At 45.5% G+C, this 144179-nt stretch overlaps 1 protein-coding gene across 1 annotated transcript; it reads right to left on the bottom strand.

The window, feature by feature from the left end:
• Positions 1-34944: 34944 nt before the first annotated feature.
• On the bottom strand, positions 34945-105821 carry LOC146201780 (neuroguidin). Its single transcript, XM_084587735.1, has 13 exons — positions 105684-105821; positions 105374-105514; positions 99673-99810; positions 96201-96285; positions 91972-92024; positions 89860-89962; positions 86071-86195; positions 78705-78760; positions 74119-74167; positions 61918-62007; positions 40314-40346; positions 37213-37240; positions 34945-35099 (listed from the first exon to the last, which is right to left on the bottom strand). Exons 1-13 carry the CDS (start codon positions 105690-105692, stop codon positions 35077-35079), a joined length of 933 nt encoding a protein of 310 aa, XP_084443861.1. The 5' UTR covers positions 105693-105821; the 3' UTR covers positions 34945-35076.
• Between the last annotated feature and the right edge of the window lie 38358 nt (positions 105822-144179).

Below are 144179 nucleotides of genomic sequence, written 5' to 3'. Positions count from 1 at the left end.
TAACATTTTACTCTGAGCTTCCCGTACTTCGAAAGATGCCCAGCCCATATCTCCCTGTACCGCCTCATTTGTAGTTTTGCCGTGGGCACCTAGTGCTAATCGTCCAACGGATCTCTGATTTGTTTCTAATGTCGGCTGTACCTCTGATTTTAGGCACAAAACCGCATTTCCGAAAGTAAGTCCGGGCACCATAATTCCTTTCCAAATACCCCTCAAAACCTCATACCTATTGTATCCCCACAATGCCTTATGCTTCATTATCCCGGCATTCCTTCGCCCTTTGGCCTTAAGTGATTGCTCATGCTTTCCAATGTATGCCAATCCTTCGTTTACCCATACCCCCAGATATTTATATTCTGCTACCCTAGGTATTTCAAGGCCTTGAATTTTAAGACCCTGATCAGTTGAGCCGTTGAAAATCATCAGACCCGACTTAACTGCGCTGAAACTGAAGCCTAGAGCGTCCCCTTCGTCTCCGCAATACTTAACTAGAGTTTGCAATTCTTCCAGACTGCAGAAATGAAGGGAAGTTGTGGCGCCACCTGGCGTGGCGCGCCGTCCCTACTGAGGAATCACGTGGTATTTTCGCGGACACGCGCAGTCGTAGGAGGCGGCGGGATGAACAGGTCGCCAAGTAATAAAGCCGGTCGTGGCTCAGCCCAACTACCCCAGCCCACTGTTAAGACAAAGAAGAAGGGTTAGGAGCATTGAGACTGTCAAAATGGATGGCAAGAGCAGCGCGTCTCAGGTCCACTGCTGTGAGAACGCGATCATAAATATTTTTTTATAAAAGAATCTTTACACCTCTCAACAAAACCTACAAAATAAAACATTTTCAAAGTCCATCACTCTTATTGTAGAATTTTTATGGAAATGAACATTTTATATTTTTATTTGTGTTTGCCTTTTTTTATTGGTTCTCAGGAAAGGAAAGGCGCAGTATCCATCACACTTGTTCTGTGGACACCTGAACCGCGCCTTAAGGCGGGGGTCCCACGGTGGCCATCTTGGAATTAGTTCAAATTCTGCCACCAGGCTACGCCACTGATTCAGGACTGAGAAAGTGCCTATCCACCTTGCCCCCAGTTGGCCGAGGGACCCAACCATTGCTTTATAGAGAAGCTTTCTTTTGTTGGAGGGTGGGTTTTCAAAGCCCCATTCTTCTCCCCGCCGTGCGCAGGGGGAAGCGTTCACCTGTTCTTAGCTTGACTACTGCGGATAGCAGGACTGCGGGGTGCTAGCTTGCCTTACCACAGCTGAACTTCAGCGGCGACGCGGACCGCCGCCGCTCGATTCGGCTATGACCGAATGTGCGTAACGTAAATGAAAAGTACCACCTCGTTTTGTTGTTCACTGTTCTGGATAGAGTGGAAGCTCGAGCGAGTTGATGATACATCGTCGATATATGTTCAGGATAACTCAAGTGTATACCAAAAATGGAAAGGTGCGATATGATGGAAGATATTTATGTGGCCTTTGTATACTATACTTTGACTCACAAGAGATTTGCACCACTGCTAAAGGCAGGGGCTCCCTGGCCCATTCAAATGCGCACTGTAATATGTAATTGTGCTCCGACGCACCCCTCGAATCGGCAAGGGCGACAGTGGGAGCACAATTGCCTATTATAGGTGGTGTGGATAGTGGTTATTCAAACAAAAGGAAGGAAAAGAGTGCTGCCGGCCCCTTCAACTGCTATCTAAAATCTGAAGCGCCCAAGCTGCAGCCGGCCGGAAAGCAAAATGATGGGGAGAGGAAAGCGAGGGGAAGTGCAGAGGGGAGCTATAACAAGAAATTACAGGGGGAGCTTTGTACATTAGTTACAAAGTACACAAAAAAAAAAGGGAAACGCGTTTGCCTCGCTCGCGCGCAAGTGTCCAAGTGCTCTTGGTCCATGGCGCCCCGGCCTTTCACAGTACTAAAAACATTTTGTTAGACGAAGTATACATCTTTGGTGGTTTCGTCATGAACTCTGGCTGAAATCGACACCTGTATTGTCTTTCCTTTGATACCCATCTTTTGAGCTGTTATCGCTTTTGAAGTTATGGCATTTATAGTAGGATATTCTTGCGAGCTCTCTGGTGCAGAACTACTTTTATCAAACGTTATTGCACATAATAAAATTGCAATAAAGTCGGTTTCAATCAACAGTAATCATTTTTTTCTTTTTTTTTTTTTAGTTCGGGCTTTTCTAACCATAGAAACTGACGTTGGTAACCTAATGAGCTGAGAAAAGGGCGATGGCCAATTTCATTTTACCTTAGAGAGGAGAGTCCGCATTGCGAAATAGGTGTGAAATCCCTACCAAAAGGGTAAGCACCACGCAGCTGCCGTAATGCATTCAGGCTAAATTTTGGGGGAAATGAATTGGAGAGGGGAGGGTAGCAGACAGTTATGAGGCAACGTCGCCAGTAGAAGCGGGTTAGTTTCGCAAGCGCGTTAGACCGCTCCTTCTCGACCCTTCCCCTTTGAATCTCCTCTGTACTCTTCATTGGTTAGATGTACGTCTTTGCTGCATTGCGAATCCAGTGTACTTTCTATATATTTATTTACTTATTTATTTATTCACTACCAGCATCACCTGCTTTCATAACAAGCATAGAACGGCAATCACTCGCGCTAACCACGGTAAAATGCATAACAGGCTGCCACTGAGGCATTCTTTGGAGTCAGAGGATTCGTTTCTGTCGTTGTATGTGCAACAAAAGAATGCAAGACGAACTTCGGTTACTTACTGCCCCTAGAATTTGTCCGGACATGTACTTCCTCGCGCTGCCCTGATGTGGCCATTTGGCGTGCTGAACAGCTTTCTTTTTCTTTTTTTTTTTTAGAGCCCAGCTCTTTGGCGCCCGTTCCAGCGTTTCGCGTCGCCGTCTGCGTTGTCCCTCGTAACCAGCTCCGCAGCCAGGGCAGCGCACGCTCCTGCCACCATTCGCCGCTGCGTGTCCCCCCCCCCTCCCCTCCCCCTACCTTTTTCCTTTGGGGCGGCGACGGTGTTTTCCGGCGTAAGTGGATCGCGGTGCATACATCCTAAGCCGAAACGCAGAGCCATGTTGACTTGACTCGCTAGCGGCGTCAGCGGCATCAGTCAGTCGCTGCTATCTCTTCGCTGCGCAACGCTCCTACAGGTCCATACGCTGCCTTACGCGAACTCCTGATCCACAAAGCTTCCTTCATGACAGTCAAGAACTGTTAGTGGAGTGTTTCTTGAAGAAATACGTGTGAAAAATAAAATAAAAAAGTTGTCTGTAACTGTACATACATGATTGCTCGAAATCTTTGCCTCAATCTACCGAAAAGCTGGAACAGCCAATGAGATACGCTCAAATTTCGCATTAGGAAGTAACGTAATCGTCGGTAATTTTTGTTGTAATAAAAGTAGAAAAAAAAAAAAAAAACGCGCGCGCTGATATATGTGGGTGTGCGTACTTTCCTTTTCATAACGCGCTGACCGCTTTATTTTTTCCCTGGTGGGGGTGGGGTGGAGGCATTTCCATTGAAACACACGAGGCTATATAGTGTTGACGGTAAGCTAACCGCCCCTCCCCCTCCTTCATTTTTGTTTTTATTTAGAATAGCAGCTTGGGCGTGTTGCTTATGCATCTTGAGGTGACAGCGCGGAACGTGGACGGGAGCACAAGGTCAGAAGACGACACAACGAATAGATTGATGTTTTAGATTGAGCTCCTTGTGCTATATACAGCAACATGAGCAGGTGGGCTGAAGGCGAATGCACCAGCGCTGGTAGTAAGCGTACATTGGTAATGGTACTCCAGCTACAATAACTACCGCGAGCTCTAGTTTCAAGTCAGTCTGCGCTCTTGTTGCGACATTTTTAGCTATAAGGTGCGTTGAGAAAGCGGACTGCCATACTAGCAGCACTCCAGAGCGTGAGTGCAACATGATATTTCTGAAATATATTCAAAATATATGTAATGCCTCCCTGAGGGGTAATGTAAATAAAATAAATAAATAAACATATTCTGAGCAATAAGACGACCAGAAAAGTGAGACATCACGAGCAGTTATCTAAATATGCGCCGCTTTGCAACTAGCACATGTGTTTCTTGACAATGATTTCATAATTTGAAATTTACCAGCCCCGGAATTCTAATTTACATGTCTGGGGATCGTACAATAAGATATCCTTGTTGATTCATCTGCGGTTCCAATGAAGAAGGGGGGGGGGGGGGGGGATCGCCCCATTTAGACAAGTACTGGCGAACCTACACCGTTTGCAAACATTGTCCCCACGAATGTGTGAAGGGTTTGTTTCATCATTGATGGAAAAAAGAAAAACAGCCCGAGGAAAGAGTACGGAAAATCGAAGAACTGACAAACATGGCTGTCAAGCCTCACATTCCTTCTGTAGGTAAACCCTCGTAACTGCCATAAATAAAGCGGGTACTCCAAAGCACTTTCCATGCGCCGCGACGTCAACGCCGCGGTCACGGCAGTCGTCGCAAAAGGGGAATGCACCTGCATGTTCGTGGTGCTGGCTCGCTCACCCTCTCGCGCGGACTGAGAAAATTTGAAAACCGTGAAGAAAACTATTCTGCGAAGAAAAGAAGCAGGGGGAGCTAAGTGGACTTCAGGACGAGAAGAACGGAGTAGGGGACAGCCGCGCGGTCCCAACCCCTCGCTAGTTTTCGACGCGTGTAGCACGCGCCAGATATCTGGCAGGGACAGATCACAGCATCAGAGCTCGCGATGCACGCAGGCGCTGCGCGCATGCGCAGACCGGCTTTGGCTGACGCGTGCGACGACGTTAGCGCGGCAGTGCATGACGCATGTGTGTTTGGAGTCGGGGCTTATGTATTCCAGTAGTTCCCTTCACCCCACGCCACTTCTAACCCCAACATGACGCAATTTTGGATGTACTTTGGGGAAGTGGTATGCCTTTATACTTTCTTTAATCGCCACACTGAGAGAAAAAACTTGACGAATGCTAAGCAGCACAGGCATCGGAATGTATTCATTTTCATGTTAGACAAAACATTTTCCCAGTGCATGCCCAGATTATTGTGGTCTGAATTTACTAGCTTCTGTAGGCTTACAAAAAGCGGCTGTGAGCTTTAGGCACACTGTCTCTCTGCAATGCTGTTTCTTGGGCTAGTTGGTGGAGTTTGCTCATTTTGACAAAGCGCAAAAAAGAGGCAGGGATGGTCGAGAGACATGGGACAAAGCGCTTTGCCTGTCCCTCCTGCCTGTATATTTTTAGCCCTTGCCCAAAATGACCAGTCCCTGTCCCTCTCTTCCTCTATCATGAGATCAATCATGGTGGCAATTCGTTGACCTCACCCCAATGTTTTGTTGTTTCACTATGCCATGCAGCGTTTCAGCAGGATTAGAGTTGAACAATGGCAGAGCTGGTTCAGGGCCACTTGTTGCACCTAACCCTTATCCTCCTGCTTTTTTTGTCCACACAAGAACTCCTTAGAATGACTTTCCAATCAGTCGGCTGAAGTATGCTCGTGAACGCTCAAGATGCAAGTTGATAGACCCTTGAAGCAATTTCTCTAAACCAAGAATATGGCAGGTGCTGCGAATATTTATGCAGTTTCTTCTGCGGCGATGCTGTTTCAAGTCATTTTGTTTTTTGAACACTATGTTTCCATTCCCTCCCATTTATTTCCGATTTTATCATTGCAAAGGAGTGGAAATTTGCCTTCCTATAATTAAAAAAAAAAAAAGTAGTCTGCAAGGCGTGGTCGCCATTTGTTATCTGTGCACAGCAAAAATGGGTGATGTTCGCTACACGTGGGAACGAAGCTATAGCGATAACTCGACGCGGTCAACTGTGGGTTTCACCGCAAGGTCTCGACGTATAGCTGTCTAGATCGAATTGACGTAGTATTGTTATCAAAAATCATTTCGAAACGGATTGAACAGGTTCAGCCCAGCTCGTGAATGTGCCTTCGTGCAAGACTCAGGTTCCTATCTCCTGAGGGAAGCAACAACTGCTGCCTTGATAGATCTTGCCGCGTGTCTTCTGCGTGTTTGCTTGGAATTGCTTTCGCACTGCTAGCTGTGCTACTACGCTTATATTTATGAATCTTTTTGAGTAAGACCACGTGGCTCCTTGATGCTAAGCAGTAAGGATTACAACTAGCGTTAGTCTTTGGTTTTATTTTATTTTACTGCTTTGCATGTTTGTTATCGGAAATGCTTTCAGTAAAAAAAGAAAAATGCCGCTGGTGACCTCGATGTCAAAACTGCGCGCCGAATCAGACTGTCATGTGATTTCCGCTCCACACATCGTCGCATATTTCATTTCGGTGGTGTCAATCGACATTCAGCCATTCGGAGGCAAAACTTCTGAGCCTCCTCTACTTACTTTACTAAAACCAACTGACGTGTTCGAAGGTGCGAAGAAAACGATGTCATAAGTCAAAACCAAACGTGACGTTTATTTACTTTTTTTTTTTTCGGTACAAAACCGAATTGAGGTGCAAGAAACACCCAAAAAGCTTGGAATTTCACCGCGATGACTAATCGGGGATGACCATGTGCGCTCGTAAAGGGAGGCTGTCATTGTGCTAATAAATACGTTCGATTTTTTTTCATTGCGGCAGTCTAAAAACAGTGGCGATGTGCGTGTGCCGCGATGGATATCAGTACTCTGTTCTGCACGACCGCCCGATACAGACACGCGCTTCATTCCGTAAACGCACCACATGCACTAAATGTCCGCGAAAGCGTTTACGGTGCATTGCATAATAATAATAATAATAATAATAATAATAATAATAATAATAATAATAATAATAATAATAATAATAATAATAATAATAATAATAATAATAATAATAATAATCAATCTTTATTTAATGTGCGCAGGAACAACCATGTGGTCTTTGTGCTGCAGCACAAAAAAAAGAAACAAAAATGAAAAGCACAAACATGTTTACACACACAGAGAGAACACCAAAAAAGAAATAAATAATACATGAAATGAAACTGAGACGAAAAGTATCACGGAAAGTAAGCAAACAATGAGTAGCATCACTTATATACACAGTGAGAGAATTTTTTAGCACACCAGGAAATAAAGAAAAAAAAAGAATGGTAGATAGAAGAGAAAAAAAAACAACAACAAATAACTGACATTGATTATAGTAATATAGAAATATACATAAAATAAACAACCCTTCCAGGCGCAACAAGTGCATGGTACTTAAAACACAGGCTAGAAATACAGAATAATACAATAAAGAAGTAAAATTAAACAAGGGACAGTAAGATTCGAATATAAAGTTTAAAGTTGAAATATAAGTAAGAAACGGATAAAAAGTAGTTCACGATACAGACAGCATTAAACAGGAGAAAAAGCAAAAAGTGAAGTAAATACAATTTAAGGCTAGAAAGTGGGAGTTATATGTGATAAAGTACTATTTAGAATACAACGCTACGAACATCCAATGTAAATGAACAGAGCGAGTTTTGGAAGATGTCAAGGTGAGGACAAAAAGAGTTAAATAACCACTGCATCCTGTCCAGAGGGGAGTGGGAATGAAGAGGAGAAACCTGAAATGGTCTGAATTCCCTCATGCTCTTTCGCGGAACGCGCAGTAGGATTTACTCTAAGAGCTGAGGGCACATAATGTGGCCATGAAGGAGTTTGTACAGAAATATGATATCAAGTCTGATACGACGGCAGTGAAGGGAAGGAAGATTCAGTTGGGCGCTCCTGGTGGAGCGAGAGGGGGAAGTTGCGCAAGGAAAGCGATAATGAAATATCCGTAAAAAATTTTTTTGTACTCTGTCAACCTTGTCCAAGTTCGATTTGCAAGTGCCATTCCAAACAACCGACGCATACTCCAAGACCGGCAGGCATATGGACAGGTACAGTTTTAGGAACGGAAGTGGAGTATGGAACTCTCTCGAAAGTCTGCAAAAGAATCCGAGTGTGCGCATAGCCCGCTGAGCAATGCGGTTAGTGTGAGAGGAGAAGCTGAGTGTGCGGTCAAAAAGTACACCAAGGTCATTAATTTCATCAACCCTATCCAACAGCACAGAATTCACAGAATAATGGTAGAGAAAGCTATGTGTTTTACGAGTAAAGGACACAACCCTAGTTTTGGAAGAATTGAGGGTAAGTCGATTCATCGCACACCAATCAGAAAAAGCAGATATGTCCGATTGCAACAACACGCAATCTTGAAAAGAATGTATTACCTTGAATATTTTTATATCATCAGCATAAAGAAGAAACGAGGAGTTCTTTATCGCCGAGGAAACATCATTAATAAAAACGGAGAAGAGAAGCGGGCCTAGTACTGAACCTTGAGGAACTCCACTCGTTGCAGGGTAAACGAAAGAAGTCTGTCCATTGACACTGACAAAGCAGAAGCGATCAAGGAGATAGTTGCGTAGGAGGGCTACGAGTGAGACTTCAACGCCAGAGAGTAGAAGTTTTTCAAGAAGTAGTGAGTGAGTAACAACGTCGAAAGCTTTGCTCATATCACAGTACACAGTGTCAACCTGACCCCTCTGAAGGACTGCTGCAGAGGCATACGTCATAAACGTGACTAGGTTGGTAGAAGTACAGCGGCCCGACATGAAGCCATGTTGATTCGGTACTATGATATGTTTGAGATGGAAGGAAAGTACGCTGTGCAAAGCTAATTCGAAAAGCTTAGAGGTTGCACATAGAAGAGAAATCGGACGATAATTGGAAACATCAGATTTGTTTCCAGACTTGAAGACAGGAAACACGCGTGCCATTTTCCACACGCGAGGAAAGGCAGCATTTTTTAAACAGTTATTAAATATGGCAGTCAGTACTGGTACGAAGATATAACTGAAGGCTTTTATTATGGCAGCTGGAATGCCATCAGGTCCAGGAGACAAAGATGGTCTCAGACGCTTAAGACTCTCAGTTATCAACTCCTCGTCAAAGAGAATGGAATTAGATAGTGCACCAGATGGGAGGCAAACGGAATCACAATGTGGATGTTTGTAAACGGAGGAAAAATGTTGTGCAAAACTGTCGGCAACATCCCGAATTTCCGAACCCTGAGAGTCAACTAAGCTGATACTTAAATCTGATTTAATGGAACGCTTGCGAACGTAACGCCAGAACTGACTAGGACGATTTGAGGCATTCCTCTCTAAAGACTCAAGATAGGAGTCGTAGTCCCGCTTATAATAATAATAATAATAATAATAATAATAATAATAATAATAATAATAATAATAATAATAATAATAATAATAATAATAAAACAGACCCCTGGCCTTGAAACATGAATCCACGGCTTCGAGGCTTACTATTTTGAGCATAGCGTAGACGCACAGAGAAGTGCTGCGCACGCGCATTAGCCATACTTGGCCCCACTAATGCCACTGCGTGTGCGCCGAAGGAATCCGGTAATTCGGTTTACATGTAGGCAAGCACTTTTCTCTTGTCACAGTGAAATGCGCCCAGCTGCCCTCTCGGTGTCACTTTGTTTATGTTACGCTGTCTGCAGTTGAAACTTCTCTCTTTCCACGCAGCGTAGTGCGGTCAACTGTCCCACCTTTGCGAAGATGTCCATACACGCTTCGTAAGTGACCAAATACAATTAGACAGACGTACAACGGCTGTTACGTTTCATTATCGTTTCATTACGATGATTATCGGTGATGACGTCTGGTTTTTGATTATCTATGAGCACATATTTGTAATGTTTATAAGCATGAAAAGCACTGAACCAAAACAGTGTACATTCTCATTTCAGCTAACGCTCGACATTCGGTTCAGCAGCGTCGAATTCCTTCGTTTCTTTTTCTTTTTTTTTTTTCATCTGTACTCCGTATGCGACGTCGTCCTTTTGCAGTTGTATTTCTTGTAGCGGCTGCAAAGCTACATTCAAAACGGTGCTTTCCGAGAGGACAGCTGCACCTAAGCACACGTGTGCCACTGAAAGCTCTAGGGAACAGAGCACGCACCAACGAAGATGTGAAGGAGACAACCACTCGATACCGCCGGCCGAAACTATTTCTTTTAGTCTACTGTCCTATTCCTTTTTCGACCAATATTTGTGAGTCGCATGACGCACATAGCATCTAAACGGTGGATCATACGCGTGGTACGCCAGCTGGCGTATCGTGATGTCACGTGCGAGCATTTTGCCAGCACACCATGCAGCATAACGTGGCGATATCCGTACGGATATCGCCACGTTATGCTCGCTGTCAAACACATAATGTCTAGATTTTGCGAGAAATACCACTGGACTAACTGCGCGCACGGATGAAGAACCTCGTCCAAGCAACCTGCAATCTGTCAAGGCGTATCTTAATTTTGATAAATTTGCACTTTTGTCGCCAGCCGAAAAGCAAGCCCGATACATGTAAATTTACCGGAAGATTATGCGCATTCTGTTTGGTTTTTGCTAGCCGTGTCACTTCCGTGCCTGAAGCGCGTGGCGAAATACGAATGCGTGAGGGAAAAAGTACAGGGCCAGAAGCATATTCAGAAAAGCACAAAATAGCGCAAAGCCCCTCAGTGATTGGGCGTGAAGGTTAGCGGCTTAGCACTGCAGGCGAGCGTCTACTGTTCGCACACAATGCAGGGGTGCAAAGGGTGATGCGGTGACCATGTGCAGGTTCTTCGTGCGAGCGAATAGCCCCCGCATAAACCACAGTGTATTTTAACAAACGAAGTGTCTAAAGGTACGTCCGACGTATCCATTCGATTCTCGTAAAGATACGGCGGACGTCGATATACAGGCTCATGGCTATATGCACGTCGAACGCGGCTACATTCCGCTTGCTACGCGTGAATGATTTTATCCTCTATGATATCAGCTAGCCGGACTCTCGAATAGGTGCTACGAAGAGTGCATCCGTTCTAACATAGAATACGGTCTTCACTTAGGGTTGTGTACGGCAAGCATCGCTGTCACGCACATAGCTGCAGGCGATGCTACGTACTGCACCAGCTCCACCAGCTGGCATCGAGATACGCACATTCACGAGCAGCTTTCGCTTCGCACTAAACTATCACCTCGATCTGCCCGTAATGCGAGCGAGCTATTCCTAGCATTTACGCTGTCTTAGGTCGTGCATCGACCTCCGAAGATCTAGCGCTGGCACAACACACACGCACCTCGCCGTGCAGAACATTCAGCAGTCCAAAGTATGTATGTGAAATGGCATTATGCTTGTTCCTCACATGCAGACCGAGGAAACAGGATGTTTCTAGCTAAATTCTTCGTTTAAATTCTACCTCAGAGTCGTGGCAGAAGACATGCCGAATCTACTAGAGGCCTGCGCTGCTACTGCGGCGAGCTGCACATCGACTCGTCGAGGCGAAGACCTACTGCACCGCACCGCAAGAGTGCACAACCGGAAAGACGGAAGCGCGAATGATCCGATTTCCATGTGAACAGCAATGTTCTTTGTGCTTAGCCTGCATCTTTTTCTTGTCGTTGAATTTTGCGTACATGTAGTTTAAACCTCCGCATGCTCGAGGTTAGCGTGACCCGACTGAACGGCCGCGCAGCTTTGAAACGATCGGGATCGATATGCATGCATCGCCGGACTTAGGTACACGGTAGAAAATGTGCGCTGCACATTTCGTTGCAGAAGCTGACTCTTGGAATTTTGCAGAGTGTGCCATGCAAGTGATCGTTGCTACAACCACGCATCCATGTTCCAACGGCTGGCCTACCCCGAGGCGCATAAATGTTCAACCGTGGACGTATCAATGATCGAGGAGAGGACAGATTTTCACAATATTGGGCGCGAAATCGATAGCTACCAGTGCTCAGTGTTAGAGAAATTCTGCCTTGATCATGCGCAATTCAGTGTTTCAGGTGTGGTCTGTAGCTATAAGGAACAGTTCGCCTGTCAAGTCAGCGGCGCCAGCGATGGACCGGCGGAGCGATTTTCCACGTTACACCGCTGTCTAGCTAGAAAGCCTACCTAGGCGGCGTTTGACATTCAGCTGCTTTTTGTGGGCCCCGTAATTTAAAGCAACGCCTTCAGAAACGCGTTAAATGTTAAAAAATGTATTGTCTTCAACAGTTTCACTCCAGGCTGTCAAAGCAGGCGGACGTTGATAAAACAGTTGAGCACTCGTCTTTAGAAATCTGTAGAATCGCCTTCAGTTTGTAGAATTATTGGAATAGGTCACTTTCCGATCGCTGGGACATAGACCCGCATGACAGCGCTGTCACGTGAATAAGGACCACACCAGACCGAAAGCTTGTCTCATATAACATAGCTAACCAAGGTATACCTTACAGCATTGTATTGATTTTTATGGTGCATAAGCAACTAATTCTGCCATGCACCAAGAACAAGGTGTAATGTATTTATTTTGTGTGTAATGACTAAAATGTTCTTTAGGATGTAGCTTGTTTAGGAACATTTTAGGAAACCAAAAATGCAGGAAATTTGCACGTCTCTCCTAGAATCATGCTGGTATGGAAAAGGATCTGTTGCAAAATTGTACAAAATGTTTCCTCTTATTTTCTCGACTCTGGTGCACGTGTAAGATATGGTTTATTGTTAGTTCATCTCCACACTCCTTGCATATTGGTTTGTCCTCTTTCATAAGTATAAAGCTGTGTGTGAGGTGCGGATATGTGTTTTGTGAAGATGACCTAAAATGGCCTCCATGTTGTGTTTTTGATTACTGCATGATTTCCATTCCTTAATGACAGGTTTGACAAGTATAGTTTGTAGTTTATTTCATTGTTTCAAAAATCCTGCCATTTCACTCTCACTTTTCTTTGTACAAGCTTCTTGGTATCTTCATGCAGCATATTCACCCTCTGTAATTTAGCATTTCGTCAAGGTAACCTAGTTATTTCTTTTCATCACCTTTCAAGACAACTGTCCCGATTTCATAAAGTGTAGGGTTTCTGACGACAGGAACTCCTTGGAAGTCGTAGAAATAAATGAGATCCACAATCATGAGCTATCTAGGTAGATAGGTGTGCATATACATGTCCATCGCTCAGTGGAATGGTGTCAGTACGCTGTTAGAACAGGTCTTGTGGTAACAACAACCATTGTCTGAGGTGGTCCTTTAATGGGCATTGAAATGCTATGTAACTACAGGTACTGATAGAACTCTTGATCATGTTATGTGATGGTGCGATCCTTGCATGCATATTAGGTATACATTTCAGAATCTGCAGTGCACCACTTGACCATTTGCCACCAGTTTGTGTGAAAATGTATTTGTCATGCATGTTAACCAGTATTTAACAGATGACCCCTGTGCACAAGCCAAAAGTGCCATGAGCCAAATGTCACGAGGCCACACGACATGGCAGGAGCTGTTAAGTCAAGCTTACAAAGTTATATTTGAAATATGTTCTGCGACGTTTCAGCTCCAATTAAGAAAGGTTGAGGCTTACAGAGGTCTATGCCAGGTTGTCTATCACCTAACAGGGCAGCCTACGACCGTATGCTAATGAGTATATCTGAGATAACAGAGACATGAATTAAGGAATTAGTAATTATGTTTGTAGCAAAGGGCATGTAAATTAACGGGAATCCACAGTGGGATCTGCAGACAAGAACCATTAATGCTGGCACACCATACCCTTAAAGGTGGAGATAAGGAGTCTCCCTAATTTTTTTTCTGCTCAACGCTTGTCATTTCCTTCGTTCTTCCAGATGAGGAAGATGTGAAAATGATAGCATCGAAAATTCCAGAGACCATCGTTAACAAGGATGCTGATCCCAATAGCGTAAAAAAGGAATTTCAGAAAAGATGGGTAACCAGTAATGCTGGCAACAGTTGAAGCTAAGTGGAAAGGCATGAAATTGAAATGTAACATATGCAGAGATATGTTGCGAGACGACCAGTCTGTGGTGTACGACATCTGTCTCCGTTAGTTTCATCAAGTGATTGGCCAAAGCAGATGGGGCTTGTGGTTTTGTAATAAGTGCAGTGTAGTAGCATAGATGCAACCTTGCCCATTAATAATTGGAGTTGAGTAAGTGCATTGTTTTGTCTTTGTAAGATGTTCATGGTTTCCATGCAAACATTATGAGAAATTTTTTCCTAGAGAATGTTTGCTGAAATGTGAATATAATGTGCAATAAAACTAATGTTTTATTGCTATTTACTTTTTCTTGTATACATTAGTTCTGTGAAGAAAACCACAGGCTAGAAGGAAATGTAATGGCATGCATTTTGATACTTGGCCCCGTTGTGCTGGCTCAGTAGTTAGAGTGCTTGGCTGCTGAACCCAAAGATGCAGATTTGGTTCCAGCCACAGCAGAGGCATTTCAATAGAGGCGAAACAATAGGCTGTCATGCACTGTGCGGTGTCAGTGCATGTAAAAGAACCCCAGGTGGTCGAAATTATACCGGAGCCCTCAACTATTGTGTTCCTCATAGCCGTAGTTATTTTGGGATGCTAAACCAGATATATAACACATCATACTCTGAGTAAGATGCTATTCATGGTCAGTTAATCATACACTAAATGATCAATTTTTTTCTGCATGGTACAGCAGCTGTTGTACAATTTTACTTTAGCCTTCATGAAGAATATCACACTGGCTCCACATGGCTTTCTGTTGACCCTTGATATGCGTCACAATCACACACCCGAGTATGTATTTGTCTAAAGGCACCTATGCATGCAAGGAGGGGACCATTACTTTCCACTTGTCAGAACTGAAATGCATGATCCACATCATTTCTGTAATTCAACTGCTTGCTATTTGAACTGTCCAGCATTGATGCAAGTTTCAAAGAACTGCAATTAGAAAATTAATCTAAGCAGCAAACCATGCCATGAACTGCTTCGGTTTCATCTTTAGCAACTGTTTGGGAACTAAAATTAGCCAAATGTTGCAAAACATAGATGAGAGGTTACAAAATCTAAAAAACAATGCAGCCTACCTGTGGCATGTAGGGTTTCACATCCTAAAGTGACATATGTAGCTATGAAGAATACCGTAGTGGAGAGCTCCAGAGTAATTTGACTGCCCAGGCTTTCTACTTTGCATTGACATCTTGCAGAAAACAGAAGCATTTGCATTTCACCTGCACCAAAGTGCGACTGCCATCACTGGTATTAAACATCACGACCTTGGGGCAAGTAGCCGAACGTGCCACTAAGATGTCGCAGCGTGTACATACATGCTATACATGTCAACCTTTCTAGCATTAAAGCTGTCACATGCATGGCAGATATTCATGTTCAGCTTTGGACTGACAAGTTTAAAAGTGTACTATTTGTGTTTTTCTAGCATGAAAAACAAAGGAAATTAAGGAAAAGCGAAAAAAAATGAACATAATATGTTGAAAAAACACTAGTCATTAACACATAAAGCATATTCGTTCCTCTATTATGATAAAGTGGCCTTCAACAATAGTACAAAGCCTGAACATTTAGGAAGGTGCTGTGCCAGGCAGCTATTTTACAGAATCCTGAACCATTTCACCTGTAGGAATGCGCATCCCGGCGGTGTGGGCTGGGCACTTATTTTTCGGTCCACTCCAACATGCGAAAACTGCATCATGTGCATTCCCATTTTCCGAGTTTTCAGCTCTGTAGTACAGGCTAACAAATTGTCGATGACTTATTTTCGTCTGATTGTTGCACAGCGCGTGTAAATAAATTACTACTGCACCTAATAAACACTGACATGCACGTGCAACATCGCCGATCATAAACGGACACACTGATGTCCGTCCGGGCATCGGCGCACTCATCACAGCACTCTTCGTAGTTTCACACAGCACTCTAGTAGGACGTAATCCGTAATCACAGCATCTCACGGTAAGCACAAACCACACCTCCAGTTGTACAACAAACACGAATGACGCGATGCTTGGGCTAGAGACACGCCGGCGGTGCCCAGCTTTTTCAGCGCCGCTTGTACTACGTAGAACTTGCAGCACCAAACCTCAGTGCGAGCAGAAAGCGATGCGTTACGTGACGCATCTCACCACATATGGAAGTGAGGAAACTTTGAAGAATCAAAACTACATAATTACATAACGACCGTCGTAGACGTTAATCCACATGATAACGAGGACCAAATGAGCGGGCGTGCGGGCCGCGGGCTGGCCGTCAACACCGCGATTACATGCGCTTGCGCTCTGGTCGTGCTTGCCACCCTGCCGCGGTCCAACTCACGTAAACCTATCATCATGCCATCACGTAGTATATCACCCATTTTAGGCACTATTCTTGCCACTGTACTATTCTTTGTGATTTCACATTTCACGCATGCAGTATGTATACATACTTCTTGCACCTCGTACGTATGTACACCATGCGTACACCTCATACCAACTTCGATTTGGCTACATATGGCTACCATGTTGTTGCTACAACCACATCTGGGGATCTCGGACTCGGATCCGTCCGGCTTTCCCGACGGATCCCAAGGCCCATATCGGAGAAAAATGCGTTGGGTCCGTCGGAAGAACCCTACCGATCGGGTCCGTCCGCCGTACCTCTGAAAAATATTTCCCGGATCCGTCCGACGGATTCCGAAGAAAAACGCACCGGGTCCGTCGGACGTATACCTTTAAGACCACTGATCGGGTCCGTCGGACGTACCTTTAGCCACAGCCTTTAACAAAACTTGAAACCGCAGTCTATGCGCGCATAAACCACAGTGTATGCGCGCAAAACATGTGCACGCACGCAGTGTGCGTGTCATGTCTTGTCACCTAAAGAAAACTTTCACTCCGCGGTCCTTCCCTAATGAACTGTTTGTGTTTCCACTTTGAGTAGATGCGTCTCCTTGTGCTAAGAACCAGTGGTGTCTCGCACCACGTTCTCAATCGAGTGGTGCCTCCAGGTATCCATTCATTCCTTTCACTCCACTGACACTCTCTGCTTTCCTCTAGATCATGAATTGTAGCCTCTGCATCAGGCGAGAGAGTTGTCGAAATTCTTCCTCTATGGAATGTTTGAAACCGGATCTGCTGCAGAAAGAAGTTGTTTCGACAGGCAATGAATTTTTGAAAAGTGTGACACTCACCTCACAAACAGCAATGCAAATAGCAACAAGCAAACACTTCACAGCACAAAAGTAGTATAGGTGGGTTGCAGAAACCTAGAAGTCAGCAGAGCAAAACCCCTTCACCATGGCAGCCAAACCTGTTTTGAGGGCAGAAGTTGGGTGCAGCGCAGAATACTTCTATGTCCAGCCTGATGTCATGCGCAAACGTGTTGAGCAGAATTCCTTCACTATTGAGAGCCTGGAGGAGGTAGGGGCAGGGGAGGTGTTATGAATGGCACTCACAAACGGAGGGGTTCTTAATCCCATAATTGCGACAAGAAGAAGAGGGGTGCAGGAAATGGACGTGGCCATTATTGCCACAACAGACGTCTCCTGCACTGCACCTGATTTCTGCCCCCAAAACAGGTTTGGCCGCCATGGTGAAGGGGTTTTTGCACTGCAGAGAAGCTGACTTCTAGGTTTCTTGACTAGCTTCAATACTTTGAAGGAGTGTAGTCACGCGCGCCTCTCCTGGCAATTGAATGAACTCACACTTTTGCTGCTTTTACCTAGATGGCGCTAGCAGTAAAAAACCTTTAATGACCGAATACAGGTGCAAATACTAATTATCATCATGGTTCGTGCTTCTTATTTTAACTTTATTTTATAGTAATACAATATTAAAAAAAAGCCAACTCAAACAAGGCTCACGTTGCTGAGTATGACGGCCTTCTTGATTGAATGTCGTGTACGAAAAATTGATTATATTTGAAGGCTTAGTATAATCGTGCTAATTGTATAAAGCGCAATTTGCGATCATTTTTCACAAATAACGACTATTCTAGTTTCGCCATGCATGATTCCTAGGCTGTAGAATGAGCGGTTTTTCTGGTCAAGCTATGCGATGTGAGGCAGTATTACGGAAATCTTCAAATTGGAAAGGTAATTAAAAACGAACTAGCGAATAAATTTCGATGAAACTTCGTACACTCAACTATTATAATGTGCGCCCGAAGTGGTAAAAATTTTACTGCTGTGCACGTTGATAAAGCGCAGATATTCGTGCCCAAAATAGCCAAACTTTACCATGTTTAAAAGGCTGCCGATCAAATACTGATTAAATTAAAACTAATTACGCTCCACGTTTCATAATATAAGTACCCATTCTATGTGTAGGCCAAAGGAAACTGTTCTAAGTGCAGCAGTTTCTTCAGCAAACTAATCCGAAGTAGGGTATATCAACGACGCTAGCGAATTTGTCATCTGCAAAACCACCTCTCATGCAGTTGATAACGTTGACACACTAAAGCAGCGCACATCATTTGACAGAGAGTATATTAAGCTTTCGAATGATGCCTACATTGTGATGTTCGTAAAAGAACAACGCGCAGAATGCTCACGCAAACATTGCCTAAAATGGCACATTCGCGCTGCCGGAGTGGGACCTAAAGGTGGGAGTAAAAGCGGAAAGAGAAAAAGGGGTGCTCCTTAGTCGAGGGCTCCAGAGTAACTTCGACCACCTGGGGATCTTTAAAGTGCACTGACATCGCACAGCACATGGGTCACTTCGTATCACCTCCATCGAAACACAGCCTCCGGCGGTCGGGATCGAATCCGGGTACACCGGCACAGTAGTCGGGCGCATCGCACCAACGCGGCGGGACGAATTCTTGTTTGTCTCAACGTTTTGAAGTGAAAGCTTCATAAGCCGCGATGCAGCGATTTTGCCGTGGCACCAATTTCCTGCGCGGTTGCACCGCCCTTTCCACTTTCACTCACACCTTTCTCCCTTCCCTTACTATGCGGTTCAGGTGTCTACAAAACAAGTGTGACAGATACCGCGCCTTTCCTTTCCTGTGAACCAACTAAAAAAACGGAGAGGCAGCCCTGGACTGTGCGATGTCACCAAAGGTCTCCTCGATTTGGCTGCACTTTCTGCACTGTCTGCACGAGTTCACAAGTGCTGCACTTTGGTGCTCGATTTGGCGCGTGCAGGGCGCGCCACTAGCACCGTCGCACTTGATTTGACATCGTGCAGACGTTTTAGTGCACGAGTTCTTTGCACGCTTGCACGCGCGCCGTAGCCAGTTCACGTAGTGCACGAGTTCTGCAGCAGACGACATGCGCGTGCCCGTAAATGGTGAAGAGCGGGAGGTTTTCCCCGTGTTTGATGACATCGGCTTCCCCGTCATCGGAGAGCAAGGAGGGTTGCTGTATCAGACGGAGGGTGAGTGACACGTGTTTTGCGGATTGGCAGCGCAGGCATGCGGCCCGTTCAGTAATCACTTGCGGATCCATTTAACTTTTGTTTTCTACATAGACGGCATTCGCGTAAGCGTCGTCTTCGCGGAGGATGACAACGGCAGCTAAGTAATAGAGGCTGCGGTTCCGGAAGGCGGTCATCCGAAGCAGCTGCAGACCCTGAGGCAAGCGCCAACACACAGTTGCCGCCCGATAATGAGCGGGAAGTGTGGGAGAAGCTCAAAACGCTTTATTTAATTTCACAGTATAAAGAATTAAATGAGCTTGTGGGGAAAAGGTCCAGCTTCAGGTAAGCTTCTGTAGTGAACGCTGAACAAAAACTTATTTGCAATAGCACCCGCATGTTAAACTATGCCATAAATTTATTTTAACCAAGAAAACTAAATTACCTTAACTTGTAAAACGTTCGCAGCACAAAAAAAGAGCGGGGGAAGGGGGACGAAGAAACACACACGACAGGATGATGTAGTAGAAGAAGAATACTGCGTTCTACGTTCTTTTTCTTTTTTTACGTGCTGCTAGCGTTTTACGAGACTGATTAATACCAGCGGGCCCAAACATCGGTGTTGCACCTTAAATTGCTTGCGCCCCTACATGCACGTGCATTACCCAAGCTACGGAAACTGTATTGTTTATACTCTCTGCTCCAACCCATACAGAACAAAGAAGGTGATGTGGGCTAAACTTGCCGCACTAATTAATGCGGAGTTTAGGGGCAATCTGACTTATCTGCAAGTGGAAAATAAGTGGAAGTCGCTAGAGCTACGATATAAGAAAAAAAAATAAAAAAAGAACAATTCATCGGGGCACTCGAGAGCGAACTGTGATTATGAGAAGTAAGTAGCATTCAATGTCTTCTTCGCATGTAGCTTATAACTTGTAATACCTGGGTTAAACTTTCGAGCGAGCTGTCGGAGGTGCTTGAAAAGCAGCACCACATCACTCCGACTGTGCTGCTGACGCAGGTAAAAGTCATAAGTCAGCAAGCTCCGGAACAAGAGGACGCTGTCTCAGGGTGAGTTGCTTTTATTGGCTATAGCATAACAAAAGCTCATTCTAATGAAATTTTCAGCGAAGAAGACATGCAGGGGGAGCCTGCTGATCCTCAGCCACTGCCAAGCGTCAGCAGAAGGCGCCGCCGCAAGGACACTCCAGTGGAGTCTTTGTTTCAGATAATGATCGAGAGACGCAGACACTGCAAGGGAGAGACGCCACCAAGACAGAATGGCCCTGCTGCGGGAGCTAATAGCTGCCGTTCGCGACAATAAAGAGAAGGCGTAAAGAACACTCTACTATGGCTACTGCTTCATTGCGCAACTAGGCTGTTTTCAGCACCGGTGACGAGCAATCATTTGCCTTCGGCTCTCGCAGCACGCTGGCGAAATTATCCCGACATCTTCGTTGTCGTTGCCCACGTCGTCGAGATGAAAATTGGCAAATTCGGCCATGAAATCTCTTTCCGCATTGAACTAATTGTGCAGCACGCAGGCGCCCAGCACAATCCTGCAGTACTGGAGGATGGTTTTTGCATCGACTAAATAGAGCCGCCTGAAGCGCTGTTTCACAAGCCCGAACGTGTTCTCTATTGATACCCTCTGCTGGCTATTTTGTTATACTTCTTCTTCCATGGTGGAAAGCTTGCTCCGTTATCTCTGTAGGGCGTCAGCAGCCACGGAAGATGTGGGTATGCAGATATATGCAGGTGGTATATATTCATCTCCACATCTGCCGGCGGCCTCTGAGAAGAAGCTAGGGGCTTTCCTAGCACGCGGGCGTCGTGCGCAGAGCCCGGAAACCATATGAACACATCAAGGAATTTGTTCTTCTCGTTGCAGATTCCCTGCAGAATGATCGATGGCCACTTTTTCCTATTGATATAGGAAGCAGTGGATTCTTCAGGTTTGCAGATTTCCACATGGCTCCCATCAATACAGCCGACAGTGTTACGAGGGCCTTTCCCGCCATTCTTAGCCAGGAAACATGCCTTGCTACGGGCCATCTCAGCATCGTCTGGCCAGGCGATCACATCGTCGCTGATTTCGAAAAGGAAGTCCAGCACTCTCTAGAGACACAGCACAACAGACGACTCTGTAACGTCAAATCGATCTGCCACGGAGTTCATGCTAGTCTGGCTCCCAAGATAGCTGAGAGCGATCAAGATGGTCTCTTCGGCAGAAATTTGTCGTCGTCCGCTCACAGCCTTAGGATATGAGGAAGAGCGCCTGAAGCGTTCGCACACAGCGTCAAAAGTCTCTCGGGACAACCTAAAGAGTTTTTTGAACTCGAAGTCGAAGTACCTCGAGGTAATGTTTTCGAAATAACCACTGATGCGCTTGCGGTTCACACGCAGAAGCTTGCACGCCGCAAGGGCAAATGCAGCTTAGAACTCGTCGTCCTGCATAATTTCCATGGCTAACTGAACAACTTCACCCACGTTCATCCACGAACCACGCAAGTCGCAAACGCAAAATCCGATGCAAAGGAGAGTGGCACCACGCCGGCGTTCGACTCGGGCCCAGCAGAACCATGCCCAGTTCTGACTGTGGCCTTTTGCCCTTCATACAGGTTCCTGAGGAGACTGATGAGGTGAGTTGGAACTCCCATCTCTTGGAGAGCTTGCCACAATCTGCTGTGATCTACGCAGTCAAATGCTTTCGCATAATCAATAAAGCAGAAGTAGATGGGTTTCTGGAACTCTCTTGCTTTTTCCATGATCCAGCGAAGGTTGGCAATTTGGTCTCTAGTTCCTCTGCCCTTGCGAAACCCAGCTTGCACGTCCGGAAGCTCCCGATCCACATACTGCTGCAGCCTACCTTGGAGGATTTTCAACATCACCTTGCTAGCATGCGAAATAAGCGCGATCGTGCGGTAGTTGGAACAATCTTTGGCACTGCCTTTCTTTGGAATGGGGATGTAAACTGACCTCCTCCAATCCTGTGGCCACTGCAGGGTTTTCCAAATCTTCTGACATAATGTATGCAGAATGTTAACAGCGTCATGGTTGAGGTTTTGAAGCAACTCAGCTGGAATGCCATCAATTCCGCTAGCTTTGTTCTTAGCAAGGCTGGCTAAGGCCCATTCAACTTCACTCTTCAGGATGCCCGGCTCGAGATCAGTAATCACAACCGTCTTATATTGGGTTTGCACATTCGGGTCCTTCTTGTACAGTTCTTCTGTGTATTCCTGCCACCTCTTCTTTATCTCCGAGGCTTCAGTGAGGTCCTTGCCTCGTTTGTCCTTTATCACGCCCAGCTTAGCACAGAAGCTTCCTTTCATATCTTTGAGCTCTTGTGTTCCTTAATTGGCTGTTGACCTCTGAACAACCTTGAAGGGGGTATTCACGTGACGTCGCGGCTGACGTCAGCTAGTATGCAGACGACGCAATCTTTGCGTCCTTTAGCTGGTGAGCATCCGTTTGTTGTGCCGCTCTGCCTTGCCAGCACCACTGTAATCAAAACTCACTCGGCACCATGAGTGACAGTTTCAATTATCTGTAGTCTGCGAGGTGCAGACAGAGACCTGTACAAAAAAAAAAAAAACGAAAAAAAAAAAACGAAAAAACTTTGGCACTGACCCGTTTGCAGTCGATGTGCGCAACTGAACGGTAAGCGTCGACCGGCGGCCGCGAATAAATATGTGTTCATGAGTTCCTTGCGCTATACGGACGAGCTTCGTCACAAAAAACCAACTGAAAGGCTACACACCACTCGAAGAACACAACTACGTTACAAGCGGCTGGTTAAAGAGCCGCGGTTTAAGCAGACGAACTCGCGCTTTGCTCAATTGCATGCGTGCCGTACGATGCTTACCCCAGGTAAACCGCCGAGTCCATCTAGCTCAAATTTAGTACAGAAATAGCATTTTGTAGTCAGTATTTTTTGCACGGAACTTGTTTGGTGTACTTGCCTCATTCGATCAGAAGAAGTCGGATGTTTGCATCGTCTGTGGCGGTAACGAAGCAAACGAAACCGCTGCCACAGCGATGGCCCCGGTGGCGCCACCTCGTTGCGCTGCAGACTCGAAATGGTTTTTTGCAGCAGAACCATTGACCTTGGCAGAACTCTTCAAATACCGTGCTGTTTTTTGCCATATTAAGTTTCGCTTGTTACTATTTCTAAATAATTTTATAAACCTCTTTAAACCTTCCGCAAAACAACTTTGTCTGCACGTTCCTTCAGCGAATATTGCCATTGACCTTGATATTGCTTCGCAGACGACACAGACGAGACGATGCGACCGTCCGACTTCTGATTAAGTCGGGTACGCCAAACACATTTGTCGAGCACTCCGAAGGCTTGGATTGTCGCAAAACACGACGAGGAGGTGTTGGCGGCGCACTGCATGCGCCTGGCTGGACACGGTGATGCATGTTGTGTTGGTGTGCTGCTCTTTTACCTGGAATTGCGAGTGCGGGAAGAGCAGCCATGCCTGGGTCGTTGCAACAGCTCGCTGCCAGGGAACCAACTTGAATTTCAGGCAAAAATTTATAAGAAAGAAAAAAGTGCGAGTACTGAGTCATCAAAAGTGCCTTAAGATTGAGATGCTCGATAAAAATCAAGAGTCTCAGCTGCAGTATATGCAGCCAAAGAAGAAACAGAAAAAGGCTTTTAAAATGTCAAAACAAGTGATTTTAATATCACTCCCAAAATTCAGCAAGAGTACTGGACAATATATGGTTAAAGCAGAATTCATTTTACCCAAACTTAATACCCACTTTGGCTGCTCTGCCAATGCCAAATTTTTCTCAAAGCTTGCAACACTTAGAAGCACAATATCTTGTGGTACAAAAAAGCCTAGATCTGAAGGCTTTTGCTTTCTTTTCTAGAATGCATTGATACCTTCAGTTAGAAAAGTTAAGGTATAGGAGCACTATCAAAAGCATCCATTCAGAACTTCATTGCAACTATCCAAAACATAAGCTATGAACTGCAAAATAAAACGACCTCAGTTAAGGCCTAATTGTGTTTTTTGTTTCGCTCCCAGTTATGCTGGTCCTTGCAGGATTTTTCCTCGACTCTGTTCTTCAAGACCTAGTAGAAGTAGTAGTAATATTTGGCTACAAAAATGAGTGCCAAAGAGGTTCGCAACTTGTTGGACCAGGGCCATCTATCACTCCGACATGGAGGATTCCAGCCAGGTACACCAATTAAAGGAGGAGAGTCAAGATAAATGGGGGACTGAATGACAGCAGTGCAAAGGAAAAGCAGTGTTCTAGGTTAGTGCAAATGGGAGATATAGTTGGGACAAGGTGCTTGAGGTGGAAAAGGTAAAAGAAGAAATGCACCGGGAGAAGGAGGAAAAAACTTTCTTGACATGGAGTATTAGGCACCGAGAATGTCCTGAGTACAGGTCACCAAGGCCAACCAATCCCTCAGCTGGTGCAGGACTAGCCAAGCCCACCCCGATGGGGAAGAAAAGTGCGGAAAATGAAATGTGGCGGGATGGTGAGCAAATTTGTTCGCACTTTACGTTTGATATGGGATCCAGTGACAGAGGAAAAGATGTGTCAAAAGAAGAATGAGATAATTTCGAAAATGCCTGGAAAGCAGCTTCATTCATCAAACTGACAGGTTGAAAGAAGCCGGCTATCCAGAACATGTCATCTCAGTTGCTGAAGGAATCTACAAAAAAAAATGAAAACAGCAAGGAAGATATGCCTAACACAGTGGACAGAGAACAACAAAACCTGGTTGCAATACCCTACCTGCACAGCATATCACATAATTTGAAACGAATAGGCAAAAACGTAAACATCAAAGTAGTCTTTACAGCTTTAGAAAAGTTATATCAAAGCTTTGTAGGATCAGTCAAACTTGTGGTGTGCGGCGACCCGCATGTAGCATAAAACACCAGACCTTATTTGTACCCTGCAGCACAGGTGTGGTGTACGAGATCCCATTAAGTAGTTGGAAATGTTACATTGGACAAACGGGTAGATGCCTCAATGAACGGCTCCGAGAACACAATTATAACTATGAAAAACTGGCATATAAGAAACATCCACAAAGGAAACGTTGCTTTGCAATTCAAGTATAAGGACTGTATGATTACAAAGCAGGCAATCATTTTTTTGTTCTTGTAAGTGGTGTAATTGGAAGATTTCTTCCCTATCGTTTCAACATTTTCGCGGTGAGTATTAATAAGAACCAGTAACAAGTTTTCGAAAACCAGAGATGGAGAAAAATAATGATTTCTCCCCTTTGTATAAAACGATTTGCAAAACAGACAACCAGCCGCTTTCTTTCTTTCCCTCTTTATTTCCCTTTCCACCGGTGTTCGAATCACTACAGACCCCCCTCCAATGGAGCCAGACTTTAAGCATTAGGCTTCACAAAACAGATTACTGGTAGAAGCAACAAGCAGATTACAAGAGAGATTCTGGAGGCAAGAGCCATCAAACACAAAAAGGACGCGTGCATCGGTGCACCTTCGATAATGCTCAGTGAAAAAGAACTTGGGATCCTGTAAGTGGCATAGGTTTACTCAAAACGCTTAGTTTATTATATTTTTTCTTGTATGGCAGTTTTTGGTTCTATATTGGGTGGTTTTTAAGGCTAGCGACACATGACTTAATTCTGCTCATTCATGCTTAACATTTTGGCAGCGGAAGCCCATATACAGCTCAACCTGTCTTTTTCATTTGTCTTCATCGATTGTTTAGCGGTGAGGCATGTGCTTTGCTCATGGTGTATACTTCACTTGTGTTTTGGATTTCTGTGATTTCTTGTTACTTATTTTTTTGGTTTTTGTCAATGCTCTGTTAGGAGAGAAAACCGGTACATGTGCATATGATCTTTTGACTTCGGCTGAGTTACATGTTACGAAAATGTGTATAAATTCCCTGTTTTCCAATAAACCTCAGTTGAGAGTTGGTGCTGTGTTCATCTCCCTACCTTTGAACAAGTCTATCTCAATCTCAGACCTCATTCCAATATTATGCGCACAAGTACTGATACAGCCACAAATTTATTAAAATGAATACGACTTTGCTGTCAACCATGATGAACTTGAGTTTATGCAACATCTTATGTCAGAGTGAAAGTGATCGCTCCTTTTGTTTATATGCTTCACTTTGAAGGAGATTATTAAGTTGGTTTAGACCTCAAGGTAGAATATTAGCTTAAATAGTTTAGTCACACAAACAAAAAGACCCGGAAAAGAAATTATAACACGGAAAAGAAATTATAACAGACTTCTTTTCTTCGTTGAAGCGTCGTACAGAGGAAGAAAGTAATCATACTTACACAGGTGGAAGCAAGCTCAAGCATTTTGGAGTAGCTCAGGGAGCAGTAATAAAGTAACTCCAGAGCAGCTCTGAAGCAATAAAACAAGAGTTTTGAAGCAATCATATTATATCTTGGAGCAAGTTTCTAGGCTCAAACGCTTTTAATAATGGAATTTTAGCTTTCTCACTTAACCGTTTGACTGTCGAATATTCCAAAAAAAAAAGAAAAAAAAACTCACCCACCAGTGCTGAACTATTTTAACCGCTATGCATTTAGCGCACTACCCGTACGGCAAAAACGACGCGGGACGGAATGCGGCTGCAGCACACGTATGACAAAAACAATCAAAGGGTAGCATACATGTTTGCAATAACTTGCATCGCGTGCCTAAACATCTTCGCAGTATGAATCTTATAGAAAAAATCCGCTCTGAAGAGGCAGTCGAGATCGCTGCATTGCGCTGCGTGGAGGGCACCGCTGGCAGGGTTGCGGGGCAGCGAAAACGCGACACGAATGAAAACGACAAACAAAACATACAAACTCATCGAATACGATCTTTTCTCCTTAAAAATGTGCTTTTTTTGTGTAGTTGATGGCAAATGCAAGATTTATTAATCTTGCAGACAAGGCAACTATTATTTCCTCTCGTCAAAAGCAGGCACTATTTTTCATCACGGATGCCGGGAGCGCAAACAAGGGCTGTAGCTATGGCAGTATTGCACTTGATGTATGAAACGGAGTATAGTTGGAAGTTCAAATCAATGAACAGTACGTTTCTGCTTTCTATCATGTGCATAATCTTTTTGATCCTGTGCCTGTGCTGATAAATTTCTTGGTACTGGTCAGTAATGCCTTCAGGGAAGATAGGTGGCACTTAAGTGTAGCCTTTTGTTACTTCAAATTCCTTACTTCATGGCCTTCTGCCAGTAGCTACTCAAATTATTGCTTGAGCTATCTTAGTTTCAATACACTGGCGATAGGCCCTGTGTGACTTTCAAACACTTTTGAAAACACATTTAGTGACTGGCACCTAAGCAGCATCACCTCCATAAGAGTTCCCAGTGTGCTTTTGTCTGTCGTAGGCATGACAGGCTCGATGGTGAAGTACCTGCTTGTTTTCACAGCAGAACCACTAGAAATAAGCCACGTTGCAGCTGGATAAGTTTCCAATGGCTCGTAGTCATCATCATCAGCCAGACTATACCAACTGCATGGCGAAGGCCTCTCCCATACTCCTCTAATTAACCCGGTCCTGTGCTTGCTGCATCCACTGCAAACTTTTTGACCTCATCCACCCACCTAACTTTCTGCTCAGTCATCCAAAAAAAGTGTCATCCAAAAAAAGTGAATGAGCTGAGTTACGAAGAAGTCGTTCGGCATTTGGAAGACCACTATGCTCCACAAGTTAACGAGATCGCTGCAAGTTATGCTTTCTTCATGCGCTCGTAAAACGAAGGGGAATCTGTTCATGACTTCATTGCGGAAATTAGACAATTAGCGGAGAAGTGCAACTTCGGAACGTCACTGGAAGGCATGTTACGGGACAGGATTGTGTGCGGTGCGCAAGATGAAGACGTCCGGCAACATTTACTGACTTAACGGAAGCTTACACTAGAACAGGCGGAAGACTTTGCTGTCTCGGCACAGAAAGCCTCCCAGAACGCCAAAAGCATGCACTCCGCATAGCCAGGAGAGGTACATTTTGCTTGACAAAAGAGCCGTTCATCGAAGCTGCGTCCAAGGATGAAGACGCGCGATACATGTGGAAGGTATGGTGGTGAGTCGCACACCGAGGCGGAATGCAAACACCTTCACGCGGTGTGCCACCAGTGCGGCAAACGAAGACATCTCCGCTGAATGTGCACAAGTTCTCTTCGGCACGTATCGCACCCGGCAGGCCAACTACGCCAGGGCTCATACGCAATGGCAGCAGCAGGGAACGTGAGCTCGGATGATAGCGAAGCCCTGTACACAATTTCAACAGTTCTCCACCAAGAAGCAAGCGTCCGCAAGGTTAGGCCAATTTACAAGGACATTAATTGGAATAACGTTCCTCTTACTATGCTGGTGGACACAGGATCACCCGTGAGTGTCATCTCCGTAACTACGTTTCGGAAGTATGAGACGCTGTGGCCGCCGTTGCAAAAATCACAGCTTAAGCTATCCTGCCTCTTGGCGAACTACCAGTTGTCGACCAGCTCAGTATGACTGCTACGTGTGACGGGAAAGGCATTCAGGGTAGGGTCATAGCGGTCGACAGCGTCAGACCATCTTTGTGTGGCGGAGACACAATCAAAGCATTCAATGAGGCTGGGGTGGCAACATTGTCGCGTGTGGTTGCGACTGTGCAACCGGCCAAGATAAAAGCTGCCAGCATGGAACTGCAACAGCTGCTCAACGAACATGCTGACGTGTTTGCTCCAGAACTCGGCGTATGCAAGGGACCACCGGTGACTTTGCAGCTGAAAGAGAATGCGTGCCCAAGGTTTTTTAAGGCACATACGGTTCCCTATGCTTTGAAGGATGTCGGAAGCGCTGGACCAACTGGTTGCACAAGATGTCCTGGCGACGGTGAAAAGCGCCGAATGGGCAACACCAGTGGTACCCATTGTAAAGGGCGATGGGTCTATCCGAGTGTGTGGAGACTTTCGTAAGACAGTGAATGCAGCCACAGTGATGGAACAGTACCCGCTGCCTCGAGTGGACGACATTTTTGCTAAGCTAAATGGCGGAGAAGTATTTACGATGTTGGATTTACGCCAAGCCTACAACCAGCTACCTTTAGACGAGGATGCCAAAAAAGATAGCAGTCCTCAACACAAAGGACGATGTATCAAGGCTGAAGAGGGTGGTGCAGCGGCTGCGGGAGTGACTGCACAAGGAAGAGTACAAATTCTGGCAAGACGAAGTAACTTTTCTCGGTCATCGGATCGACGCTAAGGGTCTGCGACCGAAGGACGATAACATCAAAGCAGTTGTCGAAGCCCCGGCACCTGTGAGTGAGCTGAAAGCTTTCCTCGGACTTTTAAATTATTACGGCAAGTTCTTGCTCAATCTGGCCACTGTGCTGGCTCCGCTGTACGCCCTCCTAGCTAAAGGGGCCAAGTGGCAGTGGAACAAGAAAAAAAAAAAAAGCTGTTCAGGAAATTAAGCAGGTAATTGTGACTTCCAAGTTCCTTATTCATTTCGACCCAGATAAGCCATTGCCGCTCGAGTGCGACGCATCATCAGTAGGCATTGGGGCCGTTTTGTCCCACCGCGTGAACGGTGTTGACTACCTTATCGGATTCCGGTCCAGGGCTCTCACAAAGGCAGAGCGTAACTACTCTCAGAAAAAAAAGCACTGGCCCTGGTGTTCGGTGTCGCACGGTTCAAAGACTACTTGTACGGACATCAGTTCGTGTTAGTAACTGACCACAAGCCTCTTACTAGTTTATTCAATCCAGGCAAAGCAATACCACCGATGGCGGCTGCGAGAATCCAACGCTGGGCCTTGTTCCTCGGCAACTACAGCTATACATTGCAGTACCGCAAGGGCAGCGAGAATTCCAATGCCGACGCCCTCAGTTGCTCGCCATTACCGGTTACGGAGCCGCGGGATGTCGCTGCCGACGAGTACGCATTGTATGCCCAGTGTCTTGAGGAAACGGTGGTCAGCACCCGGGAGGTTGAACAAATGACAAACCGACCTTCAGGTCAGAAGGTGGATTGCCGACGGATGGCCACCGTATCTACCGCAGGATCTTGAGAATCTCCAGTCATACTTCAACAGTAGAACAGAGCTAACCGTGAACCACAATTTGGTGTACTGGGGACATCGCATTGTTCTACCTATGGCGGTGGCAAAGCGCTTGCTGTGTCTGCTCTATGAGACGCATCCGGGTATGATGGCCATGAAAAGCACGGCGAGAACGCTGTTTTGGTACCCGGGTCTGGATTCTGACATAGAGCGACTGGTAAAATCATGCGGTATTTGTGCACAGGCCGCTGCCATGCCACCAGCACAGATACCTTTGGCATGGCCAGCAACCGGGAAAAGATGGAGCAGACTACACGCAGATTTCGCAGGACCAATGGACGGACAATGGTATTGGTTGTAGACTCCGAAACGAAATGGATGGAAGCAACCCCAATGAAACGAAGCTTTGTACTGTGAGCCTCACTTTAGGATGCAGCATACGATGCGACGAACAGCTGCGAAGCATTCGACATTACAATACATAACTCAAATTTTAATCGTGGAAAATCGGAAAGTTGCTCTATTTTTCGGACCAAACTTCGAAATCCGCTACTTTGTTCCAGATTTCGGGTGTGTGTGCAGAACTGAGGGCCTGGTTGATTAGAACCCTGGATAATCCGGCCATGTGCATTGACACTGTACAGTACACGGGTGCCATACCCTCCGCCTCAATCGAAACGAGCCGCCGTGGCCACGATCAAAACCAGGTACCCCGGCTCAGTAATCGAACGCCTTAACCACTGAGCCATTGTGGCTGGTAATAAGTAAGCAAGTCAATAAGCTTGAGCTTTTGTCTCGACGCACCATGGCTTTATTCCATCCGTGTCACTGCTGTAACGCCCTAAAAGCACTTCGCTCTGCAACAGTAAATCAAAAGCCAGACATCGGCCCTTCATGTACGGACCCAACCCAACCCGGGCCGGCAACTTTCCAGGCCTAGCACGGGTACCCGTAATTTTTTTTTCTAATTTATTTACTGTAAGCATTTTTGTTTTCTTGAGTTCGGATATCAGCCGTTTATTAAATTGCCACTTCTCACGTTCAAATTAAAACAAAGGGGAGGGGTCTGTCTAGTGTAGCTCGCGGAACTCCTTGGTTCCACGGAACCCTCTTTGAGAACTCTGCCGACCTTTGTTCAGACGAACTTTTAACAGAATATGTGCATAGGAAGATCTAAAATTTCGACATTTAATAAGGTTTGGAAATGATGGTTGGTTTGTTTCGTAAAGTTTGACGTCCGAAAGACACTCAGGCTATAAGACACCGTAGTGGGAGACACCGGAAATTCCGACCACCTGAGGACATTGAATGTGGGGGGTTTGGGAACGAATTTCTGTAGGTGTGCTTATCAGCTCGCCCATACTCGTTTGGATTCAATGATGCTGTGCGTCACTTGAATGATGTAAGCAGAGGCACAGCAGATATGTTGAGGCAGGCCACAATTGGCCCAGCTCTAGTAGCTCACGTTAAGGGATGTCAATGGGTAGAGAAGGCACTGTCAGCAGACTGGTAATGACAAAAATAAAAAGTAATAATTAAATCATCACTGACACTTCTAAGGATCGAGGGAGGGGGATAGAAAGACTGCTCTCTGAACAAATGGCCGGTGCATTGGGTTTTAAGGCGAGAAAGACAAGGTTGTGATAGGCCAAACATAGAGCTAACAAAAAAGACAAAAATCGCTGTTCTGTGGCCGGACTACCACCACAAATAGTCAAGAAAGCGCCTCTTAAGCACCAAAATTAAGGAAAAGTGGAGGGGGCGCTATTCTGGAATGGCGACGAAAAAAATTTTCCCACCAGAAAAGAAAAAAAGTGCAGTGCGCATGGATTCAAGACTGCATCTCTGATTGGGCTTAGATCGGCGCGTCATTAAATATGTTAACGACTGTCTCATTTGACTTCGGTGCCAGCTCCTGCCTAGGCAACGGACCTCTGCTCTTTGGCTCGCAGTGTGCATCAGATGTCTCACCTGCGGTGGGCACCCGATGGCAGCAGTTAGCCTTCGTGCATGAGCACATCCAGGCGAGTCGGCGCCGACGAGGTGCCATTTTTGTTCATGTTTCCGAGAGCCGAGACTGGATTGGATTCTAGGACTGGATGGGGTTGGCTGGTAGTGTTTTGCCTTGGTCGGGTGCGTGCGAAGAGAAAGGATCGGCGAGGTGCGGTGGGGAAAAGAGAGGGGGGGGGGGGGGCTTTTCAGGGACGGCCCGGAATTCTGGAATTAGCAGCGAAGTTGGGGAAGGGGGCGAAATTTTTTGGGTGACATTTCCGCCTTTCAGAAATAACAATAAGTACACATACTTTACACAAAATTTGAAGGGTCTGAAATTATGCACAAAACTTGTGCGTCAAATACAAAGGTGACGTAAGATGACAATATTTGGTTTAACGAACCAAAGCGATTCAGGCTATGACAGACACCGTAGTGGAGGGCTCCGGAAATTTCTACCGGCTGGGCCGGGTTCTTTAACGCGCACCGACATCGCACAGTACAAGGATGGCTTGCGTTTCGCCTCCATCGAGAAAGCGACTGCCGCGGCCGGGCATCGTTGAGCGCAGTAATTGAGCAACCAATGCACCACCACGACGGGTGCAGATGACTACAATAAATCATTCTTGGTGTTATTTCAATTCACTGAGGATCAGCTTTATCAGGTTGTTTGTTGCTGACCTGATTATTCCATAATCAAGAATAAATCACAGCCTTCACACTCCCAAGCATCATGGCTAGCTCCTCTAATGAAAAGATTTTGATTGATGATGACCTTCCAGTTCATTGAAAGTGTTCACTATTTGTTCCCACCAGCCTCCTCACCATGCTGCTCTATTACTACAGCGTTCCAAGTCAGCTGACTTACTCCAGCAGTTGCTAGCACTGCTGTGGTTTCAGCAATTATGGTAGCATTCTTCCCTCACTGAAGTTTTTGGGCCTAAATACTAGCCATGAATCTTCCCTTCAGCACAGTTTTTGGACTGTCACGATCTCAGATTTCCCCTCTGTCTAGTGATTCCGTGGTTTTGGCCCAAATAGATCCTCCAACTTTTAAACTGCTAGAGGTTTGAATGACTCTGGGGGCAACTAAACAAAATTAAGATAGGGTTTGGTTTGTGGGGTTTAACGTCCCAAAGCGGGTAAGGCTATTAGACACTCCATAGTGGAGGACTCCGGAAATTTCGACTACCTGGGGTTCTTTAACGTGCACTGACATTGCACAGCACACGGGCGCCTTGCTTTTCGCGTCCACCAAAAAGCAGCCGCCAAGGCCGGGATTCGATCCCCAATCCTTGGGAACAGTAATCGAGCGCCGTAACCACTGCGCCACCCCCGGCGGGGGTAATTAATTAAGATAGGGGAGACATAAAAAAAAGTGGGTATATTCAAGATAAGATTACAAGCATCTTCATTCCATGGTTTTCATTTTCACTCCAGCTCCAGGAGGCATGTACTTTTCTTAGAAGCTGCTCTTCCTTATCCATGAAATTGCAACTTGCATTTTGCACTTGTTTTTCTTTACAGACTCTTGGAAAATTTGATTGCAATAAAGACAGTGTATCATTCGAATGTAAAATCATTGAGCTCAGCAGTAATCATATAGTCAAAGCTCGCTACAGCAAACAAGTAAAAAATCATAAAATAGCTCGACTTAGACAAAACTCACAGACCAGAATTTCGCAAGAAACACAAGAAAAAGCAATGCGATTTAGTCACTAAAGCAATGGAAACTGGCGATCCTTGGTAACGAAGTGTGAAGACCTTCCCAAGTTCTATCAACAGTTTCGAAGGCGCTTGCAGCAGCTCCGAAAACCACAAAAAGCCAAGCGCCAGCGTGTTGGGCTAGCAGTATTATGTGGAAAAGCCAAATACTGCCAGCTAGGGATGGTTTTTCGGCATCATATCCAGTTGGTGTGGAAAACTGTATGTCAGAACGAAAGCTATCACCATTTCCCCCCCCCCTCTGTGATGGCAGACATGAGCACATGATGGTTACAAAGCCACCATCCATGACATTGCTTCTATGGTGCTGTAGGCAAGTGCTAAAGGCGTGCACTTCTGCTGAACCACTATGCCACTGTACCTATCGCGACGCTGTTGGCCAATGCAAGACATGAAGACTATTAAGCATGAATTTCGCGAAAACACTCGCCACACCACCACCAGTCATTTGCGTAGTGTGGCGAAGCCTGCTGCCTGCGGCCCAAGCAAACACCTCTTAGCACTGGAAGTTCAATATACCTGTTCCATGGCAAATTGCATTCAATACATAAAGCATGAATTATGCTTGTTAGAAATATTTAAATTTAATATAGCAAATAATTTGTAATACATCTGTGTTATATAAAGGTTTGACTATTCTTATCAAACAGTTTCCTTGTATAACTGCACTTGCAACATAAAGATGTTTTACATGTTTATTAGTGCAGAAGCATTAATGAACATGTATAGCGATGTCTGTGTTGCAATTAATGCGGAAGTATTAATAGCTATGTTGGTGAAGCCAAAAAGTGAAGCCACGATGGTTTGGGTGTCCACAGAGAGAGAGACACAGTGCCTTTCCTTTCTTGTAAACGGCTATGTAAAAGAAATAAATATTTAGTGATGATGGTAATTAATAACCCTAATGAAATAATGATGACCTAATGATAGTAGTAAATAAAAAGAATGAAATTAAAAGCCAGAAATAAATAACATTAAAAATTCAAATAAGGAGAAAGGTAGGAAATAATAAACCCATTAAAAATAAAAATTACAAAAGCGTTGTGGCAGCACTAACGCTTTTGCATTCTTTCAATGCAGTTTTGCAGTGACCATTTTGCATTTTAATGGTGAGGTTTAAAAAACTACATAATATTTTAGAGCAGCTGCAGCAGCCGCATATACACATGGAGACAGTATGTGCTGCGGAATGATGCACCACGGGTCTCAACTTCAACGCCTTCCCTTCCGAAAACCTGCAAAGAGAACGTTAATTTAGGCTATAAATGAAGGCCTTGACTGAAAATAAAAGTTATATTTGAGGTACCTAGAGGCATTCTGAACTACTACAATCCAAAAATAGAGCTTATTCAGCATGCTTTTCCCAGGTGCTCGAAGAGACCCTGAAGTGCAATACTAATTTTTATGGACAGACATCTGGGCATTTTTCTAACCACTGATTTACTAAAAAACAAAATACATACATAGTTTTGCACAATGTGCACCTTCTTTATTTGCCCAGCACAGCTAGACTAAGTGACAGATGTTAAATGTTGCTTCTTGGAGCCAGGCTATGGCCAAAGAGTATCAGCCTCAAGAGTTAGTTACATGATGCACTCATCTTCTATGATGTAAGAAAGTACATATATTGGAAAGTACATTTATTGGGGGGTGCATAGGCCTTGTTCTGGAAACCACTGGTTACAATAAATGAAGACTGATCTACTCTATGCAATGGTTCTGCTTAAAATCTTTAAAAAAAATTTTTTTAAAGAACTACATAAGAGAGCCAGAGTTGAGTCGGCAGATTGGAGAAATGTATTTGCAACACATGGTGCTCGGACAAAAAATATGCCCAAAGAGAGACATGTACCAATGCCTCAGAAAACTTCTGTGAGGTGCACTTGTTATAACATGCTATTTGCTGGCTGCAATTGCTTCACAGCTTTCTCAGGCAGCACAATGTTGACTGGCTAGTACTGCCGAAATAATCAAAGTAGAGTAAGTGCTGTCGCAATATGAAAACCCGAAGTCTCGCTCCCAATCACAAGCTGCCCGCTTAGTCTACATGAAGCCGCCGTGCACAGTAACATCCGAAGCACAAGCTCTTAGGATCATCCGAAGTCTCTCCATAAAGTAAGCCACCATTATGATAGGATGGCGCAAATAATTTTGGGTGATGCAAAGTATGGTGGCACAGGCTGACAATACATACTGTAACAAATGGTTTGTCCTAGCAGCAGGCCAAACAGTTAAGTTTTCATTTGCTATTGCAACTTTACAGAGAGAAGAATATACTAAATATTAAAGTGATATCAAACTACCGTATTTACCCAATTCCAAGCGCACCTTTTTTGGGCAAAAATAGGTGCTAAAATCGCATGTGTGTTAGATTGAAGTACAAACTGAAAGTGGCCTATAGCTGCCAATTGCCATCGCCACAATGCGGGTGCAGCAGCTCACATGCAATTGGCAACCATACCAACACATTTGCTCATCGTTTTCCGCATCGCAGGAACCGTTTGCAACCGGTGCGTTGTTGTCCGATCCATAGGCTCTCTTGTAATCAATGCTGCAGCGGCGACGAAGATGCGTCGTGTACGCCATGACAACAGTTTTAAGCTCAAAGTTATTCTGCGCACTGAAGAGAGCAGCAATAGGGAAGTGGCCCATCATTTCAGCATACCTAAGACTTTATCCGTAATTGGCCAAGACTGAAAAAGTCGATTTTTGAGAGCAAGACATCAAGCAAGGGCCGCCACGGTCCGCAAGCAGAGAGGTTTCCAGACCTTGAACATGAACTGGCTGATTTCACAAAGCAGCTGCTGGCGGATCACATGCCCGTGACTACTGCGGTGCTGAAGGTGAAGGCCCTTGAGCTAAGCTAGTAAGAACTTTAGTGATTAAGTTCACGTGAATAAACAGCCTGTTTCTATCTGAAAATAGTAAAATATTTACCTGCCTTATTTCATTTGTGGAATTTGTATGGCCGTTAGAATCGTGGCTTCCAGTTTTTTTTTTCTCTTTAGGTCATGCCAATTGGGAGCATGTTAGAATCGGGGGTGCGTTAGACTTGGGTAAATATGATAGTTGCGCATGTGGACATGAATGTCAGGAGAAATTACTTATTTTTTGTGAACTACTCAGGAACGAAGTGTAATCACTTTGCAGAGATAAAAGAAGCGACAGAGGCAATACTGGCAAAGACGAAAGGAGCTTCTAGCTTTCCTCCTTCAGTGGCCCTCTAACTATTCCAGAAGAAGCTAACATGATGCAATGGGAGATGCAGTGTCATTACTAAAAGGAATTCAGTTTCAGTGCGAGGAAATGTGTTAATACTTTGCACATTTTTTAGTGCTGAGTACATACCCTTCTTGCCCCATTTCTTCTTATATACCTGCAACAAAATTGAGGTTATGAAGTAAGGCATGTACAACAAATCAATTTGGCACAGCATGCGAATAATAGGCTCTACACAGGGAAACCGAATACAGTCGAGCCCAGATATATTGAACCCGGATAATTCGAATTTCAGTTATATCTCCTTGAATATCCCACGTAAGAGTATAGGAAAGCTGCGTCGTATATCAAACTCCAATTTCACCAATAGTTCAATATATCGAACTCCGCACCACGCATTGGAAGGTGCACCTTCCCCAAAGACAACTGCATCACCCTCAACTGTTTGCCGCGTGATGTTTTTAAGCCACGTGTGGAAGGAATGAGAGAGAACAGTTCAGCGATGGCTGGCCTAGAGCAGCGCCACGCCCTTTACCCAAAGGCACGCGCATTTGCAGGGATCATTTGGCGTGTGCCAGCATGTGCCGTTTGCGAGCCATGTGCGTGAAGGAACAAAAGGGAACCAGTTTGGCAACAGCCGGTATAGAGCAGACGCAGCCAGTGTACTGTGGTGTTTGGGAGATAGAACGAAGCGCAAGGGTGTGCCCTTCTTCTATTGAGCTTTCGCTCTCCCCTTCCAAGTCTTCATTCGCAGCAGCACGCACTACGCATTCGCAAACAAGCCAGCTCAGCCAGTGGTGTGGTAGAAAGAATATTGGATGCTTTGTCCACTGTGTGCTGTGAACCCTCTGTGCGCAGCGGGTGACGTGTGATGCGCGTCATGTGTCGTCATACTGAATGTGCGGCTTAGCGTAAGCTAGCTATGGCAGCTGCGAATGTTAAGAAGCAGCAGATTTTCTTTTTCTTTTTCGAGAGTCGTCCATCCTTGTCGTTGTGCTGAACCTGATGCGTAGTGTAAGCTATGGTGGCTGTGGACGCTAAGAAGCAGTAGATCGTTGTTTTTTTTGTGACAGTTGTCCACCCTTGTCATCATGCTGAATATGCGGCGTAGCGTAAGCTATGGTGGCTGCAGACATTAAGGAGCGGTATATATATAATATTTTTTTTGGGGGGGAGAGTCATCTATCCTTGCATCTATGAATCAACGAAAGCACACGGTCAGCTGTGATCATGACAGCGACTTTTAGCATTGTTCGTTTTAAACGGCATTTGCAGCTATCACGCTTTCCAATGATTTTGTGGCAATGGACTCCGCCTGCTCCGAGCACAATGTGATAAATCGAACCAGGCTTGTGCAATCAAGCCATCATGGGCACTCTGCCAAGTTTGCTCCCTGCCACTGCAGGAGCTAATATCAAAATTATAGTCAGAAGGAAAACACGTCGTGACATTATTGATGCGCAGTACCTTGGCGCACTGCCAATAAATGAGCTGCGGATGCAACGGCCAAAGCGGAGGGATGCACCACCAACGCATATTTTTTTTTTCAATTTCTCGGTGTAAAAAGTGGAGGGTAGGTTTATTATGCGAGTGGGTTGATTACGTGACAAATACGCTATAATTTTTCACGATCGCAAGGGGCATCTCAAGCCAATTTCTGTATATTGATATATCGAACTATTTCACGACAGTAGATATCTAGAGAGAAAAAAATTATAGCAAAGACTGCTACGCAGCTTTTCTTTTCAGATCCACCTCCTGCGCATGGCACGACTGCAAAGTGTTTGTTGGCTTTGTCTACGTCAACGCCATGCTAGTGCTAGAGTGTGCAAGGTTTACGTTGGTCTTGACTGATCACGCAATGTGAATAACACCACACCAATGTGAAGAAAGGAACATTTGGAAAGCGTAAATTCTGCAGACAAGGAGGCACTGCACTAATGTTAATATTATTGCACAAAAAGGAAAGTGCAGCTGTTCAGAAACAAACACAATGAAATCAAGTAAAAGGAGAAAGTGGCAGCCACGCTGCGGTGTAGAATCTCGTTATTTAAGCCTTCAAGGGACAGGAAAAATGTTCGAATTATTGAATGGCCCTAAAATACTGCAGATGGCCGTTTGCATCACAGTGCTTTTATTTACAGGGCCCCTGAAACGGCACTCGCAGTAATATTCTAATGCAACAAATCCATTAGGCGGTCTTTGCGAGTACCGTAAAAACCCACACATAATAAGACGTTTTTTTCCCAGATTTTATCACATCAAATTTCTACCTCATATATGTGCTGATCCAAAAAAATTGAAGCCAAAATTGGCAGTTCAGTAGTAGTTATTAATCAGCACTATCAGCATTAGGCTTCCAGCTAGAGGAGGCGCTACCAAGTGACGGTGCTGACGAATGTTTCAATAGTTTCGGTTTCACCACGCTGACACTGCAATCTTCGCAACCACGATGCCCGTGACGCACACGCGACCAGAAGCATGCCGAGCACACCTTGTATGATTTCCCACACCTCAAACGGGTCTCTCACGGGCCTCTCCAGTTATGCTGCCATGTCCTACAGCCGAATCACGGACGCTTGACCAGCAATCCCAAGGAGCATGCCAGTCGTACTTTCGAGAAATGTGGGATACCGAACGCGTTTAGAGGTACTGAAAAAGATTTTATACAGAAAGCTGTCTCTAGCAAGGAACTCTCGACAGACAATAAACGTACCAGACGATGACGATCGGGAAAACTTTGAATCTGAGAACACTTCCGCGGCGCATACACCACGCGCAATGCTATCTGTGAACAGGCGCGAGCGCGGCACAGGATGGCCGAAATCAAAGCATGTTAAGACATTATTCTCTGCTGCATATGAACATGGGCTGACACAGCTTCAGCTGCAGAGTTTTGGGAGTGCCAAGTACTAGTGAGATGGGCTGAAAACAACAGTTTAGCACTTCGCTCCAAATGCTGGCCAAATTTGAGTGATTACACACAAGGCACATCATACTACTTCCAGGACACCCAATCCATGGCTACTGAAAACATCATGAAGTTGAAAATGGCCTTTGCAGCTCATGCTGTACACACTGGACATTCTAAGGTTGTAGGCCCAGGCTCTGCCTATGACATATATCGTAAGTTAACAGTACTGCGAAAAATGCATGTCATGAGATATGGCCTGCTCTTGTGTAAAAAAAAAAAAAAGAAAAAAAAAAGAGGAATATGCAGGACAGTTTACCTTTTTGGCTTTCTTCTTTGGTGGTTGCAGATCCTGCGGGTAAACAAGACCATTGCGTTTTCACTACCAAGAAATTGTCCCCCCCCCCCAGTGCAAGTTATTAAAAATAAAAACAAAGGATAGCTTTCAATGCTACTCGTGAGATTTGTACCACTATATTCTATTGGCAACACAAAGTGGAAGATATTTTTGGACACGCTTTTTGAATGATTTGGCAGAACATATACAGATGGTTTTTATCAAGGATGCGCGAATATTGAAATTTTAGAATACGAATTGCCCCGCCGGGGTCGTACAGTGGTAAGACGCCCGACTACTGTCCGGAATACCCGGGTTCGAACCCGACCTCGGCGACTGCGTTTCGATGGAGCCGAAACGAAGAGGCGTCCGTGTGCTGTGCGATGTCAGCGCACATTAAAGATCCCCAGGTGGTCGAAATTACTCCGTAGCCCTCCACTACGGCTCCTCTTTCTCTCTTTCCACTTTAACTCCCACCTTCCTCCCTTCCCTTACGGCGCGGTTCAGGTGTCCACAGACTCAAGTGTGACAGATACTGCGTCTTTCCCTTCCTGTGAACCAATTATTATTAAAATATGAATCGAATACTAATATGGGAAAAAAAAATTGCTTTTGAATATCAACTATCAGAAAAAAAAAAAAATTAGAAAGCAAACACTGCTCATCTTGTTTACTTCAGAATTGACATGTATTCACAAATACAACTAAACTACCATTGTACAGAAGCGTGTACAGTCCAGCCCACTTATAACAGCCGCAGATATAACGAACACTCGCTTAGTACGAACGAGGGCGGTGCTACCGTCAAAATATATATTGGGGCAATGGCACAGTGTCTCACATAGAACGAACTGTTGTGGCCTTAACACTCGGTTAGAGCGAACGCGAAGCTGTTGGGCCCCCGTAGTTGACCGAGCTGGCAATGTTTGGCGCGGTTTCGCTTGACTGCGAACCCGCGGCAGCCGAATTTCGCGCACTTTGTGTTCCCCTGACACGACGCGAACACAGAGCGCACAAAGCGTCCCCCGGCGCTTCTTTGCGGGTAAAATAAAGTAAAAAAAGAAAAAGCGCGCGTTGAAAAACGAAAACGAAAAAGCGCGCACGCGCGGTGACGAAAGAGAAAGTGGCGCCGCCCACGTCGCTGTGATGCATCCACGTGATCTGCGTCGGCCAATCCGGAAAGTCAGGCGCCTGCTCTACCGGCTCAAACCGGTTCTCCATTTGTTGCTCCGTTGCCACCCCGCGCTGAGGGCATTGCGCCGTCGATTCTTTCTGTGCGATGGCACTGCGTTGACATCGTTGCCGCATCCGTGCCTTTCCCAGATTGGGGAGTTGAAGGCTGCCTCAACGCGCGAGCCCAAGGGCTTGACTTGCGCCTGGTGCGATGGAGGACTGTACGCCGACCTCTTCAGGTGCTAAAAGGAAAGCTGTCGACATCGCAACGAAGATGGCCATTGTTGATGAACTTGCTCAAGGTGCAAAAAACTGCGAACTGGTCAAGAAGTACGGACTGTCGAAATCGACCATTTCAACCATTGCTAAGGGCAAGGAAAAGATTCTTGGTGCTACCGTGAATGCCGACCCGACGACTAGAAAGCGCCTTCGGAAGGCGACCTACGCGGACGTTGAGGACGCACTGCTGAAGTGGTTCGCTGACGCCCGGTCTCGCAACGTTCCGATCAGTGGACCGCTGATGCTCTCCAAGGCTAATGACTTCGCCTTCCTTTTGGACTTTCCCGATTTCAGCCCAGGCAATGGATGGCTCCACCGGTTTAAGGCTCGCCACAGAATTGTTTTCAAGGCGGTCGTCGGCGAGGCCGCGTCTGTGAACAACGAGGACGTCGATAAGTGGCTTTCCGATAACCTCCCAACAATCACGAGCTATGCTCCACGGGACGTTTACAATGCCGACGAGACTGCGTTGTTTTATCAGATGTTGCCATCTAAAACGCATGCCTTGGAAGGCGACAAGTGCGCAGGAGGGAAGAACAGCAAGTTGCACATAACCGTTCTTCTGTGTGTCAATATGGATAGCAGTGACCGGCGGCTGCCTTTTGTCACTGGCAAGTCACGTAAGCCACGATGCTTTGGAAGCTACGTGCCCGTACGCTACAGGAACAATACAAAAGCCTGGATGAGTCTTGACTTATTTGCTGAGTGGCTTGTCGAGTTCGACCGTGACATGGCACGAAAAAACAGGAAGGTCCTGCTCGTGCTGGATACCTGTGCGGCGCACCATGTGCAGCCTTCCTTGAGTGCGCTGACAGTGCTCTTCTTGTTTCCCAATGCAACCTGCAAAATTCAGCCGCTGGATATGGGCATCATTCATGCGTTCAAGGTGGGCTACCGGCGGCGCGTCATCCAACGCTTGTTGATCGCGATTGATGCTGCCATGCCAGTTCGCATCAGCTTGCTTGCCGCCGTGGAGATGTTGAAAGCGGCGTGGATGGAACTCACCGCGGAGTGCATAGCAAATTGCTTCCGCAAGGCGGGTTTTATGGGCCCAGGCACCGAGGATGCCATAGATCACCCACCGGAAGGCCGGTCGCACGAGGACTTGTGGCAACGCGTCGTTGACACGCAGCTGGCCGGACCCGACGTTGCCTAGGACGATTTCGTTTCTGCTGACGACGACGCCGACATTGCGGAGCCATGCACTGACGAAGCTATTGTGCGTGAAGTACGAGCCCTTCCTGACAACCCAGAGAGCGACGAGGACGATGACGAGGATGCTGCTCTACCGCCGGTTACTGTGAACGCTTCAACCGCGATCGGTTACATCGCGTCACTTAAGAAACTCATGTGCAGCAGAGGCCTTAGCGATGAACATATTACCGCGCTGGAAAAATTAGAAACGGCAGTGATGCGATCAGCTTTGAAGAAGCAGACATGCATCACGAACTTTTTTCAAAAATAAAGTTAACTTTCGTCTCGCTTGCTCTTTTTGCCCGTATTATAGGTGGTCCACTTACTACCAACTTTGGATACAACGAACAAATGTCGCGTGACGATCAAGTTCGTTATAAGTGGGCTGGACTGTATATTACTGAAAAATCCAGTATAAATTTTACTGAGAATTCTGTAAACTGGTTTTCTGTACAGGAATGACCTGCATAAAAACCAGGCAGAGCTGTCACGTCACTGCTGAATACAGGAAACTCATTAATTCGGCCTTTAAGGAACCGACCAGAAAAAATGTCTATTGAATGGCCTGAAAAAACTGTTGAAAAGCTTTTGCACCACAATGAGTTTGTCGAACACCTACACGATGGCTGTCTGCATTGGAGATGAAACCTAAGTGAGAAAGACGTTTTTCCTGGCTTCGTCAAGTGCTTCGATTTGCGCACACTATATTGGGAAGGCCCGCTTCACAAAATGGCAGTGTCGCGTTTTGGGGATGCTTCACTGCACAGTAAACGTGGTCAGGTGTGACGAGGCTGTTTTGTGAAGAGGGACCTTCCCGGCACTGCAAGTCCACGAGGTTAAGCATTGCAGCGAAGCGCGCAAAACACTGAAACTTCAGTGAATTCGAACATTTTCGGTGTATTCGGCCATTTTCGAACTTTCGAAAATTCCAAGTATCAGTTTTTCGAATATGAATCAAATAATATTCAAATCGTATTCAAAATTTCGAATATCCGCACAACCCTACTTTTTATTTTTGCCTGTATCAATTTATCGGTACAAATGTGTGTAAGGGCAGCACCCATGTATGGGTGCGATCCATACACGGGTGCGGCCATATTTCCCAAAGTAAATAAAAAAAAAGAAAATGGACAAGTGCCTCCCTTAAACTTTGTATGAACCTTGCGGGAATAGCCTACAAAATGCACGTGCACAGGAACTTCCAGATGCCGCCCATGGATGGCGCCGGAAGTCGCGGGTCATCATGACCATATTTTCCCTCTGCCGCGAGCTTCCGCAATCCATATCAACATCGGTATCGCCAGCCCCTGTCACCTCGGCTTTGTTTTGCGACTGTCAAAGGCACATGAGTGGTGGTAGCGTGGTTGGCATGGTCGCATGCCATAGTTGCGGCTCTTGTGTGCTCTCTGCTCTATTTTTCGTGAATTGGTGTCTAGCGTTGCCATCCTAGCACGATGGGCAAGTATATTGGTAGCTACACGGAAAGCTTTAAACTGAAAGTAGTGGAGTTTGCCTTCTAATGCGGCAAGGGTGCAGCGGGCAAAAACTTTGACGTGCACGAGAAGTGCATCTGAAGGTGGTGCAACAGGAAGGATGTGTGGAAGAACACCAGCTAAAAAAAAAAAAAAAAAGGCGTGCCTTTCGAGGCAAGCCGTGCAAGTATCCCAAGCTGGAAGAGGAGCTGTTCCGTTATGCAGTGGAAGTACGGAACAATGGCTATGCGTTGACAACAGACATGCTGCACCCGAAGACACAAGCCTTGGCAAGTGTGAGAAACATACCACGCGAGGGCTTCAAAGCTAGCGTCGGCTGGTTAAAAAGATTTCTAGAGAAGAAGGGCCTATCCTTTCGGCGAAGGGCCACGTTGTGCCAGCGGCTGCCCCCCGACTATGCTGATAAGCTGCTCAGCTTTCAGAAGTATGTCATCGGTCTGCGCCATGAGCACAACTATATATTGTCTCAAATAGCAAACACCGACCAGACTCCCGTGTGATTCGAATGCCCTGAGAACTGCACAGTTAATATGAAAGTGAAAAAAAGTGTTTCCGTCCGGACAACTAGCACAAAGCACCAATGGTAGAGTGTACTGGAATGTTTTGAGTGGGAGGAACGGAGGCTGATTCTATTGGCAGGAGCGAGCCCCGCTTGCGTAGAAAGTTGCGGCGACGCTGCTGTCGCCCGCACTTGAACAGCGTCTGCTTGCTCGCTGCGGATGGTAGTCGTGCTTGTTTCTGGTAATGCTTGCAATAGAGAAATCTCTGTATACCTGCTTTTCGATTGTTATGCCTCCCAAGCGGGGGCTAAACAACTGCTATGCGCCAGCTGATGAAAAGCGACAACAGAATCTACACAAACTTGACAAACCAATAGACGTCGAGTGCACAGTATACGAGTTGTATTTCAAGCCGCGTTTTATAACAAAGCGACTACGTGCTTATATTGTGAACAGGGCTGAAGTGCGAATTCTGAGCGATACTTTAAATCTTTCCTCCGAGGTGGTCCTTGACAATCTTACTGAACTTTCCAACGTACCTCAGTGCGAAAACACCGGCACCGAGGCCAGAAAGGAGAAGCCGGCAAATAGGCATGCCGGAAAAGAAGACAAAGCGTCGCCGTAGAGATGATTTATCTCTTATACTCATTCAATGCTGGCAATAAATGTTTTCCAATCAAAAATCCATCAGACAACGGTGATCGCGGTGCAGTTGGTCACGAACTAGGAATTGGGGTTAGTGCCGACTGCGTTGGTCTAGCTGATCTTTGCAACTTTGCGCTTACTTCGAGGTCATGGGCAGCACAGGTATTTCCGAACTTTTCTGGAGTGTCATACGTGGCCTGCACACTGGACTCCCGCTCAGATGAACTCGTAATTGCGAGAGCCATTTTTTCTTTCTTAACCAAGAACAGCGTACAAGTGTAAGAATTTGTGCCAGAAAAATTGGTAGCATCGTTTGAGAAGCTTACAAGAAGCAACATAGCTCTTGCAAAGTTATTAAAAAAAAAAAAAATCAATGGGTCCAATTGGGATGACCAGTCACATTTAATTGGTTCTGGCGGTCCGAAATGGTTTGTCCAATGGTTCGTGTCCAACCCATCTGGTTTCTTCACTCCTAATTGGGACGCTCAGTTGGTTTCCACTTGCAAATGGGAGTTACGAAACCAATGGGCTTCCCAATTAGGAGTGAAGAAACCAATTGGGCCTCCAACTGGACTTCCCATTGGTTCTAACTGGTCTAAAGGAAACATTCCCAATTGGGAAAGTCCAAGCATGATATCCTTGACTGAGATATGCACATATATACATATCTATATAAAAAGAAAACAGTAGAAAAATTATAAGTTAATTCTTATAAAAAGTATTTGCAGCTTAATCTTCGTAACTGATCTCATCGTGTCCACTGCCAGTGCGGAAATAACTAAGTAAGTTACCTCTGAATAATGAAGGAGTATGACTGGCCTCAGCAAGACTGTTTAACAAATGAAGTATATAAGTTTCTGCATTGAACCCTGCATATCCCCCAAAAAAAGTCAAAACTGAATTTCTGTTCTATTTTTTTAAGCTATCTGTGTTCAAACCATTTGGGCTCAATTGGTATGCCATTTGAGTTCAGTTGGTGCTTCCATCTGGAATTAATTGGTCACCCATCAGAATGAAATGGTTCTCCAATTCATGTCAAAAGGTCAGGCCCAATAGGTGACGAAAACACAATTGGTTGACCAATTCATTTCAATTGGAAAATTTCCAATTGAGATTTTTTTCTTTTGACTGGGAAGATCTGCAAGCATCCCTCTGTACTGTGGAGGGGTGGAAGCGTCGTTTGTGGCTGCGTCTGAGTTCGCAAAGGCTCTTCATGCACTTATGCAGTCAATAAAAGGAGCCGTTACCGCATCTGTCTAGATCATAGAAAGTGGCTATTAGATCGATTTTTTTACTAGCTACAGCCTTTGTGAAACGTTAGAGCTCACGGTGTTCTTTTCTGAGCCATGTAGTGGGGTATTTGTGGATATTTTACTCATTGGAGGTGACAGGACCAAACATTTTACCTTCAGGAGATCTGGAACATTGGGAATTCATTACAAGCTATGCAGTGTGCCTGAAAAGCAAACTCCCTTGATGGGCTAAAAAAAGATAACGAAAGCGTTCCCTAGCGACCACGGCATGCATCGCAATCACTGTAATATACGTAGGTTTTTACATAACTGAGTCAGGGGAGTCTTCGGGGTCTCAGACCCCCCTCGCGACGATGTAGGGGTGGTATTAATCCAAAGCAGGCAATCATCTTTTTCTTTTCTTCTTTTTTTGTCAGTGATGGTCGGAAAATTTTTGCACTGTCGATTAGAAAATTTCAGTGTGATTTTCAGCAAGATTCATTGCATGATTTCCAAAATTTAAGACAGAAAAAAAAAAAAAAAAAAAAAAAAATGGCACAGTGCATATAGGCTGAAGAAAATTTAACTGTGGCTTAGCTCTGGTTAAACTTGGATGGAAGCGGAAGCTTTGTTTTGCCTGCTACATTATTCCCCTATCACATCCTATCACTAGAGATCTCCCTTCGATGAAGCCAGACTTTAATCTTTGATTGCGTCACGGCGTCCAGCAAACTACACAAGATCGCTGCTGTATGTATGCACGGGAGGAGGCTAACTACACAAGATCGCTGCTGTATGTATGCACGGGAGGGGGCTTCCTGTATAAATTTCAAGGCATCTCACTTACCGCTGCGCAATGTTCTGGATTTTTTAGGGGGGCGCGTTTGGTCACAGAGCATTCGCATAAATCATGTAACTAAGAAGCAACAATTTGCGAAACTGAGTATCACGCGAGCAATACAAAGGCGCTTCCGCGTGTGGCAGCAAACGACGGTCTGACCGCGAAGACGCACTCAAGTGCGGATGACTGCAGCGCCACCGCCAACGTTCCGTGCTCACCGGCCCCCTCCGCGGCAGCCGGTCGCGCTACTCAAAGCATTCTAGTACACTCCACCAACGGTGCACCATTATGCCGTGAATCACCGCAGACGGGCAGAATCTGCCCCCCATGTTAGGCCCCATGTTAGGCAAATGATCGCTCCTCATCTTGGACAGTTTCTGCGGTCACTTGACGGATAAGGTTGAAGAACCCCTGCACAGTATCCACACAGACATGGCCCATATTACGGGTGGCCTGACCGGCATGCTGCAACCCCTGGACGTCAGCATCAGTCAGCCTTTTAATGGTACTTAGCTGGAATTGGTTCACGTGTAACACCGTATCTACAGACATTGTATCCCGTAGTTTCAAAGTGACCAGGATTTCAAACAGTTTAGACGGGACTGAAGGCGACGACTTGTGGGGTAAACGTGCACCACAGCACAGCACCGGCTCAGAGTCAGGAGACTCCATGAGTGACAACTGAATGGTAAATAAACACCACACATTCACCGATTGGCCTGCTTTTACTTGAAAAAAAAAAGAAAAAAATTGTATGTCGCGTGTATGGGCCGCACAACAAAAATTGGCCCTCGAATCTGTAAAAAAAAAAATGTGTGGCTCTTACACACATTTAAACGGTATATTTTCATATTGTTTACATCGAACAGTCACACCATCCCTTTGAATATCTCATGCAGGAGTATGCGACTTCTGCTGTTTGTGTTTATCAAACTCTTACTCAGAGGAGCATTCAATGCACAGTAGGCTTCCTTTAAGACCAACTCTATTGGATAAATTCTGACAATATGAACAATGCCTACCCATTGGTTGCTTCTCTAAAGCAGGTGTTCTCAAACTGAGTTCCGCAGATTCCGTGAGCTTCCACTGACATTGTGGAACTACAGTGCGGTTAGGAAAATTTCAGCTAACTCACTCTAGCAAAAAAATATGTGTAGCAAGTTCCGTCATATCAAGGTCAACCACAACACTTTTGGTACGTAAGTTCTCAAATAGATACGCTTTAATAGAAGTGAGATTGGCCAATTGAGAAACTTATAATATTGGAGAAGTCACCAGGTGAAGGTTCGTTGCACTCAAATTTAACTGTATTAGCAATTATCCTCTCCCTCCAAGAGAATTTTATTATTTCCAAGTACTAAATATTTAGACACACCTGGTGTGCTCGCATATCTTTTTCAGGGACAATTCTGTTAAAGGGACACTGCAGCGGTTTTCCGAAGGTAAATTGAAGCACAAACGAAAGACGGTCCACAAAGAAGAGGCAACCACAAAACCATAACCAGTGGTTTTCGAATGTGCCAATACTACAGATTTTTGAAGTGGATTATTTTTTTATCATGTCTGTGAAGTTATTTTTTCGATTATGCATAAAATACCTGCGCAGTCGCCGACTGAAAGCGCGCAATTCAAATTTCCCATGCCCCGCGCGCCTGCTACAGAGGAGGAAAGCGGGGAGAGAAATCTCGCTTCTCCGTCCGTTGTGATGTCACTGTGAGGAGCCGGAGGCATTCAGAGCTAACGGAAGGGGCTTTCAGCGTGCGGTGTTCCCCGTCTTGCGTGCGTTGTGGGCGTACAAAACACGTCAACTAGTGCTGTGCACCTAATACAACACAACTGCATGTGTTTGGATGCACGAACAGCTGTGGACGCGATGATGCAACTTCTATTGTGTTAAAAGCTCTCAGCGTTGCTGAGAAGAGAGTTAAATTCAAGCCGACCAAAGAAAACATTCTACTTGAAGCATTTTCGTGAACTACATGCAGTTTGTTCCTAATGCGATTTCTATAGAGCTTGACAAAAAGGCATGGCTGAACCATGATGCGGCTCCTTGTATTTCCTTGCACAAAAGAGTCGAGACAGTCGCCATTTCCTAGAACCGCAGTTATTAATGAAAGAAAAGGGAGGTAAGGCTTGTACTTCGTAGTTACATTACTTTCTGGCTATTCAGGTCTTATTTGTATGTGAACCGTTGCGTTTAGCTTTGATTGCGACCTGTTAATGGAGTGCAATCTCGTGATGGGACGAGCAGACAGCATCGGTGCATGGTTGTATTCGCGTGTCTCTCTCTTTTTTTTTCTTCGCAAAAGCTACGTGCAACGGCTTCTGTGCTAAACATGGACAACTCATCAGCAGAACACGCTGATTTTTACGAACTAGCAGATGATTAAGATGAGCCCGCTGCTGTGTCGCAAGAAGGCTTTGCGAGATCCTTTCCAGCAGGGCACGTGCCTGATGTTTTCGTGGAACCCTTACGGGAGCATTATTAGGAAATAAGTAGTGTACCGCTCAGCTGAGTATAGGCGCACAGAGCGACGTTTTCTTCAATGCATCCAAGTAAGTAATCACCGAAGTAGTTCATGTATGGCCTTGTGATTTTGCACCCGTAGCTGCATCGTCATTTTACATAGTCCTGTCCTGTTTGGGGATGCAACTTAAGTTAGAAATGAAAACGACGAGGCTCTTGTAAGAAAACACATTTCGGAACATGGTTTTCTCATGAAGGTATAGGTGCGAAGGAGCTGCAGCTTAGCTTTCAACATACGTCAGCTGTCAATTCACTAATCATGCATTGTGAGAGTTGGATAAAAGGGAAAGGTCCTCTAACGTCTCCTAAATGTACTATGACTCAAGCAGCATTCTGCGCGCATTTGACTTGGTCTCCAGCACAATGGCCCCGTCAGTGCCTCGCATGCATTGCAGAGCTCGGCAACCGCGCTTCGCTTATTGTTCGTTTGTCTGGTGGCAGCTGTGTACTGCTTCACCCTTTCTATAAAATTCTTCGTTTCCCCAAGGTACGACAACTAACACTCAAAGCAGGATTTGGTACACCAAGCCCTGAGTCCATTTTTTACAACAATGACCTTTCTAGCGGCACAAGACCTGAGACAGAGGTAGTCCGCTAGGGCATTGTTTGCTTCCCTTCCTTCCCAGGAATATGCGGGCCAAGGTTTGGCTGAGGGCCATGTAGTTTCTGCCATTAATGAAACACACTACTTTTCAAACTGCCTTACTACAACCAAAACAAGTTTTCCTGTCAACCTACGCTCCCCACAACGAAAGTGTTGCATCGTTTGCAGGCGCGTCTGGTACGGATACATAAGGTGAAAATCCCAAAGGTCATTCGTGTGGGAATGGCATGCCATAATGACATTCACAAAGCTGCAGAGAGCTGCGATCAGCACACAGCGCATCGAAGGAGTCGCATCGGCAGTTTCCCCGATCCTCAAAATGTCGTCACGCGACATCTTGGAAAATCACAGGCAGCGACGCGACCCGCGGTGAGCTCAGTCGCGCGGACTGCGTATTTCTGCTGAAAAAAGACAATTTCTGGTTTCTTCTGCCTAATTTAAATCTGATATTCGAGTTCGCAGCATGAAAAACTGTGGGTTTCTGCTGAAAGCCCAATTTTTGCAAAAAGTGCTGCAGTGTCCCTTTAAGCCAAATTTCTGAGAATAGAGTCAAACCCCAATAACAGTTTTAATAATATATCGGATATAACAATGGGCAGCTGCTGCACCGTCAAGTTTGCCATGTGTTCTAAGGTAAAATAAACCGCTTATTACAATGGTGTCATATTATATTATCGGTTATAACAATCAAATATGGTCACTGAAAGTCAACAAAAATGCAGAAACGCGGCAACCACAAAAGTGTGTGTGTATGTGGAGACGGCGACAACGCCGATGCAGCGACATTAAAAAAAAAAAAAAATAAGGAGAAGAAATCGGAACAGAGCGCGTCGAGCCAATGCGTTGGTCGGGTGCGCCGGGGAAGCTTGCATGCCGCGGAGACGCGGGGGGAGGACGGAGCGCTTCCTTATGCGGGGGAGGAGAGAAGGCGTAAGGCGCTGCTACGCACGGCCATTCTGAGGGAGAGCTTTGAGTGCTCCCCCTAGAGACCGCCCGTGGCCTAGATTAGCATCTTCTCTGCCTCTGCATGGTGGAGCAGTCCATTCTAAGGGCGCACTGACCATGGTGTGCTGCACAATTCTCCCCCATTCGCTTTGTCCAGGCCCCTGCTTTGCGGTTGCACGTTTCGTGGCAGGCATGCAGCAGCGTTCGTGCATGTCTTTTTAGCATGGTTCTCCCAGTTTGGCATCATCGTTGCCACAACCTTGCTGGCCCTGGATTTTCCGTGAACAGCAATAGAGGAGCCTCCTTCAGGTAGCGCGACACAACCAGTGCAGAAAAGGAAGCGAACGACAATACCGTTAGAAGTTAAGCTGAACATCGTACGTGAGCACAAGGACGGCATAAAAGTGCGCAAATTGTGCTCAAGTACGGCCTGACACAACCGACAGTCTCGACAATCATCCGCAACGCGCTCTAGATTGAGAACGAAAGCAATGCCAGTGCTGCCCATGCAATGGACAACGGCCGGGAAAGGGTTCGACACAGGGCCTACAAAGACACAGAACAGGTGCTCTACCAGTGATTCCTGAACGCCCGTGCAGCGAACCTGCCGATTAGTGGCCCAATTTTAGCAGAGAAGGCGAAGCACTTCGCATACCTCCTGCACAAGACCGATTTTCCACCCTGGTAGTGGCTGGATTCAACGGTTCAAGGAGAGACATGGAATCGTCTACAATGCAGTCATGGGCGAGGCAGGATCGCTCGATGTCGACGCTAGGCAGAAGTGGTTTGAGGAAACACTGCCCTGCATCTGAAGAGCATACGCGGACCGGGACTTGTACAATGGGGCTGTATTTACAGATGCTACTGTCAAGGATACACGCTGTCAAAGGCGATCCCTGTAAGGGCGGCAAGAAAAGCAAATTGCACGTGACCGTCTTCTTGTGTGCCAACATGGACGGCAGCGACAAGTGCCCCGCCTTCGTCATAGAAAAACTCAAGAATCCCCGCTGTTTTCATAGTGCCGCGAGGATCCCGGTTTGCTACCGTCATAACAGAAAAGCATGGATGACGCGCAAACTTTTCCGTGAGTGGTTGGTCGAGTTTGATCAGGGGATGCAGCGCGAAGGCAGGAAGGTGTCACAGGTTCTCGATACAGTAAAACCTTGTTAATTCGAACTCGGTTAATTCGAACTTACGGTTAATTCGAACTGACGCTCGGGTCCCGGCATGGCCCTATGTATTTCAATAAGAGAAAACGCCCAATAATTCGAACATGCCAGTATCCACAACGGTTAATTCGAACTAGGAGCCCGTGGCTTACACAGCTCCTCGCAGACAGAAGTCGGCCCATACCGTGTACAATGCGCAGAAAGATTACTAAAGACGCAAAAAACAAAATCTTTCAAATCTGCCCGCGCGAGCACGAGACGAGGTGCGCCCTCGACAGCCACAGCGAGCATTCCGGTGCATGCCGTAGCAGGTTTTCGCTGCCAGGTGCCGCCAGGCTCCATCACACCAACGGTCCGGCGCAAGCCGTTGCAGGTTTTGGCTGCACCGCTGTTGCTGGGTGCGCTTTTGACAAGCCTTTTTTCTTTTTGTCCTGCGGTCACGTTGTGTGCACAACGCAGTTGTCGGTGTCGTGCATTTGTTCGTGCCGCGGTGGTCCAAGTTTTACCGTTTTCGTTGCCTCACCGCTTTGCCAGCGACGACTCATCGATTGTGACAGCCATGGCAAACCGCGGTAAATACACAGCAAAGGACCTCAAGACGAAAATGGAGATTTTGAGTGAGGTGGGACGTGGTGTCCTATCCAAGACGAATATAGCCAAAAAGTACGACATCAAGAAGAGCACGCTGTCAACGTATCTCAGGAACAAGGAATCGATCAGTGCTGCCTTTCGTAAAGATGTTATGGAGCCCTCTCGCAAAAGGCTACGGACGTCGGCCCATCCCGAAGTGGAGAGTGCCGTAATGGCATGGATAAAAGAAGTTCGCAGCCGGAACATTCCATTAAGCGGGCCCATAATTGCTGCGAAGGTTGCAGTCTTTGCCAGCCAAATGGGCATCGAGTTCGGCGCGTCGGAAGGCTGGCTGTCGCGTTTCAAGGCGCGTCACGGGCTGAGGGGAGTCAGCTGAAGTCGACAAGGAAACGTGTGAACAGTGGGTCTCCAGTGAACTGAAGGAACTCCTCGCTGATTATGCGCTCAGCGATGTATTTAATGCTGACGAGACGGCGCTGTATTTCAAATTGCTCCCCAACAAGACCGTCACTTACAAAGGCGACACTTGTGCTGGCGGAAAGAGAAGCAAAGAAAGAATCCCCGTCATGATGTGCTAAATGCGACGGACACGGAACGATGCCGCTTGCTGGTGATCGGCAAGGCAAAGAAGCCTCGCTGTTTTAAGGGGGGAGGCTACTCTTAGAGAAATTTTTTTTGTTTCTGCACCAAACTTAATCAAAATGCACACCCTTTACTATTTTTTCGAGCCGATTTCGAAAATGTGATTGCTTTTAAGATACGTTAACTAGTTCTCAGGATACACTTAATTAGCTCCTTATAATTACCATGAACAATGGGGGAAAAAGGACCTTATAAAGGGTTACAAATGGCACATGGTTAGATTCTAGAAAGAAAGAGGGATGCAATGTTGGAAGCAGTTTTTTCCTTTTATCATTATAAGAGATTTTAAAAGACACTGAAACTCAAGGTACAAATCGTGCCTAACATGCAATCAAGAACTAGAGCATTTAAAAAAAATTCTGAAACATAATTAAAAATTATGCTTCCAACATTGCATAGCCTACACAACTAGCTACGTGCTAAAAAAAGAATTATGGTTCTATCTGCCATAGATGTCGAGATATGCTAGTTTGGGATCTGCTGAGTGTCCAAAATTTTCATTTTGAGAAAAACAACAAAAACAAAGAAAGTGCTGTTTATGGAAAAATGCATCAAATTTATTCACATATTGGTATTGCCGGGTGCTTAATACCCCCCTGGGATATAGTCAGTCTGACTACAGTCATTGAAATGGCGCTTTCTCAGCGTGCGCTGCAGAGTTTCCGCCGACTTGCGCTTCTGTATAGATGCAGTTTTCCGTTGATCATCTTTCTCGTGCATCCGCTTGCGTGTCTGGGGGCTAGGCATTAGGCTGAGCTCTTGCAGTATACGAGCAGCAGTCCTTTCACTACCGGCATTGAATTTCATCACAGCTTCAGCCACAGCAGCCTGAACGGTGAAGAGAGAAGCATGCCGTTCCTTTCGGGCAAGTGCCCATATCATTGCATGCAAACTCTCATTGTTGTTTTGAGTCTTGCCTCGTTGGCAGCGTTCCAGCAGCCTCCTGTCTGAAAGCCTTTCGTATATAGGCAGTAAGGCACTGCAGACATAGGATGGCAAATTGTATCGGTGATGTGGCATAGCTTCACCTCTAGCCTCTGCCGCATTTTGCCGGCACCAAGAATCAGGCCCTGTTGGACATAGGCTGTGGTTGTAAGTAGAGTCGTTCGATGTCACATGATGGTAGGTAGCCATCACAGCTTTGTGAGTGGCCTCCACATCACCTATGTGTGATTTGAGCGCCCATGAATAATAGGAGCTCATTCTGGTGATCAAATCTTGGGTGAGTTTGCCTCTTCCACCAAATGGTTCTCCAGCAGGACCCTTCTGCCTGGTGACCAGATTGCGCAGCGCAGTGCCCATGCGTTTTTGCACGTGATTTACGCAATCTTCTTTCTGAATATCAATGTAACCGTACACTTCCGCTTCTTTCAAAGCAGGGAACGTGCGGCTGTCCCCGTCCGAGAGCATTGTGGTATAACGGAGGTTATGCTGCTGTAGTGACCGCTGGAATAGGATCAGGGCAGCCTCAACCTCCATTTCACCAGCCTTTTTGCTCGTATTTTTTTGGCAGATATGGCTCTGCTTCCAGGCTGGGTATGTGGGGTCGTCTTCTTTCGGGCCCCGTTCACACGCGGCGCAGAAGTTGCTCAGCACAACGAAGTCGAGAACAAGTCCCGTGAACAGTTCAATGACAGTTCCGATGCCAACGTGCGAGGAGTGTCCACGTGTCATCCAGGAACCGTCGAATGAGACCGCGATGTTGCGTGGATGCCCAATATTTAGCTCTGCGTAAACTTCCTGAACTGCTCGCGCACAGTCGGAAGTCAACTTATGGGCTGCGCGATCCACTGCTGGCGTCAACTTCGTCTTGACGTACTTTTGCCAAGTTCTTGCGTGCAGACCGCGGTGCGATATATTCATTGTCGAAAATATATCATTCAGCGCCGCACGTTGATTTCCGGTCGACGGTTCACGCGCGGCGAGCTCCATCGCGATGAAATGTCTCCACAGTTCGTGCACACCAGATTCAGTTTGGCGGCAAGGCCGTATTCCCTTTCGGATTTGTCGATGTTTACGTCGCCGTCGCACACTTTGCACTTCACAGACGCCAGCATTTCGTTCACTAACTTCAAGCTTACAATCGTGAAGGTTGTGTCGCTAAGAGGGGCGATCGTGGCGTCAATTCTGTCGATGATCTCAGTCTTGCGCTCCGTTGCTGCAGCCGCTGCCATCTGTTGAATCTTCTCTTGGGCCTTCCTGTCCCTTTCTTGTATGTCACAAGTTTCTAGCATCGGAGTATCGCGACGAACGCGACCGCTGTCCGAAGAGGTTTCCGCAGTCGGCGCCGCCGTTAGGCCTATCCGGGTCGGCACTTCCCGATCCGCTGGCGGAGGCATATCCAGGGCGGTCGAGGTTTCCACAGCTCTCGGGGTGTCCACGGCTCTCTTCATGTTGCTAATCAGCGATTTTTTTCGCTTCTTTCCGTACTTGTGAGAAACACGGAATTTCGGAGCCGACGTCGTTATCGTTGCAGGCCGCTCCACTCCGACGAACGCACTTTGGCAAGATGGCTACCGCTTGTGCGTCGCTGACGCTCCCAGCAGACGACGCGGGGCGCGTCAACCAATAGGATAGCGGGCTTCAGTCACGTGCACTGCCTAGCGAATAGCGTCGCGTGTTTCGGCTGGTCTTTGCCGGCATTTTCTCCCTCATCCAATACGCGCAAAAGAACAGCAATGGCGCGAAATTGAAAACGAAAAGCAGCTCTTTCAAATGAGACCAAGATGGCGCCGATCGCTTCAGTAGACGACGATAGCGTGCCGCGGAAAAAGAACTGTCCTTGCGCGAAAATTTCCTCAAAGCGAGCGCGGATATATGTTTTTCTACTCATTTTACAGTGTAAATATTGACTCTAGAGGTTAGAAAATTCACAGACTGGTAGTAAAACAGTTGCAGATTTCGAAAATTTTATTTCTGAGAAATCGATTTTTTCGCAATTTTTTCGTCCTAAAGAGCCGCCTCCCCCCTTAAAGGCATCAAGACGCTTCCTGTTGATTACACCACAAACAAAAAGTCGTGGATGACACGGGAAATTTTCACCGACTGGCTGCGCAAGCTAGACAGGAAATTCGCTGCACAGAACAGGAATGTTCTCATGTTCGTGGACAACTGTACAGCTCATTGTGACGTGAGTGGACTGACAGCAATCCGCTTGGCATTTTTGCCTAAAAACACGACTTCTGTGCTCCAGCCTATGGATCTTGGAGTTATTCAGAACTTAAAAACGCTTTACAGGCGCCACCTCCTAGAGAGACTTCTTCTTTGTTTGGACAGTGGCAAGTCGTACGACATCGATTTGCTTGGAGCTGTCCACATGCTGGCATCATCGTGGAATACCGTCAAGCCGGAAACTATCAAAAATTGTTTCCGCAAGTGTGGCTTCGGTGACGCCCCGGAAGCATGCAGAGCGGAGGTAGCGGAGGCTTCGTTTGATGATGACTCCGTCGTGCTCGACCGTGGCTACGCGGCTTTGTCGGAGGGTGTCACCTTTGAAGCCTACGTTGACGTTGACAATGGTGTGGAGACGTCTGGGCCCTTGAGTGATGAGGATATAATCGCGGCTGCATGTGCTCCACAGGGCTCACGGGTGGCGAACCCGGCTGAAAGCGATGAAGAGTCCGACGAAGGCGGCGATCCGGTGCCACCCCCTAGTGCATGTGAAGTAGCGTCGGCGCTTGATCTCGCTGCACGATACTTCTCCGCCGATGAGAATTCGGATCCTGCGCTGGAACTTTTGGGCAAGCTGCAGTCGATGCTTGTGGAGTCGCGGCACAAGAAACGCAAGCAAACGCACATTACCGATTATTTTTCCGTGTAAATAAACATGTTTTGAAGCTCGCTACTCACACGAATGCATTCCGGTTCTTGTTTGCGGCGCATGACTGACCGATTAGTCCCGTTCATTCGCCGTTGCGGCTCGATTGCAAAAATTATCGGAATCGCCCTCCGTAAACGTGCAGTAGCGCCTAGCCCTCTTTACTCATGGTAAGAGTCAACATGTGAGCTCGGCCAGCATAGTGGGCCACGATGGCGCTCATTCCAGTGCTCGACTGTTAATTCGAACTCCACTTAATTCGAACAATTTTCTCGGCCCCTTCGAGTTTGAATTAACGAGCTTTTACTGTAATTGCACTGTGCACCAAACAGCTCAGAAGCTCTCGCATGTGGAAGTTTTTTTCTCCCACCTAACACCTCTGCAGGCTTGCAGCCTATGAAATCAGGCGTGACTGCTTGTTTCAAGGCACTCTATCGCCGATGTGTTTTGAGCAGGCTCGCCCTGAACCTTGACATTTCTGCCTGAGAACGCCGACCGGCGCCAGACTTGAAGATCTTGCTCCTGATGGCAGTGCAGTTCATTTTTGGAGCATAGGCAGAAGTAAGCTCCTTCCCCACCATGAACTGCTTCAGGAAGACGAGCTTCGTTGGGGATGACGGCGACACGGAAGGTCGCGAAGCTCCTGCCAACACAGTGATGACCAAACTTTGTTCAACAGTGAGCGGTACTGATGAACTCATCGGGACTTGAATTTTTACATGCCGACGACACAGTCGCGACAGATGAAGAGCTGACAGACTAGGCTATCGTCGCAGCAGTCACTGGTGCGGAGGACGGCGATAGTAGTAACGACGAACAGGAATCTGTGCAGGTTACGTTTCACCTGAAGGCTTTGAGAATGATCGACTCCCTGTGGGACTTCGTTTTTGCTAAGAACCTTCCATAGCACTATGTTCAGCAGTTGAATGCCCTGCGGAAAGATGTCGGCCAGATTGCCACGAAACAGACAATGCTAACGAATAAAAAGCCTAAGCTACCTTGTCCTCATTAAATGTGTAGTTTATAATGTTTTCTTTGTTTTTTAGGCCTAACCCGGTTATAATGATATTTCCGTGACACTTCAATATTGTTATAAGTAGGTTTGACTGCATGAACAAACTCCTGCTCCCTTTAGGTTAGTTTTCAAGGGAGTCTATTGTAACTAGGGATTTAAACCAATAAACACTAATAAAAGTTTGATATTTACATTTCCTGAAATTCGGTTTTAACTGAAGATGGACGGCATTTCTCATACATGTCACAACTAGCTGTCTAGTGAGTACCAATTAGTGTTCACAGGGGAAAATAAAGTGCTGGAACCAGAATTATAGTGAGACTGCAGTACCTTGGGAATTTATACTGTGGTTACAAGTGTTCATCCACAACCACAAACTCGGCGCCTCATACACAAGCACTGTTGACTTGAGCACGTTTTACCGCTGCATGAATGATTATTAACAACTTGTGGAGTTGCAACAAGAAGCTATCAATTCGAGATCAGGCAAAACCGGCATAAAACTTTAGATGTTCTGGCTTTCGCAACAGTCAAGCGGCAGTTTTATCAGTGCCGTCCACCTGAGGACAGTAGTCTCACTTGGCACATAATAACTGAGATTTTAGAAGTACACTTTCATTTAGGTTTCTGACTTCATCTTTTGCTGTGATTTCCTTCTCACATGACAGCTCTTAGTACAGTCATTTGCATGTTAACTGCTGCTCAATCAGCTGCTCATATAAAAACAAATGCCACGGTAACCTAAGTAACTTTTGCCTGCTGAAGATCATCATATATATATTACAAAAAAAAAAAAAATCTCACACAGCAGGTCAGTGGCAACGTTACCCTGGAATGCTTCATTCACTTTATTGCCAAAGGCATTGTATCTTAATTTTTTATGAAATTAATCTAGTTGTATTCGTAACAAGATAAGACATGTTTGGTTTGTAAGGTTTAACGGCGACTCAGGCTGTGAGAGACGCCGTAGTAGAGGACTTAGGAAATTTCGACCACCTGGGGTTCTTCAACATGCGCCGATATCGCACAGCACACGGGCGCCTTGCTTTTTGCCTCCATCGAAAAGCGGCCGCCGCGACCGGGATTCGACCCCGCATCCTTGAGAACAGTAGTCGAGCGTCTTAGCCCCTGCGCCATCCCAGTGGGCCAGACATGTTATGATATGAGAGGCAGTAACTAGGTGTTACCAATGCACGATTTGCAGTGGCTTTGCTATGAGGCCGGTCAGGACTAGCAATGCCTAGCGAGCTCTGTGTTGCCACTACCCTAGCAGGTAACGCTGCTGCAAGAAGGATGCCATCAGTGGGGGTAAAATGTATTTTTGCTTTTACTTTGCTATTAATCCAGGATGTAACTGACCTTCATGCAGCAATTCCTTGATATTACAAAGTTCCTCAATTACCAAACGTCCCCCCCATGGAAGCACGTGTATTTGATAACTTCATGTAACGAAGCTGCTACTGCAGTTGACCGTGACATTACGAACTCTCTATGCCAATCAACTGTTAGCTAGTGCCGAGTTACTAGAAATTTGGCAGACCCATACAAAAAAATTCACAATAAAATTATTAAATTCACGTCTGCAATCTCAACGAGGGGTCACAGTTGACAACACCCGGTGCACCAGCACTATTGGCACCTTTAAGTAATGCAGCAGTATCCACTGCTTTCACTTTCAGAATGTTGCACTATGCGGCATTACTATTACAGTTTATGCTCAAAACAAGCAAAAAGTAAATAATAAAGCACAAAAAAAAGGGGGGGTGAGCAGCGCGCTCCCATTGCCACTGCGTGCTTGCTTGCAAGATTCCAGCACCAATAGCTCATGTGCATGGAAAACAGGACGGCTGATAGCGATGATGACACAAGGCGAAGTGTTTGAGAGGCAACAGTGGGGGGCAGACCGAATGGAAACATGCATGAAGAAGCAGGCGCCTCCACGGCTGGTTTAGCTCTAGCAACAGTGGAGCGGCCGTGGGCACTTTTCTTGACAACCCGTGGTGCTTCTGCCTTCCTCACTCTGCCCGCCTCACCCACAGACTCACTGCGAGAGCACACAGAGGAGGTGGTGGCGGATGCTGTGGCAGTAACAGCATCAGCATGGTCACAAAACATTTCTCCCCATTTATGACTTCGATGAACAGGAATCATTTTCATTTACATTTTGCACTGTCGTTGCAATCTTCGCACAAACTGTGCATATAACAAAAACCTAAATGTAACAATAACTGCGGACTTTTCTCAATTTTGTTATAACCAGGCATAACTATACTTGGACTATAGATATGCTAGACTACTTAGTACTATCCTTTGACTGTCATACTACTGTAGTTGCACTGTAAAGGTTACTGAAAAGTGAGAATGTGATAGCACCTGCTTCGCATGCCACTCAGTCACCTGAACGAAGCATTCATGCACAAAACATTGGGAAGTACTAGCCAGGCACAAGTTCGCATGGTTGTTCACGCTCTCCCTACACAGTGAAGGTGCTGCTAGCATGAAGAATAATCAACTGTGCTTCATATCATAACTGCGCAGCAATAGTGCAACTAAAGGCCCATTGGAAAGGCAGGAAAAGCGGTTCTGTAGTCATTGACTGCATCTGAATCACTGAGAGATATGCAGTTTTACACAAAATAGAGGCAATGATGCCTATGCAGCTTTAAAGAGAGGAGAAAATTGCGAACCTCTTTTCTGTTCTGTTCTGTTGATTTATGTTCAGTGTTCCTTTAAATTTGGTGCAAACCTAAAGATAAATGTTTTAACTGCAATGTCCCCTCATAAACATCACCTTAATTAGCTTCCAATTCTGCCCATGTAAAACAGCTTTCCTTCATTGCAGTAAAATGCTGCTCACGCTATTTTAAAACTAAACCCATGTTGCACCATGAGAACTAAACAGAATTTTAAAAACCTTACATCTGCGTCATCAACATCCAAGGCTGAAAAATTTCCAAACGACGTGAGGTCCTTCAGGCTTGACATGGTGCCAAACTGCTTCCCCAAGTTCTGCAAATCCAGAAAGAAAAGAATAAACACAAATACTGTACAATACATTGCATAATATTTGGCAAAGATTTTCGTGTGTTTTAAGTATACTACTGAAGAAGAAATGACAAGAACTGAGTTAAACGAACTAAATTTTGGTGCCCCGTTTTCCCATTAATAAACCAACAATGGGTGTTAGCAGTAAGTGAACAAGTGCCGCTCATGTACTGTGCAAGGAAAGCAATAATCAGCTATTCGAAGATGTAAATGTGTATTTATGAAAACAAGTCTTCCTAGGTGGTCATGCTTTTAGTGGTGGATTGTCTCTTCATCGCTTGCGCACTGTGTACCAACCCACGCAAAGGAGCATGACCACTTGGCGTGCATTCTCTCAAAACACAAGCCAGCTGGAAGGCGGTGCAGTGCCATAGTGCCTGCGTTAGTCTGCGTGACCAGATTAGAGCTCAGGTGTATAAAACTCCGTTAGCTGATGCCACACTGCTGATACGATCAAAAGATTTTGCCACTTTGGCCTTATGTTGACTTTTTTTCTTCTTCTTCGTAACGGTTACAAAAGCTTTACCTGCCTCATTTAACTAAACATACTACAGTAGCCGACCGACTTTTCGGACTCCAATAATTTGGACTTGCGTGATATTGCGGACTTCAGTCAGGAACCTCAACGTGCCCCATAGGAACGTGTACATTTTCATGACCGATATTTCAGACGCTATGGTGTTCAAAAGTTCTATTTTTTAGACCAAATTTGGCACCAGCAATACTGTGAAGATTGTTTTTGTGCAGATTTTTGCCTCTGCAGATGTGCAGCCTCCAGCACAACAAAGGACAAGAGACGAGAGCACCTCAAAGACAACTTTGCATCACTGTTAACTTCCGATGATGCAAACCGCCCTAAAATTGTTGCAACAGAAAATTCCACAAAAGCTGCCGTTAACAGTCGCAGACTTTGGAGCTTCGATCAAAAGTGTTATGCACTCACTCACAGTCAGACTAATTTAGTTGATGTGAATTAACTGCTCTGCTCAACTGTTTCGGGGAAGAGAAAAGAAAAAAATATGCGCATAATTGAAAAATATGCCAAAGCGCTACTTCTGATGAGCATGTTTCATCTGAAACCCAATCCCCATATGTTTAACAGTGCTTGTAACCTTCTTGGAGCCAAAGATGGTGACATCCTGTGCACACTGAGACTGTAAGAGCACCGCAGCACCGAAATTCGCAAGCAGACACTCCTGCCAGCCGCACTTAATGTATTCTTTAAATACCTTGTTCATGAACTTTTTACAAGACCCTGAACAAGGTTCATATTAGTGGTTCAACAGCGCTACACAGAAAGAGAAAAAGATGAGACACACAGACAGGTGCTGTCCTGTCCATGCGTCGTCTTATTCTCAGTTCGTGCTATGTAGCGCTGTTGGTTGAGCCACTAATGTGAATCAACACCAACTAGCCCAATCTGCCGTCCTTCTACTGAACAAGGCTACTGTTATAAAAATGGTATGGTAAAGTATACAGGGTTCAATGCCCTAAAGTGACATTGGCTATGAGGGATGCTGTAATTTAACCACCTGAGGTTCTTTATGTGCACTGGCACCTCACGCTACGTATACGGGCAACGCTGCTGCCGGGGCTGGGATCAATCCCCGTAGTCAGGATCAGCAGGCTGGCATATACCCATACCTGCCAGGTTCACAGAAAAGGCATTAGGGAGATCTCATCAAAACGGGGAGGGGGGTGGAATGAAGGAGTTACTAGGCATTTATATTGAATGAGTTGTTTTTATTTGGTTCAAAAGAGTGGGAATTAGGTGGTTTTTGTTTGAAAACCACTGACGTGCCACATCACTGCTCACTATTGGGGAATCTTCGATGTGGCAGATGCTACCCTTTTCAGAAATTCCTTTGAGTACTGCTGAGCGTAACAGTGACTGCGACACTTAGCCAAAAGAATGTGACTGAGGGTTGTGTCGGACATGGATGATCTGAACTGCCTCTCACATTCAGCATTGCTGTGTGGTATACAGAGGATTCCAAGCATTACTGCTGAGATATAACTAAATTTCTTTTGCCCATCTGCGCCTTTCAGCTGGGAGATGGCGCTCCACTGCCTGTCAGCACGTTCCTCTTGCAGCACATCTTGGGGAATGTCAAACACCTGAAGTTTGACAAATTCCATTTCCAGAGAATTCAAAGCTTGGTCTTTCGACTCTTGCTGCTTTAGTGGCAGTAAGACCGGAAACCGCTCCACAAAGAAAAGCACATTCTGAAAGGACATAGTGTCGATGGATTTCAGCTCTGCGACTTTAGAATTAATTACAGCATTGTCAGCCAAAGGGAATATGAGGCGAATATAATCGCAGGCAGCGATCATGTACTTCCGAACAGCTTCATAAAATTGTTCTTGCTCACTTGGCTTGAGTTTCTGAACAATGCGTTTGGCTTCCAGTCCCACCACAATCTCTTCATCATCCTTCTGTCCATCTTTGTCATCGTAATCAACTGTAAGTAGGTCCTTGTGTTCCTTTAGATGGCGTGGCTGCATAAACCTTGAAAGGAGGTCTTCAAGAAGCCCAAAAAGTAAAGATTGCTGTGCGTGTATTTGAGGAGCTAGAGACTGCAGCCGACAGTTCAATGCCTCAAAAACAGGAATGGTATTATTCAAAAAAAGACAGCACGCTTTGTTGAGGTCCGAGCTCAAAAACTGAAACCACCTCTCTTCACGTGTTATGCATGGTGGCCTACTCTGGTCCACCATATCAGTGGCCTTAGCCTTTTTCACTGCCACTGGTGCAGCACCTGCTGCCTTTTTTCTCTTCAATTTGCACAGCATGTGTTGCAGTTCTGTACTTTGCGCCGACACCACTGGAGTCTGGAATTTGGTAGTATGACAGAAATTGCGCATTTGCGGCTTCTTTTTTCACCTCATGAAGGAAAAAACTCAACAGAGGTCCCCACTGATTCATTAACCTTTCCAGGCATTTCCCAAGCGACAGCCATTGAGTTGGCACGTGCTTCAGAATTTTTCGGTACTCAACGCTATGCATTTCTTGGAAATGCTTAAGGGCAGCTTTTCTTTTTGCACTTTTTTCCAAATAAAAAACAATATCTACGAGGACTTCGTCCACCTTCGCTGGGAGCATCACGCCGCTTTTTCTGCAGCAATGTTGATTAAATGGCACGGACAGCCAATTATAATAACGTTTTCATGGGCTTCAGACAGCACTGCCGCTACGCCATTTTTCTTTCCCAGCATGACGCTGGCGTTGTCAGAGCCAAAAGCTATGCAGTTAGACAACGGTATGTCCAAGGAATTCAGAGTATCTATCAGCAATTTGGCGATATTGCACCCAGTTGACTGGCCCTCTAGGGTGCTCAACGCAAGACGTTTGCTATCGATCACGCCAAATTCTTCAACAAAATACGTAACCACGATCGGGTACAGCTGCGCTTGGCTGTCGTTACTGCCATCCACGGCAACTGAAAACAGACTCTTTTTCAGGACACTCACCATGCTCTCTTGTGCGTGACGCGCCATTTCACCGACAATAGCTGTCGTCTTGGTTCTAGAACATGCGTAGCGCTTCGCAATGTCAGACTTTGGGAACAATTTGCGCAACAGAGGTCCCACGTGCTCAGAGGCGCTCAGCGGGACGTTATGCTCCAACAAGAAATCGGTAAACAAGCACTCCGCACGGATGACACCGCTGTCGTCTTGTGCACCGAAAAATCTTGGAGACGCTGTTGTTTGTCTTGGCACTGAAGGTTGCTTAAGTGCTTCTTCGACGAAATGTGTGTAGCCAAGACGAAATGTGCGTTCTGCCGCTGTGCGAGATGCTGATGTCACAATTGCAAACTGTGCAAAAACGCATGATGCTCGCCTTTCCGAGACGGCACAATACATCCAAACTCAGCAGTATACTGCCTTAGGAAGACCTGAAGATATTTCTTGCGCTCTTTGCTCAGCGCCATGGCCGAAGACTACGTTAACGCGGCACTAAACAACACACAACGCACGCCTCTTGGAAATCGCACTAGACCATGCAACTGAGCTGCTGAAGGTAACAAAGAACACAAGTAAACACGGAAGTTGCCTAAGCAAAAACCGGTGTTAGTGTAGAAACATTATAGACAAGCGTCAGCCCGTGACGTCAGTGGAGATGCGGCGGCGCTGGCGACAGCATTGACTTTCGTGGTGTAGGCAAAAGCGTGAGCAGTCTGCATTGGAAGCGCGGCGCTTGCTGCGTTTTCGGGCATAATTCCCGATATTTCTGAAAGCTGTGGTGCGGTTGATTTCGCCACGAGGCACAAGAAACAAAATAGCACTTGTTTTAACATGTTTCTTGTGGTCGGATAAAGATGAGAGCGAAGGGCAGCGGCGTTGAGAGCGACAAGTAGACACTTCGGTGACGGATTGCCTTCGCGGCTAACGTGCGTTGCACTTTTGCAGACACGATATTCCGTGTGCGTATGATCCCGCAGGGAAGCTGCACTGTGAGTTCCATTCACCTACAGAATTGCCCGTGCATATGTTCACAGAGAAAAGGACACAAAAGCTGCTGTGAAGGTAACTGCAATTACCTTGAGCGGTCACTCCAGCGCGATATTGCCGAAATAACAGGCCCGCAGACTTGTAAAGTAGCTTTTCTCTGTTTTTACTTTCACGAGTTTCAACGAGTGACTCTTCATCACCGGTTCTATAGTAACATCGTTATGATCCGGGCAGTCTCGCAGCGTTATTTCTCATATTCTTAAATTTTCTTTTGGAAAGTCATTAAGATCCTGACGAACGAATTAAATATCCACGTACAACCTAGCTCTGATCGAGCAGGATATTTAAGTATATATGGTACATGGAGTTTAATGTCCCAAAGTGGAATCAGCTATGAGGGGAGTAAAATAAGCATAATAAGGTGACGCGCATTCGAATAAAAAATTTTCAATTACAGTGAAACCTCGTTATAACGAACAGTTAAAAAATCTGAAAATAGTTCACTCTATCCATAATTCATAATATAAAATTTCGTAGAAAATACATGCAAGAGCAGCAAAATTCAATCAGAGAAGGCACAGCAACTCTGAGGGTGCCTACTTGGGTCACGTCCATTTGGGTCACGTCCATTTATTTACGCGCAAATAACTGAGTTATCGCGGCCTGCTTTTTTGTGTTGATCGCGTTCCGTATCACGCCCTGTTCCACAGTTTGCAAACGCTCAACAAGGGCAAACCCACTGCTCTCAATAGCACTGCAGTGGCGGCGCAGTAAATTCAATGCAGCAAGCGCGAATGTTCTCATCGTCTCCAGGGTCAGCCTGAGGTTCATCTGCGGGATGTTCAGAAACTTCCACAGCGATTTCGGCGTCAGTCAGTACAGCCGTGGTCGCCCGATGCCGTCGTCGCCTACAAAGTCCTCTACAGTCATTGTTGCGGCCATGTCACCAACAAAACGAGAAAAATCGTTCCAGGCCTCATCGAGCTCGCGGAGCTCTGCTTTGTGGGAATCGTCCCCTTCGTCATTTGATGCACGGGCCTCTGCTGGAACAAAACCTGCGTGCCGAAAGCAGTTGGCAATCGTTTCGCCTTTCACGCTGTCCCATGCTTCATAAGAAGCTTCACGAGAAGAGTGTCAATCAGTCTCCTCTTGTAAACTGCCCTGAAGGCCCTGATTTTATCTTGAGCTTGGTTTTTAACGTCAGTGCTGCTCTTTTTTTCACGTTCACTGCCATCACAGCACTACACACACCCGCGCACCCCACTTGATACGACGACCGATGGCCACCTCCGCCGAACGCTACGACGCCGCTGCTAACACTAAAACGAAAAAACACGAAAGACGCAAAAACCAAAAAGGCAAAAGCAACATTTGATCGCGCCGCAGCCGCTGAAGCGGTGCTGTCAGTGATTGTGAGATGCGAACGATTTCTCACGGCCTCTGAGATAACCTCCGCACGCACAAACAGGCGCGCGGGGGTGATCTCGGAGGCCATGGATTTCTTTGGCTGTCAACTCCCAATGCCGTCATGGCATCTGTGGCACTGTCAGCGCCTGCGGTAGTCCTGAACGTTTGCTGCGCCGCACAACACACGTGTAGTGCAACGAAGCCTACCTCCTGCTATTAAAGTGAGGTAGTGCTTGGCGTCTCGTAACATCCGTTTTATGCCGAACCGCGTTCGCTATGGGAAGTTAAAAATACATGTGTTTGACAAAAATATTTCGGAAGAGTTCAATATATTCAATAATTTGTTATGTGCGTGTTCGTTATATCGAGGTTTGACTGTACATTCAAAAACCTCAACAGGTCGCTGAGGTTTTTGAATATAATTTTTTTAATATATAGGTTTTTGAGAAAATTCGCTGCAAGCACAGCGCCACCTTTGTTTACAAACATGACGCCTGTCTATAGGCAGAAATTAAGCAACTGGAACTTTAAACAAAACCCGACCTTAGGGCCACGCCTGAACCGCCCCAAGCGGTGGTGGCACTACAGTCTCAAAGAGCAAAGTGAAAGTAGTTCTGGCAGTTTTAGCTACTGCACTTGGCCGACTATGCTTTTTAGACCTTTCACTGATCACAGTGTCAATCGGTGTCAAGCGGTAGATAGCATGGAGGAAGGAAAAAGTTTTTCCTTCCTCCATGGTAGATAGCCTTGGAGCTATGTGGCCAGACTAGAAAAAGGATTTGGCCAAATGTGGGAGCGTTTCCAGGAGATTTCTGTTTTGGTCGTACAATCGTACAAAAACATCAAGATTCGGGAGTCTCCCAAACCTGGCAGGTATGTACAGTGAAAGCTTGTTAATTCGAACCTCGATAATTCGAATTTTCGGATAATTCGAACTAGACTACATGGTCCGGCCAAGCTCCATAGAAATCTGTGTATAAAAAAGCCCATTAATTCGAACGCCAGTCGGTTCCGCTACGGATAATTCGAACTGCGCACTGCCGCGTCTGGGCGGCTTGGTGCACATCACGCGGCAAAAAAAAAAAAAAAAAAAAAAAAGGAAAGAAACACTTCCGCGATCGGAAGGCATAGTTAAAGGCTGCACACGTCCATAACAGGGACAGAAGATGGAACCAGGTAAAACCATGGAAAAGTGGGTAAAACTTAAAGGCGCCATGACCGGCGCGGCGGCCGGCGGCGTTGGAGGGCGGGGACGGCAGCCACGGCAAGGTCAGGCCGCGACGGCGGCGGCTGCCTGCTCTCTCTTCTGCGCAACGTAGCTCGGAACTAAGTACTCGTTAATTCCAACCCTGTTAATTTGGAAATAGGGATAAGTACTGTCGGCGCGGTCCCAGCCAACGCCCATGAAAGGCTATGATCTCGGACGGGCACTACGGGTTAAACTTTTTTTTTTTTTTTTGCGATAGCCATCCGCCCTTCCAACTATCAGTTGTCAATGGAAGCACGCGAGTCAGCCACGATCATGACGCCGCTTTTAGCACCGGTCGCTTCAAAAGCCGCTTGCTACTATCGCGCGTTCCGATTATTGGAGTGGCGGTAGACACGCCCGCCCCAGTCGCTCATAAAGTGAACATACTGAAAAGGAGGCTTACACAACCGGACAAGCGCTGGCACTTTGCCAAGTTTGCTTCCCCCCACCCTGCTGGAGCTAAAGTCAAAAGATAAACACGCTGTTATCGCTGCGCAGCATCTTGGCCCACTGCCAAGAAATGTGTTGCGGACCGGGCGCGACGACTGACGCCTTTATTATTATTTTTTTTTTTTAGATTCGGTGGCACAAATTGGGGCTGGGTGGGTTCATTATGCGAGCGGGTTCGTTACGCGACTAAATACGGTACATTTACAGTAATACAAATCGTTCTCGTCAGTTTTTTCGAGGCCATTCGATAATTCGAACATCGGATAATTCGAACTTTTTTCCCGGTCCCGTGAAGTTTGAATTAACGAGCTTTTACTGTATATCATATTTGCACAATTCTTACGCGCACCTTTTTTTCAGAAATTAAGCATTTAAAAATATATGCACGTTACAATTGGACTCAATACTGAAAAACCTAAATAACGAAACCGAAACCTCAAAACACGAAACAAAGCAGCTCAATAAACCATGGCCAGTGACATTGCCATTGATATCAGCAAAGCCGGTGAGCTTCCGGTGAGCCGCCTCTATTTATTTATTTATTTTTTTGGTTGAGTGTTTGTCCAGGTATTCCAGCCGCACGATGTGTGCTTAAATCATGGTATCATGGCTCAAATAAGCCCGTAAAGTATCACGTGCGCGCCGAGGGCACAGCGTAGAGCGACTGGCTCTGTGAGCAGGCCACCAAGCGATCTCAAGACAGCGACGCTTGGGACATTGCGAGATGGATTCACGGCACGTGGAAGGCCCTCCCGCTAGCAATGGTCATGTGTGCATTTAAAAATGTTGGTGAACAGTGAGAAAGTGCTGTCTTTCGATTCTGACTGCGAGTAGCCTATGACGTCCACATCTCGTGGTTGTGTTTGTGTGTGACGATTTTGTTCTATTAAATGTTTCAAGCAATTTTTAGATGCCTGTTCTCTGCATTATTTCTTGTGTGCGCTAGAATCGGGCACCAAGTTATTTTCGTGGTTTCCAGGAGTTAAGTATTACTGCGCATTAGAATCGTGTAAATTCCGTAACCACCGGATTAACACATGCTGCACAGTACTGTCCTCTTAAAATGGCAAGGGCCCTGTTTGCACACTCTTGTGCGAAAACTGTCCTCGGCGAGTGTAGCCAGTGCACTCAGCCACTGTGACATGTCACAGGCATGCCCACTGGTAGTATTCACTTCCAGTACTAGGCTGGAAAGCTTGAAGAAACCAATATTGGTGTGCAAATGTTGAATAGTAGCGATTCTGGAATCAAACCAAGAAAACACTCAAACACTACATAGTAACAAGCTTACCTAAATATGCACTCAAGATGAGCAAAGATTATTTGGCTGCGCCCCAACAGTGGTATCAGGAATGTGCCCCCCTGTGCCATGGCTATGTAATCAAAATGTGTGTGGCATCATGCAAGAACTAACAACTGCACTAAGAAGTGGCAGAAACATGGGGAGGGGGTAGGGAAGGATGGAGGACCCCTCATTGGCACACCAGTGCCGAACCTGCCACAAAACACTGTATATACCATGATTATCTGTGCACATTCCATTACAGTCACACATATATAGCTGTAACCTAAAGTTCCCTTGGCTGATCGACTAAGTAGTGCACTAATGCTTAGCAGCACGACACTGGTTCAATAAACAGGACTGCATGAAACTGCTGACATAATGACACAGTCACCACTACCTGGATTCACTTGATGCTCCTTGCTCAACGATGGCACAACCATCTCTAAAACTGGCCACACTGACCGCCGTATTCACAAACACACCTTCACACGAACTTCTACTCCAAGCGGCCCTCGAGGCCTGTTTTTCGTTTCAGAAAGCAATCTCCACTCGAATCACTCCTCCAGCAACGGAGAAAACTTGAGTTTTCTCGAGAATCTCGAGTCTGCGACGACGCTACCTTGGCCACTCCTCGACCGCCCCTCCGCGTGTAAACATGGCCGACATCGCATCACTCGCCCGCAGTGTGGAATTCATTCTACCAAACTTTTCACGAAAGAAGATACGACGAGGATGCACCGAACCTTTCTCGAAAGCATCAGCTGAGAGTGACAGTGACCCGGGAGTTCTGGCACACTATCGTTTTACGAATGCTGCCATGGCTAGCCTCCGTCCGTCCCTGCCGCTCACGCCGAACATGGATAACCGTGATCAGCCACCAATGTCTGTGCTGTGTTGATCGTCGCATCATCGCATTGCGCTTGTGTGGCACGGGCACATTTCAAGTCGTCACTGGATAAACGGACAATTTTTCGGAGCCCACCGAGTGCAGAGTTGAGGCGCGATTTGATCGTAAATGGTGAGCTCGCCCGCGGCAGGACTCTAGAGTCGAGCAGCGGCGGCGCAACTCTCCATGGCTTGCGCTTCTGCAGACGGCGGCGAATTTGTGATGGGAAAAGCGTGTTGCATGCAGTAAGCTGGGAGGCACCGTAGGTGCGGTGGGACTGTGCGAACATCTGTGCTGTACCCCGGCTTGCCCGTCGCTCGGGGGGACGTAGTACGTCTTCGGACGCGCGGTGCTGTCGAGGGAGCGCATTGGTGTGCCCGTTCTATGGAGGTATATTCACGGCCGACGAAGGGCATGGCTTTTCAGGAATGTTTTCAATTAGGGCTCTCAACTTGTTTGGAAACCGAATGCGGCATTTGCTTCTGGAGAGTCGAATTCAGTGTTACATGAGCTGCAACACTCTGCGAAGCAGCATGCGTGTTTTCACCGCTTGCCCCCGAGCCGTCCGAGTCCTATGAAGGAGCCATGCTCGTAGGAGTTGGCGGCTTTTACTTTTTTTTTTTCCTGCATTATATTTTCATGTCTGTCAAAGTCTGGCAATAACAAAAAGGCACAGCGGCAAAGGCCGAGAGTAGATCTCACACCAAAAAATAAACCGAAGTATTCACACCATTTCTCGAAGCCTACGTCATGTTCTGCGTAACCTCTACGTCACCACAGCGACTGTTGCCAGATGCAAAAGCATTTTCGGCCATTTTTCACAGCCGCCATTTGCATCCAGCTCATAAAACAAGTCCACTGCGCTGTTAACGTCGAGGTCGCTTGCGAAAGTTGTTTAGAAGACTTGGCATGAAAAACTGTGCATGTTACACACTTCAGCACGCAGTTTTCAGGCCAACAGTTCAGCTTAATCTCGTTCCCATATGCCACTTGCGCGGCTTCGAGTGGAGGAGGTATTCTCGAGGAGAACTTGTAGGAGGAAACGCCGAGGGGCGTTCATGAATCTGAATCGGCCCTGGAGTGGAGGAGCGGCTATATTCTCCGCTCCAAGGAGTGGAGGTGGAAGCGTCAAGTCGAGGCGCGTTCGCGAATACGGGCGTGAATGACTAGGAACCGCACCACTCTCCCAGCATGGCATTTCTGAGCTGCTTTATTGCAAGCCCAAGACTGCACGCACATCATAAAGATTTCTTTTTGATTGCAATGTTAGTGACAGTATTAACCAAAGATTTTGGATTGCCTCTTTAAAGCCATATTTGGCAAAGGTCTGACACTATCTGGCGTTACTTTGGCATATAATGGCATAGAGTCTATATGATGCAAATGACAGTGAAAATCTAAGTGATGGTGCTACAGAACACTGTTTCCATCAGCTCCTTCAGTCAGAGCTGCTCTCTCTAGCCCCCTTGCATTAGTTTATTTTGTTATAATTAAAGAACAACGAAATAGTCAGTGCTATAAGAAACACTACATTACCAGATGTCAGTGCAGGAAACAAAAATTCTAGAGGGCGCTTTGGACCACTTAAGAAGTGCGATGAGGCGAAAGCCATTATAGTGCGGTGGATCGTAGCCCTCCACTAAGGTACCTCTATCTTCCTCTCTTCTTTCACTCACCCCTTCCTCCCTTCCTTTTTGCGTGGTATGTGTGTCTGCGGAGAATTGTGACAGATACTGCGCCTTTCCTATCCTGAAAATCAATTTCAAACACCGCTGATGCCTGCTGTACTAACGCCTTCTTGACATCTGGCTCTGCTTCTGTTTGCTGTGTGGTGTGGCGCTCGAGGAATCACCAAATGAAAAGCGGCACACGGATGCCTGGATCAGACGCCTGGCAGGGTCAGCTTTGTATATGCATGAATCGCCTGGTGACGTCATGACCTGTCGTGACGGTACATCGCACGCCCCTTTTCGGACACAACCAGCATTCCATTGAACGCATAAAAGTTCACCGGCGTTCTATAATTCGTTTACAGAAAATTAAAGGTGCAGTATCTGTCACTCGTGGAATCCTGTTATCCTCACAGTAGACAAGGGGAATTGCGATGAACGTTTCACGATTCGGGGCGTGACACAGTTGGTAAAGCGCTCGGCTGGGGATTCAAGGGATGGAGGTTCGATTCCCGGTGGAGACAAGGCTTATCTATATATATTTTTTTAACTATCTCCCTCAAAAGTGTGACACCCTCTGCCGACAGCTCCTGCTGACAACGATGAGGCATTAAAGGCTTTCGCCTAAATACAGCCCGAAACAATGGCACATTATGACAAGCAAAGAGCAGCTTACCTTTTCCTTTTTGCTCAGTGAAAGCCGCAACATGTTGTCTTCTTCATACCTTTGAAATAAAACAAAAGATGCAAATTACTATAGGAAGGAGTTTCCACGCACTAGGCAGCAATATTTGTGGAGGAAAATACATATAGACCATTTCACGACCCTCGGAGAAACCGGTTTGACTGGGGTGTTAAGGTGGGAAGTCGTCAACTCTTTCCTGTGCTACGGCAGCAGCCCACTGCAAAATATGGCAGCGTCCTTCAACCATTTGTGAATTTGTGTATACTGCAGTGGACAAACTTTCGGGACTCGAGTGATCCAGATTTGCGATACTTCTGACACCACTGAGAAACCATCGTGCACTTCAAAGACTTGTACATATTGACCACGAATATTTTGACTGCAAAAGACGCCTGCGATACTGTGGGGATCATTTTTCCAACTTATACTACCGTATAAACCGGAATATAAGTCGAGATTTTTTCTTAAAAAAAGCAAGCTAAGGTCGCCCCTCGTCTTATATAGCGGTCTTTAGCAGAATGTGAGTCACAGTCTGGCAACGTCTAGCGTGCCTGCACGCGAACGGACAGCCAAAGCCGTATCGACATCCAAACGTGGTTGCATCAGTTGGATTTTTGTTTTCAGTCACTGGCGTGTTAGTCTTCGCGTGTGCAGTTTCGTTCAACCACGTGCGTTAGCAATGAATAGCGGCACGCGGAGGCAGTTTACTGCGGCTTTCAAGAAGAAAGTTATAGAGTTCGCCGAAGCGAACGGCAACATGGCCGCTCAGCGCCAGTTTGGCGTCTCGGAAAAGAGCGTGCGGTATTGGCGCGGACAAAAAGGTGAGCTGTTCGCGTGCAAACCGAGCAAAATGTCCTTTCGTGGACGTCGTGCAGTGCACCCACAACTTGAGGACGCACTTGCGGACTTTGTGCGGCAGCTTCGTGCGCGCTCACTACCCGTGACTGTAGATTCAATTCGCTGCAAAGCTCTGGAGCTCGCGCGTGAAGCCGGACTACATCGAGAAGAGTTCAGCGCACCGAAGTCATGGGTGCGCCGTTTCATGAGGCGCAAGGGATTTTCCCTCCGCCGGCGCACATCAATATGCCAGAAGCTGCCGGAGGAGTTCGCCGATAAGCTCGTTAGCTTCCAGCGATTTGTAATTCGCCTTCGAGAAGAGCACGGCTACATGCTGGGACAAATTGCAAACGCCGACGAGACCCCAGTGTGGTTCGACATGCCTTCGTCTACAACGGTCAACGAACGCGGCGCCAAAGAGGTGAAACTTCTGTCGACAGGAAGTGAGCACTCGCGCTTCACTGTCATGCTTGCATGCACAGCTGATGGCAGAAAGCTGCCGCCTTTTGTAATTTTCAAAAGGAAGACTATGCCGAAGGAAGCTTTCCCGCCAGGTGTTGTGGTGCGCGTCAATGAAAAAGGCTACATGGACGAGGCCATGATGGTTGATTGGATCCGTGTGGTGTGGAATCGCCGGCCCGGTGCACTGCTGAGTCGTCGGAGCATGCTGGTTCTGGACGCATTTCGCGGTCACCTGACCGAATCAGTAAAGCGTGCGCTCAGCGAAGCTAGGACGGACCTCGTTGTCATTCCTGGTGGAATGACGTCCACCCTTCAGCCACTCGACGTCGTACTCAACAAACCGTTTAAGGACAGAGTGCGGCAGGAATACAATGCGTGGATGTCCGGCTTCAATCCGAAAACGCCGACAGGTCGCCTGCGAAGGCCTCCGCTTGCGACCGTTTGCAGCTGGGTGTTGTCGGCCTGGTCTTCTTTGCCGGATGCTATGGTGCAGAAAGCATTTAAGAAGTGCTGCTTAAGCAACAAGCTTGACGGAACTGAGGACGACGCACTGTGGGAGACGGCGAGCGACAAAGAGTTATCTTCCGACGACGCTGCTGAAATTTCGGAGTGAGACCGTAGCTCCGCTAATGCAGGGACGCAGCCGATGTTTTAAATAAATGCGTTTCGGCAATTTTTGGTTGTTTTCTTTTTTTTTTCTTTTTTTCACTTCAAGGTAAGGGGGTCGACCTATATTCCCACTCGACTTATATTCCAGTTTATACGGTATGTCTCACAAGCTAAGAGGTGGAAGCAGCATTTTGGAGCAGCTTTGAAGCAATCAAATAAGTTTTGGAGCATATGATTTAGGTTTCGGAGTATGTTTCAAGGCTTAAATGTTGTTTGATTCCTTCATATTGAAAATTCAATGCTTTGCTAACTATGCACACATCTGTGATAACATTAACAACCAAAACACGTACAGATGTTTAAATAACAAAGGTGACCTGAGCTGCGCAACGATTCAGAACAGCAGCAGCAAATGGAATGCTTGATTCTGCACTCCATAACTGAACATCAAGCTTGACTAAGCCTTTTGCCTATACTGACTTGACAGACCTAAATTTCATTTCACATCAGTGAGTAGCACATTTCCGTCCCCTATCTTGAACATATTCTTTTTGATCATAGGTGTGTGCAGAAAAATTTTTCCCTTTTCTCTTCTTTCAGCTTCTTCGTTTCACTCCCACTTGCTTCCTCATGTTCTTTCTTGACCTATGCTGCCGAGGCTCCCTCGATTTCAGCATGTTGGCGATAGGTCCTGTATAGCTTTCCAGCACCCTTAAAAAGGTTTATACAGAGTGGCACCTTCAGCGCATCACCTCAGTAATGTTTCCAATATGCTTTTGTATGACGTAGGCTTGACACACTTGTTAATGACAAAGAGTCTTGATGGCACAGTACCTGCTTGTTTTCATAGCAGAAGCATTAGAACAACTCATGTAGTTCTTTGGAAATGGACAAGTTTTCCAGTGGCCTGCGGTAGTTTGCGATATTTGCTCTGCTCGGTGCCCTTATTTCTCGCTTTAATGGAAATTCAAAAGGCTGTGCTATGTCAAGTGCACAGGGCATTTTTTCACAACTGATCCCCTCCAACCGCTTGTAGCGTATTTTAAATTTGCTTCCCAAAAAAGGTTTATTAAGCCTTATGCTTCTCTAGTTTATAACTTCATATGTATCAGGCCCCGTGCAATAAGCATAACTCTGCTGTCAGTGTACTACCATCGTTTCGACTGCAGGGGGCCCTATGGCATGTACGCGCAACTCACAGCTGGCCACCCCCCTGCTGTGCTTCTCTCACTGTTGCTTACTCAAATTGCATTACATCACATTTCTCTTTACAGGCAATATCATTATTGCCCCGCTGTACGGCAAAAACCAGTATTATGCTAAATTTAGTGGCAGAACATAAAGATAGCCAATGTGGAGTAGTTTTGGAGTAATACAGTAAAAGCTCGTTAATTCAACTTCACGAGACCGGAAAAATAGTTCGAATTATCGAATGGCCTCGAAAAAAACTGACCAAAGCCAATTTGTATTACGGTAAATGTACCGTATTTAGTCGCGTAACGAACTCTTCCCATAATGAACCCACCACGCCCCGATTTGTGCTTACGAATCTGAAAAAAAAAACTAATAATAAAGGCGTCAGTCGTTAGCGCGTCCCTCCGTTTTGGGCCATTACGGTCCACAACATATTTCTTGGCAGTGTGCCAGATGCTGCGCAGCGATGGCGGCCTGTTTATCTTTTGACTTTAGCTCCGGCAGGAGGAAGAAAAGCAAACTTGGCAAAGTGCCAGCGCTTGTCCGGTTGTGCAAGCCTCCTTTTCAAAGCGTTCCTTTATCATGCTTTGAGCGACTGGGGCGGGCGGCACTGTCTACTGCCACTTCAATCATCGGAACGAACGGTGCTAAAAGCTGGCGTCATGATTGCGGCTGACTCGCGTGCTTCCGTTGACGACTGATGAGTGAAAGGATGGATGGCCATCGCAAAAGAAAAAATTTAACCCATAGTGCCCGTCCGAGATCATAGCCTTTCATGGGCGTTGGCTGGAACCGCGCCGACAGTACTTATCCCTATTTCCAAATTAACAGGGTTGGAATTAACGAGTATTTAGTTGCGAGCTATGGAGGTTGCGCAGAAGAGAGAGCAGGCAGCCACCGCCGCGCGGCTATGCGCTGACCTTGCCGCGGCCGCCGTCCCCTCCCTTCAACGCCGCCGGCCGCCACGCCGGTCATGGCGCCATTTAAGTTTTACCCACTCTTCCATGGTTTTACCTGGTTCCATCTTCCGTCCCCGTTTTGGACGTGCGCAGCCTCTAATTATGCCTACCGATCGCGAAGGTTTCTTTTTTTTTTATTTTATTTTTTTTTTTTTGCCGCGTGATGTGCGCCTAATCGCCCAGACGCGGCGGCGCGTAGTTCGAATTATCCGTAGCGGAACCGACTCGCGTACGAATTAACGGGCTTTTTTATACACAGATCTCTATGGAGCTTGGCCGGATTAAGTAGTGTAGTTCCAATTATCCGAAAATTCGAATTATCGAGGTTCGAATTAACGAGCTTTCACTGTACTGCACTCTGCAGCAGGATGGAGCAGGGAAAGCAGTGTGAAGCAGAACGGAGCAGCGCTTCCACACCATCACATTGTTCACAGCACTACGGAAAGTAGAGCTCTCCTGTTCAATCAGTTAAACAAAGAAAATACACTGGAGTCCAAACCAAGCAAGCCCACTTACTGCACTCGTTCCTGCAAAGCCTTGTTCTGTTTTGCCTTGTGGCTGTCATAAGCATCCTGAAAAACAACAATTAGTGCACTCCATTAACATAACATCTGGATGGAAAGCTATGTGAACAGTCTGATTTCTCTATAATAATATATAGCCGATTATATAGAGATGACTTCAGATCTGCTGAACACAGATAGTAAGTGCAGTTTACAAAAACCCTAGCCTCTGGCGCCAATAGCAACACATTGCGTGGTGGCACACCAGCCGAACTGTGACGAAATCATAAAAGGATGCCTAGAATTTCAATCCCGGAAATCAGCAGCATAGAAAAAGCTAGTTACTGGTGGTCCACTGACGGCCAAACACAATACAGCCATGCATTGAACAGTTAGCGGCAGTCATGCTAGTTTTGCACCATCTCTGCCTTACATCTAAAACAAAGTTTTAGCACCACTACAAAGAGGGCCTTGCTCGCATGAAAACAAGGCTTAGCTCACATCAGCAAGTCAAAATTTTGTCTGCAACAACTGGTTGGCACTAGAAATCTTTCTATTAATACAGTCGAACCTCGATGTAATGACCCTAAATATAATGATTTTTTTGTTTATTTCCCGATCTCTGCTCCATTGATAACCATGTATGTTTTTTTTTGCGATTTAACCAAGTAATTCATGCCGCACTTTCGATTTAACGAAGTCCTCGCACATCGCATGCATGTACCAGCAGCCACCTTGACAATCGGATGAGAACTAAAACTTCAGTCCTGAAACACCGCATTTTGCAACCGCCTTTTTAAGCACCAAGTTTGCCGGCAGTCTGGAATTTGCCAGCAAGATAAAATCCGTTGTGTGCATACAAAACCCGTGGTGTGGAAGTTTTAGGACGCGTCATGACATGGCGTAACTGGCCAGTCAGGACAAAAAAGCGCTAACCGGAATACCGCATTTACTTGCGTAATGAACCCACTTTGTTTAAAAAAAAATCCACATGAGTTTGAGGAGAGGGTTCAATAAGCAGGAAAAGTTGATTCTTTTTTTTTTTTTTTTTACGAGTCGTCTATCCCAGCCATCAATCAAAGAAAGCATGCGGTCAGCCGCGATCATGACGCTGGCTCTTAACATCCTTCCCTTCAAAAGGTGCTTGCTGCTATCACATGTTCCAGTTCCCAATAATTTTGTGGTAGCTGATGACGCCAACCCCATCGCTACGTGATAAAGCAAATGTACTGAAAACCAGCCTTACACAATGGGACGAGCCAAACAGGCCACCGCAGGCACTCTGCCAAGTCCCTTACCCCACCACTAAAGCTAATGCCAAGAGACACAGTGTGATATTCTCGCTAGAAATGTGCACGAGCACGGGCCGGCCCGAAAACCCGTACCCAGTCCGGCCCGCGGGACGGGCCGGGACGGGCCGGACACCCTGATCTAACACATGCAACTTTTGCGAAAGCGCAATTACGGCTATAGTGCGATAAGCATCTTGAATGTACGGTATTTTCCCGGCTCCTCCCCACGCAATAGCTTCAGAGTTTATCTTCAGGTATTGACCTGCCCTTCCTCACCACTTCCTCGCCATGAAAGGATCTTTGGTAGCCATAACAGATTGAGCAAAAAAGCCTCTTGTACATGGGCTATTAGTTTCACATCTTCGTTTTGGTAACACCGGCGCTGGTGTTAAGGTGAAATGCACACGGTGAGCTACAGGTGAGCTCACCTAGTACTTTGCCAAAAAATCAACCATCTGTTTAGGTTCAGAGCTACCGCACTCCGAGTCATTCCAGCCAAAGGTTGTAGCACCGAAAGAAACTTCTGCACTACCGGGTTCATTACCCAGGAGCACTGCCAATGCCTCAATTCAATGCATAACTTGTTGTTTTTGCACAATAACTTAATTGTACGTATGTGCTGTGCCTCATTTCAGCAAATTTGTCCCTTCAAACGTGAGAACTCGACATTTCAAAACCTTCGATAAACTTGTCATCCTAATATTATTTTCTTCTTTTTCATCTCTTCAACTGCAATTATAGCATGATGGACCGGGACAGGTCAGGGCCTTAAATATGAGCGCCGGGCCGGGCCAGACCGGGCTCAGTCACTTTCAGAGTCTGGCCGGACCAAGATCGGGTCTGCAACGTCGGGCCCGGGTCGGCCTTGGGCTCAAAATTTCGGCCCGTGCACACCTCTAATTCTCGCTGCATAGCACCTTGGCACACTGCCAAGAAATACAGTGGACTGCAACGGCGCGAAATGGAGGGACGTGCTAACGGCTAGTTTTTTCTTTTTTTTTTTCAAGTTCTCAGTGGCAAAGTGGGAGGTAGGCTCTTATGCAAGTAAATGTGGTACGTGTATATGAAGCCTGAGCAAAGACTACCGCACTCAAGGTAGCCATGCTGGCGTGGGCGATATAGACATATGACTACAGTTAAACCTCAGTATAACAAACTTCAGTATAACGAAATCCTCGATATAACTAAGTTACAAGGAATATATCACATAATGCCCATTAGAAACCATGTATATTTTACCTCAACAGAACGAAGTAAATGTTTCTGTAATTTCATTACAACGAAATCTTCAGACAAATTTTACCCGGAAGAACAAAAATTTCACAGAGGAGACGACGGCCTAAGGGAAAGCAATGCCAGCGCATGAGACTTGGGTAATTCACGCGGACAGGCCTCCCGAGGCACGCGGCATTCGCTCCCTACAAGCAAGAGATAAGCGATAAACCGCTTGAGTACCCGTGCCCCCGCCCGCTTTTTTTCTCTCCCTGTCTTTTTGCTTCGTCACAAGAGCGGCGGCTCCGTATCCCCCCCCCCCCCCCCCCCCCCTCCTTTCCTGCTCTGCTCACTCCTTTGCTGCAATCCAAAGAAATTCTTCCCCGTGCCTGCGATGTGTCAGCGTGCATGCCAGTCTGTCATTATCCCTTTCTCGCACGGCCACCACATCCGCAGGAGTCGTTTGTACGCTGCTTGCTGCTCCGTTTTCCGATTCCGACTCTCCTTCGCTTTGGTTTTCCGCGTGCGTTACCGCAGCAGCTGTTTGTACGCTATTTTCTGCTTTATTCGTCGATTCTCCTCTACGATTCTCCTTCACTTTGTCACTGCCTGGGTTACTGCCTTGCAGTGACACTGACGCCGAAGGCGGCGAAGCCCCAAGTGCTTGACGCAATAGACGTGCTGCAGCGCTACGCGAGTTTAGCAGGACTGCAAGAAGCGATGCAATCCCTCTGGGCCTATGAACGCAGCGTGGCCATCTCTGATAGCTAAGCAGACGCAAAAGGTCTCGGATTACTTTCAGAAGAAATAAAAACGAAGTCCTTACAATTCGAAAGTGCTTTGGTAATGTTTCCGCATGCTAGGCACGGAATTTCGATACAACGAAATTTCATTATAACGAAGTAAACTACCGATTTTTACGACTTCGTTATCTCGAGGTTTAACTATATATCTAGTTCACTATAATACGGCAGTGTCCCCGTTAAAGTCCCTCGATCATCTTATCTAGAGACTCGTATTAACTCTCTCTCTTGTCTCCGTTTGCAAACGCTGGATGATGATGATACCAATGACGACATCTGGCGGCGGCTTTGAGTACTGGCCACTGCGCTCGCACTTTGAGCCCGTGGAGAAAAACTATGCGTTTGCGTCCATTTGTTATCACTCATTATGTGCTCCTGATATAGAAAATAACTTCCAGTGCGCTTGTCAGTGCTATTATTGCTAGAATTTCTTGCCTATTTCCTGAATTCGTAACTTACATGTTCCCAGCAGTGTTCCACAAACCTGTTATTTCATTTGAGCAGCTAAAACATAGCAACCTCGACGTAACAAAATTCACAATTTAACGAAATTTTTGGCTGCAAGTAGGTCTTCGTTACATCGAGGTTCGACTATATTCCAGACTGGAACGGCGTCCATCAAGCCCAGATTTCATGAGCCAATCACATTCTCTCTGGAGCAGTGCTCCTCCCATGCATGCGTTGCATGCTGATAAAACACCACACACATATCAAGTGCACAAGAGAAGCATCTGACCAACTTCCAAATTTCCACAAAATCCACAATATTAAAAGGCCGCTACTGCATTTACTAATCTTAAGGGGGGAGACGGGTCTTTCGGACCAAAAAATCGCGAAAAAATCACTTTTTAGAAAATGTGATTGGCTAAATCAGTAGCTCTTTATCTACCTATCTGCTAAGTTTTTCATCTCTAGGGTCGGTATTTTAGTCACAATGCCAATTTATATAATCGATGTCGCCCAAATTTGGGCCGAAAACGACCCCCGAAACAACCATTTTCCGCGAAGCGTAGCTCCCATTTTGTGCGCGGCACCGTAGCCATTTTGGTCTCATTCGAAAGAGCCGCCTTTCGTCTTCAAATTGCCGCCTCTGCTGTTTACATTCGCCCATTGGTCGCATAAAAAATAGCAAAAAAGAAAACGTGGCATTTGCAATCCAATTGGCTTTCGGGGTGCACGTGACGATAAGGCGTCCCCGCATTGGTGGAGCTGGCTGACGGCGTCTGCTCGGCGCGCCCGAGCCGCGGGGAGACGGCGGAGACGTGACGCCGGCCGCGCTTGGTTCCGAACCGCGAGGTGCGTTGATGGCAAGAATTTGTGAAAAAAGTGAAAAAAATAGTTGAAGAATCATCTTAAGTGATGCCCTGCCCCGGCTGTGCACGCTCAGGCCGACGAAAATTGTGCGCCGAACGATCGTGTGTATGAGCCTGAAGTAGGCCTAGCGTGTTCCCCAGCACGGGGGACTGCTACTGCCAGCGGTCGCACCCGCCGCGACAGTGATAACGCAGGCCGCAGATGAGCAGAAAGATAAGCTCAAAACAGGAAAAGCTTGAACTCGCGCCAACTCCAGCAACGAAGCGGTAAACGGATTGTGTTCGTAACGATGACGGCAGCGCGGCGGACAGTCCGCTTGGCGATGCGGAGTTCACGATCGTCAGATCTAAACAGTTTGCAGAGATTGGCAAAGCGTAAAACATACGGCGGCGATATTGGCATTTAAAAAAGTGAACGGGGATAAGGAATCGCCGTCAAACTTATTCTCCAATGCGTAAACTGCGGGACACGTCGTCTTCGTAGAGCTCGCCGCGCGTTTGCGCCGATCGGACCTCGTTCATTGTCCTTAGGGAATTCACTTGCTTCCAGTGCAATGCAGAGCACTGCGAAGCAGCAAACAGCTCCAAATTACATTTCTTTTCCGCAATAAACGTTCCTCACCGCGGTCTTGATGCGAGGACGTAGCAAAACGACGTACGTAAAAAAAAAAAAAAAAAAACAGAAAAAACGAAAAAGTGACAACTGAGTGTGCTGCAACTGCAAATCAAAATGAAAGAGGCGACACTTGGACGTTGGAAAGCAAAGAGACTACATTCCTGGAGGTTTATAGCCATTTTAAATTGTAAACGTGTGCATTGCACCAGTGAATGTCTGAGAGCAGAGAGGAAGCGTGCTTCCTCTGCAGCTTTTCAGACTGCAGCAAAACGAAAGCAGAAGGGCAAACCCAATGCAGATTACTGTCCAGGAGCCTTCTAGGCCACAGTGGCCTGCATTTCTACAGTTTTTGTTTGATTAAATTAGTGTTTGACATTGCAATTCGTTTTTTCCATTTTTCTCAAAATGAAAATTTTGCCTACCCTTCTATTTTGCGGGTGGCATTGTGGCTCTCCTACTCGTTAGATTGTAATGATTTTTTTTTTTACTGGCTCGTGAGTGTTAAAGGAACACAATAAAGCTATTATACAAGGTCTCAACTGCATGAAAAATTTTTAAACATAAGAAGATGTAGAAAGGGGGTGGTTGCACTTGTGAAGCTGAAACTTAAAACTTCCATAACTTTGGCTTGTAGTAAGGCAGGAGCACAAAACTTGTTTTATTGTGTTCCTTAGACATTCAGGAACAGATCCATGTGCATTTTAGCAATTTCCCTTCAGTAGATATTTTTACAAGCTTCCCGCAAGTCTGGAACAGCAAAGTTGCTGTAACTACTCAGCAAATTTATGTAGAAGAAAACTAACAACATATTTGAAACCAGCACAAGAATTTACATAAACCCTGCAAATTTCATACTGACAGGACAAATATTAAGAAAATTTTGCTCAAGACCCATGTCCCCCCTTAATGCCCCAACTTCAAAAGGGCACATGAACCTACAGACCCTTACTTTATATGAAATTAAATGTCATTTTGACAGGTTACGTTTCACACGTCCAGAATGGTGATGGCAGACTGGCCAAAGCAGGACCCTAGAGACCATTGCGCTTGGCTGTCACCATGTTTGTGGCATCTGAAGCGTTGCATGTATGCCAGCACCGAGCATGCTTACGGGTGGCACGAACATTTGTTGTGCCTCGGTTACTGGAGCAGTTTCATTGTCTCTGTGGCGCAAATGCAAATGACTAAAGACAAAAAAAAAAAAAAAATCTATGCCACAATAACCACCATAAAAAAGCAGTGCTGCATAAGACACAGTTGCCATCAGAGTTTTGCTTGCTGCATTGCTGTGTCCTAATAGATGCTTGTGTGGAATTCAAGCGCTAACATGAAAACAGAAGAGAACCATGCACAAATGTCCGGACTTCACCAGCACCGTGCACCCTCCCCTGCTTTGCTGTTGCTTTCTTTATATTAGCAGCTGCTCACGCACAGACACACCACAGGGCATTTAGGACATTCTGTGCAAGCACATGACTGCAAGAGTAACAAGGGCTCGAAAATTCTACAGCAACATGTCGTGCTAGCAAGAAAAAAAGGAAAATAGAGAAACAGACAATGACATAGATTCGGCTGGTTTTGTTTTGTTATCACGGTCCTGTCAGAAATACAAAAGTGGGGCTCTACTGTGCTTATGTGACATTCCTCTATTCTTTATTTCTGTTCCTTCTTGAAGCATCATGCTAGCTAAAGCCCTGTGTGGCATGCGGCAACAAATTACATCTGATTAGCTAGGTTGATGTGCCCACGAGAGGAACCCTGAGGAAGCCCAGGCATCTCCGCCCCCCTTCCCCTCCCACCTTCAGTTCATCTCGTCCTCTCATGGTACCGCCAGTGCTCTTATTGGAAATATCCCTCAAATGCCTCTTTCCCCGAGCTCAGGAGGGCAAAAATTAGATCCCCCCCCCCCTCTTGAAAAAAATAAAAATAAATAAATATAAACAAAAATAACATTGTCGACAATGTGTCTGCGTCTTATACTTTCCCAAAAAGACAAATGAATGGAAGGATGACCTCCCAAGCAATTCTTTTCCAAACGTGTTGTTAAGAGAGCACTGCTCATAGCTGTGAGGTTTACAGTGAGGTTCGTGGTTTTGTGCGTAGTGCACGTTATCGAGTAGCTACCAAAGGCAGCAGCACTGACCTTAATTTCGATGGGGCCATCATAAAACTCATTTCGCAGTTCTTCCATGACACTAGTGCTCAAGGCCTTCCTCTTTGCTCGTTCAAGGAGGCGTTCCTGACGTTCCTTTTCTGTCTCGTCACCATCTGCAATTTACAATTCACACTGGTGATCAGGATTCTCAGGATGAAAGCAATCACTGAATGCGAAACAGAAAGACTGCACAAAGAGTAATTCCAAGAGAACGAAACAGCTTTAGCTAACATCGAGATTGATTATGGTGTCAAAGTATGACCAAATACTGCATTCACAGCATTCTAATGCCCTCCTTTTTTTTTTTTCTCCTAGAAGAATTTGCTTAAGACGACATGCGTGTTAGAAGTGGGTTTGAAAATGAAACGACACCAGGAAAAACTACTGTCACCGGCATCACAAGTTAGCTGCGTGGTATTTTCTTCAAGGCTCCTAGACCATGCTAGTAAGAAAATTCTGCTTCAAAAGCAACTGGTTTTGGTGGCCACTTCTTGGATGCTTCCGAATGGAGGCGCCATCTAGAAGCAGTCAATAAAAACTGTCACCTAACGTCACCTCAAAAATATGCCATCAAGTGGGCCACTTGGCCTGGGCAAGTGGTCACATGCCATGCTGCCCTGAATGAGCCCCAAGCAATAGCACTCGCACAAGCACCAGCCCTGAATAAGATCCTCTGCTTTACTACCTCGTGAAATAACACAACTTCAAATTTCCTCTGCCCTTGTTAAAAGCTACAATGCCTCCCTCAAACTCCCAGACCCACATCTAACCAAAGACTTTATGACACTGGTTTTTTTTCCTTCCCCTTGAGTCTCTCACTATTCACCATTGAGAACAGGTCACCCACCCGTATGGAAACCACCAGGGAAGCTGGACACTACAGCAGGACTACTCCTTCCATATTTTCACCTCCACTGCCATTCAACCTGCGCATGCACCCATACCTTGCAACATGCAGCTTGACCTCACAGCGGTAGCCTTCAAGTGCAGGCTGCTCACCCAAACTCGCCCTTCTCAGAGTAGTGCTCACACCACAGCATTGGATCGTCTAACTTGGCTGATCCCACAATCAGGATGTGTGGGCCTTTTTCCAACCTTCAGAACATCATCTCACTCGAGATCACCTCTCTCGTGCATGCCACCTTTACAAAATTATACAATATACCCTGACTCTCAGTAAGCCCTTAGTTACATTCAAAACTGCATCATCCCCCAATCTTCTGTGACTGTCTCTATGACTTCTTGGTTCATCAGCCTGCAATTTCCACAACTGGGCACCGAAGGATAATGAGGCAACTATACACAAGCACCTCTTCTATTTCCGTCCGATCCGTCTTGTCCAAACGTGCTTGGTTTATGGGATTTGACATCCCAAAGTGACTCAGGCTACGAGGCGCTGTAGCGGAGGGCTCCGGGAATTTCAACCTCCCGAGGCTCTTTAATATGCAGTAACATCGATGTGCACAGCATATGGACGCCTTGCTTTTCACCTCCATCGAAAAGCGGCCACCATGGCCGGGATTTGACCCTGCATCGTTGGCCACAGTAGTCGAGTACCCTAACCACTGCCCCACCACGCCTGGCTGTCTCGTCCAAACTGTCCCCTCATTTGTGGTAACCTCATACACTGCCTTTTAGAGCGCAGCTCTTTGGCGCCCGTTCCTAGGTTTCGCGTCGGCCGCATCGGCCTCGTAACCAGCTCCGGTGCCCTTTCATCCCCCCAGTTCGAGCTGCCGCTTCGGCAACCGGAGCCTCGCAGGAAGGGGGGGGTACATTCAGTGGCGAACGATGGGGGCAAGAGCGCGTGCAACAACCCGAGAACACGAGGAAAGGAGGGGGGGTTGCCGGAGGTAGCGCTAGCAGCGACTGACTAATGCCGATGCCGCCGCCGCTGTTAGAGAGTCAAGACGTCACTGCGTAGAACACCATCGCCGCCATGCAGAAAGGGGGTCCCCCCCTCTTCCTGCGTGGCGGCGAGGGTGCTCTCCGGCCGGCTCGCTATCAGCGGATCACGGTGCGTGCATCCCGTTCTCACTCGCTTTACTCATCGGCATCAGTCAGGTCGCGCAACACTCAACATTCATATGGGCACACGCGCTGCTTCCCGCAACCTTCCGATAACTCAATTGCTCTCTTCATTTCTCCGACCACAAAGCTTCTTTCATGACCGCCAAGAACTGTTAGTGGAGTGTTTCTTGAAGGAATATGTGTGAAAAATTTAAAAAAAAGTTGTCTTTAATTATACATATGTGTCTTGCTCGAAATCTTTGCCTCAATATTTTCGAAAAGGTGAAACAGGTGATGAGCTGCGCTCAAATTTCGCATTAGGAAGTAACGTAATCATGGGTAATTTTTTCTTTGAACTGCTGTCATTCAGTCCACCCATTATCCTGACCTTTCTCTTTAGCCATGGCATGCCTGGCTGGAGTCCTCTGCACCGGAGTATAGCTGGCCTTAATTTGGCAAGCCATCGGCCTCCTGAATGCTCAATTCTTGAGCCAAGTGTTTATCAATATCACCACGTGTCACCACTATCTTCTGAAAAGCAGTTTCTTTTTTTCTTACTTTTTTTTTTTTTTTACTGAATTTATCTGGGGGACTGTTATCTCGATAACTTTTTATAATTAAATTGATTTTGTTAACAGGTGGTTGTGCGCTTCTCAGGAATCCCATAATTTGAATTGAAATGACCAATGGCCTTGCAAGAATCCATAAACGGCAAAATTGTGGGCAACTCAGACCCCTGTTTTCTGATACATGAAAACTATGGTTTTACAACTAGTAGTAACATCAGAGAACTCAGATTTACCCCGCACTACTACTCACATATATTACCGACACTGCCTACCTAATCTACTGCACTTGAGGATACAGACAGGCGATGATCGGGCAGCCTCATATGCGTTCGGAGTTGCTGTAGCTGGCAAGGCAGAAAGGCCTAGCACAGTCGGGGTTCAAAGCCAAGCAGGTGCTTGAATATGAAACTTTGTGAAAAGGTGCAGGCTTTCGCTGCAAAGGCAAACAAGCATCTGGGATGGAGGCAACTAAAATGGTGTTGCAGTTTTTTGTTTTTTTTACCACTTTGCTTCATTAGAGTGGTTACAATTAAGGTTACCTGTTCTAAATAAAAAGAAGATTCATTTATTTATCTAAGCATTTATCTAAGATTCATTTATTTATCTAAGTAAGGCATTGAAATCTCCTGACCTTGAAAAGCAGGTGCACATTACAATCAAGAATGCATTAGAATCTACAATAATTGATATGATGCCACACCAACTCATTACAACTACTCAAATGCAGACCACCCTTCGAAAAATGCTACATAAAATGGGCCTCTCTGTTTTCCAAATTCAAATTATTTTATGACCTTGTTAGGTCACTGGCAGTATATACTGTACCTGACCCACATATTTGCAATCTGTTTTACTGAGGGCTGTTTGGCTTTTAATGCCTGACGTCACATATGTAAGCACATGTGCAACAGAGCAGAAGATTGCCAATGAATTTCATTTTTGCTCGCATAACTATGTGCACAGCACAATGCCAGTCCTGAGTAAGTGCAGCCCCCCCAATATGACAGTAGAAGGTATGGCCCACAGTACATCCACACCATTTTTTTTTTTACTCTTGACTGGTTCCAAATTTAGGCATTTAACCTACATCAGATCACAAATTATATTCCACTGTCTTTGACAAAACAAATGGTTAATTGAGAAGGCTTCAAATTATGCAGCTGTATCCTAAACTGGAAGCAGATTGTGAAAGACAGATTACCGTAGTGCACCGGAGCCAGTTTTGGAGGTCTGTACACCTTTGTTGCTTTCTTGTCTTGCTCTCCTTTTTCATCATCAACAGTCCCAGTGGACTCGTCACCACTCTGAAATAACAATAAAGGTGACGAAATAATGTTACTTAGACACTCACAAAAAGCCTTACGAGTTACAATGATTGTCAGAGCAAGGTTTGAAGCCACAAAAGCAAAACATTTACGCAATAAGCCAACAAAAAACATTACTGGCAGTATGTGTGTGTGTGTGTTTGGGTATGCATGTACATATGTATGCATGCATGTATGAATGCATGCATGCATGCATGCGCAATAAAACCTCGTTGCTTAAAAGAGTTCCAGAAAAAAAAAAACATTATCCAGGAAAATGTATGATCCGAACTGATATATTAAAAAAATTATCTGCTGAATGAGGTACAAATGCATTAAGAATTGAGAATTCCACTGCATAAAGGTGCAGATCAGCATTTATAGACATGAAGTATGCACAGCTTCTTTTTTAGCTCTCGCAAAGTTCAGTTCGTATTTGCATCGTCCTAAGCACGGAAGAGATTTAGCAACAGATCTGAAGGAATGACGAGGCGAGATCGCTTCCTTGGTTTTTTTCCAGATGCTCCACCCCCTTATACTGGTGACATGTGGAGAAGTCATCGCGACAGTTTAAATTCGCAGTGCTCTTGCTCATGCCCCTCACATAATGAACCCACCCGCCACTTTTGCCACTGACAATTTAAAATAAGAAAAAAGCATTCGTTAGCGCATCCCTCCCTTTCGTGTCGTCACCTCGCATATCTTGGCAGTGCGGTAAGATGCTGTGGCACGATAACATCACGGTATGTTTACCTTTTCATGTTAGCTGTAGTGGAAAAAAGAAAGCGGGCAGATGGGACTGGGCAGAGTGCCAGCGCTCGTCTGGTTGTGCAGGTCTCATTTTCACTTTATCACGTCCCGTTTGGGGCGGGCACCGTCCAATGTCACACAACCCCTCGAACGCCTTGAAACGAATAGGGCTAAAAGCCGGCGTAATGACTGCAACTGACCGCGTGCTTTTGTTGATGACTCGTGGGTAGAAGGATAGACTACTGTCGGAAAAAAAAAAAAAGTTTCCACCATGATTTGGTTTTTCATTTCGAAATGAGGCACCCATCTGACATCACAACCTCTCATGGGCGTTGGCTGGGACTGTGCCCACAGAAATACTTATCCATACTTCCAAATTAACGATGGTCGAATTAGTGAGTATTTAGTTGCAAGCTTCGGAGGTTTTGCGTGGCAGAGGAGAGCAGGCAACCGCCATTGCGGCCGCCAGCCCCTACCATCCAGTGCCGCCGGCCACCGCGCCGGTCATGGCACCATTTCGGCTTCATCCACTCTTCCATGGTTTAACCTGGTTTCATCTCCTGCCCCTGTTTTGGACATGCGCAGCCTATATATGCCTCCCTATCACGGAGGCGTTTCTTTGGCCATTTGCTAGGCACCAGGCTGCCCAGACGCAGCAGCGCGTAGTTCGAATTATCCGTAGTGGAGGTGACGCATTCGAATTGAAGGTCTTTTTTATATAGACCTCTATGGAGCTTGACCAGACCAAGTGGTGTAGTTCGAATGAATGACCTTTCACTGTAGCTTTAGTTATCAAATAGTTCGTCCCTATGCACCTAAAGCTACGCAAAAGAAGCGTGTTTCTCCTAATGAAGTCATGTTTCCTCGGGAATGGGCACCTCGTATGTTGGCTCGTTGGCTTTGATACTTTGCCCCGCACCACCTATGCACTGTGAGAAAGCAACTGTGGCGGGGGAGCGCCGCTGCGCTGATCAGTTCATGACATCATGAGCGCTCGTTAGGCTATGCCCGGTTGATCGCAAAATGTATTATACGACCATAGTTTGTCCAATTTTCGAACGTAGTAACTGGGAAATCGTGTTATCCAGGAACTTATAAACCGGGAGAAAGTTAGTGTAGCTCTATGGGATATGTTTTACTGCCCGCGATTTTGAACGTATGAAATGGGAAATTGTATAAATCAGGAACGCGCGCGCATGTGTGTGTGCATGTGTGCGCGCGTGCATGCAGCTATCATTCAGAAAAGTGAGGTTGCTTACTTCAGCTTCAAGGGCAGCTGGATTGGCTCTGAACCTCAGAGGATCATCAGCATCTGAAAAACAAAAAACAGCAATAATGACTTTTAATCAAAGCCCACGAATATTTTTACGACAAAGCATGGCTATGTGCCTCTTTCATCACAAAATTTTCATTCAAATGCACCGCAGAGAAGAGCAGATGGCATGAACTAAGAGAAAAGGGAGTGCAAATGGAATCACTCAAGTTCTAAGTTAAAAGCAACATATGGTCAAAGATAATTCAATCAGTTAGGTAACATGCTTTGAGTTGCTGTCTGAAACACTAATATTTTCTTTAGTTTGAAGAAGCAAGACGAGCAGTGGGGTGCTTCCAATCTATTTAATTAGCAAATGCAGCTGGGCATCTCATCAGGCAAGTGGCATCGATGGCAGCAAAAGCTGGACTGGTGTATTAAACAGGTCCTGAACCACTTGCTAGACATGACAAGTAAAACCATTTAGCCAGCAGGGTACACTGACTGCCCTGCACATCTCTGACAATCTGCAGACTGGGTTGCTCTCCACCTCTCTGCACAGCTATGACCACACAAACCATTATCCTGTTTAAGGCACGGCGTTACACTTGAAAGCTTCAAACATTTCACTTAGTCTCCAATGGTATGCCGTACGCTTTCTTTTCATTGGCAGCAGCGGTACGCATTCCTGTAGAAAATGCTCCATAGGTAGATATGCCACTGTTCTCATCAGCCACAGCAAGTGCATATGCACAAGTGACGCGTTTAAACCCTCGTCGTTCGCTGCCTTTATGCCACACTGCACATGCTGGGATGGCCAAGATGACAGAATATGAAGGAGGGAGAAAAAAAAAAAAAGAAAACGAATCTGAGTGTTGTCTAACAGTGAACACAGTCTACTCATAACGAAGGAAGGAAGGTCTCACGCGAAGCGAAATGTGCATGGCATGTGGTCAGTTGCGAGCACTCAGGTTTCTCTCTCTTCATAACTCTTTCCCTACCGCGCCCACTGAGCATCGTTAGCATGCTAACGATGACTTCGCGTGCTAATTTTGAACCCTTCCGCGTCGTTCACGGACACGCTATGCTATCTAGTGTGTAGTCGGATAACTGAATTTTCAATTTTGATGCTACTTACATTTTTCCCGTGATGCGAATATTTTTGAGCGCGCTCCGAACTAGTGGCAGCTTCTCAGTCGCATGCGAGAATGACGGCATCCGCGACGACGACGCGCGCTTCTAAACGTCGCAAATCTGACGACTACGCACTATCTACGATTGATGTTATCGATGACCCAAGCAGAAACGACTCTGAAGATGCTGTCAATTATCGTCAGAATTCAGTTCCGACCCCGCTGACGACGGAAACCAGCCCGGAACACTGGCGGCCCCACTTTGGCCCGCTAACGATAACTTCGCACGCAAATTTTGACCCTTTCCATGTCGCTCACGGACGCGCTACACCATTTAGCGTGTAGTTAGGTAACTGAAGTTTAGATTTTATTGATGTGTAATTTTTCCTCGCGAGGTGGCTGTTTTTCAACGCGCTCCGAGCACGCGGCAGCATTGAAGTCGCATGCAAGAATGGCGGCATCCGCATTGACGACGCGCGCTTCGCAACGTTGCAAATCTGACGATTCCGCACTGTCTACGACCGATTTTGTGGATGAACCACGCAGAAGTGACTCTGAAGATGCTGCCTTATCGTCAGCATTCAGTTCCGACCCCAATGACAATGGAAACCAGCCTGGAACATCAGCAGTCACACTTTGTGAGCCTGTTTTGTATGCGTCTGGAACCACTCTGAATGGGATTTTTTTTTTTTTTTTTTCAACATCATTTGGGTACCATATCTTGCCTCCCGCAAAACAGGGAGTAGCGTCCTGCCCTAGAAGGGAACCGGGCAACCGTTTCAGCATGGCGCTCTGCAGTGGCACTTGTTGATTGTTCAATATGCAGCAAGAACACTATTCAATACTGCACTTTTATTTTTTCACAGGGAGTGGCCAATATAATGCTCTGCATTTTGTATATCTCGAAAATTTTTAAAAATTTTTGTTGTTTCATTTACAAAAGCATTTCGTCAAGTTTTGTTCAATTTTGTTTTCTAAAATCTGGTTTTTGGGAAATTATATTTTGTGTTACCACCCACAACTTCATATTCAAAGTTGTATGCCTAAAAAGTGAATCTATTTAGCTTTCTTTTCGTGTATTGCATAAAATTTTAGACATGATAGCTTTTACAGAAAAGAAAATCTACTGAAACCTACAGAAAACAGCCATTTTGGCCACGGTAGGAAAAGAGTTAAACTGGTTAACAGGAGCAGGTTTTAATTGTTACAACCAACAAAATGGCAACGAAACATTGTAGTAGCGGATATTTTACCGCAGCACATATAATATGCGGATGTCCATTGTTACAGCTGATTTCAATATAACTAGTATTGGTATATTGTAAAATCCCGAGTATAATATAAACCCACATATATTACGAGGTGTAGTTTTGAGATAGGAAAAGTGGAAAAAAAAAAAAAAATTCATCTGTGTATAATATGAGCGAGGAAACATCGGCAAGAGTACTTATTTGCACTAAAATTTGTAATTGCCCCGCGAATCGTATGCGCCCTACGCTTTCGCATCCAATGCAACCCTGCACCAGGCATCGAATAGTGCCACGAACCTTCATGTGCTGGTGCCAGTTCACTTCCCTTCTCGCAGCGAAGTGCTTGATCGGAAAATTTTGCGCACTGTGAGGAAAAGAGCAGCTCACATTCACCCTGGAAATCGCGGAAGGTACATGTTCTCCCAACTGTTCTAAAACCAGTAGGCCGTTTCCAGATTTGACGCGGAAAGGCAGCGCACAAGCTGCCGACCATCATGCGCCGCGCTCGCACCTCTCTGCGGATAGCACTGCGTGCGGGCGTGCGGCTTGTGCACCAAAAAAGTGCCCTCGGGTTTGGAGTTTTTTGCGGTAGTCATCATCCAGTATGCGTCGTCAGCTGAGAGTCCTTGGCTAGAGACATCGTTCTGTAGTAACTTATTTTCGGCACCTCGAAACGTGTTCGGTATCCTGCATTTCTCGAAAGTGCGACTGACGCGCTTCTTGGAAATGCTGGTCAAGCGTCTGCGATTCGACTGTAGGGTGTGGCCAGCATGGCTGCAGTGGAGAGGCCCATGAGACCCGTGCAAGGTGTGATCGACCTCCATAGTGATGCCTGTGCGTTATGGGCACCGTGGTCACGAGGATCGCAGGGTCAGCGTGGTGAAACTGAAACCAACTTAGTAACAATCGGCCACTGCCACGGTTAGCTATAGCACCTCCTCTCGCTGGAAGGCTGATGCTGATAGCATTGATTAATGATGAGGCCGGAGCTGCAAATTGTTCGGATCCGCATACAATACAAAGCGGAAATCTGACATGATCAAATCAGGAAAAAAAGCCCCTCATGTTATACGTGGGGTTTTTACGGTTGGTAGACTCCATTGCATCTATAAAAATTATCCTGGGACTATGTCACTCATAAGAGGGGATTCACACCACAGATAAGTCCTCAATTCAGCCAGTAGACAGTGTATTATAATATGCTGAACCACAAAGTGACATGTTTTTGGTCAAAGCAAATAAAGAAAAAGAGCACTTTTTCCTTCTGCAACCTTCAACAAAGAAATATACAATAGAAATTAAAAAAAAACTGTAACAAGCATCAACACGCTTTGTTTCATTTTTGATGTAGGTGGATCATAACTGACAAACATTCCGAAAACAGAGGATGGTTTACATATTCTCTTTTGCAGTAATGTAGCTGACAGCATGCACACACGCGGGCCCACAAACACAAACACACTGTTGTCTGTAATGTGAACTGTCCGGCTAATTATCAAGTTTACTTGCTAACTCACCAGCTATTTACCTATTCCAACTCCCCCTCCTTTCTTTTTAAGATGGACAGGGAGGTGTTTCAGAGCCCTTTTGCACTCGTCAATATCACAAATTCACAATATACTGCAGACTTGTAACTAGATTGTGAACTCTATAATATTGTTAAGATTTCAAAACACTAATGGTAGCCATCATATCTCATTACAAAATTATTTCTTCAGCATGCATCACAAGTCTGAAATAAAAAATGACATGAGTGAGTGACATGTTTCACAGTGTTAGAAAGTGACACTTTCTAATAGGAATCAGCTGCTAGAGCTGCGGCATCAATACGAGACAGGAGCAGGTAAACTTACCAACGTTTCCTGTGGTAGCTGCTTTAATTATTTTCTCAATTTGGTACTTCAGTTTCTGGTTTATAGGACGAATTCTTTCCAGGACCTACAAGAAGTTTAATGAAGCATATTTCCATATTTTGTAGCAAACACACAACTCAAAACACTCGTCTCAAAATCATGCGAGATAAGCCTGGCATTCGCTGCACAAAAATACTATTATTAGCACTGGAAGGAGAATCGAACTAATACCAGCACAAGGCTATTCTACCGTATTTACTTGCATAACAACCCCCCCCCCCCCTTTTTTTTTCCTAAAAAAGTCTCTAAAAACTTGAGAGGTTAATATATATTATGCTGGCTCCCATAATTTGGCCTTACCTTCGCAGTGGAAGATGCCATTGTATTGTGTCATTTTAGTGGATTACAATTCAGTTAAAAATATTCCTGACACTGCAATCATCAGATATGATCCGAAGAACTTGCACATCATGAGAACTGATGGAATAGTTTGACAGCTGTTGCATATGGTGACGTATGCAATAAAGACACATGTGCCAAGCATTTTCGAATCTTATTTTTACAGAAATATGAATAGTTCTAACAAGTAAACAAAAATTTGAAGGTAAATTGTGGAAGTGCAAATCTTGAGATCACCCCATAGGCCATAAACTGCATATGATAAGCTCTATGGTTCTGCACGCACAACCAAAACTCAAACTTCCAAATGTTGGGACACGCCACCTCATCGGAGAGACACTACCAAGGTTTGACAACTGCAGCAGCGTCTGTTTCCATTTTCTTTTTTCCACTTCTTTTTGAAAGGCGGCGACGTTGAAGACATTTGGAGCACAGTACCCTCAAATGTCAACAAAAGGCTTTAAGCTCGCAACAGGACATGTTAAGCAATCTGTGCCAATCGAGCAATTCCCCTGCTTCTGCTGAGGATTTTTCTTTTACGACAGCAGTAGCAAAAGGTCTGAAGACTTTACGAGGCCAGATTTCCCCTTAGATGACTATTCAGGAGATGACTAGCATGGAAATTCTACTAGTGGTCCAAGGCAGGCATATTTTCAGTTTCTGCTCGCTCATAAGCAGTCACGCACGCTCACTGTGTGTTGCTGCTGTTTTGTCTCTACTCGGTAGGGTTTCAACAACCTATGACAGTGATCAACTGCCGCCGATGCGGAAGTGGATAGCTTTTACTGCGATGGAGACGTGGTGTGCACCTTGGTGACAATAGGGTAAAAAAGAACCAAATGTCAGCCACTGACTTCTTTTGTTTTTCTCAACTAAACTCTGTAGGGTTCTAGGGATTTTAAGAAAATGTCAACAGCTACTGCCATCATCACTAATGCGCATGTTGTACAACTCACAATTTCAATCACAAGTCCAATATTATCACCTAGTTTGGGGTAATGGTACAAAACAATCGCTACATAAGTTGCAGATTTTGCAGAAGAATGCCCTGCGCGCCGTAGCAAATTTGCCAAATGATGCTCACAGTGCCGTTTTATTTTAAAACTACAAGGTTATAAAAATAGATCAGCTCTATGAATATCAGCTTATAGCGTCATTTAACCATGAACTGCGCAAGCAAATTACCAACTTAAATAACATTGCCAATTTGAAGGACAGCACTTCATCTCACTCCACAAGGTTTCAGAAAATCTGGCACGCACCTCTCCCCCATACTAATTATGGTCTACAGATGCTGCAATCTAGCCTTCCGCGTGCACTAATAAGTTTAACCTCACATTAGAACAACTTCGTCTATTATCGAAGAATGGTTTGCATGCAATGTTTAGTTGAAGAAAAAGTGTTTTCTTTCATCCATTTTCATAATGGTTTTGTTTTGCCTTTCTTTGTTTCTAGTTTTCCCCATATCTTGAACTTACATTCAACCTTTCATGTTCTTGAGCTGTTTTTGCTGTCCTGCTTGCCAACTTTAAGGGGAGGCGGGGCCAGTCAAGCTGCATCGCATGCAGCCTTTTTCCCGCTTTCCTCGCTACTTGTAGTTTTTAAATTTTTCTGTACATGTGTGGTGAAAATAAACTGAAACTGAAACTCTGACTGCCGAAACCATATTAGCAAACACCACTGAATGCACAGAGACATGCATTTTCAAAAAATCGACTCATGCTTGTTTAGACGGATACTAGAAGGAATTCACCCTCAGTGAAAGAAATGCTCAAGACGATTAGCCTAGTTGACATGCATGACCATCATGAGGGCGCTGCAACTGAAACTGGACCATAATGTGGGAAGTCTCTAAAGTGGCCCCCCTCCTACCACAGATCACGCCACGAAGCCGGCGCTCTTAATTGGTAGATTTGGATGATACAAGTCAACAGTCAAAAGGAAAGCCCTGGTTTGTGTGGCGGCTTCTCCAGCACATTGACCAATGGTCAGTGAACTAATCTGAGCTGAGAACAAATATGTTTAGCTGCTTTTTCTTCTTGCTGCTTTTTAAAGCAAGTTTGCACTGAGAAATTCATTTTTCCTCTTAAAGTTGAATATGGATATAGATTTTATTTTCTTTTTCCTTTTGGAAATTAAATATATTTTTCATATGATTTCAAACAAGATTTGCATAATTTTAGGAAAAAAAGTTGGCCGGTATGGGTGTGCTAAACTGCTTGCCTCTCACAATATGTTTTGCGTGCCGTCGCCTTCAACTTCCATCCGTGTCCAACAATACCAGAAACTAAAACTGAAGTGAAGAACCAAGTGCTTTCATACCGGATTTACTTTTGGACTGAAAAAAGTTGTCCTGTTTGGGGATAAAGCCTCAGCGAAGGGGTTAACTGACAGAAGAGCTACCTGCCACATCTGACAGCAAAAAAACAGGAGATATCTTGTAGGGAAGAGGAGGGAGAGATGAAAGACTCTGATATAACAAAAGACATGGATATGTAGCGAAGGTCTTTAATATACATATATATTTTCTTTTACTGCTAAAGGGGAGTTGAAAGGGCAGATTCTTTCAATTTCAACCACATTAGTCAAATTGATTGCCCTAAATTTATCCTTCAACTTAACCTCGGCAGCCAGCTCACCAACATTAACAAAGACACCCAAAGTTAAGTTTGTGATCGCGCCAATGCACCTAGGTCACATTCAGTTTAGCGAAGTAAATCGAGGTTTAATTCTTTTTACCTGTTATGCGCTCTACCTATGCAGGTTGGCCCGTTCACCTTTTGAGCTCATAGTAAATTTTCCCTCAACTGGCAACAATGAAATTTTGTTATGTTGAAGCTAAAAATACATGGCGTTCCCTGGTCCGGCAGTTTTCAAAACCAAAGTATCACATCAATCGAAGATTTCTTTATGCCACTACACTGAGGTTTAACTGTGCAAAGAAACAGCTCTGACTAGGTAATAAAAAAAAATAACACTGAATGCAAATTAGGATACTTAAAAATTGTAACCAGTTGCTAACTTAAACACCATGCAGATGTTAGGAAGGCAGAAAAACTAGAAATATACATACAGTTCGAGCTTGCACAAGCCGTCTTATGGAGAGGTCACCACTGATGCTCTTGCCAGATACTTTGCACCCAATAACACGTGTAAGATCCAGCAGGTAGGTGAGCATGACATGATTCTTCACTTCAAGGAAACTCAAACCCTGCATTATAAACGAATGCAACACGATGAGATGTCAAAATACAGGTTAAACGAGTCTATAAAAAAACAATACTGATGACAGATTGACCATAGTAACTGTACTCACAAATAACTGGAGGGTCTATCATTAAGTCGGGTCTTTTATCACGGTCACTTTTAATGACTCACTAATCATCCCACAAATTACAAAATATGAAATTGCCGCACGCAGAGCTGCAAATAGGCTCACAACTTCGTCTCACAGCAAGTGAACTATTAAAACAAATAACTGTTTCGAAGCCAGCCTACAAAAAAAAATTATCAAGCCCCACAAAAAGTCAAGTGTGCATCGTGCAACCTGCCACTCAAATTTCAAACACTGGCCAAATAGACATGAAATAGTATGCTATTACCTTGTCTATAATTCAGGATTCAAGCAGCACGCAGCCGACCACAATATGATGTGGCTACGCTAAAACGTAAAATCCAGTTAGCACAACTTTAACCCACTAGCGACAAGCAGATTGTCACTTCTGGCACCTGTCAAGTCCTGCTTGTCATTTGTTTTTGTTACTCTCTGTTCAGTTTCAGCTAGTAATACTCTTCCAAAACCAATATTTGTTTAGCCAAGAGATGGCTGTATGGGTGCTAAAAGGCCATCCTGGCTAGAATTTCATATAGAAAAAAAAAAAAAAAAAAAAAGTTTATTGGGGGGTTAACATAGCCACCTGCATCCATATGCATAAGAATACAATGTAGTGGCGTCAAATTCACTCGGAACAAAGCTTCAGTTTTAATAAGACTGATAACAAGGCTATTTTGCTTCTGCTCACATTCAACCTGACGAACATGCACAAAATGCGGTAGAGTCAAGGTCACCAAGTCGGATTACAACATGATGACAACTGGTCGACGCCAGTGGCTGGAGAGCCTTCCTTTAGGTGGCACATGTAGCAGCCAGTGACAGCATATTAGAAAAACATTCAGTCCTTCACAGTGGTCAGGGTCCACCAACATAGCACAAGTCATTCACACAAAAGCCACTTTGCAGAGTCCCAGATTCCTCTTGCTAATCAGTGACCAAATGGCACATCGTGCTCATACCAAAGGCAGAGTAATCATACATAAAAGCTAACTTTTCACTACTGCACTCTGTGTGACCAAGTTCCTGCCCTTCCCACTTTGTTGCAGATGACTAACGTGACAAGCCCAAAACGAAGGACAACATAGGAGAGAGGCAGAAGACAGCACTGCCTACCTACTTGTACTACAACACAACTATAGCCAACAAAGAAAACAAAAAACAGCCAGATAAGCTTCTGCAACGCAGTCAAAACGCAAATAGCAAAAGCTTGTTAATTCAAAGTTTGAGAGGTTAGGAGAAATGTTAAAATTATTCCAATTATCGAACAAAAACGGCTATTTTTTTCACACTTTCAGCGGTGCTTTGTTGCGTGCATATTGTGGGAAGTATCGAAGCACAAATGTTCCAAGACCGTAGGGCCTCCACCGCTAAACATAAACAGCGAATGAGATCACAGTTGCAGTATAGGCATGCAGAGCGAAGGAACCAATTGGACCATGAGGTGACAGTTCAAATTATCGGGACTTCCAAATTAGTGTTGTTGAATGATGGTCTAGTTTATGTAGTTTAACGTCACAAAGCAAGTCAGGCTACGACGGACACCACGGTGGGAGGCTCCAGAAATTTTTATCACTTGGGGTTCTTTAACGTGCACTGATATTGCACAGCAAATGGGCACCTTGCTTTTCTCCTCCACAGAAAAGTGGCCGCTGCGGTCAAGATTCGATCCAGCATCCTCCGGCGCAGCAGTTGATCACCTTAACCACTGCAGCACCACGGCGGGTAGGTTGAATTAATGAGCCTTTACTGTACCTATTCAGCAAGTGCCATGAATGGAGCGCAATGAGAAAAAGAACCTTCTGTATACAGTCGAGACCACTTATAATGAGGCCATGTACTTTCTCATGTTTATTTTTCGAAATTCGGCAGTTGCATGGTGCAAACTGTAAAACATGGGGACTGTCAGTGAAAAAAATTCTCAAAGCAAACAAGATTATAGATGGAAAACGGCACAAATTTTAGTGACATTGGAGAAAATGCTATTCAGAGTTGCTTGTAGCTGATATAAGCATACTTAGACTGTCATCAGCCATGCCAGCGTGCTCCGCTGCATTCCCAGCAAGCAGTTTTAAGAATGGTCGCTCAACAATAGTGCCTGACAAAGGAAAACCTAAAATGTCCAAAGGCACCCGGGCTAATAGTATTGGCCTGTCACACGCACACAATTTCCAAAATAAAGGAGGCTCAACAACAGTGCTCACCGTGTGCTGACAGTAACTGTGGAACTCTGATTCAGGCTCTTCAATACTGCACTCGTCTCGCACTACGTCTGTAGATCCGCTCATAATGACTGAATTCATTCAGCAGCTCTCCTAGCAGGTCTCGAACCACAACTCCCACGAACAATGCAAGAGTGTTGTCTGGGAATGAGTTCTTTCGGTTGAAACACAAGCCTCGGAAAGAAACTCACTCACAGATTTCGGCAAATGGTCTATTGCTACAGTAACGGATATGCTAGTGGGTGTGATTCGGTGGCCAGCGCGGCACAGCCTCGAGCATCTCCCCTCCTCCCTTGGATTAATTATTTTTAGTGCTTGCTAGACCATTTCTGTACTCTAAAGGGAAGAAAATTAAGTTTTCCATCAAAGATGGTTTCTAGGCTAGCATGAACATGCCAAAAACCGGTAATTTTTGATTATAACCAGTTATATAATTTTTTTTTCTTACTGGCAGATGTTTATCGGTGTTCTTCGGTTAAAACCGGAATGTACACGACCTACTTATAGTGAAATTAATGGTCATGGAGATTTTCTTCTTTGTATCCAAAGTTCATAAGTAGATTATTCATATTAAAGCTAAAATATGATGAATTATAAGTTTGGTTTACACGGCTTAACGCCCCAAAGTGACTCAGGGCTATGAGGAACGCAATAATAGATGGCTGGAAATTTTCACCATCCAGGATTCTTTAAAGCAGTCTGACATCGTACAGTGACCCCACAGTACCCTTATTCAAGATAATACATGCCACAGTGCAATGAAAAAGGCCTCTTTCGCTCGTTTCCATGCCTAGCTTTCATTGCGAGGCCACAAGAAGCTGTCCGCAAGTGTAGTCAGCTCTAGAGCACCTGAGTGGAGTGCTACAGTGCGAATTAAGTCAAATCTCAGTGCAGATGCTTTGTTAGGGGCAACGCACTTTTGCCTGTGATACTTGCATGACTTCGCAACTGCAGTTGAGTGCAAGTATTATCAGTAAAAGTCAACAGTCGCTTTGGAATTTCACTTTACTTCCTCTGCACAGCACAACTCAGTACTCCAGACATGTGTCATCGACTCTGTACACCACAATCAATGAGTTGCAGAAAGTGCCCTGCCATTTAGTTGGCTTCACTGAACAGAACCCATCAAACAAAGTGTTGATGCCAATTTAACAGATAAAAACATTCTGCATGACGGATCATCGTCAATCTGGCTGCAACTGTCACGCCCACTCGGAACCGACAAGCTGTTTTATTGTCTTCATAAGTCAGTTTTCAGTCCTTGCCAATGGTTGCAGACCCATCACAACATTACAAAACAATGTGTGTGCGTCAATCAGTGCTACTTCCAGTGCACGTAAACAATCCAAGTCACAAAAGCAAAGGCAGAAAGGTAGCCAGAGCCTTGTATGATGGAACATGTTCATCTTGTCACACTTTGCGCAAGTGCACTGCTGTTTCCACACTTCACAATGTAAAGAAATGAACTTAAAACCTCTGTGCCACCACTCTCCTCTCCAGTGCCTGCTTCTTCTGTACTTCATTTTCACTTTATTTACAATGTTTACTATCAGCTAGCACATGATCCATGGGTACAGAAGCTAACGTATATTACAACCGCTCTGCAGTTTATGTGCGCACCTGGCGTGATGATGGTCAACACGCTGAACCATCAGCAGGTAAAATTTCCGATGAATTCACCGGAAGAACCTAATAATAAACGAGTTTAAAGGAACCTCAGAACTTGCTTTAATTGATTCCCCAGTAATTTAACTCGCTGCACAAAGCCACAAAAAATTAAGGAAAGGTTTAACAAGCAAGCGAAAGCACACAATTCTTCCATGGATCCTCAAGGAGATCACAACGGGGTATAGACACAAAGGTGTCAAGGAAATTTCGAAAACGGAGGTTATGCGTAGTTATTAACCGTTCAGCGACATTGCTCAGAACCGGCACTCTAGGCGGTAACGGCAGATACTTATAGCTATTGCTAACACTGTATAGTGGGACTTCAGCGTTGAGTAAACTGTCCTTCGACGACACGAAGGTGTCGAGAGCATTTTGAAGGAAGAGGTCCCAAGAGGCGGGCCAGATAGGCAGCTGTGGCGGGAAACAGCGGGAAGGTGGGCAGCGGTGGCTGGGGACTGGAAGGCTGTGTGGCACTGTGTCAGGCAATGTTGTATATTTGTCTTGTAATGCCATGAAAGGTTATGCGCAAAGAATTAAAGAGCACTGCAGAATCTGCATTGGAGTAATGCGAAAGCATGGATGCTGCTGTTAATTGCTTCTAGTTGCTTAATTCATTTCTTGTTTACCCATTTCAGTGTTTGGTACTTTCAAACTGCGTGTCAATCCCTTCCTATGCCCTTTTTCGGCTCTACTTCCGGTTGCGTGACGCCACATCCTTGAAGTCACAGCCACTATGGCACTCCTTTCTTTCTTTCTACTTTCACTCCCACCTTCCTCCCTTCCCTTACGGCATGGCCCAGATGTCCACAGAACAAGTGTGACAGATACTGTGACTTTCCTTTCCGGTGAACCAGTTATTCTAATTAATTACCTAAAACTTATTGGCCTAATTATTTTTTTTTTGTCACTACGTCACCCTCTATCGATTGACACCACTCATTAACCTCTACCACTTCTCAATTACAACTGCTGCGAACACGATTTGCGGACACGATTCGAGGTCAGAAATCTGTGAACATAGAGAATTTAAAAGACGACACGAAGAAATATAACCACAACAGGACGAGCACAAACTAACAACTAGTTTACTCAGAAGTTGACACTTCTAAATATAGCACATGTAGGCGCATGAGCGTCGGATACACCCACAGCATGCCTGGGAAACAAGACACATCATCATACCCTACAAGAGGGATTACAACAAGGCAGAATGGCTTCCTTGGGGATCTTTCATGGCATTACAAGATTCAAGCCAACCAGCCCAACAACAACTCTTGTTGTATAGAGTTGTTGTATATTTGTGGAGATATGTACTGGTTATAATTATGTTTGCCAAGTGTGTGAAGAAGAATCAGCAGCAGGTGCGCGATGTATAAGAAGCGAAGCAGCAGATGATGAAGCGCGCGCCACTAGGGCACTAGGGGCATTGAAGCCATAGAAACACACGCGACCAAGCTACGGAAGGGTTTAGTAAAGACTACGCTTTAAAAGTCGCTGTGGCGACCCGTGAAGAAAAATGTAGAGCTTCTTATATGCTTCGTTCAACAACTTACCGCCTCTGTGCACAGTTCTTTGCTGCCGGCACGAGATGCAAGGTTTTCTACTGCGATAGACACAGTAGACGCCCTCGCTTTCACTTCTGTCAAGAGGGCAAGGAAGTCTGGAATCTTCACATGCTCGTCAGAACTCGCTTTCTGGAGAAGCAAAACGACATGATCAGGACAATTAAAAGGGAACACTCGCATAATACAAAACAATCGCCGTATGACACAAGTCTCCAAAGCCAACACCGGCACAATAACTTGTCTTATCGTGCTAGGCATTACATTTACTGCATTTTAAGAAGTGACAGATGGGCTGTACCTGCGACATGGTAACACTGCAACAAATACGTGCGGTATTTTTTGCCGCACCGCACGCATACACCACACGAAAGAGCCCCACACGTGGTTAATGTTGACTGGACGGGGTTACCAGATGGGTTCTAGCACTCACCGCCAAAGGTATTTCAAAAATTATCCCAATTGTAGCCAAATGTAAAAATGTCATGCAGTTTAAAAATAGCCCGAAATAAATGTTAAAAATAAGCACAAAAATTATTACGAACAACATCGCTCTCTTTCCGCTTCCTTCTTAATCGCTTGGTTAGTTCACTATAGCTTGTTTCCTTGCATGGAGGAAGGATGCTTTTTTGGTTCCGCCCCCATGGTAGAAGGCGCCCCAGCGGAGTGTCAGGAGTATTCTAGGCACTATATCAGGAGTGTGTCGCAAGTGGTGGTCGCGAGAACTAGCGGCGCTGCTGTTTACTCTTGCTGAGCCTTACTCTTGCTTAGGGTGTCTCGATGTCAGCGCCGCCGACATCGAGGCACCCTACTCTTGCTCGTCGCGCCGCGTCGTCTGCTAGACGCGGCGCGAAAGCATGGAGCGGCCAGCACTCACGTATCTTTTGCGTGCTGCCGTTGCACTGTACGTGGCTGCAGTATAACTATGACTACATTACGACCACTTTGGTTTTGAAGCGACGCATCACCATGAATAACGCGTTCGTGTTATGCGAAATTAACTTGTTAATGCTGTGAAACAAGTGTGAGCGCTGTCGGCTTGCTCATAAGCACTGCTTCTTGCTTTACTCCCTGGCCTGTGTTTTGCAGTATGTTCTTTCAGGGCATAGATCCTGTCGTGCAAACAAATTAGTCAAATTTTCAGTGCACAGTGTATGTCACTGAAGGTAACACAGTGGATGTCACGTTTACTGCTGCGTTGCGCAGATTGCTTCCATTATATGTAGAAATCTGCTAGCCTTGGCAGCCTGTTCATGCAGTGCATGAAGTCTGGCTACTCGCGTCAAACCATATAGTGAACACAGATTACGAATAAATCGCCTCCGTCGTCGCCTAATCAGAGAGTTTTTCTTAATGTCTCACTCGAGGTATGGCGTGGAACATAGCTCCGGATCGGCACTCTCGCACTCCCGTATATAACAATGTAAATATATATATATTCTTTTGTCGTCTAAAACAACGTCATATATGAAGAGTTATTTAATGAGTTTACTAAAAGAGGAATCAGAGAGAATGGGCGTATGCACTGCGAAAGGAAATTACTGAATAAGTGCATGAATCTATTGAAAAAATTTATATTGCGGGTAATCAAGTCGCGCCCTTGAGATATTCTTTACATAAACACAGAGAAAAGAAAAACGACATAATTTTACTGTTTGTAGAGGAATTGTTAATGTAATTTCAAACTAGCACTGGATTGCGGTTTTAAAACACGATATTCAAGGTATCTACAGAGCCGAAAAGACAATAAAAGTGAATTGCAGGAACCTCAGTGTTTTATTAACTCAACAAGAAAAATGAGCAAACATTCAATATTGCCAACAACACTCATGTCGAATGCTAATGAAATGCAGCAAACAACCAGAACTTGACTTTATCAACATAGACAAACATTGCAAAGTTACAAGCAAATAAGAGGAAAACATTATGCTTCTTTTAGGAAATGTTTGAGTGGGCAGCATAATCCTTTTTGTGTCTAGTGGGAAATGAGCGTTAGTGTTCCTAACTCCCCCTGATCATTTTTTTTTTTTGCATGTGATTTGTATTGCGCTTCAACAGCAAAAACCATATTTGCAGCAAATTCACTTCAATGCATGCATTAAGGAGCTCATATGCTTTGTTGGTAGCATATCTTGAGTTCATTCAGAAGCTTATAAGCTTTCGTGCTTGCCAGCCTCACAAAAATGCAGCTGTTCGACATATCATTAACGTACCAGCCATTGCAAGTCTGGAAGTCCTAGCTTGTAGATGCCGATCTAGATCCTCTTCTGGGCTTTTTAGACGCTTATCTTTTAACTATGAGAAAAAGCTTGAAGAACCGTGAAGAAGCGATAGGCTGCACTCCCATCCCTCCTAACTCCCTAATTACCCAAACAGCGGCAGAGAGTCATCCCATCAATCAAATAAAGGTTTTATTCCTTCATTATTTTTTTTTCTTGTCAGCTGCTGCAGCTCGCTGCGTTTTCTACGCCGCATGCTCAGTTTTTTTTAAAGAAATTTTAGTTTTTGTGATTATCATGCTTGTCAAATTTTTCTGCAGTTTTTATGATGTCTCCTCCCTTCGCATTAGCTCTCAGTTGGAAGCCCCGTGCAAAATTTCGCTTCACTAACATGCTTCAGAAGAGCTGTAATCAACGCTCAATTCACATATGAGAACTTTATGCGCAACATATCATTGCCGTGACAATTAACCGCTCAATGACAGAAGTCTTCTAAACAAGCAAATTTCCTCCCCCTCATGGCTCGTCTATTTCTTCGTCGCGAAAATACTCAAATTTCCTTCGAATTGCTGGTACTGCTACGAACTCAAAATGATCCAAATCAAAATCCGTTTGTGCGACTAGCTCAGCTGGGCCGATTTGCGCTATGTACAGTCGTGAGCAAAAGTGGTATACAACACTCAGCTGGTGGCGGTGCTCGAGAAAACTGCATCCCAAGTTTATCTAGCACCAGCTATCTAAGATCGAGACAATAGTGATGGTGCCCGAATTGGTCGACGTGCATATGTTAATGTCGCTGTCCCTTACGCTGTAGCTAGATGGCATTTCTGTGCAATTTTCCCGCGCTCTGTCAATGGCTAAGATACTACTTCTGATCACAACTGTAAATACACTGATAGGCTCTTGGAATCTTGCAAGTTCTCTATTGGCATTGCTGTCGAAACATACGGGGCAGCGCGATTATTCTTTCTCTTCAGCATATAATGCCTTTTACGTTCGAAATATGTGCCAGCAAGAAAATAAACAGCCTTGCTACACGAACTATCACGAGAGTACTTGAATATAGTTCTTTTCTAAATGCAGATCAGAAATTGTTCACTTCGGAGTAAGTTATCCCTTATGTGCAGAGCTTGTGCCCACATTTTAATCTCGATGAAGTCTATCAGGGACACGAACAAATGACGTTTCAATGGGCTTCGTTGCCCCCGGTGCAAATTTGAATCTAGGCCAGCATGAAGAGGCCTATTGTTAAAAAAAAAACAAAAACATAAAGATTCGTCTTAAAAGAGGACGCGATAAGAGCTCCTTTAACTCCGTTTCTTCATTCCGCCAATTTTAGGCATCTAGAGGCTGGCATGCTGTTGGCAAAGCATACGTCTATTTGTTTTTGATTTTAGGGTAAAGACGCAGCATCTTCTCGGCGGAAACCTTACGTTTACAGTTAACGGCATAGAATTGGAGGCACACATGTCGGCGGCTTGAATCCCTGTCACAAATTGGACTGAAACCGAAAAGGTAGATGCTAAATAAGAAGCGAAAAATTTCATGACAGCGCGCTGAACGCTGCGCAATGAAAGACTACGCCATAATTTATTACGAAATGACTTGCGCGTCAGGATATCGCGTAATAAAAATAAATGAAACCGAAGAGCAGACAACGTTACTAGAACGCTGGTTCTGGCGAGCAAGACGACAACGCTGTCACACTTGTTTCACAGCATTAAATTTCGCATCACACAAACGCGTTCTCTGTAGAAATGCATGCCTTCGAAGCCAAAACTGTCATAATGAGTCATAACTGCACTGCAGCCGTGCAGAGTGCAACGGCAGCATGTAACTGCTACGTGTATGCCGGCCACGCGTCGTCTGCTACACGCGGCGCGAAAGCATGGAGCGGCCAGCACACACGTAGCTTTTGCGTGCTGCCGTTGCACTGTACATGGCTGCAGTATAACTATGACTACATTACGACAGCTTTGGCTTCGAAGCGATGCATTACCACGGAGAACGCGTTTGTGTTATGCGAAATTCACTTGTTAATGCTCTGAAACAAGTGTGAGCACCATTGGCTTCCTCACAAGCATTGTTTCTTGCTTTACTCCCTGTCCTGTGTTTTGTAGTCTGTTCTTTCAGGACATAGATCCTGTCATGCAAACAAATTAGTCAAAGTTTCAGTGCCTAGGAGCACTCTAACCTTAGGAGGTAACATAGTGGGTATCATGTACTACTGCACTGCGCAGATTGCCTCCATTACATGCAGAAATCTGCGAACCTGTGGGCAGCCTGTTCATGCAGTGCATGAAGTCTGGCTACTTGCTTTAAGCAATATAGTGAACACAGATTACAAATAAACGGCCTCCGTCGTCACCTAGTCAGAAGCGCTATTCTTAATGTCTCACTTATGGCGTAGAACATAGCTCCGAATCGGCACTCTCGCTCTCCCGTATATATCAATGTAAAAATATATATATATATATTCCTTTGTCGTCTAAAACAACGTCAGATTTGAAGAGTTGTTTAATGAGTTTACTAAAAGAGGAATCTGTGCAAATTGGCGTGTGAAGTGCAAAAACTTACATTTCGAGTAATCAAGTCGCGCCCATGAGAGATTCCTCTCCCCCTTTACACACACACAGAGAAAAGAAAAACGAAATAATTTTACTGCTCGTAGGGAAAGTTAATGTAATTTCAAACTAGCCTTGGACTGTTTAAAACAAGATATTGAAGGTATCTACAGTGCCTGAAAGGGAACTATAAGTGAATTGCATGAATCTCAGCGTTTTATTAGCGCAACAAGAAAAATGAGCAAACATGCAATATTGTTAACAACACTAATGTCGGATGCTAATGAAATGCAGCAAACAACCGCAACATGACTTCATCAACATAGACAAACATTGCAAGGTTACAATTGTAATTAAGAGGAGACCATTATGCTTCTTTTGGGAAATGTTTGAGTGGGCATCATAATCCTTTTTTGTGTCTTGCGGGAAATCAGCGTTAGCGTTCCTAACTTCCCCTGACCATCTTTTGCTTTGCATTTGATTTTGCATTGCAACAGCAAAAGCCACATTTGCAGCGAATTCACTTCGATGCATGCATTAAGGAGCACATATGCTTGGTTGGTAGCATATCTTGAGTTCATTCAGACGCTTGCAAGCTTTTGTGCTTGCCCGCTTCACAAAACTGCAGTTACGAAGCCGTTCGACATATCATACCTCAGTCCAGGCAGGAGCTTGACGTACCAGCCATTGCAAGTCTGGAAGTCCTAGCTTTTAGAGGCCGATCTAGATCCTCTTCTGAGCTTTTTAGATGCTTATCTTTTAACTACAAGAAACAGCTTGAAGAACCGTGAAGAAGCGATAAGCTGCACTCCCATCCCTCCTAACTCCCTAATTACCCAAACAGCGGCCGAGTCATCTCTTCAATAAAATAAAGGCTTAATTCATTCATTATCTTTTTTTTTTTCTTGTCAGCTGCCACAGCTCGCTGCGTTTTCTACGCCGCATACTCAGTTATTTATAAGATAATTTAATTTTTTTATCGTCTTGCTTGTCGAATTTCTCTGAAGTTTTTATGATGTCTCCTCCCTTCGCAATAGCTCGGAGTTGGAAGCCCCGAGCACAATTTCGCTTCATTGACATGCTTCAAAGAGCTGTAATCAACGCTCAATTCACATGATATGAGAACTTTATGCGCAACATATCATTGCCGTGACAATTAACCGCTCAATGACAGAAGTCTTCTAAACAAGCAAATTTCCTCGCCCTCATGGCTCGTCTATTTCCTCGTCGCGAAAGTACTAAAATTTTTTTTTTAATTGCCGGTACTGCGACGAACTCAAGATGATCCAAATCAAAATCCATTTATGCAGCTAACTCAGCTGTACGATTTGCGCCTTGTACACTGATAGGCTCTTAGAATCTTGCAAGTTCTCTACTGGCATTGCTGTCGAAACACACGGGGCAGCCCTATTATTAGAGTGCTACTCTTCGGTATTTAATGCCTTTTGCGTTCGAAATATGTGCCAGCAAGAAAACAAAGAGCCTTACTACAGGATTTATCATGAGAGTACTTGAATATGGTTCCTTTTCTAAATGCAGATCAGAAAGTTTTCACTTCGGAGTTAGTTATCTCTTATGTGCGAAGCTTATGCCCACCTTTTAATCTCGAGGAAGTCTATCAGTGGCACGAACAAATGACGGACTTCCAAGTAATCGTTTCAATAGACTTCGTTGTCCCCGGTGCAAAACATGCAGGCCAGAATAAAGAGGCCTCGTGGTAAAAAAAAAAATACAGCAAAAAACTTCGTCTTAAGAGAGGATGCGATAGCGCCTTTCACGCCGTCTCTCCATTCCGCCAATTTTAGGCGAGGCTGGCACGTAGTTGGCAAAGCGTACGTGTATTTGTTTTTGATTTTAGGGTAAAGACGCGGCATCGTCTCGGCGCACGCCCTACGTTTACAGTGAACGGTATAGAATTGGAGGCACACATATCGGCGGCTTGATTCCCTGTCACAAATTGGACTGAAACCGAAAAGGTAGATGCTAAATAAGAAGCGAAAAATTTCATGACCGCACGCTGAACGCTGCGCAATGAACTGCTATGTCCTAATTTAATAAGAAATGACTTGCGCGTCAGATAATCGTGTTATAAAAAGAAATGAAGCCTTAACAGCAGACAACGTTACTAGAACGCTGGTTCTGGCGAACACGTCGACAACGCTGCCACACTTGTTTCCCAGCATTAAATTTCGCATCACACAAACGCGTTCTCTGAAGAAATGCATGCCTTCGAAGCCAAAACTGTCGTAATCTAGTCATAACTTCACTGCAGCCGTGTAGAGTGCAACGGCATCGCGTAACAGCTACGTGTATGCCGGCCGCTCCATGCTTCCGCGCCGCGTGTAGCAGACGACGCGAGCAAGTCAACTGCAGCCACGGAGGGAGAGCGCCTCGAGGGAGAGCGCGCGCTTTCTCAATCGCCGCGGGAACAATGGGAACTTTTCTCCTTGAGTTACGCTCTCCGCCGCCGCGAGGGCCGCGACCTGCTCACTCTCACTGTTCGCTCCGCATCTGCTTCAGCGGCGGCGAGTGGCTTTTGCATGATTTTGCGCTGTCGCTCGCTTGTTTCGTGGTGAGTGCAGCCCCGAAATGAAAGAACACGGAAGGTAGATACTGCAGCGGCATGTCGTCAGCGTACTACCCACGTGAACCGAGTCTTTATATAAAAACACTGTCGCTCAGCAAACGTTCGACAAGCATATGACATGCATTGCGGCATGGCAGCTACTTTTGTCCATTTTAATGCGAATGGTTCCCAAGCCTGCACAAGAATAGCAAAAAAAGAAGAAAAAAAACTGAATGAGCAGTGATCACATCGAAGCTTCTTCAAGGCTAGCATTACAGCAACTCGTCTGCAACAGCAAAACAGTATTTCAGTACTAGATGCAAACCCATCCATATATAGCACCAAAGATGAAAATAATTTCATAAAAATGTAATGTAAATAGCATAATGCTTGCATGATACAAAGTATTAGTATAACAGTCAGAGTAAAGACTGTAAGGTTGAGTTTTCAATGTTATTATAATTTATATATTAGCCAATGTGTTGTATTTAAACATTATATTTTATTTTGCAAATGAATGTTGTTTTAATGAAATTTTACATGATATTATGTTTATTATGACGACAATAAAGAAATTGTTTGATATTCATGACACCACTTGTGCTGGAAGCGGTAAAAAGAGGCTAATAAATGGCGCAGCTGGTGATACTCGATTGCAGTGGCTGACAAACGAGTTTACTTGCTATATCGAAAGCATTCAAAAAACTTCTAAACGTTAAAGAAGGAAACTTTCACTGAAAAAACATTTCAAGAAATGCTGTTCATCCCGAGTCTACTGTACAAGTGGTAGAATACCTCCTGGGGAAAGGTGTCAGCTCCGTCCTCACCAGGAAGCTAGCTCAATAGTGGCCCCATTGAGGCTCTCTTAGGGAAAGTAAGGCTAATGTGCGGAGAGAACGACATGCTAGATGCGAGGGCCTTAACAGCGGCACTTGACCACATTGTAAAGACGGACGTTTCATCTTGGAGCAAAATCAAAGCAGTTTTCGTCGATGCCAAAGAAATCATTTCTGCTCGGCAACAATTAGTAACCGAGAAAATGAAGGAATTGTGGTGGCATCTCCTGTCATCCCATTGCTGTCACATATTCCGGTTTAGCTTACGTCGATGGATACATTGATAAGTTAATCAGTGACCTCGGGTGTGACGCTGCGCTATCTTTCTTGAAACTAGCGAAAGAAGCAGCCCCATGTACACTCTTCTACGAGGACAAGAATTCTAGTGGACTGTATTATCCGAAACCAGAGTTTATTACCCTATTGGACAAGGTTCTCTCTCAAAAAAAAGAAAAAAAAAAATAAATGTGCATCTATCACACACAAATGCTCTCGAAGTACTTCAAATCCTGATTCAAGCAGCACAACTGAGAATTCGTCATTGCTGAGTTGCCCTGAAGGAATTAACAACAGCCTATAAGGTCCACTTCTTTGATATCTGAAAAATTTATCAGAATCCTTCTTGTCAATTATGCCAAGAAAATGACAGACAGGAATTACAGGCCAGCTCCCTATGTGAACAAACCGGCCAGGAAGATTGAGACTGAACTTTCTAGCCGCAGGTCACGTTTTAATGAATTGGTAAATATGTAGTACAATGTATAACTTTGAAGGACAATTTTTTATTGTTTGCCGCTATTTTCAATTAGGCATAACTGCTAATTCCCATTTCCCTGATTAAAAGTTGTTGTTTATTTAAACCGACTACGTCTGTATTATACACGTACGTGCGTCAAGGGAAGAGAAGCACGCTCTCCCTCGAGACCGGCCGTGCTGCAGCGTTGTTAGTTCACGCGACCGCCACCGAAGACACCTCTGGAAACCTTGGCGGTCGCGAGAACTAGCGGCGCTGCAGTCAACTCTTCTCCTTGCCGGGCGCGTCGTCTGCTACTCGCGGCGCGAAAGCATAGAGCGGCCAGCACACACGTAGCTTTTGCGTGCTGCCGTTGCACTGTACATGGCTGCAGTGTAACTATAACTACATTACGACAGCTTTGGCTTCGAAGCGACGCATTATCTTGGAGAACGCGTTAGCGTTATGTAAAATTCACTTGAATTAATGCTGTGAAACAATTGAGAACGTCATCGGCTTGCTCACAAGCACTGTTTCTTGCTTTACTCCCTGGCCTGTGTTTTGTGGTATGTTCCTTCAGGGCATAGATCCTATCATGCAAACAAATTAGTCAAATGTTCAGTGCATATGAGCACTCTAACCTTAGAAGCTAACGTAGTGGGTGTCATGTACTACTGCGCTGCGCAAATTGCCTCCATTACATGCAGAAATCTGCTAACCTGGGCAGCCTGATCACGCAGTGCATGATGCCTGGCTACTCGCTTTAAACAATATAGTGAACACAGGTTACGAATAAATCGCCTCCGACATCGCCTAGTCAGAAGCGCTTTTCTTAATGTCTCACTTATGGCGTAGAACACAGCTCCGAATCGGCACTCTCGCTCTCCCGTGTATAGCAATGTAAAAAAATAATAATAATAATATAAATAAATAAATAAAACAGAAAAAAATTCTTTTGTCGTTTAAAACAACGTCAGATGTGAAGAGGTATTTAATAAGTTTACTAAAAGAGGAATCAGTGAGGATGGGCGTGTGCACTGCGAGAGGAAATAACTGAACAAGCCCAAGAGTCTATTAAAAAAACATATACTGTGAGTAATTAAGTCGCGCCCTTGAGAGATTCCCCTCCCCTTTACACCCCCCCCCCACACACACACACGCGCGCGCGCGCACACACACATACAGAGAGAGAGAGAAAAAGAAAAGAAAAACGACATATTTACTGCTTGTAGGGGAAGTTAATGTAGTTTTCAACTAGCACGGGACTGCACTTCTAAACTACAATATTCAAGGATCTACAACGCCAGAAAGGGCGTTAGAAGTTAACTTCATATACCTAAGGTATTTATTAGCGCAAAAAAAGAGAACAAAAATACAATATTGTCAACAACACTATAAGGTCTAATGCTAATGAAATGCGGCAAACAACCAGAACTTGACTTCATCAACGTAGACAAACATTGCAAGGTTACAATTGTAATTAAGAGGAGACCATTATGCTTCTTTTGGGAAATGTTTGAGTGGGCATCATAATCCGTTTTTATGTGTTGAGTGGGAAATGAGCGTTAGCGTTCCTAACTTCCCCTGACCATCTTTTTTTTTTTTTTTTGCGTGTGATTTTGTATTGCTTCAACAGCAAAAATCATATTTGCAGCGAATGTACTTCAATTGCTTGGTTGGCAGCATATCGTGAGCTCATTCAGAAGCTTATAAGCTTTTGTGCTTGCCTGCCTCACAAAAATGCAGTTACGAAGCCGTTCGACATATCGTACCTCAGTCCAGGCAGAAACTTGACGTACCAGCCATTGCAAATGTCTGGAAGGCCTAGCTTGTAGGTGCTGATCAAGATCCTCTTCTGAGCATTTCAGATACCTATCTTTTAACGAGAAACCGCTTGAAGAACCGTGATGAAGCGAGAAGCTACACTCCCATCCCTCCTAACTCCCTAATTACCCAAACAGCTGCCGAGAGTCATCCTTTCAATCAAATAGAGGCTTTATTCGTTCATTATTTGTTTTTACTTTTTTTTTTGTGAGCTGCCACAGCCTGCTGCGTTTTTTACACCGCATGCTCATTTATTTTGAACATATTTTAATTTTTGTGATCATCTTGCTTGTCGAATTTCTCAGCAGTTCTTATGATGTCGCATTACCTATTCGCATTAGCTCGGAGTTGGAAGCCCCGTGCACAATTTCGCTTCATCATTGACATGCTTCATAAGAGCTTCTACGTAAGCAACGCTCAATTCACATGATATGAGAACTTTAAGCGCAACATATTGCCGCGACAACTAACCGCTCGATGACAAAAGTCTTCTCAACAAGCAAAATTCCTCCTCACTCTCATGGCTCGTCTGTTTACTCGTCGCGAAAATACTCAATTTTCCTTCGAATTGCTGGTACTGCGAAGAACTCAAAGTAATCTAAATCAAAATTCGTTTGTGCAGCTCAGCTGTCCGATTTGCGCTATGTACACTGATAGGCTCTTGGGATCTTGCAAGTTCTCTATTGGCATTGCTGTCGAAACACACGCGGCAGCGCGATTATTAGGGTGCTATCCCTTCGGTATATAATCCCTTTTGCGTTCGAAATATCTGCCAGCAAGAAAATAAAGAGCCTTGCTACACAAACTATCACGAGAGCACCTGAATATAGTTCCTTTTCTAAATGCAGATCAGAAATTGTTCCCTTCGTAGTAAGTTATCTCTTATGTACAGAGCTTGTGTCCACCTTAATCTCGAGGAAGTAACGGACTTAGTGATCGTTTCAATAGGCTTCGTTGCCCCCGGTGCAAAGCATGCAGGCCAGCATGAAAAGGTGTGATGTTAAATATATATATATATATATATATATATATATATATATATATATATATATATATATATATATATATATATAGCCGAAAGCTTGTAGGGCTCGTGGCGCGCCGCGCTTTCGAAGGCCGCGCCACTTCCCAATGCTCCCTGCGCGCGTGCCTGTTTCCCTCTCCCCGCTCGCGCGGGGATAACCGGTCCCGCGCGAGGGGGCTATAAAAGAAGGCACGCGCCGCCGCCTCGCCCTCTTCTTGGTCCCTGGCGCTTCCTGGTCCCTGGCTCGTCGCTCCCGCTTCCCTCCCGGCTCTCCACGGAAACGACCCGCAGCCACCCGGACGACAAGATCCCTGTGAGATTAAATATGTTTGTTATACGGCCCACTGTGTGTTTGTCGTGCGCATCCCTCGGGCAGAGGAATCGCCCACAAGCTTCATCTTAAGAGATTAAGAGAGAACGCGACAGCGCCTTTAACGCCGTCTCTTCATTTTAGACATCTAGAGGTTGGCACGTAGTTGGCAATGCGTATGTCTATTTGTTTTTTATTTTAAGGTAAGGACGCAGCGCACACCCTATGTTTACAGTGAACGGCATAGAATTGGAGGTACACGTGTCGGCGGCTTGATTCCCTGTCACAAATTGGACTGAAACTGGAAAAGACGGTGGATGCTAAATAAGAAGCGAAAAATATATGACAGCACGCTGAATGCTGCGCAATGAACGGCTACGTCATAATTTAATACGCAATGACTTGCGCGTCACGATATTGCGTAATAAAAAAAAATGAAACCGAAGTGCAGACAACGTTACTAGAACGCTGGTTCTGGCGAGCAAGTCGACAACGCTGTCACAGTTGTTTCACCGCATTAAATTTCGCGGCCCACAAACGCGTGCTCTGGGGTATAATGCAGGCCTTCGAGGCCAAAACTGTCATAATGTAGTCATAACTGCACTGTAGCCGTGTAGAGTGCAATGGCAGCACGTAACAGCTACGTATATGCCGGCCGCTCCATGCTTCCGCGCCGCGTGTATAGCAGACGAAGAACCCGGCAAGGAGCAAGAGTAGGGTGCCTCGATGTCTTTCCCTTCGTCTTTCGCCTCCGAAACACCCTAAGCAAGAGCACGGCCGGTCTCGAGGGAGAGCTCTCCCTCGAGACCGGCCATGGCAAGAGTAGGAAGCCTACGCAAGAGTAAAACATGACCGCCACCTGGGACACCTCTCAGGGCGGAGCTGTGTAACGTTGAGCCAGCCTGTATCCGCAGTGTACGCGCAGAAGCCGGTTGGCGATAAACGGATTTCGCTGCCCTTACATGACCCGGTGAAAACATTGGTGAAAACTCCGTATCTATTGAGAATTTTCCACACTGTGAAAGGCTAGGAAGAGGAGTTTTCATAAAATCAGCCCTTCCAAAGGGCAAGACACGAGGTATCAGAATCTACTCGGCTCCTCCATCTGCGGCTGCATTTCGTTCCGTTGGTTTTGTTGCTTGTTTCGAAGTGTTTATCACAGTGTTTTCCCTTGCGAGAACAATATGCATTTACTGGATGCCTTCAGCTGGCATCCAAGGAGTGGGAGTTTGGGGGCCTAGCTTTTATATCATCGGTATTGTTTTACATCGTCAAGGCCCTTGAAAACAAACTTTTGCTTTCTGTCTGCTGCACTTGTATGCAAAAGTTGTGGCAGAGATTCTGCAGTCATTTGGCGATGGGCCACAGATTAGTTTATCACCATAGCGCAAAGAGGAAAGAAGTTTTAGCTGTCACGATAAGTAATTAAGTGTGTCAGTTTAGGAAAACTATCATTTAAAAAATCATGAGGATGTACTAACCATTCGTGCTTAGATAACTTCTATGTACTTCATTGTGCAGGATAAGATAAATGGCGGGTTGTTTACGACATTCTTGTAAAAATCGGAGCGCTTTATAAATAAACTTCTTTTTTTTTTTCTGTTGTCAATGCATGTCGCATATTTATTTATTTTTCTTACGGAATAACTAGAGAAGTCCAAAAAGTACCTTATCTTCTTCCCAACAAAATTTTACTTCAGAAACCACCTCGAAAGCAGCCTTTTGCGGAAGAGTTTAGATATGGTAGTTTTCCTGACTAAAGTGCTCTTGCAAAAAGTTTAAACTGAGAAAAATGAGTTCAAAGATTTAAGAACGCTAATGAAGTTTAGGGCCTAAATTAATATATCAAAGTGCCTGGCTGGAGCGTATAGTTTACTGCCCCGAGGCGATTGCTTCAAGTTGCATTTTTTTTTTTTTTATTAGCTAGCAGCTGTCTAGTGCCCTTGCCTGCACTCGTGAATTTCTTTCCTTGGTCGGTTGCTGGGCGTGCGGTCTAGGCTCCTTATTCTGTCTCCAGCTTGTCAAGTACTTTGGTTACCCAGGCTCTCAGTGGTGCCAGAGCAGTGTTTGAGGATTACAGGCTTCACTTTAGTAAAAAAAAAAAAAAAAGATTCCATTTCAGTTTACCAGACAAACAAGTGTTGCCACGGCCCAAAATTTGCCTTTTCTTTCTGTTTTTCCCTTTAGCTATCTGCTGTACCCTTAATAGCAGGCTTTTTTTTTTTTTGCTATAAGGTGGGAAAATTGACCATTCCAACTTGGCGATTACTCTGCGTTCAGCTTCTTGCCCACTATGCGGGTGCATCTTTAAATCAACGTTCTTAGATGCTTTCAGTGGCAAGTGCACCTCACCTTGCAAAAATATTAATTTTAATTTTTTCACTGCGCAGGTGATAACCAAACTTGGTTGACAAGTTTCTTTATTACGTGAATAATCTAAATCATCAAAAGATTAAAGAAAGAAAAACGTTTTTCTTTCTTTTTTTTTTTTGGGGGGGGGGGGGATTATGATCTCAGCCCGCATCACCCTTAAGGGTATCAATCGGGAGGACAGCGAGCAAAAACGGAAAATACGAAAATCTGGCTATTGTAGATCAATTTGTTTTTCCATTTATCTGGCTAGTAAGTAAAATATTCCCTGACCGGATAATATATGTTTCTTTACTGTCTACAATCGTAGAAATATGTGTCATGATGGTATGCATGCTACAGGTTTGGTTTTTTTTTTTTTTTTTTTTTTGCCTTCAGAAGCCTTCATGTAATGCGAATTCAGTTTCGAGGTCCTACGTCGCGCATTAGAACCTGCTCTGCCCGTCGTGGTGGTTCAGCGGCTGATTTTCGATGGAGGCGAAACGCAAGGCACCTGTGTACAGTGCCATGTCGGCGTGCTCAAAGGAACTCCTCGTAGTCAAAATTATTCCGAAGCTCTCCACTTCGGCGTCCCTCCGATCCTGAACCGTTTCACGAAATGTGCTCTCACAAAACGCTCTTGGATCCAGCTAGTTCTCGCGGGCTGGGGCCCGTAAAACAGTGCCTTTCTAAGAAGCAATGATGTGGGCTAATGAAACATTGCTTTATGATAAAAATTCATTCTTCGAGACGCAAAGAAAGTCAGTAATCTGGAAATGTGCACATTTTCTCCTCGGGTGTATCAATGCAGCCGACTGCATCGATACATTTCGGCTGCGCGTCTTACTACGCCTGTCCAGTGACTCTACCGCGCCTTAGAGTAACTATATAGCCTATATAATAACTTCACCTCTCTATATAATAACTCTACAAAGCCTAATAGTAATTTTACGGCGCCTCTAACATCAGCGCCGCCACGCGTCATCGGCGCACTGTGGGGCCAAGCTTCAGCAGCCGGTTTTCACACTTGCCCATTCTAGCCACCCTAGTATACTGCTGCAGGCTGCTCCCTTTGTTACGGGGCAGAGATCTCGCCAGGCAATTATGCCTTTTGTCTCTGCCACCCGCAGGAAGGTGCGATTTCCTAAAAATAAAGAACTGACCGAATTCAGACAGCTTTTTCCTAGCGTGCTAGGCAGCCGGCGAAAAATCTTCGATAACATAAATGTCCGAATCTTTCCACTTTTATCCCTTTTGTAAAACTCTGTCTCCTTAATTTGGCTAATGCTAACAATTACCAGTCGTTCCTGCTTTCAAAGTGTAGGCCACCAAGACGGCAGGCAATCTCAGTTGTTTCTTCGTTGATACCGGAATCAATGTGTATGGTTTAGCAAGTTGAACATTTTTTCTTAAATCTCACCGTGACCGGCACGCCGTGAAAAAGGAGATTGTTGCGACAAGACCTGTCTTCGAGGTGTAAAGTTGCGACCTTAGCTCATCAGTTTGTTGCAGTATGTTGGTAAGTATTTGGTCATTTTACCCACTCCTAGCCTCAAGTTTCGAAAAACGTGTGTACATTTCAATAAACTTTGCTTCCATAGATAGCTGTGCCATCTTGATGTCCTGAACGTTGTCAATCAAGTGAGCTTGCTGTTTAGTAAGAGTTTCAGTCTCACGCTTAAATATTTTAGGCGCTGCAGGTTTTGTTGTTGCCAATGCGCGTCATTTGATGAACCATACCTCATTATCCGAGTTGCTAGGTCTGCTTCCTACATCCCCACAACATAACAAACGTGTCGCAACATAAATACATTCATTGACTGCATCGCACAAAATAAGTGGGCGTAGCAACAGCCGGACGTTGTCCGCCATGCGGTGCTTGTTTTGCCAATATTCCTATAAATATTTCGAATCAACCGTTGGTCACACAGCGTTCTGAGCAGTGTCATAGGATTTCTCGAGGCATGCATACATGCTCTACTCAAGTCGAGGCTATATGCTACAGGTATTCGAAACAATATCATGTACGGTATCTAGTGCAAGTTCTGCTAGCGTAATAAGGTTTTTTTTTTGTTTTGTTTTGTTTTTTAAAACACCGAGAGGTGCCGTATTGTAGCCGCTTTACGCGGGCCAAAAGCCACTGGAATTTGCCAAACTCATTACCGGAAAAAACTTCGCAGTGAATCTCGATGACTGGCTGTCCTTCCAAAGACATGCGCAATTCTGCAGCTCCATTTTTTTTCTAAGCAATGCAAGAAAGCAGCTGTAAGGTATACGGCTACACAGTACATATTCATTTCTTAACTGTATCTCATTCGTTAACTGCGCACAGAATTGCAGAGACCTAAATTGTAATACTAATGAAGACAAAATCGTGAGACCCTGGGGAAGGGGTAAAACGCGACAGTCCGCTCAGAAAAAGCAACTGTAATGTTCACTCGTGCATTGCTTCGTCCTGAGTTTCGTTTTATGTGCTATTTTCTTGAGTGGTCTGCACAAGCAAAAAAGGAAAGCGTTCAAGGCTGTTCGGAGTAAGAGTGGCATGAAGACAGCGCTGCAATGTGTGCGTCAGCGAAAGCGTTCATTTCGCGTTTCTGCGAAATCCTTCGATCACAGGGATGCTCTGCAAAGGTGAGAAAAAACGAAATGAAAACTAGCGGCGAGATCTATAGACGTGCTTTACCAGAATAAATTAGGATGCAAGAACTCGTGGTTCTTGCTCAAACATCTCCTAGACCCTGCCCAAACCAAATCCGCTACACAAAAGTATTTACCCGCGTCACACACGCTTTTCAGGGCACAAATGACGAATTTCGCGATACTCTGCGGGAGAAATATGTCAGTACCTCCACCGATATCCCTCTCCCCTTTGGCTACATGGGCACCGAGAACCCGGACATGGACTGTGACATCACAGTAGCAGAGGTTCGCGCTGCTCTGAATCACATTAAGACCACCGCGGCCGCAGGTGTCGACCGCATTACCAATAAAATGCTCCGTAACCTCGATGATCACTTAGTCGAGGCAATTGCGGACCTTTTCAATCGCCACTGGCATGTCGGTAATCTACCACACACATGGAAACATGCCAAAGTCATTTTCATACCCAAACCAGGGAAGTAGCTGGAACTGGGCAATCTGCGGCCCATATCACTGCTTGGGCAAGGTTATGGAACATGTCATTCTTAATCGCCTCCACGCACACACTGATAAACACAACCTCTTTCCTCCCACTATGATCGGCTTCCGCGCTGGCCTTTCCACCCAAGACGTAATGTGGCAACTCCAACATGAAATACTCAACCAGGTCCCATCCGGGTTACACACACCATCTTAAGTCTCGACGTCAGCAAAGCGTTTGACAACTTGTCGCATGCATCCATCTTAACCAACCTCTCACAAATGAATGTCGGCATCCGCATCTATATGATTACATTGCCAATTTTCTCCACAATCGCACTGCTGAGCTTCATATTGGAGACCTCCATAGCGATAAAATCACGCTAGGCCCTCGTGGCACACCGCAGGGATACAGTATTATCCCCGTTCCTCTTCAATACAACAATGCGAGGCCTCTCGCCGCGTCTCGACGCCATACCACAAGTCAAACACTCGCTGTATGCAGACGACATTACCATCTGGACAAACTCCGGCTCGGACGAGGACATCGAGACCTCCCTTCACGTGGCAACTGACACTGTCCAGGCCTTTGTCCAAATGGTCTTTCTTGCTCTTCAACGAAATCATAGTTACTGATCATCACAGACGCCGGCCCATCCAAGACTTACCTGAACCGATTGCGCTCCAGCTGGATAAGATTCCCATACCTTCCGTCCCGGCATTCGTGTCCTCGGTATGATGGTGCAGAATAACACCCAAAACATGGAGGCTATGAAACGTCTCCTGGCTACAGACCATCAGATTAACGGCCTCATTCGGCGCATTGCCACTCGTCGCCGAGGCATGAAAGAGGAGGACCTTTGTAGGACAATCCAGGTTTTTCTAATAAGCCGCATTGGCTATGTCTACCCTTATTACCACCTACGCCAGAAGGATATTGAAGCAGTGGACAGCGTAATCCGTTCCGTGTATAAGGCGGCGCTAGGACTGCCTGATGTGCCGAGTGCTGACTTAAAGGAGTATAGACACCAATTTTTGAAGCGTCGGAAGGAATACGGTTGCTTTCCTGGTTATACAGAGTTGCTCCCCAAGCAATCCCAACGTCTCATTTTGCTGCGAGCATATTTTAATTTGATTTTAAATACACGCCAGGCAAAGACTCCGTGTTTCAAAACTTATCGACATTGACATTATCTGTGACGAAAACGCGTACAGAGGTAAACAACATGACGTCATCAAACAATTGTGACGTGGAGTCAGCAGAACAAAGAGCCGGGACGACACGGGAAAGCTCACCGCGTCGGCCCTGTCGACTGGCCACCCCAGGGAAAGCTCTGCGCTTCTTCTCGCGTGACTCGATGGCTGAAACACTGCTCAACGACGATATTTTCTGGCACGTGCGATCGCAAGCAGACGAAAAACGCTACCCGTATGCGTCATTAGATTGTGTGTGTAGTGTCGCCAGTCTTGCCAGCAGGAGGTGCTCGTGTGGCGCGCTCGCTAAAATCCCTTGATAATATGAAAGTAGCGACTTTCTGTGAACTTTGCCGCCGCTCCGCGCACCATCGCAGATCCTCCTCTCTCAACTCTCCCATCGGCGCTCTTCTCAACGGTGATTGGCTCTGCGGGCCGTCGCCAGGAAAAGCGCGCGAAAAGTTCGCTCTTTTTGTGTTTTCAGTTTTAGCCGGCGCCATTTTTTAGGCAGCTGCCGTTGCTAGTAGCGAGCTCCCTAGCATTCCGCGCTTGCACTTCGCGCTGTTTTAGCGCAGCGCTAGCCGAGTTGCTGTGTATTTCATTGCACAAGCTGTCGTGAAAAAGGCTTCATTCTTTTCGCAATTCCGAGAGGAAAGAAGGACACCATTCGAATAAAAAAGGGGTTCAACAACATCGGCCGCAAGAACTTTACCCCGACGAAGACTAGTCACCTCTGCTGCCTCTGCGACGTACTGTGCATTGGTTCCAAGCGACATGAAACTGCTTTCAAGCGCATCACAAAGCTGACAGGTAGGTAGGTAGGTAGCAACTTTAATGATTCAAAAAAGAAATAAAGTAAGGGGGGGGGGGAGGGTAAAGGGAAGTGAGGGAGCAGGACGACAATGGGCCCTCAGGCCGCTCTAGATGGCTGGGCACTTTTGAGCTTCGGCGACCCCTCGGGCCCAGCTCACTGTCAGAAGCTGTACCTCCGGCAGCGAGCTGCGCAGAGCAGCCTCCCATCGCTCCTGATGTCTTGGCTCTTGCCACGGGGGCCTGGGTTTGTTCGGGCAGTTCAGTGACAATCTCACTTAATTCACTGATCATTTTGCGCCTTTATGCGCGTTATTTCTTTTACTTCATGGTTCCGCTCAACGTGCTATATAATAGCGACTGCTGATGCATACAATGCGCACACAATAGCCGCCCTAATTTCTGAACTAAAGGCCTCGCTTTTCAACGCTAACGCGTGCAATTTTGGAGATTGTTATTTCATTAATAGGCTTATGTCGCAGGAGCGTGTCGAGAGCTCTTCCGCAGAACTTGTCCACAGAGTGTATATATATCCGCACATCAAAATTTTGTCTCTTTAGATTATCGAAATTAGACCTCATTCTAATCTGGCAAAAATTGGTGTCCAACCTAATTTGAATATGGCGAATTTACTGGTTACATCGAAATTTCGGTGGGCCTCCCTCAGAATGTAGCCCCAGGAACCCCCTAAATTTGACCTTATCCGAAGGTGGCAAAATTGGTGAACAACCTAATTTGCGTATGGCGAATTCAGTGGTGACATCCAAACCTAGGTGGCCTATTCCCAAAATTTAGCTCTCTGGACCCTCAAAATTTGACCTCGTCCGAATTTGAGCAAAATTGGTGTCCGACCTATTTGAGTATGAGGAATTCGGTGGTAATCTCCAAATTTAGGAGGGCCACCCCAAAATTTGGCCCTCTGAATCCCCAAAATTTGATCTGGTCCGAGTATGACCAGAAATTGGTGTCTATAACCTAATTTGGGTATGGCCAACTCAGTCTTGACTTCCAAATTTAGGTGGGCCTCCTTAATTGTTTGCCTAGCTAATGGGCGCCATGTCCATTTTCGTAGCGTAGAGCAGCCGTCGGCCGTGGACCCGAGATGTCTAGTGTGTACAAAGAAAACAATGCTGTTTGGTCTTGAATTGATATAGGAGTATTTCGTACGTGCGCACCCTGTCGCAGTTATCGACATAAGGCCTGTACTTCCTCCACATTTTGCCACTAAAAGAGTTGAAAGTGTTCTGGGCCACGTTTCTTTAGTCTAGTCAAAGCAAAAGAAAAAAAAATATTGGTCATACTAAAATTAGGGTTGACACCAATGTGATGTAATTGACACCAATGTTGACACCCTGATCTTGGCTCTCGGTTTCGGCTCGACGTCACTTCAAGGCCGCCGACAGCAGGAGCTAGATCCGTTTCATGCTTAACAGAAAAAAGTTGATATTCGATCGTTTTCAAGCAACCGCGAAAATTCTTAACTACGAAAACAATTAAGCAGCTGCCTGTTCACTGCGCGGTACCAAACTCAGTCTAAACCTTATTGAAAAATTTTAGGATGACCATCAAAGCAAATGTTCCAGCCTGTTGCTAGCAACCATCGCATTTCTGAAACACCGCTCGTTAACAACTGCATAAAGTTTACTTCCGCTAAAATTAGTTTGAGGTGAATCTACATTTAACTGAGCATCGGCATGCTGAGAATATTCAGGAGTGTTCAAATATATAGTAAATATTATGCTTAATATATTATGCCGTGTTGAGACACACGGTAATGAAAAGTCAAAAGGAATGTGAGGTGTATGTAGCAAGCGGTTTTTGTTTAGGTCACAAGCGGTCGTAATTTGCACTTTCATTGTGCGTACGAGACGCAAATTTATGTGGCTCGCGGTACAGTCAAACGAGTCGCATGTCTTACTTATGTCTTTATTCGATAACAGAGCATGGAAAATGCGCAAACTAAAGAGCGCGCGCGCGTGCCAGCCAATTTCCCGGACGGCGAGGGAGCGCTGCCCCAAAAAGCGTGCCGTGTGCAGCGCGCGCAGCCGGCGGGCGAGGATATTCGAGGAGGAAAGTGCTGGAGTGGAGGAGAGTGTCGCTACTTTCAATTTTCAAATTATCGAGGGGTTTTAGCGCTCGCATCTTTTACGTCATCGCGCGCTCGTGCTCGGAGGGCTCGAAACCGAAACTGGTCCTGATAAATGCCCTGATAATTAATTTATTGAGGCGTGTTGGAGTTTTTTGGGTAGCAGTCTCTGTGTTTTGGATCTTCGTGGATCGTTTAAAGCAAAAATCCTGAAACAGAAAATTTACGTGTTACTCCTTTGAGATATTTGCGATCGGGCCTCAATCAAACTACTATATTGTGCCATAGTGTGTATACTTTATTTTTATTTTTACCTACCATGTCCTTTCTCCCTGTCGCTCACCTCTGATTTCCTCTACCACTTCTTCACTATCCCTTTATTTCCGCCGCCCCAGTTCAGGTGCTTCAGATAGATAGCAGATACTGGGGCCGGCAAATATCTCTTCCTTCCTTTTGAATATATAATAATAAAATAACCACATATTACTACTACTACTACTACTGCTACTACTAGCTACTACTACTACTACTACTACTACTACTACTACTACTACTACTACTACTACTACTACTACTACTACTAGTACTACTACTACTACTACTACTACGTCTATGCAAGTAGAACGTCCCACTAAACTCTTTGCAAGTAATAGATGTCACTGTGAGTGCCTCATTTGCAATAACTGCGCGGCAACACAGTGCCTCTTTCTGGGCGGATCTAACACATGACGTGTGACGAGTGGGCTCACCAAGAGTACTCAAGGGCCCATGGAATGCACTTATATAGCTCTCCAAGCGCAAGAACCGAATTTTTTGTTTCGGTAGAACGTACGTCTTGTTTCCCCCCACCTGATGTCTCATTTTGCTCCAGGGTATCCAGGGGTTGGGGCAAATGAGACACTTGCGACTTTTTTTTTTTTTTTTACATCTATTGATATGAAGTTTCAGTGATACTAAACGTATCAGTTTTAATAACAGCCTAGCCAAGGTGCTAAGGAAGGCTTCTGTACTCCTCGTTCTCGATTTGCAACGAAAGAGGAGAAGAAATAGCGTCAACTGGCAAATCTTTGTCTCGTTTCGCCCTGCAACACCTCCTAGACAAGTTTTCAGGCCTGCCGGTCTCGTCGACGACGTCACGGCGAGACAATCGGCTGTGTTTGCCGGTGCAGTTGCCCTCGGTACGAACACATGAGAATTCAGTACTGCGTGCTACGCATAAAAATAGGAAATTTCCAGATATAAACTAACGCATGATGCTGACGCGCCAGCTTAACATTACTTTAGTGTTCGTTTAGTGAAGAAAGGGGCAGTTAAAACAGAAACGATTTTGGCAAGGAGGGCGCACATTTATCGCGGATTCAGATTCGAGCGATCCATACAAACAACCAGAAATCACCAAGCAGGAGTATCCCTGTTTATTTTGACCATCGCTGATCTGTGTCGAGCGATCCATAAAAACAACCGGAAATCACCAAGCAGGAGTATTCCTGTTTATTTTGACCATCGCTGATACACAGAAACGGTCAGCGAACTAGTTTACATGCCACCGTTACATATATTTTCACATAAATGAAAATATAAGCATCTGCAAAGTATGCATGAGATTAGACATTCAGAATATATGAGAGTGAAAATGACAATAAGAATACATGAATTCCCTGTGAATCGCAACTACAGCCAAATAAACTGTGCGCCGAGTGATAGCACTCGGCGCACATGTACACGAAATGTAAGACAGATAAAAAATTTCAACATGTTCTACTCAGTGAATCCAAAACATACAAAATTAAAAAACAGCAAATATTTACACATTCGGCGCAGAAGCACACAGGCTGCAAGACAGGCAAAAAATATCGCCTGCCCCCCCCCCCCCCCCCCCCTTTTTTTTTTTCAATTTATATTGACGCTTAGCGTGATCAGGATCATTTTCTGGTTACACAGAACATTGAGCAAAATATTTGCGGAGAAGCTTGTCGCTAACGTTGGCACAAAAATTGGTGTGACCTTTTTCATAAGTAGACACATGGGAGTGATTTCGCTGTAAGGTACCTTGCAAGCATTATTATTTTTTATTATTTCCGACTTGTAGAAAGTGCGTGTAATAAGTGCTTTTTGCTACAAGTTTCGTGACAACGGCCTCTGCGTGCGCCACCATGATGACCAGAAAAGCTGGTGTGAATATTCACGCCATCGCGATTAAGGTGAGCATTAATAAATCGGCACCATCCCCAGGCTGTTTCGACAACTTTTGTGTTTCATGGCTTTCAATCCAGCATGCGCACAATAGTCCCCAACATAATCAATGACCGTCATATGCGACTTAAGAACATCAAGGTCAGCGTTGGTCCAGGGAACAAATTTGGCACAGATCTAGGACGTAAACGAGGCACTGGCGGGTCAATCTCAAGTACCTTCCTGTGCTCGCATCGGTATACGTTGTTTTTGCCTCGAACATCAAAAGTAAACACGATCGGCGCGCGCCTGCTCAAATTCGGAGTACTAGAAGTTCACCTTATAAACATTATAAACAGTCACCTTATAAACATTACCGATACGGACTATGCTGCCACGTCGTTGCATTCACAATGAACGCTTTCGTCAGAGCAGTATTCTATGCAGATGAAGTGGCACTAGACAAGCTGCAAATAGGCTTGCAAAAATGTTTTATTGCCACATGCGTCATGTAACCAGAAAGTGTGAGCAGAGGGCGTGACCAGAAAGTGTCGCCAGAGAACGTCCTACGTACCTCTCAATCTCCCAGAGATCGATAATAATGAAATCAATCACTGATAATGAATCAGGATAAAAGAATAGAAAGGTCTCTCAACCGCAGGTGGCACAAAAAACGCGCGCAGGGGTGATCTCGGAGGCCATGCTATAGTGCTCTAGAAGATTGGGCAGTGTGTCGACCGCGCCGCAAAATGCATGGGAGCGGGGGGCCGCTTTTGCGATGACGGAGGCGCCGCAGCGCAGAGGGCGCCACCAGCAACTGGTGTGTCAGCCGTCCGGGCGCCCACGTATGCGCGCTGTGCGGCGGGGCGGATACCGCGCGGACTGTACGTTCTTGTTTGCTTGTGCGCCGTCTCGAGCTGTTCGCGACAAGATTTTATAAATATGCCGGTAAATGGGGCTCAGTACTGTTAGCAATCACCTAATTTATTTTCCCTTTTGGCCGTCGGCAACACCTCGCGGAAGCAACATGTACAGGAGCTGGGCTCCGAAGAAAACAGCTTGGAGAGGACGTACAAATTCAGACTCGCACACCACATTTCACTCGCCGTACAGCTTGCTTTAGCATTCCTGAAGCACCTAACTGACGTCCAGAAATGCACTCGTTTTGAAAAGAGGGCAGTGTGGAGACAGGATGTATGAAGAAGTCAAACATGCAACATGTGCGTTCGAGCGCTGACTAAAGCTGGCCACAGTAACCCCATTATCAAAACAGTCAAAAATTGTATATTCCGTTGTTTCACGCGCAGACTATGCCGACTACCGTAAGTTACCTGAAGCGACAAAAAAAGTCGACATTCAGTTCGAATGAATTAAATATGGACTACCGCGCATAGAGGTACAGACATGAAAAACGAACGACACTAGGTAAACGGCTACTAAATAACTAAACACAGTGGGTCAGGAAAGATGGAAGAAGTGGGAAGGATGCACAGAAAAAAAGAAAAGAGACGTATCGCCTACAAGGGATGGAGAAAGGAGGCACGCAGCGCCGTGAAAAGAGCGACCGCGAATGTGAACAAACGTTTGGAATTGCCTTGCGGCGCAGCAAACGCACGACGGAGAAGAAAGCAGGCAGCTAAAGACGAAGAAAAATTGAGAAATATGACAGGCAATAAAAAAAGGGAAACAATCGAGCTTATGAACCAAATGGAGGCCTGGGAATCAAAAAGAAAGCACACAAAAAGGCTGCAATCGAACGCGTAGATATAAGCGACGAAATTTAAGTCAACAGCTTCGTAAAACTGTACACTAATATAAGAACAAACCATTTTATTTTCTTTCCATAAATTGGAACATTGCTGTAACGGGTAGCTTCAAGTACCCAGAGATGCGCGCTATACTTAAGACATTTAATCTCAATGCATTATAGTTTGACAATGACTTAATTGTTCCATAAAATGTTTTCATCCTAGGTAGTTTTTATTCTGCGTGCTCAAGCAACCGGCAATATGTAAGTCATTGACCCCAGAAGATCGCTCTAGTCCTGTTTTGGGCCTGCACATAAAAATGAAAAAAAAAAAAAGAATAGCTTTGAAAAAAGACAAAAGAACGATGGAAAATAGAGGACGCAGAGGCTATAGTGTACGCCTAATGCGCTTCCGCTACATAATTCTTCAGCGAAAGAGAAGTTGGGAGGTCGGCACGGTTTTTCGCCACGAACAAAAACTGCGCCATAGGCTCCAAGCTATAGTCGCAATTTACCCAAAAAGTTGGCTCGGGTGTACGATCCTTTTGGACGCCTTTGCACTTGAGATTTTGCAACCTTCATCTAAAATGTGGAGGTTCAAAAATGTTACCTATTACAGCACCAGAAAGCTCACACTTGAAATAATGAAAGTTCATGTGTTTTTGCTGCTTCGCTCTTTGCGAAGTAAGCGAACCACGACAAGAGTTCTTAAAGGGAAAATAATTGAATTCCCTTGGAGTATTCCACGTGTAATATCAACCTTGTTAACAATTATAGCCTGATTAGTTCTGCAAAGAGTACCCGCGGCAAGTAGCCCGATTATAGTCCGGCAAGCAGTAGTTGGCGAGTGTATCCAGTCGATTACTCACATTTCATACCAAACACTCGAAGAATAAACACGCATTAGTGTCCGCATCTGAATTCGGCCTTATACTAATTGCATGTGCATTTATTTGGTGCCCGTCACCGTTTTCGCATTTTTCGTTTTCTTGCGGTGCGCGCCAAGAACTGCATCATATCTGCCAATACGACGCGCAATTATAAGTGTTTTTTTTTTTTTTTGCTCTGTACCATTTGATGCCAATGAAGCGTCCGCTCTCAAGTGCCCACTATGAACGTATTCCCTCATATACGCATGTGACAGGTTTAATTTTTCATATTTTATCTGAAGTATTGTCCTAGCTGTACTTGACATTTTTTAAATCTAAACAGCTGGTTCACCCTTTGGTCAGCGGCACGTAAACAAATGTCCGCGATATATGTATTTGTTAATCACGAACAAAGAATAAATGCTTGAGTCACGTATATTTCCCTTTTTGCCGCAAAATACCGCAGTGCTTTACATTAGAACGGTAATAAATAAATGTGTTTTGTTCGCACACTGTATTTGTAATTTATATAAGCGGTGATTATAGGGCACATAAAAGAACAACTATTAAAGAGATATATTAGAAATTACTGACGATTTAAGATAAACGTTGTTATGTATTAATAAGCACAAGCAGCAAAATGTAAGCAGGTATTCGTAAGTAAGGTTCGTAAAAAATAAGCTGTTCCCTAAGAGACCTTACGAAGGCACAAGCTTTTATTCGCATGTATACTGTTATTCTCCGCGTGTTAATAGCGCTCCTCGGCAGTAGTCTTTATTCCCTTACTGGAAGAACGAATGCAAAACATCACGCTTCGTTGAAAACATTAAGTACAAGCTCATCTGGACGATTTATGGCTGTCCGCAGGAAGAAACGTTGAAAGGAGTTTGAAATAGCGATTAAAACATCGCGCGCTGCTCCGTAGGACTGCCCAAGCGAGCACGGCGTCTCCAGATTAACGTAATGGAATGGCAGGGATGAGTTTAAGCAGTTGTAATAAGTAGCTTCTTTATTAAATATAGCACCATTTGCGTGGCGTGTCAAAATAGCTCCAAAGAGAACCGCGCCCCTCCTCTGTACCCCCGCTATCCCCGCGGCCGCTACGCGCCGAGCGGCGAACGTGGCACCCCTGTTGCACGTCGCGCCCTCTCGCGGTACTCGGTTCCTGTCATCGCAAAAGCGGCCCGCTCTCCGGCGCCGGTCGTCACACTGCCCAATATTCTAGAGCACTATAGCCATGCCATGCAAAACCCTCGCAGTTCCGGTGCTCCGACAGATGGCGCCACACGACTGGGGCTGGGGGCGAAGTCGGGGCTGATGATTTTCAACGGCTCAACTGATCAGGGTCTTAAAATACAAGGCCAGGAAATACCTAGAGTAGCTGAATATAAATATCTGGGGGTATGGGTAAACGAAGGATTGGCATACATTGGAAAGCATGAGCAATCACTTAAGGCCAAAGGGAGAAGGAATGCCGGGATAATGAAGCATAAGGCATTGTGGGGATACAATAGGTATGAGGTTTTGAGGGGTATTTGGAAAGGAATTATGGTGCCCGGACTTACTTTCGGAAATGCGGTTTTGTGCCTGAAATCAGAGGTACAGTCGACATTAGAAATAAATCAGAGATCCGTTGGACGATTAGCACTTGGTGCCCACGGCAAAACTACAAATGAGGCGGTACAGGGAGATATGGGCTGGGCATCTTTCGAAGTACGGGAAGGTCAGAGTAAAATATTATATGAGGAACGCCTGAGGAAATTGGACAGTAACAGATGGGCAGCTAAAGTATTTAAATACCTGCACTTAAAAAGCGTGGACTCACAATGGAGAAAAAGAACTAGGAAACTAACTAGTAAGTATGCTAGTCACAAGGACGGAGAAATAAAGAGCATTAAGCAACAGGTGAAAAACACAGAAGGTGAAAATTGGATAAATTCGATGGAAAAGAAACAGAGTGTGGAATTATACCGTAAGTGGAAAATGCAGATCAGGAAGGAAGATTTCTTTGATAACTCAAGAGGCAGTGCCCTACTTTTTGAAGCTAGATCAGCGTGCCTTAGAACACGCAGCTACAAAAAAAAATTAACAATGGAGATGACGCATGTGCTATATGTGGAAACTCCAGTGAAACAATTGACCATATTATACTCGAATGTAATGATATCCATCCGGAAGTTCATGCAAACGCAATCACTGTTCCTGAAGCTCTGGGTTTTAGAGATACCAGAGGCCGGGTGAATAAACCGGCGGTGGAAACTAGCAAAAAACGACTGGAAGATTGGTGGCTTAAAAGCAGAGAAGTGACATAATGTTAGTAATGTAGGAACAAAAATTTAATAAATAGAATGATGGTTTAGTTAACCATTCTAGATCAATAATTAAGATATATGGAGAAAAATGAGCATGATAGCTACTGCTACCACCCCGTTTCAAAGGGGACGCTCCAATATTCCATCCATCCATCCATGCAGTTAGAAACGGCGAAGTACATTGGACAGGTAGCACACTGAGAGGCAGTAAGAACAACTAGTTTGGATACAATGCTTAGCCAAAACCAAAATTAGTCAATAACTAAAAATAAGATAGATATTTTCCGATAATCCTCAGTGTTTATCGATCGTTCTCGTGACCTTCAGGTTATCTGGCGTTCGCGAAACGTTGGGAATTCCAACAAAGTGATTGCCATCAGGCCGATAAAACGTGGATGACTGTATTGAGCGGTGATCCGTAATTCATCCTCCCGTCGAACCGAAGAACGTTAATGGGATTTAGTCCGAGCCGACGTGCAGATTGTCTGAGCAATGGTGCTGACCGCGGTGAACGATCGTAATTATTTCGTCATGGCGGATGAGCTGAGCACAATTGATAGCTTCCATTTACTTTATTACTTACTTTAAATAAACGAAGCTTGAAATTCTTGCCATGGTGTGAAAATATCTCACGCACGCCAAAAGACCGCAGGCCTGACTGTGAATCGGTCCGCATACTGAAACTACATATATTGCGCTCGTAACTACACTAGGACCACATATAATGACTCATTAAAAATTGTCAGAGAAAAAGAGACCCTAAAATTGGTGTCACTGATGAGCGGAAGAGCACATGTACGACTTACAACACAAACAGCGCAGAAAAAATATACCTTGGTTTTCTCTCTTTATAAACGCTTAATCCGGGCTCCATCTAGTTTGAAGCAGTAAAAAAAAAAAAAAAAAAAAAAAAAAAAAAAAAAAAAAAAATTGGGTGAAAATGGAAATTTTGCAAACTGAAACGAATTGGCCAAAATCAATAGTGTTTTCGCCACCCATTGGGCATGACCATTTGATATGAATTGGTGCTGCCATTTGGAAATAATTGGTGACCCATCAGATCAAATAGTTCACCAACTGACCTCAAATGGAGATGCAGGGGTGCCAAGCTTTGTTCAAAAGGATTGAAATTACAAGTCTGTACAGAAATCATCAGATACAAGCATGCATCACACACACGGAACTAACACAGATTCAATCTATACCCACAGGGCACTTTTCAGAGTTTAATTACTACATTCGTTGGACAGTCATGCTGGGGCCCGTGACACTTCTCTGTTATTCAGAGTTAACTTATTGAATTATACCTTCACTAACAATAGACACGATAAAATCAATTAATAAGGTTCAACGGCAAATACGTTTTTTTAAGAACCTAAATTTCCCACTGTCATCTTTTTATAGAGACATATATGTATGTGCATATCTCAGTCAAGGGTATTACTGACTTATGCTTGCACTTTCCCAATTGGAGATGTTTTCTTTGGACCAATTGAACCAATGAGAATCCATTGGTTTTCACTCCCAATTGGGAAGCCCAATTGATTTCGTGACTTCCGATTGGGAGTGAAGAAACCAACTGGGCTTCCCAATTAGAAGTGAAGAACCCTGTTGGGTTGCACAGGACCCATTGGACAAACCATGTGGGATCGGCAGAACAAATTCAATCTGACTGGTCGTCCCAATTGGACCCATTAATTTTTTTTTCTCCTTTTTTTTTTTTTTTTTTTTTTTTTTTTTTTTTTTTTTTTTTTTTTACTGGGAGTCGATCGAAGGTAGCCCTAAGAGCTCGAAGGTAAAATGAATGTTTGGCGACATTTCAAACAAGCAGCTAAAGCTGCGCGATGATTTTTGCGGGCCCTCTTTCGTAGACGGGTCTTTATTTGCCACATTGAGATCATATGACCACGTTGAGTTGCTCGTGAAGGACACGGCGTTTCTTTGGCATCAGGACATTGGTCCTCTAAACAGGTCTTTTTCGTTCCTTCTTGACAGGTGTTAAAGGCAGTCAGAGAGCCTTGTAGACATCGCATCTTTCGCAAGGCACTGTCGTCGCCGTATACGCGGTATGTATCTAGTATACATGCATATGACCCTATAATTGTACGTGGCGTCCCACGTTTGCGACACCAGATGGGGCTCGAAATGCTTTTCGCATAAAGTCTGAAGGCAGCAAACGGTCCTTAGTGGTATGGCAATTCTCCATACTTTCAAACGTTCTCCGTCCTTTGGTATCGAAAACAGCAACTTAGCACGACTTGTAACCTGTCGTGTATCACGGGACAAAACCATTTCGTCCCGTCGTCGAAGCACCGGAGCACAGGCGACAGCACCATACACATCCACAACAAAAATCCAGTCACGTAACCCCTTCATGAATCACTGCCTTGTCGTGGCGGAGGGGCTTGTGAAACTCGATGAAGTCGTGAGCTCTGCTGTGTAGGACCACCCAAGATAGACAGGTCACGGCAGAGAGTTCTGACAAAATGTGATTCACTGGAGAAGGTAATGGCAACCCACTCCAGTATTTCCTTCCAAGAAAACCCTATGACCAGTCACAATAGCATTAATGATATGGCGCCGGAAGATGAGCCCCCAGGTTGGAAGGCGTCCCACATGTTACTGGGGATGAACAAAGGGCGATTCCTAGTAGCTCCAGGACGAATTAAGCGGCTGGGCTAAAGCCGAAAGAACGCTCAGTTGTGGATGTGTCGGGAAGCGACCGGAAAGTCCGATGTTGCAAGGAGATATATCACATAGCAACATGGAATGTAAGATCTATGACGCAAGGTAAACTGGATGTCGTCAAGCGAGAAATGGACAGATTGAACATTGATATCTTGGGTATCAGCGAGCTCAAGTGGACCGGAATGGGAGAATTTAATTCCGGAGGCCATTATGTATTTTATTGTGGGCACGAATCCAGAAGAAGAAATGGGGTCGCTCTCATAGTAAACAGAAGAATGAGCAAAGCGGTGCTAGGGTACAACCCCAAAAACGACCGAATGATTTCACTTCGGATCCAGGGTCACCCTTTCAACATAACAGTTATCCAAGTCTATGCACCAACCACTACTGCTGAAGACGCTGACGTTGAGAGATTTTATGCGGACTTGCAATGCCTTTTAGACCGCACTCCATCATCAGACGTCCTTTTTCTCATAGGAGACTGGAATGCTAAGGTGGGGAGTGAAGAAATATCCGGAATTACAGGCAAGCTCGGTCTTGGTGAGCCAAATGAAGCTGGGCAGAGGCTAGTAGAGTTTTGTCAAGAAAACAACCTGATCACAGCGAATACACATTTTCAACAGCACAAGAGGCGCCTGTACACATGGACTTCACCGGACGGTCTTTACAGGAATCAGACTGATTATATTGTCACGGACAACAGGGCTAGACGTGACAGACGACGGGACGAAGCTGTACCAGCAGGCAAAGTTCGGCGCACAGCACGCGAGTCAACTTCAGTGTCCTCTTCTTCCAGGCTCAGCAAGAACATGGGGACACCAGGTGGCATTACTCCCCCTCTTAAAAAAGAAATAAGGGACGGAGCGCGAGGTAAGGTGTCCTACGCGACAACGAAACAAGCGCATAGCGCACTACCGTGTGAAATAGGGCTTCATGCGGACAACGTGCACGACCTCGGAGCGTGGTTGCCGACGCGAGGGCCGCACAGTACCCACTGGAAGAACTTATGTTACTTCCGTGACTCGGCGCAGAACTTCGTAAGGTCCGAAGTAACGGGAAATCAGTTTATCACACAAGCCGGGCCGACGCACCGGGGTCCACACCCAAACTTTCTCTCCGGGATGGTAGGCGACGTGTCGATGACGGAGGTTGTAGCGGCGTGCATCCGTGCCCTGCTGTTGCTGAATGTGAATGCGGGCAAGTTGACGTGCTTCCTCAGCGCGCTGAGCAAACTGTTCGGCGTCTGGCATGAGTGGATGATCACCTGTGCAGCTCGGAAGCATAGCATCCAATATCGTCTGAACGTCACGTCCTTAGACTAGGCGAAATGGTGTAAAACGCGTCGTCTCTTGGGTGGCCGTGTTGTAGGCATATGTGATATAGGGGAGAATTTCATCCCAGGTTTTGTGCTGCGAGTCTATGTACATTGCGATCATGTCGGCGATGGTTTTGTTGAGTCTCTCCGTGAGGCCATTCGTCTGCGGGTGATATGCAGTAGTTTTTCGGTGGCTGGTATGACTAAGCTCGAGCACGTCGTGCATGAGCTGTGCCGTAAACGCGGTGCCTCGATCGGTTACGAGTCGACTAGGGACGGTGCGCCATGACGCAACACGATTTGCTGCACAAAGAATTGAGCAATCTCAATTGATGTGCCCCGCTGCACTGCCTTGGTTTCCGCATAACGTGTGAGATAGTCGGTCGCGACTATAATCCATTTGTTACCCATCGATGACAGCGGAAATGGGCCCAGTAGGTCGATGCCGACTTGGTCAAACGGCGTCCGAGGTGGAATAATAGGTTGGAGCAAACCCGCGGGTTTGAGAGGAGGTACCTTTCGACGTTGACACTCGCGGCAGCCTCTGACGTAGCGATGGACGGCGTCAGAAAGTTTAGGCCAATAATAGGCTTGACGAACTCGAGCGAGTGTGCGTGCAAAGCCCAAGTGGCCGGAGGTGGGCTCATCGTGGCAAGCAAAAAAGGATATCGTCGCGAAGGTCGGCCGGCACGACAAGGAGGTGCGCTCGATCAACAGTGCTGGAGTTTTTCTTGAATAAAACGCCATTCCGAAGACAGAATGCAGACAGGTGCCTTCCAAACTGGCGGGGGACGTCAGCAGCGCGACCCTCCAGATGGTCAATGACAGGTCGAAGGTCTGGGTCAGCTCGCTGTCGGATCATTATGTCTGAGGCGTTCAGTAGTCCAAGAAAACCTCTGTCATCCGTGACGTTATCGACAAATCCGACGGGTGCCCGCGAGAGCGTGTCAGCATCTTCGTGCTTCTGACCAGATTTGTACACAATGGAGTAATCAAATTCTTAAAGGCGAAGGCTCCATCGTGCTAGGCGCCCCGATGGATCACGGAGATTGGCCAGCCAGCACAAAGAATGGTGGTCAGTATAACGACTTTAAACGCGCGGCCATAGAGGTAAGGCCTCAATTTCATAGTTGCCCACACAACTGCAAGGCATTCCTTTTCCGTAGTGGAATAATTTGTTTCAGCGCGGGAGAGCGTGCGGCTGGCATACGCAATGACCCTTTCCACGCCAGCTTGGTGTTGAACGAGTGCAGCGCCAAGGCCGATGTTGCTGGCGTCGGTGTGGACTTCGGTGGCAGCGTCTTCATCAAAGTGCGCAAGAACAGGGGTAGTTTGCAGTCGTCTGCGTAGCTCCGCAAAAGCCTCCTGTTGCTCGGCGGCCCACACGAACTATGTATCATCCCGCGTGAGGCGGGTGAGGGGTGCGGCTATCTTGGAAAAATCGGCGATGAAGCGGCGGTAGTACGCACACAAACCCAGGAAACGTTTTAAACTCCTCTTCGTGGCAGGAACGAGAAGTTTTGCGACAGCGGCAGTTTTGTCGGGGTCTGGCCTAACGCCTGCGGCACTCACAAGATGACCAAGAAACTTCAACTCTTTGTAGCCAAAGTGGCACTTCTCGAGCTTGAGCGTCAAGCCAGCTGACCGGAGGGCATCTAATACTGCTCGAAGGCGTTCGAGGTGTTCTCCAAAGGTTTCAGAGAACACGACAACGTCGTCGAGATAAACTAAACAGATTTGCCATTTGAGGCCGGCGAGAACGGTGTCCATCATGCGCTGAAAAGTAGCCGGCGCTGAACATAGGCCGAATGGCAGCACTTTAAACTCATACAGTCCATCTCGGGTAACAAAAGCTGTTTTTTCGCAATCCCGCTCATCAATATTCTTTGCCGGCAGAGATGGAGAAGAGCTATACAAGCAGTAAAAACAAGGCCTGGGGCCGATTGTGGCACCGATCATCAGCTTCTTGTTGCCAAAATTAAGCTTCGATTGAGGAAAACGCCGAAAACTAGAAGGCCTTTCAGGTATGATCTGGATCAAATTCCATTAGAATATGCTGTGGAAGTGAGGAATCGATTTCAAGAATTAGATCTAGAAGACAGAGAGCCCGAAGAGATGTGGACCGATGTTCGTGATATAATACAAGAAGTTGCTACTAAGGTAGTTCCAAAGCAAAATAAATGCAAGAAAGCAAACTGGTTATCCGAAGAGGCTTTGCAAATAGCTGAGGAAAGGTGGATGGCAAAAGTTATGGGGGTAAGAGAAAGATACAAGGTTCTCAATGTGGATTTTCAGAAAATAGCAAGGAGAGACAAGAATGCCTTCCTGAACATACAGTGCCAAGCAGTTGAGGACAACAGCCAACTGAGGAACACAAGAGCTCTGTTGTGCTAAGCTGGGTGTGATAAAGGACAAATGAGGCAGGGACCTCACTGAAGCCTCAGAGATAAAGGAGAGGTGGCAGGAATACACAGAAGAACTGTACAAGAAGGACCCGGATGTGCAAACCCAACATAAGACGGTTGTGATTACTGATCTCGAGCCGGGCATCCTGAAGAGTGAAGTTGAATGGGCCTTCGCCAGCCTTGCTAAGAACAAAGCTAGTGGAATTGACGGCATTCCAGCTGAGTTGCTTCAAAACCTCAACCATGACGACGCTGTTAACGTTCTGTATACATTATGTTAGCAAATTTGGACAACCCTGCAGTGGCCACAGGATTGGAGGAGGTCAGTTTAAATTCCCATTCCAAAGAAAGGCAGTGCAAAAGATTGTTCCAACTACCGCACGATCGCGCTTATTTCGCATGCTAGCAAAGTGATGTTGAAAATCCTCCAGGGTAGGCTGCAGCAGTATGTGGATCGGGAGCTTCCGGATGTGCAAGCTGGGTTTCCCAAGAGCAGAGGAACTAGAGATCAGATTGCAAACCTACGTTGGATCATGGAAAAAGCAAGAGAGTTCCAGAAACCCATCTACTTCTGCTTTATTGATTTTGCGAAAGCATTTGACTGCGTAGATTACAGCAGATTGTGGGAAGCTCTCCAAGAGATAGGAGTTCCAATTCACCTCATCTGTCTCCTCAGGAACCTGTATGAAGGGCAAGAGGTCACAGTCAGAACTGGGCATGATCTTACTGATTGGTTTCCGATTGAGAAAGGAGTGAGACAAGGCTGCATACTGTCGCCCTGCCTATTTAACCTATATGCTGAGTGCATCATGAGGAAGGCCGGTCTGGACGAGTCTTCAGCTGGAGTGAAGATTGCTGGAAAACGTATTAACAACCTTAGATATGCGGATGATACCACTTTAATGGCAGAAAGTGAAGTGGAACTCAAGAGACTTCTGATGCGCGTACAAGAAGAGAGTGAGAAGTTTGGGCTTAAACTGAACATTAAAAAGACAAAGATCATGGCGTCTTGCCCTATCAAGTCCTGGAGCATCAATGGATAAGAAGTGGAAGGTGTGACAGATTTTTTGTTCTTGGGCTCCAAGATTACCCTGGAAGGAGACTGCAGCCATGAAATTAGGAGACGCCTGCTTCTGGGAAAGAGAGCCATGGCTAGCCTTGACAGCCTAGTAAAGAGCAGAGATATTAGTCTGCCAAACAAGATTTTCCAGTTGTGATGTATGGATGCAAGAGTTGGACTGTGAAGAAGACTGACCGCCGAAGAATCGTGGTGCTGGCGGAGACTCTTGAGAGTTCCTTGAACTGCCAGAAGATCAAATCAGTCGATATTGTCGACCATAAACCCTGACTGCTCATTGGAGGGTCAAATTCTAAAGTTAAAGCTCAGCTACTTAGTTTCATCTGATGAGAAGAGAGGAGTCGCTGGAGAAAGATTTGATGTTGGAAAAGGTTGAGGGTCACCGGAGAAAAGGTAGGCAGCGAACACGATGGTTAGATGGCATCCTCGAGGCGCTGCAGATGAAGTTATGTGATATTAGGAAGATAGTGAGAGACCGGAAAGCGTGGCGTGATATGGTCCATAGGGTCACGGAGAGTCGGGCACGACTGAACGACTGAACTGAACTGTTTTAAAGAATAACAATACAGACCGAATCGGAAGTCCGCAGCGAACAAAACTTACATTCACCTAGGGATGGGTCGCTCCGGAACATGCCGGATCTTCGGAGCCGCTCCTTTCAAAGAGAGGGTGAGCCATTTGGTTCCGCAAAGTCGGAGCCGGATCCGCCGGAGCCGTCGGATCCGGAGCGGTCGGAGCCATCGGAGCGGTAGGAGCCATCAGATCTTTCGGAGAGCTGGTTGCTTGCTGGTTCTCTCGTTCAGTGAACCTTTCCGTCAGAGGCGGGTGCAACTTCCGCGCCATCTATTCGCGATGGGAGAAAGCAACCTCCTGCCCTTTCTCGCAAGATTTGCAGTAATGTCCTCACCCTCGGCTCTCTTTTGAGCGGAGTGCGCCGTTCTTTTGGAGAGCGAGTGAGGTGGTTCTTTTGCTTTTGTTCTACGGATGGAGATCTGCTAGATGGCTGGAACGGCGGTTCTTTTGAAAAGCCAGTTCTCTCTCGTTCAGTGAGCCTCGTCTGTCGGAGCCGGGTGTGATTTTTCAAAACGCAAAGCGAAAAAGCAACTATACCGCCCTTTCTTGTCAGTGTCACAACCAACCCATTGCCTTCGGATCTTCCCTCGGGTACCGCGGGCGCACTGCTGCTGGTGCCCGCGCTTTTTTTTTTTTGTCTTTCAGTTTTGTCGTTTCGTTCCATTCGACGAGTGGGGACCGGTACTCGTACTCGTCCGCTGTCTAAAGTGGTCCGCGGCAATCCCTTTGGCTCTGTATGCGTAATATAGTGTGACACCCGATGCCACTGAAGGGGGAGTAAAGAAGCATTAATTGGCAAAGGATGGCGCCGTTCATTGCCATGCTGCTATTCGAACGATGTCTCACGACACTCATCGGTCGTGCATTGTCGCTGGTGCAACAACAGCATTTGAAGACGAAGTTTTTCATGTCTCAAAAGACAATCGAACGTGCAGTTTACTCTTCTGATGAAATAGCGCATAGGACGAGGACGAAGATGGAAGGGGACACAGAGAGCACTGACTACAACAATTATACATCTGATCGGAAGAGAAGTGAAATAAGTCAGTGGGAAGTAAGAAGAGGGAAATAATGACCATATGCCCGTCGCGCTCGTCGCACAACTGCCGTTCGCGCCAAACACAAAGGAGCATATCGCACCGGCAGAAACACGACAGTTGCCGTTCTGCCATCCAATGCCTACTGACGGCGCCGAGGCACGAGAAGCCAGCGTGCTGAAGCACAGTGAAAAGAGAGAGAGAGAGAAAACCCGAGCCAGCGTTAAAATGCTAAATGCCACCGCTTGCTGTGTCACGTGAGGGCCAAAATTTATTTTACTTTTTATTACTATTATATATATATATATATATATATATATATATATATATATATATATATATATATATATATATATATATATATATACCGACCCACTCACCTCTACAAATGTGAGCCTGTGAACCGTTCAAGTGAGCAGGCTCCATTTAGTGAGCGGAGCCCCTCCAAACTGCTCACTAAAGTGAGCCGTCTTGCCCATCTCTACATTCCCTTGCGCTTTCACTGCAAACAGACTACAACGACGCAAATGGCAGGGTGCGCCTGCTGCGCCTGCTAGGGTGCCTCGATGTCTTTCGCCTCCGTAAAGCGGAGGCGAAAGACATCGAGGCAGCCTAGCGCCTGCAAGCCGGGCGCCGCGGTGAAACATGTAGGCTCCCTAGCGCCTGCTTTTCTACGTCGCCATCTGTCTGCAGGCAGAGGAACTGCGAGACTTATTGTGCAGCCTTTCAAGCGGAGTTCAAGGGGCGCCGTTGCTACATCTCTCTATTCTTACACCGTGGTTTACAGCGCTTGTTTGCAGAGCCTATGAAGTGCCACAAGAAATTGGCGAAGAGAAGTTACTTAGATTTTCTCGCCTTTCAGACTGATATATTTCTAATAAGTTATTTGCATGCAAGAAAGCGCACCTGGAGAAGCGCAGCCGACCGCGCCATAAAAGATCGCGTGTGGTCCTAAAAAGGCCTTGC

This window comes from Amblyomma maculatum, chromosome 1 (assembly GCF_055883805.1).
Source record: "Amblyomma maculatum isolate TAMU_Amacu chromosome 1, ASM5588380v1, whole genome shotgun sequence".
Lineage (NCBI taxonomy): Eukaryota > Metazoa > Arthropoda > Arachnida > Ixodida > Ixodidae > Amblyomma > Amblyomma maculatum.
Note: the sequence above shows the minus strand (reverse complement) of the source record. Positions and strands in the feature narration are given on the sequence as shown.

Coding starts and splice junctions, on each gene's coding strand:
- LOC146201780 (XM_084587735.1), bottom strand. Junction 99,811..105,373: donor AAGAACTGTGCACAGAGGCG/GTAAGTTGTTGA, acceptor TTTATAATGCAG/GGTTTGAGTTTCCTTGAAGT. Junction 74,168..78,704: donor GCTTTGCAGGAACGAGTGCA/GTAAGTGGGCTT, acceptor TTTATTTCAAAG/GTATGAAGAAGACAACATGT.